This window comes from Caretta caretta, chromosome 3 (genome assembly GCF_965140235.1).
Source record: "Caretta caretta isolate rCarCar2 chromosome 3, rCarCar1.hap1, whole genome shotgun sequence".
NCBI classification, from domain to species: Eukaryota; Metazoa; Chordata; order Testudines; family Cheloniidae; genus Caretta; species Caretta caretta.
Window position 1 is genome coordinate 33,712,052 of NC_134208.1, and position 144,179 is coordinate 33,856,230.

Sequence of the window (144,179 nt, forward strand, 5' to 3'; positions counted from 1 at the left end):
CAAGCAAATTGGGGCATGCCCCTTTCCCTTTGGTTCTTGAGTCCAGCAACCCCAAATCACCAAAAGTCCAATGACCCAAAAGTCTCTGTCCCTGGTCAGGGCAGCCCTAGAGTTTGAAAGTTTATCTGCGGAGCTTTACCTCCCAACCTGGGTGGAGATGGGATGGGGGTAAGAGGCACCTTACATGATCTGAAGCTGACCGCCCCACAGCTCCATAGGCCTTCGCTTTGCTCCGCCAGCTGCCCCACGAACTCCTTCGCTCAGCTCCGCTCCGCGGCCCACAAGCAGCTCCCACCGTCTCACGAACTGCTCCACCAGCCGGTCCACAAACTGCTCCGCGTCCCACCAGCAGCTCCCGCCGTCCTACGAACTGCTCCACCAGCCTGTCCACAAGGCACTCCAGCCGTCCCGCAAACTGCTCCACAATATATCTTCAGGCTCCCCCACTACTTAACACAACACTCAGTGATTTCAGCTCTTAGTCAGTTCAGCTCTTTGGTGAATTCAGCTTGTAGTAGGAGAGCCTCAGTGCTGGTACACCCAAAGTGATCTCAGCAGCCTGTAACTAGACTCCTAATGGAATCAAAATTAGCTCTGATATTCCACAGTGGAGAGAGGAGAAAGTGCAATTAGCATGTAAGGCCCTCACCAAGGAACCTGTACCACCAAGTATTAATACTTGTCCCCAACCTCTCTCCATTCACAGAGTTTTAAAACCCATGACCCTTGCCTAGCGAGTGCTACTTAGTTGATGGTGAGTCCCTCCATCATAACAAAAGACAAAGTACAGTTCCAAGCACAGTTCCCATAATCAGGGTAATAACAATTTATTCTTCCTGCCCCAATAACAGAGACACTGGGGATCCCACAGCAGCCAAAGTGACCATTTGGGCAGCTATGGCCTCATTCTAGGCGGGGTGGGTGTGCCTATGCAAATGAGATCGGCCCCTGAAGTTCTTTTCCACAACTTGCCAGATGTCAGGGTGGAGCTCCTCCTGACACTGCTTACACTTGCAACGTGTATTCTTAAAAAGTAATAGTTAACATATTCATCCAAATGACTAAATAAAGGCTACACTCCTGAGCAGTATTATTATGTGGTCAATGTGTGATCTGGCATTTAAAGTCCGTCACCACCGGTTTCACGAAATCTGGTCCTACAGATGACACTGCTGCCCACACATGTCTAAATATATATGTGTCTCTGTCTGTCTTTTTTTGCTCGAACTTGCTGTTTTATCCCAGGGCAACTGCCTCATCTTCATCAAGTTGACAAGAAGAAAGTCGAGCAGTACAGAGTCACAAACCACTTGAGAAATGCAAGCTGGGCATTGCTGCAACAAGGAAATAGAAGGCATAACACAGAAGTCATGACTGTGCAACTCTTGCTCAGGTTGGTGATCAGTTACTCATGAGAATAGCCCATTAACTTATAAGGAACTATTCATGTGAGTAAAATTTGCAGAGCACCTGGAAAGATGAGGCTGCTAGTGAGGAATGGAAGAGGGGGAAGCTTATGGTCCTCCTAGGCACTTACTATAGTGAATAATCAGCATTTTTATTTGCAGCATGGTTTAGCATTGTTACCTTTGAGCAAAAATGTCATCATGTTGCAGTGCACGTGCTAGCTTGATACTGTGACATAAATATCACAAATACTGCCTAACCTTAGTGCAGACCCCACCAGTATGATATTTAAGTCAAAATGTCATGTTGTGCCAACTTATTGTCTCATCAAAGTGGCATTTCTATTGTGCCAAGAATAGTTTATACACGCACGTACAACGTTAATTAAAAGAAAATCATCTCATTATGATGAAACACGATGTAGATTGGAGACTAAACACCATCATGCCATGATGTTCTATTGGAACATGATATTTTGTTGGCCTCAATATTATTTCATGGAACAACCATGGACCTGATGACTTCTCGAGGTCCCTTTCAGCTATACATTTCCATGATTCTATGACACTGACATTAAAAATATAGTATTTATGTCTGCAAACCAATGGAATGCAGTGGTCACCATTACAAAATCAATATTTGCCAGCAAACGCAACAGTTACCTTCTTCTCAAAGTATATAGCAAAAGGCTTTGGTGCCTCCTATATTACTGTGCAGTAGCTGCTGACAGATTAACAAAAGCACTGTAGAAACCGTTACAATAATATAAGTGACATGAGGAGACAACAGAGATATAATCTACCCTAGATGCAGAGATCAAACAATGTGATTTTCATAAAGGAATCAATCCCATTACAAATATGTTGATTTACAAGGAAAAAATTGAAGTTTTTTAAAGTAACAATTAAAATTTAACTTCCTTAGGTATTTTAGGGTACTTTTCACAATACCATCAGAGCTGACAGCAACATGGTCAACAATCAGTTGAATATGGATTAAACTTACTTTAATTTAAACATAGTCTATTTTTGTACACTGTACTCATGCTTGTTTTGTCTTCTGGAAATGTAATATTCTTAACTCTTTATTAAGAAGCATGGTCTTAGCCTCAGGTAGATTTCTGCTCTTCTGTTTTGGAGCATATAAATCCAGTCACTCATGAACAGTCCTGAGTCAAAAGATATGAACAATATTACTGGCATGTACTGTGTGATATAGCTATTTTTCATAACTACACACTGTGCCTATTATCACAGAGTCCCACAAGGGAATGAATTACAGTACCTTCAGTAAATATGCATGGTAGATTTTTCCTAATCTTGTAACTCAAACTTTCATCCATAAATCTAAAAAAGAAATGATTTTTTTTATTACTAATGGGTTTTCCATAGCCAGTGAAATAAGTGGCTTAATGAATATAAAATGGGTAGACTGAAATTCATTTATCTGGATTTAGTATATTTAAATACCAGAAAGATCAAGGAATTCATATTGGTCACTTAAAAGCTAATGAGACATCCAGGGTTTAATAAAAATCAACAGTTATTAGCTAATCAGTTCAGCTTGGTGATTATTGATCTGCTATTGCAGGACAAGAATAATTAAATGGCAGTTAAGGTATGGGAAGAATGGTTAGAGACTGATACGTCTATAGAAATGGCAGACATTCAGTAGGCATTTTATATGTTACTATAGCAACACACTTAAATAACTCACATAGCTGCACTATAGTAAAACAAGGGGCACAGGGCTCTTAATAAGGTGCAATCTCCTTTAAGCAGATCTATAAGCATTGCAGATGAACAGAACTCTAAACATTCCTCCATGAATATTCATGAAGTAAGTTGTTTTTTGTTGCCTGCCTAGTCAGCAGTCACAAAACACATGGTGTGTGTTGGCAGCATCTTGCCTAGGTAGAGGGCTATGGACTGAGGCAATGGCAGGAACCAGGACCTGTGAGGCTGACTGACATTTCCATCTGTAGCTAAGGCTGGTAATTAACAGGAAGGAGTGTGCCTGCAGCATTGCACCATCTGCTAGGGAAACGGCTCAATAAGAAAGGAGCTGGATATCATCTCAGTGGTGGCTCGATCTGGTTCCGACATGAGGCTGGGCATCTGTTAGCTGAGGAGATAGGCTATTAGGAAATTCGACTGGGAATGAACAACATGGAAAGAGCACTCTGACCTAGCCCATAAAAGCATCTCTTCAGAAATGGTGTCTTTTTATCTTACTTACACAAGTCTTCTGAAAATGGTTTGCCGAGGGACCATTATGGATCTGTTTGAAGTAACACAATGGTTTCAAAAATGCTCTTTTATTCCAACATGAAATTCTTGAAATCAGGATACAGCTGTAATCTTTTGACAATAGAGCTAATTTCAGAGTGAGGATATGAGGTTAAATTCCTTCTTTTTTGGGGGGGGTGGGGGTGGGAGGAAACAAAATTAACATTTAACTGTTGTACACTTCAGCTAAGAACACAGTCATCTACAATGCACTGATCAAAACATAAAATGTAGGCACATACAGTGCATGCCAGATTTAAAAATCCATGGGTATGTTTTTGCGTAATATTGCTAGTTTACAGAAAACCCTTTTTGGTGAGATGAACTTAACTCATTGAGGGTTTTGAGAGCAAGATTTTCAGGGGAAAAGGTTCTACTTCTGGCTTCACAATAGTTTAGCATTTGGAATAAAGACAATGCACATGCTTAGTTGTATAATTAAAAACATTCAACATGTAAATATATTATTAATAGTTATTCAAAAACAATAAAATGTAGCACTTTGAGTTTGACATATGACAGCCCTGCGGCCTGTACGGAAATATGAAGCAGACAAAGGCAGTGTGAGACACCCCACACACTCCTGCCACATCTTTGGGATGGATGCAGTCAGTCTTCAAGTCTTTTTCATCCTTTGCCCAAAAGACTTCCAGCAAGGGTGCAAAGCGTGGCAGTGGTTTGTGGTGTTATTATGATGATTTATATTACAGCAGTGTTGGGAGGTCAAAATCAGAGCCCCACTGGGTTAGGTGCAGTACATACACATAGTAAGTGACAGTCCCAGCCCAAGGAGGTGACCTTTTAAACAGATGACAAAGAGAAGGGAAAAGGAAGTATTATTACAAAACTGAGCTTAGACCACCAACTGATTTTAAACCAGCAGCTTTCTGAATAGCATGAGACAGCAACAACTTTCTGTCACTACCCAGACAGAATGGTTGGGCATTTAGAACCAAGAAATGAAAATCCATATCCCATTAGCAAAATTGGAAACCATCCACTCCCTTGTATTTTAAATAACTTTTACCAAGAGGTAAAATTGTTTTTCCCCATCTTAACTATTTTTATTTATAACTTTTATTTCTCTATGTTTTTAAATAATTTTGTACCACCTAATATATAATTGAAATGATCATTGGACAATCAAAAGGGAGGTGGGGGAGCCAAAATTAACTAGACTGGACTTTTGCTCTTCTCACAGAATTGTCACATAATTTGGAATAACTGGCTGGAGGAGGACTAGGACTTCAGAATTGCTACATTCTAATTTTTAAGTCAGGTGCACAGGCAAGGTTCCTCCCTTCAGAATAATATATCATTACTGTGTCCTGAATCCAGTGCTATAATTTCTCAGTGTTTATAAGCAGTACGAATAAGATTGAGACTTTCTGTTTTGCCCTGAATAGTCAAGTTCCTTCCTTAGTTCTCCCTTGTTCTAGAGGGTGGGAAATAATCTGCTACTGGCTCATACTAGCAAGCAATTACTTGCCCCAGACTAAACTGCCCAGGGGATTGGAGATCAAGCCAAGGCTCCATCCCAATTGTTGTAGCTTTCAGCCCATTACCTACTCACAGAGGAAGTAGTGGCCCCACAGAACCTGCTCTCTTCTTTGCACATAGATAGACCAATGAAGTGTTGCAACCACACAGTGTCTGACTAAACAATTATCTGTGACAGACTACATGGGGTGAAAGACTGAGGGAGGTCACAGTAAACTTGGGCAGGCCACAGAACTTTTTGCAGCTATTTTTGTAAGTGCCTCCCCATGGGGAGCTGAACACAGTTAAATAGCTTATGGGTTATTCTTCTTCTGAGGACCTTTGTACTCATGGAAGCAAAGGCAGACTCTCCTAGTGGTAAAAACTGGCCGTAGGCAGCCACAGAAGCAATTTTTGCAAACCTCTGGCTAATTGAGCAAATATACTATTGACTGAGGACTGACAACTGGGGGGCCTAGCTACAGCTGGTGAAATGGGCAAACCTTTTTAGTTTCTCAGATATCTATTTTCCTGCCAGCAGGTTCCTCACCATTCAATCAAGGGCAATATGTCCTCAATCAACAATTTTCATTTTTTTGTGCAACACTGTCCTTTAAAGCTTTCTGCAGCTGCTTGGCAACTGAACTGCTGCCAATAGCCTCAGAGAGCCCTACCCCCTACTGAACATATCAGTAGACTCCCCGAGTTCATTCACTCATGAAAACGTGACATGATCAGAGATGTTCAGATAGGGCTATCAGAGGAAAGGTCTGCAAGATTCATTTGTGTCGGTGAGTGGGGCTTTTTTGGAAGTGAGAGAGGAGGGGAGACAGCTAAGAAATAAGACTCATGACCATTGAATGGAGAAGTTTTTGTGTGCTGACATTGTCACAAGTTTAGATGTGGAGGTAAGGTGGCCCAAGAAGGCTTTGGGGAAATGGAATTTCTGATGAACCCTAAATAATGTGTAATTTAAATACAAAACAATGCAATCTCTCTTTGCATAGGATTTTCTTAGAGACTGTAGGAAAAGAAGGGGGCAAGAGCATGATCCAAATCCAACTGAAAGACTTTCAGTGGGCTTTATGTCTATCCCCAAATGAGTACCCCATAGTGAAAGTGGTTTTAAATATATAGCTGGGATTGTTTTATCTGCCAAGCTAGAAGGTTGAATTTGGTTCCAGGTGATCCTAGCAATCAACTAACTAAAAGTTAACTTAAGATGTCATATAGCTAAGATCTGCTGCTACTCAGCCTGTGGCCAGCCCCCAGTAGATCTATTTCAGCATCCAGTCCCCAGCTGCAAATATTCACTCTCTTTCTATCTAGACACAGGCATCTAGAACCTATGGGTCTGAAATGCCCCCCAGTCTTTCATGAGAGATAAGCCTCAAGAAACATCAATTTAATCAGTGCAATGGACTCTAGGTGGCTTTGGAAACAAAAGATACCATCTGCACTTCACTGAGCGGAACTAGGGACTCCTGATTCATAGACTTATTGGTGCACTGAGCTGATGTGCCAGAAGGAGAGCCACTATTACTATTATTTATTGTTCGGATTGCAGATACACCCACAGTATCCTAGAAGACAACAGTGGCTGTAATGAGGAGCTTACGCTGTAGGGCAAGAGAAGTATGTATCTTCCTGTCCTCACCTACAATGGACGTGTACACACGGCTCGACCTGTGTGTTCAATTAAATGTAAAAGTTAATGGTTCCAGATTCTCTGCCTTAAAAGGTTCAGCTAACAGACACCAATAACAGATCATCTGTGCTTCCATGTTTATAATCCATTACAGACAATAATGGGTTTATCACAAAGAAAGGAGAGGGGAAAACCCTCAGTTAGGACGCATCTGAAACAAAAGTTAGGATTCACAGCAAATGGACTTAGAATTGTGTCTAGTGGGTTAGAATGGCACAAACAATTGTGATGGACAAACTTTAAAGGTCTACACCTGAATGTCTGGCTCCTTGGGATAAACGAAATGTTCTGAACCTTCTTTTAAAAAAAACACCAACACAATTTGGGACAAATTGATCTGACTGGCAATCTCTGCTCGAGGCGGGTATGGGACTGGAGTGTTCTCCAGCTGGCAGAACTATGTGGGAAAAGCTTGCATAGCACTTGGCCCTACTATATCTGGGTCTAGCTAGTGCCATTAGCCACTCATTTTCATGAGCACTAAAGTCACCCATAACATTATGAATAAAAAACCCAAAACAATGTAATAGCTCCAAATATCAGCAATTTATATCTGACCAGCAAGAGGAAAAAGATAATATATGCAAAACTTTAAAATGTGTAAACTCCACACTTTGGGTCCACTACATGCAGAGCAGAGAATTCACATGCATAGCAGCATTTCACTATTCAGAGAAGTATCATGCAATATATATGTACAGAGCCTCAAATGTTATAGAGGCTAAAAAAGGGAAAAATAAAAGCTGAAGGTTTGCTCTGTAGTGGAGGTGCAATGCTGAAAGCTCACAGCATTTGGAACATGTTGAAGTCAGTGTGCGTCTCAATAGTCTTTATAATGAAGAAGAGATATTTTTTCTTTCTTTTGCTTGCTTCAGTTATAGTACTAATTATTTAGTGGTCTTTCAAGCCTTTTGTAATCTCTACTCGAGAAAGCACTGAAAGATATTAATTCTTAGCCATGTGTCTCATAAATGAAGGCCATTCTGCTATATTTAATGACAAGGCTGAGGCAGCAAGATGTCATTTGCTTTTTTCTCGGTTTTTAAATTGCTTTCTAAATGAACTACAGCTGTGAGGGCCAGGTGCTGTGATCCCTTTAGAAAGATCAGGAAATGATGAAATCCAAAATTTCGAAGTGTGATGGATGTCAGCTCCCGATTTGGTGTGTGTGTGAGGTCACCCTCATGCACCTGGTGCTATCTCCACAGCAAAATCACTTTACTGTGGAAAAAAAAAATAGATGCACATGTCGAGTGTGAATGTAACAATATGAGGGTTTATAATTCTCCCTTTGTTTTCTCCTCATCTAGATGAAAATGATAAATATACAGTGTGTGTGCTTCTTGGTGTAGGTGCTGCAGAGTATGAAAAGCAAGTTCTTGGTTAAAATATTAAAGTTGGCTGAGCAGCAAATTGAGCAGCCACCATACAGGAAATTCAACATTAGAAAAATAACAGCTCATTGACTAACTTTACTTAATTAGAAATTGTAGCTGCAAGGTCAAGAACTCTATTAGCTAAAATTTATTATACAAAACAGAGAGAGAAAGGTGCCTGAGCTGTACTACAGCAAGCAGTACCTTTGCCGCCATTATTCCAGGCTATTTATCTGACCCTGTGGTAACTGGATGATATTTAGCAGACCTTTTAAAACTACATTACTGAATTATTATTGCCCTCACAAAATGTATGGCCGAATCCCAGAAATCAGCACAGCCTGAGTAAATGGGATGTATTCTCTGGGAAATTCATACAAAAGGCACAAGGGCTGATTGCCGGAATCCTCAGCTCTAACATTCAGTAGCTGACATGCAGTCAGGTTGCAGCTGCTCCTGCAGAAGATGAGGGGAACTGCAGAAATAGCTAACAACTCACCCCAATTTAAACTCTCCTTTGTGTATCCATATTATGTGTTGGCCCAATAGCCATCCTGACACTAACCGCAACATAGTGACATACTCTGATGGGCCACCAGGGAACTCCATTCCATGACATAAAAGGGGTGTGAAGACCACCTGCATAGATTTTCCATTCTGTAACCCCTATCCTCAAAAGCAGAAAAGGGCAACAAAAATGATTAGGGGTATAGAAAGCTACCATATGAGGAAAGATTAATAAGATTGGGACTTTTCAGTTTGGAAAAGAGACAACTAATGGAAGATATGATAGAGATCTATAAAATCATGACTTGTGTGGAGAAAGTAAGGAAGGAAGTGTTATTTACTCCTCATAACACAAGAATGAAGGGTCACCAAATGAAATTAATAGGCAGCAGATTTAAAACAAAACAAAAGGAAGCATTTTGTCACACAGTCAACCTGTGGAACTATTTGCCAGAGGTTGTTGTGAAGGACAATACTGTAACAGGGTTTTAAAAAGAACTAGATAAGTTCATTGAGGATAGGTCCATCAATGGCTATTAGCCAGGATGGGCAGGGATGGTGTCCTTAGCCTCTGTTTGCCAGAAGCTGGGAATGGGCAACAGGGGATGGATCACTTGATGATTGTCTGTTTTGTTCATTCCCTCTGAAGTGCTTGGCATTGGCCACTGTCGGAAGACAGGATACTGGGCTAGATGGACCATTGGTCTGACTCATTATGGCCAGAAATGTAGCCACTCTGAATTTGATCTCTATCCAGAGCTAATGTTTTGTTTACACAACCAGATATGACAGTGTGTGTTGCGTAGGGAGAGCATTAGGATTGTTAGTACCAGTGCACCTGACCTGCAAAAGCTGTACCTAAACTTTTCCAAAATTAGGGGTATTTGAACCTTGTGGTCTTGTTCAGGGTTAGACACTCAAAAAATGTGGTGCTTAGATTCAGTCCAGATAGGCAGGCAGGAGTTTACATGCTACAAGGAGCTCAGCTCCAACATATGAAGTTCTGAAAACTGGGAAGGGAAACCTCATGAGAACAGGATTTCTCATCTCCACTTACAGTCACAGCAGAATATACTGTACCAGAAGAACAGCCTATTGCAGATATTTTGGCATGGATTCTGGGAAGAAATGGGAAGTAAAAATAATATTTAAAAAAAAATGAACATTAAAACCCCCTAAAGAGGATTTGGCTTGAACTTACTTCTAGAACTGGGCAATAGTTTGAGTAAGTCTCTTCTGATCTTGTTCACTTAGCCATTTAACTGCTGTAAATGTGGTCCCTACCCATGAATGATGCACCAACAGGAGGCTCTTGAACTACTGTGCTGACCAACAGCTGTCCCTAGGAAGAAAGGGACAATTAATTGTAGGTGTAAATGCTAACATTTAGACATATAAGAACCACATAGTCTTTAAGGACAGAAGGGACCATTGTGATTATCTAGCCTTCTGCACATTGCAGGCCACAGAACCTCACCCATCCATTCATGCAATAGGCCCATAACCTCTGGCTGAGTTACTGAAGTCCTCAAATCTAGATTTAAAGACTTCAAGGTACAGACACTCCACCATTTACTCAAGTTCAAATCAGCAAGTTACCTGTGCTCCATGCTGTAAAGGAAGGCAACACGCCCCACCCCCTCCACCCACACCCTGGATCTCTGCCAAACTGACCTGGGGAGAAATTCTTTCCCGATCCCAAATATGGCAACCAGTTAGACCCTGAGCATGTGGGCAAGACCCACCAGGCAGACACCTGGGAAAGAATTCTCTGGAGGAACTCAGAGCCTACCCTCTTTGGTGTCACATTTCCAGTAGTTCAAAATTTAACTTTATATATAAATCTCCAATTGGTTAACTCAGAGACTGCCTGATTGAGACTGCCAGTTGAGACCCCCCCAGTCTTAAAGCTTCCTGGTTCGACTGGGTGTGTGTGTGAAGTTTTCATTGAAGGGTCCTTTCTCAACTGAATACTTGCTTCTGCCATTGTTCTACCAGAACCTGTGTGCATTAACCCCAGGTCTTGCTGCAAAGGCTATTTTTTCCAAAGCTTTTTTTTGTGAATTTGAGATTAATTTGTTTTGTTGAATAGTGGAAGAGTCCCAGAGTTGGTGGAGTTGGGACGATTTCTGTTCCATTCCGCTGTGGTTCTTATACAAAATCCATCACTGTTTCTCTTCTGTGGGTTTCTTTTTTGTTTTGTTTTTATTTCTATTTTAGTCAAAATTTGTATCTTTATTAAATAATCCTTCTTCAGGCACTCAGACCTGTAGAGAGGTGTTCTTTTAAATAAAATCAATAAATACTTGATTTAGATACAGCAGTGCCATTATCTAGCCTCAGAATCCTTTACAGCAATACACTCTAATGATGATCACTTAATGTCCCTGTCCTCCAAATTGTGGCCAGTAGCTATCTCTGAGGTGAAACATGGCAACCACATGACAACAGAAGCAAATTTCACAGCAATGTCTATTGAAAGTCACTGAGGACTTCGAGTAGGCAAAATGTGAGCCAAAGAGTATATTTCCAGGATAGAGAGGAAATTGACTCTGCTCTTGTCTGACAGCACCTTCAATGACACAGAGCACCTTATTACCTGGTGGGACATTAGTTCAATTCTGACTCATAGGCAGGAGTTCTATTTGCTGAATCACTGTTCCCAGCACAATGACAGGAAGGTCTCCCATCCAAGTACTGGCCAGACCTATCAGACTAGGCATTGCAAAACATCTCTTTTACATAATCTAGGATCAATACAGGGTATGCCCAATTACCTCCCCATCCTATGCTGACAGCAGAGATAGTTGTGTACAAGTTCAGGTGTCAGCCCTATGCCACTATGGAATCACCTATATGCTGGGGTGATCTTCCCTAGGCCATTTAGATACCAGAGGTTCTGGTCTTCTAACTTAGGTCCAAATGCTCACCAAACGATGCAATAGAATGATTCCATTAAAATGTTATAATACAGGCAAAACCAAACCATGTTATAACACATTTGGGGCACAACTTGGCCCCAATACAGTCATGATTATTACAGAGCTGACAGGACCTATATTTGTTATCCCTTGCGTTCCAACCTTCCCAAAATCTCCATGAGAAAAGCACATACACGGTACACAAATGGGCACTGAACTAACACCCTAGATCTAAACACTCCTGAATTGTAGGGGTGTTCAAAATCCAAACCATAATTTCCAAATGCCACTTTTAGAAATGAAGTGGCCCCTTGTCTGTACCTAGGGCTAAATTGAAACCCTAGCTCTGAACTTCAGGTGTTTGAAATCCAAATCAAAAGTTTGGTTCTTGAGCCTACTTCGGATTTTCAGTGGGCTCCACTCACAGTTGTGGGAAATGCCTAACGAGCAAATAACATTTTATTAAACCTGCAGATACCATGTATGATGATAAACGTATGGAAAAACTAGCCTTCAGCCTGATTGGAGGAAAATGCAGTTGTAAACCCCTGGGACGTAACTGATTGTTCCAACACAGCTGCACCAAAGCTGCTTCATCCCTCCTCATGTTGCTGCTCTTTAATGGCATTTTTGTAGTTTAAATGACACATGATTTATAATGGTAGTAATTCCTTACAAATTACCTGTTTTTAATAGTTCCAGGTATTTATTGTGTGTCGTGTTTTTGTAATATTACATTCAGGCATAGTTCAGCATAACTAAGTTGAGGTGGGAAAGGGTGCAATCTCTTGTAGACAGGTTTGAATCTATGGTACCAGGGATCAGCTATTTGTTAATTTTATGCAGGCTGTCTAGTTTCTGCATCTCACAGTTTGGGCACAACAGGAGGGGTGGCACTGTTAACTGTTACTCTTTTCACTTACTTTTTTCCCCCAGCTGAACGTAAACATATCATTACACAGTTACACAACACTATATTTAGAGTTCATTTTTAACTATCTATGAGCTAGAAGACTACAGCTTTGCTGAAATACCTGAAACGAACCTGGAAGAACTGTACTGCCCACTAAATTTCAGATGGGAGTAGGTTGTATCAACCCTATAATGTTTCTATCCATGGAATTTTATTTCTGAATCTTACTGCGCTCATTTGATAAAACTGAAGCTGAACTAAAGGAAAATCCTTCATGTGTCATTTCCATGTTGACAATATTGGGAAAATTTTTCCACAGTACTTGACTGTAAGTTGTGCAGTAAGTGGGAACCCATTAGAGTCTGAAGTTCACTACCAGAAACATCAAGGAGCGGTATCAGAAAAAATAATCTAGCTGTATAACACTTTATTATATCCTTCCGTAGTTTATGTAGTTCTGAAACTTTTCTGTGTGTACTGCATTTTTACAAATATAATAACTGTCTCTACGAACAGACAGCAGTCTTTTGTTCTTAGAATTGCTGCAGTATGTTCAAAGGAGATCAATACAATTGTGCTGTCACCTGAAGACTTTATGTTCTTAATCACAGTCCAATTGGCAGAATTATGATCATGCAATGAAATAGATCTCCATATAGCTAAAAGAACCATATTACAGCAATCACCTTTAAGAAGTCAGCATCTACCAACATATCTGAGAATATCACAAATTTCCCCTGTCCTTTGAATAAGAGGTACTATTGTGTCTGCAATAACTGTATGATAATAGTTGGCAAATGTTGACTATTCAGTAGCTTCTGCTGTATTGCACTTTGCTGTTTATCATCAAGGAAATTTACATTTACAAAGTACATTATATGTTATTGTTGATTCCTTCTTAAGGTGCAAAGATATTCTACATAACACTTGACTCTAGTCAGCAAGTATATTAGTATAGGCACTAAATTAATCGCTCATGTAATTCCACTGAACCAAAAGAAATTATACTCTGGATGAATTAACTCTATATCTCTGAGATGCTTCTGTACAAGTATCAGACTTGAATTAGGTGAGAGGCAAACACCTGAGTATTTATGTCTTTCATTTGTTTAGGTGTATACATTTTGAATCTTCTGCTTATGAAAGTCAGAGGCTAATGGTGCTGGTAAGAACCAAATTGGGTTTAATGGGGCAGCTTCTGTACTAGTTTCTTCATACACCTCTGTTCTGCCAATATACGTCAGTTCTGACCTCTCATGTCCTCACAAAGGATGTCCAGTTGTCTAGTCTTGACTCCACTCAAGGAAGTGCTATATACACAGCAGTGGGTACATTGTCTATCATTGGTACTTACTTATATGCCTTACTATCACAGTATCAGAGTGCCTCACCAGCTTTAATGTAGGGAATTGTTATTATCCTCATTTTACAGATAGGAAACTGAGGTCAAGAGGCCCAAATTTTTAAAGGTATTTATACATTGCTCCACTCAGCCTTGCAAGGCTTATGGTCCAGATTTTCAAAAGTATGTATGTGCTTACAGATGCAGATAGGTGCCTAGATGCTTTTGAAAATCCCACAAGGTGCTTATCTGCTATTGAAACCAGTGGGTGTGAGGTGCCTATGTGCTTTTGAAAACCCTGCTAGACACCTATCTGTATCTTTAGGTGCCTAAAAATCTTTGAAAATCTGGCCATAATGGCTAAGATGGCTAAGTCTCATTTTCCCAGCAGACAAACTCCCAAGAAACTAAGTCAATTTTGAAAATGGAACTCAGGCTCCTAAATCATTTTGGTGACTGAAAATTGTGCCCATAGTGATCTGCCCAAGGTCTCACAGGAAGCCTGTGGCACAGCAAGGAATTGCCTCCCAAATCTCAGCCGGGCAGCCTAATGTCTGGCCAACCTTCTTATTACCTCTAGCCCACCTTGAATCAAGTGCTAGTGGAAATCCACCGAGGAAGCTTGTTCGCATGAATTTCCAGTCAGATTTTGCACAGTTAGGGAGTTAGAATAGCTATCTTAATTTATCGGTGCAGAACCAAACCACAGAACCATGGGTCTCTACCTCTGCTCAAAATCCTTCTACTTCCACACTCAGTTGATGTCTGTCAGACTTTCTACAGTCCCACTGTGAAAGCTGTCTCCATAGCTTGTTGTTTCCCCACCAGAGATGGATATCCTTTCCCTTTGAATGTAGACTGCTACATCAGTGTTCCATGTGGATTACTGTAGTTTACATGAGCTGCATATTTCAGCTGTCATGTAATGACAGACTTTTGAAAGTGCATTATAATAAACTACTCAGTCAGAGCCATGCACTTTAAAAGTATGCCTGGGTGCATTCAAACTTCAGGTGAATTAGAATATCAGAGCTAGGGCACTTCCTTTAAGATCGGCCAATGTGAGGAAAGAACTGGGCTGGGGACAGTTCATTGGAGAGTAGGTGTATCATAGATGCAAATATCAGGCCTGAAGCACACTGTGGTGTAGTAGGGGATGGCAGGCTGGGAAGAATGGAATGTGTCTGGGTCACTTCATCATGGAGCAGAGGAAACTAAAGCTAGAAGGGTAGGTCCTGGGTGTTGTATGAGGTCCTGGCCATACACAAGAAGCATCTGCAGTAGAGTGTCTCTGATTATATATGATAATGGACATAGTATTATATGAGTATATGTTCTCAGTCTCTGAGTAAGGGTAGCAAGCTGCAGAGATGTAGGGGCATATGAATTAAGGTCTGAGTTCTGGTTTGGATTTTGTAAGTTTGGATTTCCTTCAGTGTCTCATTTCTATGGAACCTGACTCAAAACCTGGCTTTCTTTAGATTCACAGCTCTGGTTCTGACTGTCCTGAAGGCAGTGTGGGCTTTAGCTTCTATAGGGACTCCTCTGTTTTTCATTGACATTCCTACAAGTACTGTCTCCAGAAACCTTCAAGAGTCCCCCATCAGCTGAAGCAGTTGTAAAGGCAATCAGAGTTACATGCCCACTAGAAAGTAGCAACATCAACCAACATGCAGAATTCAGTATTAAATGAGTTGTGAAAGATCCCTGCTGTAGACAACATATTGCAGGAGATGTGGCAACAGTACGACAATACATAATTCATCATTCAGCAGTGTAGCCATGTTGCTCTCCGAGAATAGTGCCAGTATGTGAAAAGACAAAAAACAAAACAAAAAGCTAGATTAAAAGCATAAGAGATTATAGATATACATAGTCTTGTCATGCTGTGTAAACTGTTGAAACTTGCACATTGGCGATGGCCTGTCTGATAACGGTATTCAGAAATAATATTAGGGGTGGTATGCAAATTCTACGGCCAATTTAGTCACTCAAGCAAGGCTAGAAATCTCCTGGTTAAGGCTGCAATGGGATATAACTTGCCACAAGATGAGCTGATTGGAACTCTGCTAAGTATATGCTTCAGTGAGTTCTGGAGCAGGCAAAAGCTGTGCATGCATTCATAGGGAATACAAGCTGGGCAAGGCACTTGCCGAACACTGGAGATTTTTGGAATTTAAGAGCGGATTGCTCTCTTCTCCCACTTTTTCAAAGGTAGCTCCAGCAATCTGTGTTAAATGCCTAAAAGCCATGCACTGTGTTGTGGCACAGAGATGAGCAGAACACCACTGCTGCAAGACTGGCAGATGGCATCGTCCTCTGGCTGACTGCAGAGTTCAAAAAGAGTGAAATCTTCACCAATGGAAAAAATAAAACCAGTCTGTGCTAGAAGCCTTAAAAAATGGGGGGTGGGGGTGGGGATAGTTCCACAGGGTTTAATTAAAGGAAAGCGTTCCCACTCGCAGTGTGATATGTAATAAGCACTCAGGAACAGACTGGCTCAGCCCACTTTTTAGCTGAATAAGCAGGCAGCTCAATCTGAGTCTGCTCAGGCTTCCGTACAGCCTCCTCTGTTAACCATCTGAAGAGACCACAAAGAACCCATCTCAGGAGCTCAAGCCTATGCAGTACTCGGATAGCACCTTGGAGCAGATGTTATTCAGGGGTGGGCCTGAGCTTTAAAGTTCCAACCTGGATCGGATCAGCCACGCTGTTTAAGAGGTGTGTAGATCTGGGGTTTAATTATAGGCCATCTCTGCACCCCAGCCGGAAAGGGCTCACAGAGGTATGAGCCCTGCATCTCTGAAATTGCATAACTCTGCCATAACTCTCTCGGATTGGGTCCTCTGTTCTTTGCTATAACTTGTGCACCAGGGAAGGGCCAAACCTAAGTTGTGCAAACAAAGCCCCAGAGATAGTTAAAGTGCAGAGAGATGGCTGGGTTGGGACACGAGCTGGAGAAATAGCTTACAAAAGCATTCACAGATGCTTCTTCCAATTTTAAAAAGAATTTGCTTCACGTATGTTCAGGTTCATTTTCTGTGAATACACTAGAAAACAAGTTTATTGTTCCTATTCTGGCGGGGTGAGTTTCACCCCAGTGCAGAGGACAACATGCAGCCTATGCGACAATTAAGTCCCCCTAAAGTCTTATTAGTGGGACCCTGGCATTCTGCATACCTTGTATATACAGTACATAATGAACACAGTAATACAGTATATAATGACTTGAAATGTTTGTTCATATATATACATAATAGAAACAATCTTTTAATAATTTCTGGTCCCCCCTCCACCCCTCCCGCCCTTTTCCTCTGTATCTTTTTGTGAAGTGGTAAGTATTTGTTCATTTTTGAATGACTTTTTGTTCAGGAAATTAAGGGAAAATTCAGATTAATACACATTTAAAATCCAGAAGACCAACTTCACTTATCATTAAGTAGCAAGTGGCTCATCTGCCCCAAAATACCTCAGCTAGTTAGCTTGCATACTTGGTCGATCCAGTCAGTTTACTACCTTGTATCTATCTGCCAAACCTAGCTGGGTTTCAGATGGCGCCTTTGCTCTCTCATTTAAAGATGAACTTTGATCTAAGCCCCACGCCATCCCCTTAACAGTTTTGAAAAAAAGAAGTGTTACAATGTATATTAAATCATGCTATATTAGTCTGAATTAGACATAAAGTGAAATGCCATCTCAAGAAATGTGCCAGAGAGTGTTTCCTTCATGTAACGACCCCCGCAATGGGTTGGAATAGAACATTTCATCCACAGTCACAAACTCCCCACAGTGGAATCCTAGGAGAACAGAATGGTGCTTTTCACATTCAAGTTATTGCTAGCTGCCTTGGAAGTAAGAGTAGCACCATACTTTAGCAACTGTTGTAGAGCTGTACAAGGCCTGCTGGATGGGGATCATATGGCTGACATGAACTACGTTCAGCAGGTTGCATTCACAAGGGCAAGGGCGGTGGATGAAACTTCCCACGGGGGAGGCTAGCTCCTTGTCCTGCCTCTTCCACCCACAGCCCCGCCCACACTCCACCCGTGTTCCATCCCAGGCCCCAGCTCACCCACCGCTGACTCACCGCTCACCTCTTCATCCCCCGCCACGAAGTTCCCCCCTCGACTCACCTCCTCCCCTGCCTGCCTGCCACTTGCCCACCTGTTGCTCGCCTCCTCACCGCCCCTGCCAGACCCCCTCTCTGCTTGCCACGAGACACCCCGCCCACACCTGCCCTGTAGTTGGCTCACAGCTCACTTCTTCACCCCACTCTCCCATGAGAGCCTCTCCCCTTTTCTCCTTAAAGCACTGATAACATTCCCCAAGGGAACTGAAGAGGCAACACCTATAGATCAATTGCCAGATGGATTCTCCTCTGTGTGGCAGGGAGTTCAATGTACACTGAATAGAGAGAGATGAAAAGCCGGGCAACCTGCGCCAAACTGAAGCCTAATCTCTCCTTTTGAAAAAGTGTTTGTCATTGACAGCCTGCATTAAGGCAGTAGTTTAATAACCTTCTTACACAGAATTCCCTGCCAGACTCGTTTACTTAAACCGGGTTTGAATAAAATGACTAGATCAAGAAATAAACTCACTGGCTATGTCAGCCCCTCCTTGAGCGTGGTTAGTCAAAAATACTTCAGAGAATAACTGACCGGTTGTTTGGAAACTGTTTTTAACTCCAATAACACATTTTTCTAATATATAAAACCCAGCTGATTGTGGCCAAAGGCTTCCTGGGCATTGGCAAATGCCTGTTAAATGGCTTCATTACCACTGTAATGGCCCTTTAACAGTTTCAGTGAGCTGCTACTAGGTCTCTGGAAGGCTTTTTCACTTCTGTAAAGTTGAGATTCCCCTCACCTCGCCTCACCTCCTCATTCCCCTGCCTGCCGCTGGCATCCTCTCTCATAGACACACAGCCCACACCTCGCGGGGATGGGGGGTGAGGAGGAGGGATGTGGCCGGCTGCTGAGGGAATTTCCGAAGTGGGGAAGGTGGTGAGGTAGGGGAGAGGAGGAAGACTCACCAGGCAGCAGCAGCTGGCCATGGGAGCCTCCAGAAAAGGTCAGAGGCGGGACGGGGCACACGGCCCAGGTGGCAGACGGCAGGGACAGCTGTGCTAGGTCAGGCACAGCCTCCCCTTGCCTATTATACCCGCTGCCCATGCACAAGGGTCACAGAGAGATCCAAGTGAGTGTAGAACCAAAACCTCCAGGAAGTCCCTTGTTACAGCACCTCCAAACCCTAAGGGTGGGATGGTCTTCTGCCTCCTTTTCTGAGGCCCAGATACAGGAAAGAATTCCTATTCAGGTAGAGCGCTTAAGCATGTATTTAAGTCTAACTGAAATCAACAGGACCTTTGTAAATGAGGAAAGTTAAGTCTTTTCCTGAATTGAAGCCTGAATGTTCAAGGGGGTGCAAAGTGTCTTCTCCTCCCATAGCTGATCTTTGGCATGCCACTCCTTGTTTCCCCAGTTCTTCTAGGAGAGGGGCGGATTCTCTCCCTTTCCCTCCACCCAAAACCATACATAAAGGGCAACAGCAGGTGGGAGTCAGTCTCGTTTTACTACTAGTGGTGTTTGTACTCAGCAGCAAGCGTAGTATCCCATAAGTCTAGGATTTCAGGAGCTCACATACCCCTTATGGACCTGTAGCAGCCACCAGATAGGGATTTCGGAGTGCCTCTCCTAACGCATGTTTGCAGTAATACTTGCTAATGAATCTCTGGGGTTTCTCTGGCTAAGCAGCTCTATGGATGATGATTATCATCATTATTTATTATTTGTATTCTGGTAGCATCTAGGGGTCTCAACTGAGGTCGAGCTCCCATTGTGCAAAAACAGAGCGAGAGCCAGTCCCTGTCCTGAAATACTTAGTATCTGGTTGGAAGGGGAAACAGAGGCCCAAAGACATGAAGTGATTTGCTCAAGCGCACATACCAGGTCAATCTCCTGAGTCCAGTCCTGTGACCTCTCCCCTGGACTACACTTGTCTCAGTTATATGGTGTAACCTATGCCTACTCAGTCTGAGAGCTGCTGACAGCAGGACTAGGTTGATCCTTCTGCTACATCTGGTGCACAGGGCCTCCAGCCTCCATTAGAAATTGGATTTACTGAGAAGAGTGTAGGCTTAGAGAGGGAAAGACCCTACCTGACACCTCTTTGAAGATATCCAGGGGATGAAGCAGTTACCTGGCAACACCCTGAAGACCCAGGCTAAAGGGCAGGAGACTTGTTTTATTATTGCCTGAAAATCTACCAGGGACAAATAGAAAGAAGCATGGTTTATTGTGTCTCCTGAAGGAGGTGCTCCTCTGACAGCGCACCGTCTTCCCAATATTGCATCCCACTGTTCATATGTAATGAGAGCCCAGTCCTTCTCAGAGATCAGTAAGTGAAACCCACAGATCCAGACACAGAGCTCCAGTCATCAGCGTGATCTTAGCATAGGAAACAAGAACCTGATTTCACAACAGTAGCGTTTATACAGACTTTACACAGGTGTAAAGGACTGAACAAGATGCAACCCAGAGGAGAATCAGGTCTGTTACCATTTCCAAGGGGAAAATGTTATCATCATTAAAACTTCCACATTCTCCAATGGGGACAAAGCAGGTACCACAGTTTAACTGTGGCAACTTCTTTGTGTATCTGTATGTATCTGGGGAGCTGATAATTCCTCCATAGCTTAATTGCATCAGGCTTTTTTGTCTGTTCATACAGAGGCAACATAAACACATTCATTGTGGAGATTTCCACTAGGCAGAAGACACGCAAAAGTTAGTGCTGCACCACACCCTGACTAAAGCAGGGACAGATTGCCACTTGCTTTGTGATAATTTGGTATGGATGATATACCCAGGGTGAGATCCAGACTAATGAGTAGTTGTGTCCCCCTGCTCTCTAACCTGGTGTGCCTTTTTCACTGCTTCGCTGCTGTAACCACCAGTCCTGGTCTGCTCACAAACAGCCTCCAGTATGTGAGTTACTCCCAGCTGTGTCTGTGTGAGTTGCAGCCAACCAGTCTCAGATTGGCTTTTTATTGCAGGGTGACCCTAACACACTCGCAGACCTAGCTTTCCTCCCAGAAATGTATATTTTGTACTGCCCAGTCCTTTCCTGGACAATGCAAGCTTATATAAATTTTTTCATTTAATTATAAAAATGATAGGCATACTGTTGCTGTCCCAAATAGAGTTTCCTAAACACTTAAATTCAAACACACTGGCTTAGATAAAAAAGTAAAACAAGTTTATTAACTACAAAGAGAGAGATTTTAAGTGAACACAAGTAATGAGGCATAAAAGTCAGAATTGGTTACCAGAAAAATAAAGGTAAAACACAAGTAATGTCTAACTTAACAAATTAGGGCAAATTCAAAGCAAAGTCTCTCTGACCACATGTTTCAGTAGTTTTACTGGCTGAATTTCTTTCAGTCAGGATCCCTTCCCCCGTCCAGTGCTGCTTCCTTTGTTCTTCAGCTATTGTGAATGCCGTGGCCAGAAAAAAGGAAGGAATCCTTTGGGTGCGTCTGGCCGTCTATTTTATAGTCTTCTCCCTCTTTTGAGAAGCATCTCCTACTGGGAACTTGGTGACAATCAGAATGTGTGGATGGGAACGTAATGCTGTTTCTTTTCTAAGATGGAGATTTTTCACCCATGTTCCCTTTGCTGCCAGTGAATAGCCACTTAGCAGGTGATGGCCCATTTGACCTTGACCTCCTTCAGTGAGGAACTGGTTTGGCTGCTCCCCAAGCTTAATATATGTCTTAGAAACACCACACAATGGAATCTTATAACTTTACACACAATGTCGCCACACATATAGTATCAGGACCTGTGAATTATGCATTTTCAAATGATACCTCACAAGGCATACTTTGTACAAAGATTATTATAACAGTAAGCACGGGGTGAATATGGGCGTACAGCCCGTCACAGTGTGGCCAGGTGGTGAACCACGAAGTGCAGGCCATGCAAAAGAATCTCAGCAATGTGCTCTCATCTTCAGTGAGCTGTCTCTTTTGTAGCCAGATGTCCCATTGACAGCGCAGAGGAGGAGCTGGCTCAGCTGCAGGTGGGTAAGGTGGAGACTTGTGACAGCCTTAGGACTGTCAGTAGAAGGCGGAGCAGGTCCCGCACAGTCTTAAATCAGTCAGTGATCTTCCCAAAACTCAAGAGACTCCACAGCCCTGGGCTGCATGCATTGCAAGGGCTGTAGGGGGACCATGAACAAGCCATGACTTTTACACGCTGTCCCAGGAACCAACGTTCAGCCCTGGTGCTCTTTTTGCATTTTGACAGCTAGCTCTGCAATTAATAATGCCAGGAACGTGGATGAAAAGTGGGAAAAGCACTGACATTGGGCTTCTTAGAGTCCAAAGACTGGTTCTGTCAATGGATCCATGAGCAGTGCCAACAGCGAACAATATTTGACTTCTGTGACATAGCTACTTTTCCAACTGTCCTGGGACTTATCAGTTGTACACACATCCCTCTCTGTGCACCTGCACAGGATATGGGCACAAATCAAGGACAGGAATTCTTTCTGTTCCCTAAATATGCAGGTGTGTGCAATGACAAATGTCAGCTCTAAATTTACAGAAGTATTCATGATGCACACACACTCAGACAATCTGCCCTCTGCCAGCTGTCTGAAATGGTTTCCTTGCTGACAGAGGCATGGTAAGTACATTTTGTGGGCAGATCTGATGGAGGATTACGCTATAGCCCTCTCAAAAATGTATAAAATATTTGTTCTGTTGTATCCTACAAAACATAGCCATGAACCAGCTTTAATTGGGTGGGGGGAGGGAATCTACTGAACCTAAATATGACTGAGGGAAAAGAGACACTTATTTTACTTATGCAGACATCAGATGGACAATGAAAAGAAAAGCAATGATTAGTGGCTCAGAATTGTGCAGGCAAGTTCTCCTCAGTATTTACAGCACAGCGTAAACATGAGCTTTTCTCATCACCAAAGTAAAGTGAGCAACATGGAGAGACTACATCAGGTTTAAAAACAAATAGAAGCCCATAAAACAGCCCAAAATATAAGCCAACAAAGGAGAGCCACGACGAATTAGCAATCATCAGACACAATCAAACAGAAACCCGGACGCTCCCATATTATCCTCATCTGATTCCATGCGATTGCTTCTAAATGTACTTTTAGGGTTTGGGGTTTTGTTATGGCTCTAATCCCACAAAACAGAAACATCATCCTCCGTGATCTCTGACTAAGCACACACCAAAGAATTCTGAACTAAAGTTGTAAAAATAGATTTATTATATATTATATTTTATTATATTTATTACTATATTATATATTATTATAGTATATTATTTTATATATATTATTATATTATAAATCAATACGTAGTTAGATATAATTTTGAACACTGACTGAACATTTGTTTGTCATTGCATTTGTATTTTTGTTAATAAATGTGTCAAGATGTAAGTATAGGAATGGGAGTGGCCCCTTTATAAATAGGGTGCGGCACTTGATGGACAATGCTTTAGAAGTGGGCTGTGAGCAGAACGTATTGTGTTCGAGGGATCTGTCGGTGTGCAGCTCCAGAGCAGGAAAGACCCAACCTGTGTGAAGCTCCCTAAAATGATCACGACGCTAACAATATTAAAGCGATCTTTCAGGATGACAAAGCATCATCATTGAGGATCTAAACACAGCAAAATGGTGATGTGCTGCCGATGTTTTAACATGTGGGTTCCCCACAAACCATTTTTCATTCAGGTGGTGATAACTGCACATGTGCCAGGGATGGGTTTGCTCTCAGAGTGGGGAGGGAAGATTTTTGGAATTTATGCCTTTATTTTCAATTTATTTTGGAATTTATGCCTTTATTATGACAAAAACACTTTATTAGAACCATAGGCAAGCTAAGAGGCAACACAGCTTGGCAGAATTTACTTTCTAAGTTCACATTTCAGGAAAAGATTTTACTTTGATCCTGAGAAATATCCAGTGATATTTATGTTTAGCCCGGTGTTCGACTGTATGATTTGAATTGGAGGATGAGGGTGAAGACCCTGGATACCGCAAAATGAAGATGTGACTGCAGCACAAGTAGGCATACCTGTGCTAGCTTTAATCTAGCTGGCCTGGGTAATAATGGTAGTGAGGACATAACAGCATTGGCTTTGGCACGAGCCAGGTGCCCCAGTACAAGCCCAGTAGGGATTCTGTGTAAATACTCGGGTTGCTGGCTTGCATTGGGGTTCCTGCCACTGTGTCTTCCCTGCTACTGTTGCCTGTAGTAGCTAGATCAAAGCTAGCATAGATATGCCTACCCAAGCTGTGATCACACCTTCATTTGTGGTGTGGATGTACCCCAAGTCAGATCCTCCTCCAGAAATATTTTTGAAAATAGTTACCTTTGGTGCAGGCTGGTTCATTCTAAAGTCAAGAAAAAGTTCTTAAGAACCATTTGGAGCCCTAGAGTGGTAACTCATCTCTAGAAGCATTTATTTAGATGCATCTAGATGGGGTGATTGCTATCTGAGACAGGAAATCATCCCCATTTTGCTTTCCTTTTGGCAGAGGTATTTAACAAGGGGCTCCCAGCAGCCCCTGAAAGCCCTCCAGCATTTAATTCCAGGCAAAGTAATATGTTCTGCAGCATTCCATCCCATTTATAGCTTTCTACAGACATATCGGCATCATGCTGTAGCTCAAATTATGTAGCTGAAAAAGATAATTGGTAAATCAAATAGCAGCATAAATCACTCCAGCTCTATCCTGATCTCTCATTCCAGCAGGTATGTTATCTTGAAATATTTTATTCTCCTTTTTACACCTTAGATTCATACAACCCAGCTCCAACCTCGCTACATCACTAGCTTCTCCTCAGCTCAGGAGTTGCCTCCCTGCCTGTAGCTTTAATTCCCCTGTGTATTATTCCCCCTGCTACATGACTGAAAATTTGCCTTATTTTGATCCCTTTTCCAATGTGGTCCTCTGAGTGGTTTTCTCCCCCATGAGTTCTCTTTTAAGGGACCATGCTCACCTCAGACTTTTGGAGATCATTACATGCAGGGCTGTTAGCCCCTCAGCGTATGGAATTCCTTTTCAGGATCTCATGTGAGGATACATTCTGGACTGAATGGATCTCTGGCTGTGAATGATCAAAGCTGTTAGTTGCTGTTTATTTCTTCACCCCTTCATTTGGCTCCTGGGAGGATGTTTCAGCAGATTTTCTAGAGACAGAAAAAAACAAAATCCTATTAAACTAATGACCCTCGGTTGTTTTGTCTACAAATGAATGCAGGCACAGACAATTGCCCGGTTTTCGACGATGGTTCTTTGCTCAACAATCTTCTATATGTTTCCTAATACAAAATATGTGTGCATAACATAATGAAGGATTGTGATTACCTCCTTTACTGATAATTATTGTGCTAAAGCTATGACACTCCACTAACTGCTTTCTGATTATTAAGGGTATAATCAAAGTCCATGTCCTGATTTTCTGGTATAGGACTTTGGTTGCCCTCCATCTATTCTTCTCATTCAATATTTCTCAGGAATTTCCTGTGAAGGACATAAAATCTTTTTTTTTTTTTGTTTTTTTTGTTTTACAAAACCAAAATTTGGAGCCAATTTTGACCTGATAACATATCATTAGTAAATCAAGTTTTCTATACAGAATCCACCTCTTCCATTAGGCAAAACATTATTGCAGTTCTGGTCAGATCTTGCTTGATCTGCATGTGCTATGCTCATCATATTAGCCACATGAAATCATTGTATATTTGGTACTGTACGATTATTAATCACCCTGATCCCCAAACTAAGGCTTATTAGGTTGTATTTGCAGGAGTTTCAGTAGGAATAATTCCTGAAGGGATGTCTTAACTGTTCACTGAGCTCTGGCATACTTCATTGAACATCCTTTAATTTTTCTTTATGTCTTTGTAGTCCTGCATTTATCATTATTTAATTTTTACATCCAGAGGCCTCAGTTATGTATTTTCCATATTGCCTCAGACAGACTGGGTTGGTCTCCAAATGACAAATATGCATTTTTCTTTTTATAGAAGGAGGTACATGAGTACAGTTTTTTAGCCCTCAGAGTTTGGCTTCAGTCCTATGACAGCCATTTCTCCATGGCTGAATGGACAGATGCCCCCTCTTTTAACATCAGTGTTGGCCATCTGCTGAGGCTAGCAAATGTCTGGGCCCTTCCAGTTTGCCTTCTCATTGGAGGAGAAGTCAGTGATGCAAAGTCTGGGGATAGTGTAAATGTAAGATGTTTTATTTACACAAGTACACCAGCCCTGAAATGAGATGATCAAACAACATGCCGACAATCCTTTCTTCCAAGAATCTCAGCCCAGTTCCAATGCCCGATTCCCAGGGAGAAACTCTTGCCTCAAGAATGCACTCTAATCAGAGACCAAGTAAGAGAACAAACCCTCCTGCTGTTCTCACAGCACCATCTCTCCTGAAAGTTGCCTCTGCACAAGACTTTGCCTAATCCAAAGCTAAGAACACCAGGACATCTCTTCCTGAGAGTCAAAACATGCTGGCATGCTAAGAAAAACAATTTGGAAGACTATGTGTTACAGCACCACCTGGTGGTGCCTATTATAGTTTTGAAAGTATATTATTTAGTATATTTCAGCATTGCCTCTAACTGCAAACAATTAGATCCTCCATCTTTTGTCTTTTATGTAGCAATTATAATCACTCAGTGAATACTCCAAATAAACACTGGTATGTTTTCAAGCTCCACATTTACTGTTCTTTTGGCTTTTCAATAGCTGATTGTCTCGGTACAAAGAATTCACCTACAGTTCATAATGCACCAAGATTCATACAATATTTAAATATGTTACCTGAAGAATGTGGCCTCAGGTCTCCAAACCAATGGAGGAGTACTCAGTGAAAGTCTAGGAAAGTGAGAGCTAGGTGAAGAGGAGGCAAAGGTGACATTAAAATAATCAGATGTTCTCATTGACACTCTTGTAAATTTCCATCCAAGATGTGGCACAAAAAACAATCCAGATGGTTCTGATGAGCAACTTTCTCATGACCTTGGTCAGGCAGCAAAAATCTGTGTTCATGCTTCTAGATTCATAGATTACAAGACTAGAAGGGATGATTGTGACCATCTAGTCTGACCTCCTGTATAACATAGGTAACAGAACTTCCCCAAAATAATTTCTAGAGCACATCTTTTAGGAAAACATCCAATCTTGATTTAAAAATGGTCAGCGATGGAGAATCCACCACGACCTGTAGTGATTTGTTCCAATGGTTAGTTACACTCAGTATCAAAAACGTATGCCTCATTTCCAGTCTGAATTTGTCTAACTTCCACTTCCAGCTGGTGGAATGTGTCATGCCTTTCTCTGCTAGATTGAAGAGCCTATCATTAAATATTTGTTCCCCATGGAGATAGTTATAGACTATAATCAAGTCATCCCTTAATCTTGTCTTTGTTAAACTAAATAAACGGAGCTCTTTGTCTCTATGAGTATAAGGTGTATTTTCTAACTCTTTAATCATTCTCATAATTCTTCTCTGAACCCTCTCCAATTTATGAACATCCTTTGTGAATTGAGGACACCAAAACTGTACATGGTATTCCAGCACCAGTTACACCAGTGCCAAATACAGAGGTAAAATAAACTTTCTAATCCTACTCAATATTCCCATTTATGCCTCCCAGCATTGCGTTAATTCTTTTGGCCACAGCATCACGTTGGGAGCTTATTATCCATGATTATCCACCATGACTCCCAAATCTTTTTCAGAGTCACACCTTCCCAGGATAGAGTCCTGCATTTTGTAAGTACTACATTCTTTGCCTCTAGGTGTATACATTTATATTTATTCATATTAAAATGCATATTGTTTGCTTTAGCCCAGTTTACCAAGAAACCCAGATTACTCTGAATCAGTGACCTGTCCTCTTCTTTATTTACCCTCCCTCAGTTTTTGCATCATCTGCAAATTTTATTGATGATTTTATGTTTTCATCCAGATAACTGATAAAAAAGTTAAAAAGAATAGTGCCAAGAACCTGTCTCTGTAGGCCCTCATTGGCAACATACCCTCTTGTCGACAATTCCCCATTTATAGTTACATTTTGAGACCTATAAATTAGCCAATATTTAATGTGTGCCATGCTAATTTTATACTGCATGGTTTTTTTAAATCAAAATGTCATGTGGTACTAAATCAAATGCGTTACAGAAGTCTGCATATATTATGTCAATACTATTACCTTTATCAACCAAACTTGTACTCTCATCAAAAAAGATATCTAGTTAGTTTGATAGAATCTATTTTCCTAAACCCATATTGATTTGCATTAATTACATTATCCTCCTTTAATTCTTTATTAATTAAGACCTGTATCAGTCGCTCCATTATCTTGCCTGGAATCAATGTCAGGCTGACAGGCCTATAATTACCTAGATGTGACAGGTGTCACAGGTGTGGAGGTGCCCTGTTGGAGGCATCATGGTCCTGCCTCACCCCATACCAGAAAACAACAATAGAGAGGTTCTCCAAGCTGCCTAGAATAATTGTGTGGAACACAGCCAATGAGAGGGGCTGCAGGGAGCAGCCAATTGTAGCCAAGTAGGCTCATATAAAAGGAGCTGCAAGGTCAGAGTGAGTTCAGTCTGCTTGCAGGGACAGGGGAAGCAAGAGGTGTTCCTATCTGGCTGCAGGAGCTGAAAGGCTAGACAGAGTATCTGCTAGCAAGGCTGGCTGCAGGAGCTGCAAGGGACTTATCAGGTAGTTGCTGGGAATGACTCAGCAGGGAGTTGTGGTCAGTGAGTCCAAGATGGGAGGGTCAGCAGGAAGGCTGGGGTCACTGGGGACTCAAATAGAGGCAAGTAGTTCCCAGGGAAGAAGCCCTCAGGGCACTGCTCAGTTCCAGAGAAGGAGCCTTGCAACTTGGCCAGACCAAGCAAAGGTACCATGCTAGGCCCTGTTGGACTGTTTAAAGACTGAGCCCAGGTAGGGCTGCAGGACATTTTAGATTGGTTGGTTGGCACATGTACAGAGTGTGACTTGGCCAGAGGGCTGAGTCACTGGAGACCAGCCTGACAAGCGCAGCAGTTGGCATGGGGCAACATGAGCAAAGGAAAATGAGAAAAACTGCAGGCGCTCACGAGAGGTGAGTGCACCCCATTACACCAGGGCAACCTGATTATCCTTTACAAAAAAATGGAATGGAAAGAGTATTATCTTTACCATCTGATAAGACTGTCGTCTGTTTTTTCTCCAAACAGAACAGAAATATTTATTGAACATTTTTGCCTTTTCTGTATTACTGTTAATAGTTCTATCATTTCCATCTGTTAATAGACCAATACCATAGCCAGGATTCTTTTTGTTTTCAAATATATTTTAAAAACCTCCTTATTTCCCTTAAATCTGCTGGCCATAGATTTCTCCTTGTGTTTCTTTCCTTCCTTTATCAGTTTCCACAATTCCTAACTTCTGGTTTACGTATCAGCTACCACTTTCTCCCCTTGGCTTATATATACATATTCTTAAATGATTCTCAATGATCATTCACAGTTTTCTAATTAAATTCTTCCTCTCAGATGAAGCCTTGGACAGCACTGATCACACTGCATTGATGAACACATTTTGTAGAAATGAATGGTTCATTTTATTCATATACTTAGCGTATTGTGATGGGCATTAATTCCTTGTCACCGAAGTCTGTTATCTTCAGAAGTCACATCATCCCAGCCCTATTCCTCCTCTTTAAAATATCTACATGAAACTACTAAGAGAGATGAGATGTCACAGACTTACCTTCCACAAAAGTACATCTCCCCCCAGGATAACCCAATGCCAAGAAGACACCAGCAGTTGGATGAAAGGTGGCTGGCCAGTAAACACACAAAAAGAAATGGGTTGGAGAGGAAAATCATTTTGAAGAACTTGCCAATAATCCTACCTTACAATCTCAGCATTCATGACCAACTTAAAGATTTCAGCTGCTCTTCAAGGGTAGCTGCAAGTATAGTTGAGCATATTGCCCTAATCCAGCCTGGATGAGACAAAGACATGGATAGCCATGGTGATGTGCACATCAATTAGTACTGTTGACTAACATAAAGCTTTCTTCAGAGGGATGAGAAAGTGGCATCCACTACTTTCCCAGCCTTTGCTGACCAGGGAGTGAAACTAGCATTGAGAAGCAAACTAGAGTCCCCTGCGTGGCAGTGCAGAACACCAGCATTAAGCCAATTTCAAGTCCTTTTTTGAAGTCTGAGCTTCAGCTGTTTACCGTGAAATATAAGTTTTCACCGCTATGTTTCTGGGAATAGTGAAATCTGTACAAGAAAGCACTTTTGTCAGCTATATTTAGCTTTCTGGTGAGACTTCATTATGCATTGCACTGTGTGATACATATCTCATGGAAACAGAGTAAAACACCATGCACGCTTTATGGAATCACATGCCTGGAAAATATGGAGTAAACAGCAAGTGTTATGACCAGTGTTAAGTTTCACCAAAAGCTTGATTCAGCTGTGTGCAGGTGATCTAGCCAAAACTACTATTGTTTTGGTAAATACTCTAGTAAAACATGTAATAAAGTATAAAACCCAGGTCATTATTCATTTATTGCAGACATTTTTCATATAGAAAAGTGAATGAAAGACTATGAGCATGGTTTAAGCATTATTGTTGATTCATGCCAAATTAGGTTTTTAATCAAGGTATGAGGCTATTATTATTAAAGCAAAACATTCTTCCTCTCAGGTACAATACTGCTTTGTCTAACTTCAAATTATGCCTTGTACATACCAAATGACCAGTCAAATTTGTGCACCTCTGTTTTAACAGCCTCTCTTGGCACCATTCACTGTTTTTTTGAGTAGTGAGTTAATATACTTTGATTGGAATGGAAGAAAAATATATACTCTATAGTATTGTGGTCTACTGCATGGTATTTTGAATACCATGAAAGTGTTGTGTAATGATAGCAGGCAGTGCTGTCATGAAATGCCACTCAGGTGTTGGGCCTTGAATGTATCGATTTTCCTCTCTCAAAACGAAGGGGAAAATGTTTAACTGGAATATGTTAAAACACTCTCCCCCACTATTTACTTTTTGAGTTCACCATCAGCTATTTATAGGATGGATATCAGCAGTTGGCCTTATCATGCTTGCTATCATCACCTGAAGAAACTGCTGAGGAAAATTCTGCAGTTGGCCACCATTTTATATTTTAAACAGGATATTTATTTTATTTGATACAGCAGCATACTTTGTGAGAGACACAAATTGTCTAATAGAGATAGACAAACCAGTTCAGATAAATTAAGAAAGGTACCAAACTCAACTCAATCGCCAGCTCAAATCCAGTTCTGTCATCCATTGATCATATGCTTTGATACAATCCAACATGATCATCTTTGGAAGATACTGAAGACACAGAGATTCCAAAGCATCTCACTAAACTCATCACAAGTCTTTATCACCAACAATAGACAATGTTGCAAACAGCAGTAGGGGACAGTGAGTGGTTTCACACTGAAAAGAGTGTGAGACAAGAGTGTATTTTTTCCTCTAGCCTCTAACATATACATAGAATTTATTACAAGACAAGCCTTGAAAGGTTTTGACAAAGTGGAAGGAGCTGGGATCTCCATTGGTCAACAGTTTTTAACTGACCTCAGATATGCTGATGACATAGTGCTTTTTGGTACAGCCACCAGTGCATTTTGGAGTATGTAAACACTGTTAGTGAGGAATACAGACTAGTCCTGAATGTGACAAAGGCAAAATGTATGTACACTGACAAAACTAACCAAAACAAGATGCAAGCAGACATCACAATTAATGGACAAGCTTTAGAGACAGTAATGACTTTAATTCTCTGGGATCATGTATATCCTACAAGGAGGCTATTAAAAAAAATCTGAAGACTAGGGATGACTTGCTAATATATGGTCTTCCTTAAGATACTGTAGAAATACCATGGCATCTCTAAATGTATGAAGTTGCAACTGGTAAAAAAGCCAATTTTTTTTCTGTAATCGTTTAGGGATGTGTATCTTGGGAAGTGAATGCTGCTGACCAGAAGAAACATGAAGCTTTTGAAACGTGGTGCTGGTGAATATTCTTGGTATCTCCTGGACAGGAAAAAAAAAACGAATGCCTATGTTAGAAATAAGAAGAAAAGGAGTACTTGTGGCACCTTAGAGACTAACAAATTTATTTGAGCATAAGCTTCCATGAGCTACAGCTCATTTCAAATATTAGTGGAGAGAAGCAGATCCTGATGTCAGAATTCCACAAAGTTATGTACTTTGGTCACATTAGGTGTAGACATGGAAATAACATTGAGAAAGTTATTATGGAAGGAATGATGGAGGGTCATCATAGTAGTGGAAGATCAATGACAAGATGGACTTAGATTACAGGAGGTTCAGCTGCTGAGTTCTCAAAGTTAGTGATGGATTGTGAAGGCTTTTGAAAATTCTGTTATGCTGTCACTGACATTCAGACATGGATAAATGGTTTGACATTACCATACCCTTATCAGGTGACACACAGGAATTCTGGTAAGAGACTGAACGTCTTTCCATGATATGGACCAGGGTTACAAAAAGTTATACCTCTTTACATGGCAGAGGTCAGTTTTAACTTAAAAAATCAAATGCAGATAAAACATAATATCAACCAGAAAATAACATCTACAAACTAATGCAGCCAATTAATGACATACACCCACCACAGAAATAGCTAAGAAAGAAGTCGGTACATGGGCCATCAATTAGTAACTACAACAGTGACTTTCTGATTCCACAGCTATTCTCAAAACAGTTCATTCTGGAGTGGCCTGTTCAGCAACTCACATCAATCCACTGCACTACCTAAAATCTCAGATCTGGATGAGGCTGCGTATTTTGCATCATATTGCATGTGATTATGCTCCTAGAGAGATTTGAACTGCAATACTGCATCAGATGCGTGGTATATTTGGTTCAGTATCTTGTCTCTAGCAGTGACCAGAACCAGGTACTTCAGAGCTAGATGCAAGAAACCCCACAATAGGCAGATGTTGGGTAATTTCCCGCCCCCCCATTAGATTCGCTTATTCTAATTCCTAATAGTAGAGATTGGTTTAAACCCTGAAACATGAGGTTTTTTTTAATCACATCCAGTACTTTTGTGTTTTTTTAGCATTCACTATTTTAATACTCTGGATAGTCTTGATATTCATATAAATGTGCAGTTCCCACTGAATCTTGCTAAGTTCTTGGCTTTAATGACATCTTGTCTCAATGAGTTCTACAGTTTAATTACTCATTGTGTGAAAAAGTAGTTCCTTTTTTCAGTTTGCTCTCTGCAATATCTTTTTGTGAGAGAGAGTGACCACTAGTGCACGCAGTTTCCTAGATGAGGCCACTCCACTGATTTATATGACTTTATATTTTCCCCATATTATTCTCCATCCCAATCCTTAGACTCCTCACATCATATCTGTTTTTTTGAGTGCAGCCACACATTAACTGAGTTCTTCTTTGAACTGTCCATAGTGATGCACAAGTTCCTTTCCTGAGCTGATATTGTTAATTTAGAACCCACTAAGGTGTATGAGTAGTCCAAATGTTTCCCTCCAATGTGCATTACATTACATTTATAAAAAACTGGACTTCATTGGCCATTGTTTTTATCTATTCAGCTAGCTTGGTTGAGTCCCTCTGAATTTCCTCACAGTAATGTCTGGATTTGAGTAACCTAATTAATTTTGTATTATCTGCTAATTTTGCTATCAGCTCAACCTCATCTTTCCTCATAGTTAAGGCTAAGAGTTTGTCATGGATATTTTTAGTAAAAGTCAGGGATCAGTCACTGGCAATAATGAAAAATTCACGGAAGCCCGTGACCGGTCCCTAACATTTACTAAAAATATCCATGACAAAATGGGGAGCCTGGGCAGCTGCGGGTGGACTGAGAGCTCCAGGGGCCACCACCACCCGTGGGGGCTCAGAGATCCAGGGTCCCCCTCTGCTGGTGGCTCAAAGCTGCAGGGTCATCGTTCCCCACACCCCACCTCCCATGGAGGTGGAGCGCTGTGGGGGTTCCCATGGCTGCCAGGAGCTGCGGGGGTCCCCACTACTGCCTATAGCAGCTGGGAGCCCTGGGGGTCCCTGCTGGTGCCTGCAATGTCCAAGAGCTCCAGGGATCCCCGCTGACTTCCACGGTAGCCAGGAGCTGCGGGGTTCACCCTGCCTCCTGCAGTGGCCAGAAGCTGTGGGGGGGCTCCCGCTGCCCCCACAGCTCCCTGCCTTCACAGGCGGCAAGGGGCCCCGCTGCTCCCAGCCAACGCTGGCTGAAGTCACGGAGGTCTTTGGAACTCATGGATTCTGTGACCTCCATGACTAAATCGCAGCCTTGCTGATAGTTAATAAATGCATTCAGCAACACCAGACCTAAATACGGAACCTTGATGCATCCCATTGTTAACCTTTTCCATTTGTACTCTGTTTTCTTTTCTTAGCCAGTTTTTAATCCATGACAATACTTTGCCTCTCACCCATGTTGTCAAGGTTCCTTCCCCACTCTGAACTCTAGGGTAGAGATGTGGGGACCTGCATGAAAGACCCCCTAAGCTTATTCTTACCAGCTTAGAATAAAAACTTACTCAAGGTACAAACTTTGCCTTGTCCTTGAACCCTATGCTGCCACCACCAAGCATGTTAAACAAAGAACAGGGAAAGAGCCCACTTGGCAACGTCTTCCCCTCAAGCCCTCCACCCCCTTTCCTGGGGAAGGCTTGATAAAAATCCTCACCAATTTGCATAGGTGAACACAGACCCAAACCCTTGGATCTTAAGAACAATGAAAAAGCAATCAGGATCTTAAAAGAAGAATTTTAATTAAAGAAAAAGTAAAAGAATCACCTCTGTAAAATCAGGATGGTAAATACCTTTCAGGGTAATCAGATTCAAAACATAGAGAATCCCTCTAGGCAAAACCTTAAGTTACAAAAAGACACAAAAACAGGAATACATTCCATTCAGCACAGCTTATTTACCAGACATTTAAACAAAAGGAAATCTAATGCATTTCTAGCTAGATTACTTACTAATTCAACAGAAGTTCTGAAGAGCATTCCTGACCTGGTCCCGGCAAAAGCATCACACAGACAGACAGACCCTTTGTTCCCCCCACCTCCAGCTTTGAAAGTATCTTGTCTCCTCATTGGTCATTTTGGTCAGGTGCCAGAGAGGTTATTTTAGCTTCTTAATCCTTTACAGGTGAAAGGGTTTTGCCTCTGGCCAGGAGGGATTTTATAGTTCTGTATACAGAAAGGTGGTTACCCTTCCCTTTATATTTATGACATGTCTACTTAGTTTCTTTAAGTATTCTCTTGTGAGGGACCTTATCAAAGGCCTTTTGAAAATCTAAGTAAATTCTGTCCACCAGTTATTGTTTATCCTCTACTTTATTGACATGTCCAAATAATTATATAAGATTAGTGAGACATGATTTCCTTTGCAGACATCAGGCTGGTGAGACCCTATCATGTCATGATCTTCCTGGTGTTTTATTATTTTGCTTTTAATTATTGTTTCAAGCTTTTTACCAAGTACACTGAGAGGCAACATTTGCCAGATAAATTCTGTTATGGTTCCCAAACCCAATCCAACCAGTTACAGAGTGGGGAAAACACTTCACCTAAAGATTGTGGGCCAGATCCTCTCCAGTGATCTAGCCCACTTGTGATCTAACAGGGCAGAACGGGGGAGAGTTGTTGGCTCTTCCCATCTGTAGATTCTGACTCTATGTTACTGTTACATCCATCACACACACACCCCTCCCCTGTAACCCAGTGCTTACCTTTAAACAAGTTTTGCTTAAGATTTTAGGAATAAAAAGGTTCTTCTATTCAGTACTTTAAAAATCAGTTCCCTTCAATAATTTCAAAAGCTGGCCCCTTCTAGGTCTGTGCTTTCAGGAATGAACCCCCAGCAAGTGTAGGTATGAGGGCTCCCCAGCTCCTTTCACAAACATCTTTCATGAAGACAAAAAGTAAATTTATGTGATTTAAAGTGTATGGGTTTGTTTCTTCTGACTACATGTTCGTGTGGAGATTAGCCCCCTGAAGGAGCTTGGTTGGGAGTCTCTGGGGACTGTTACAATTATATCATTAATAATAGTGCAGCACTCAATGAATTAACCTTAATTTATGTCATAAAGCAAGGAGGTGCTTCTATACTCAGCAAAGGAGAAGAATTAGACATGGAATACTTTTTATTTTAAAACATAAAAATACAGTATTTTACGTAAAACAGAGTAAATAATATTTCTTCAAGTAATACTATTTTCACCTTCAAGATTCACACTTTAATTTTCTAGTACTTTTCAAAACCATTATCTTTTAAAACAATTTCTCACATAACCCTGGCAACTGAAATACATTTATTCCTTTTAACACTTTGATTTGTTTGAGAATATTATTAAACTAAAAGCTTAAAAAGAACATGAAAACCTGTCAGGAACTGAAAAAGTAGCTGTTATCTAAAAAGGCATTCCACCCCCCCCCTTCTTTAGTTTAAACTGCTCATACAAAACCTGTCTTAATTTTGAATTATTAACATGAGAGAGAAATATAATGAAATGTTTTGCTAATACTCCATTATCCTTATGACTTCAACTGCAGCTCAAAAATGCAATTAATTCTGCAACTTGCACGCTGTGGTGGGTGTCATTCAAGCTGCAGCAACTTATTGGGTAGTTAAAAGGATAAAATCAAGTAGTCATTCTACTAATCCCTTTACAAGAAAACTGCTTTCTGCATAAAAGTGGAACTTATGTGGTCATTAGCAGATGCTACATCAAGCAACCAAAAATATACACATTTAAATTCTTAAGCACAATCTATGAACACTACACAGATGGTTTCCAAGAAACTGTACCTAAATTGATTACGATAAAAATGATCTGCAGCAATTGTTTCTGTCAAAAGGGAGAGCAGAATTTGTCCCAATGTGTCTCTCTGCCCACTCATGCAGAGAACCCAGCTGCTGGGACAGATGTTGCTCTAAGCACTTTATTTTAGGGTCATTAAAATGGTTACAGGGGTGAGTCATTCATTGTTTTATAAATTGTGCTTACTAGCTGAGCTCAACAGACAACTTCTTTGTAGTTGATCAGAAAAAAAAGTTACATGTCAGATACCATCTACCTACTGCTGGTTGTAAAAATTAGTAGCAAATAGTGGTGCACGTTCACAGGACGGGGTGAAAAAATCACTTCTCTCATTTCTTTTCAAAAAGCATCTTTACTTAGCCCTATTGATAATACTGGTGCCTGTACCTTAATGTACTTTGACTAGAAATACAAAACCTGCCTCAAAGGTTCTTGTCTTTGTTTTTTTATTTCATTAATCATTACAGAATTGGGCTTTTGAACATGACACGTTCCTGCACGATCTTCTCTACCAAGGATTACAAGCAGGAGTTGTCAGATAGGAAAGGTTTAAGATCAGTTGATTAGACCAGTGCAAAATGGGTTCAATCTACTTTCCCGCTGGTTTTGCAAATGCAGTTTTTTGGCAGGTTAAGTGTACTCAGGCTTTATGCAGAAATATTTGGCTAAATCTTTTCTTTGCTGGCAGGGTCTGTGGTTTTCCATGGCTCATCTAATTTAGGATTGACTTTGCTTTGTGTATGTGATGTATTGGTGTGGCAGCTAATATGTCGTTAAACAGAATTGTAAAAGGATGAAGAGCAGTGAAAAATATCAAGGTTAATAGATCCAGCTCCTTCTCAGACAATTTTGTTGACTTTTTGTAGCCCATGCTTCAAAAGTGCAAAGTATAGCACATTTCCATGTTATGTCCTTCTAATCCATAAAATCATGTCAACAATTTTATTTATCTGTAGTAAAAGAAAGTAGTAAGTAAACTTTGGCTACTAGATCCTGCTTGGGCAGAGCGACTGTCTAGATAATCTAATTGGTCTTCTAAACCCTTTTCTTAGATTGTCAAGTGAAATTTTCTCTTGTGCAACATCTAGCCCAAAAACTTGCTTAAATCCCAGTTACATCCACAAAATGTACAGGCCTTGTGTTCAGCCCTGTGAAGAGAGCTAATTTCACCCTGATGGTTTAACATGTTTGATTTCGCTATATCTGGACCAGCCAATCTTGGTTCCTCAAGAGTCAATACAATGTTTTTAAAATTAACCTGTTCTGACTATGCCAAAAATTACAGTTTACTAAAATAAAACTTGCAAAATCAATGGAAAATTTCAAAAACTAAAAAATTGGTCCTTTTCAAAACTCAGGGGAATGGAACCACCTTCAGATTTACTGACTGGTCTGAAGGAGAACTAAGATGATCCTTGAAAAGTCTGACCATCCCTGAGAGATATGAGGATGAGAACCAGATAAATGGAGGGAAGAGCCAGAAAGGGTAATCACTAAAAATATAGTAACAAATTTCACTGCTTTCATAAGCAGGTAGAGTTTCAATTACTTTAGTATTTCAAAACAAACCTCAAAACACAAAAGGAAATTGAGCCAAAACAGTTATGTTTTACATGTATGCAATGTAGCTGTAGCTGTGTTGGTCCCAGGATATTAGAGAGACAAAGTAGATCAGATAATATTTTTCATTGGACCAACTTCTGTTGGTGTGAGAGACAAACCTTTGAAATACACAGAGCTGCTCTTCAGGTCTGGAAAAAGTACTTCCAGCATCACAACTAAATGCAAAGTGAGGGAACAGATTGTATAGCATAAGTAGTTAGCACATAAGGGATCATGCAAGGTTAACACTGCTGCAGTCATAGGACAAAAAGATGAGCTTAGTGGGTTATAGATTGTTGTAATAAACCATAAACCCAGTGTCTCTGTTCAGTCCAAGGTTTTTAGTGTTTAGCAGAGTAATTAATTTAAGCTCCCAGGCTTGTCTTTTGAAAGTGTTGTGCAGGTTTCCTTTGAGGAGGAGAACTGATAGGTCAGACATAGTATGATCACTTTATGAAAAGTGTCACCCACAGGTGATAGGGTGCTTTTGCCTTTTATCATTTGCCTGTGTGAGTTCATTCAAGAGCATAGCAAGGTTTTACATGGTTTTATATTGAATTCATACATTCTTTCAGGTTCCCATGACATTGGGCCAACTTTTGCTTTGCTGAGTCTTGAGCTTCAAACAAAACCCCAAGACAAGCAAGCTTTACAATATTCACAAATCTATGCAAGTTTTACACAGACAGATTAAACAACACGTGTATCTGGATTTTTTCATATAAAAGACATGTTTCTTATAATCTTACGAGGAAGAGATATTATTATGTGGACAATTGTGTTAGGAACTATTGAAATTGGCAACTGTGTGCTGTACTACAGAACCTTTTTAAACAATGAGAGGTAGTATGGTCCAGTGGCTAGAATACTGGATTGATACTCAGAAGACATAGGGTCTAGTTCCAGCTCTGCCACTAATTTGCTGTCTTACTGCGTCTAGTCATTTTACCTCTGTTTTCCATCCTGTCTTTGTCTGTTTATTCTATTTTGATTGTACATTCTTCAGAATAAAGACCACCTCTTACTGTTTCCGCACAGTAATTTCTATAAAGGAGCCCCAACCTCAGTTGGGGCCTCTAGGAACTATTGTAACATGGAGTCCTGCTTTTTATTACAGAACACTATACTCAGTGTTCAGATGCGATTTTTAGTCTCTAATAGCAGCCTTGCTGTCACTTTTTCCACTTGTAAGACAAATGTATTTTTTAACATCTGTGGTTCCTGCATTGTTCACAGAAGAACACAAAGAGAAACATCCTGGTGATAAGCAAGCTAAAGAACTTAAAAGAATTTTTGGTACGGTACACACCAGGCATGAAAACATAAGGCTGTTCACAGCTATATGTCACTCTAAATTCCATTATGCTTACATTACATTCTGTTTGTTCCTCCTGCAAATGCACTGACAGATTTTTGTAGCCCCATGCATGGCTTTTTTTAGCATATGAAAGCTTTGTAGTTTATTTTAGCCTTGGAGATGCTTAAGAAAATCAAAATGTGCTTCCATGTACTGTGAAGGAGACTGAACAAACCAATTCCTCTGTTAGAGACAGTATAACAGAAATTGCTGAGGAAGTCACTTATATTGACACTGTTTGGCTTGCAAAGATGGTTGATGGCTTGATGTGTACACTAAAGAACCTGGAAGGGTACTTCATGAGGAAGTGGATATCAGCATATCTGTTTCAACTTCAGGATGACTGTTCTTTTTCTGTATTATTTTACTGTGGTAGCAACCGGAGGTCTCTCAGATGAGATGAGGGTCTCATGTACAGCAGCTAGCCCACACTCAGGTTATGTCTACATTACAGACTGCTGCAGGCACAGCTCTACCAGTGAAGGATGTGACCCCAAACTGACAGAATGGAGCTGGGAGAAGCCCCAAGGGTAAATGCAGCTTATACTGGCAAAACTGCACTTTTACTGATATAGCTTGTTTAGTTTGGGAGTGGTGGAATAAGTAATACCATTAAAAGTATAGCTTTGCTGTATATCCCCCACCCCAGCACTGATTCTGGAGCAAGGAAAAGATAACCCCTACACCCCAATAGTAGGAGCTACCACAAAACGTCAGCAAATCACCAAGCTATGGCTATTGTACTTTCAAGTTCTTGACTAAAGAGACTTGTGCAAGGGTAGGAATTTAAGGTTTGGGGGTATCTGATGGACATGGAGGAAGGAGTACTTTCTCTGGTCAAGCTGAAGCATATAGGCTTCGACTGCAATTGGCTCCTTATCATCATGTATACTTTACCACTGTATATGTTCTGACCAAAAAAACAGAGATGCTGGCCAGAGTTAGCTCGTGGAGCAGTAGACAAAAAGAATATTAATACATTTGGGCTGCCCGTTCATAGCAAACTGGAGGATCTGAAAGCACCTGTGACTGCGTAGGTGTGTTTTTCTACTCTTGTTGATTATCTTATCGAAAAGGTCTTTGATGGAAACCACATCCTCTCACTCAGAATCAGGAAGGGTTTATTAAAGTAGCTCGGAGCACACAATGAACCCCCCCAAATATCTCAAATAAGATTCTCTCTATTCTTCTCTGTAACTGAGATGTAAACATGACCTTTGCAAACCAAAAGTACTTTCCAGATTGAAAGGGTGTTTCAGAGGCAAACTAAGAAGAACATACTGCACTGTGATTTTGCAGTGCCTTGCACATTGTGTGGTTATTTACACCTGTTATTATTAATCATATTTATTATGGCAGTGCCTAAGGGCCAGTTGAGAACACTGTACGAACACAGTAGTAGATGGTTCCTGCCCTGAGAAGCGTACAGTCTAAGTAGACAAGACTGACACAAGGAGGGGGAAAGAGTAGAACAAACAAGCAAAGTGAACAATGTGTTGGCAGCAGCTGCCATGTTAGTTCCACTGTTTTCTCAGGAAGAGGGTTCATTAGGAGGGGATTCGCTAATTGGAAAGACAAGGGAAGAGAAATGAGGGAGGCAGGGCAGGGAAGAGGGTAGGAAACACAGGTCTGGAGTGAAGCTGAGATGAAGAGACGGAGACAGAGGCAGGGAGAGGGAGAAGTTTGGAGCCAACAGCCAAATAGAGCAGAGAGAGTCCAGTCAAACCTGAAGAAAGTACTCTGAATTTCAAAGGTCCCTGCTTTGGCTGCTTCTGCTCTGAGTGGCTGGAGTCTCTGGCTGGCTCCACTCCACAGTTCTCTCCCAAGGCTATATGACAAGGGGAGAGGGGAGGCACCACCTGGGTCCTAGTCCCTCAGTGTGTGTGTGTGTGTGTGTGGGGGGGGGTCTCCCCTGCACACTCCTGGGTCCAGCTGGGCCCCATTTTACCCCTGCCCTCAGTGCAGCTGTCCCTCCCTGCTTCCGCTGCTTCTTTATCTACCAGCTGGAGTCTCTGGCTGCAAAGTAAATGCTACTATTCTGTGTTGGTAACATAACACCCACTTTTCACAGGTGTGAATGATCCACAACAGGCACAGCAGGAGACAATAACTTCAAAGAGCAATGCTAAGTTAAAATTACTGTATTCAAGGACTGAAATTCTTGCTTGACCCAGAATAATCAAGGAAATTGAGAGTTAAGACTTCCACTCTGTCCTTCACCCATTTACTAAGTCTTAGTATTAAAGGAATCTGAAATAAGTACCATTATTTTATATATTTGCCACATCAGATTCAGAGTGAGTGAAGGATGGAGAAAATGAAATCAATGAAGTTTGGCTGACATAAAATCCATAACAAGGTGGAGAATCAAGACGTTTGGCTCTGTCTTTCCTTGCTTTTGTTTATTTCAATAGAACCTCAGTTAATTTTAGCCTGTTACAAAACCCAAGTTACCCACTCTATGTAATCAACCATGACAGCAACATATATAAACCATGCACTTTTCTTTGTATGTGGGACCTACAGTAACAGTAGCAATTGTTTTGTTTTTTTAATTATGTGGAAATTCATGGAAAGAAAGCAGAAGGATATTTACTAAAGGCCTAATCCACTTCCCACTAAAATGAATGGGTGTATTTCCATTGCCTCCACCGGGAGCTGGAGAAAACCATTATATTGCAACAAAATATTCAACTTTAAATGTTTGAAAAACCTAAAGTCTAAACTACTTAGTGGTGTCCATTGAAAGTTGTCAAGGTTCCTCCCCCACTCTGAACTCTAGGGTACAGATGTGGGGACCTGCATGAAAAACCTCCTAAGCTGATCTTTACCAGCTTAGGTCAAAACTTCCCCAAGGTACAAAATATTCCACCCGTTGTCCTTGGACTGGCCGCTACCACCACCAAACTAATACTGGTTACTGGGGAAGAGCTGTTTGGACACGTCTTTCCCCCCAAAATACTTCCCAAAACCTTGCACCCCACTTCCTGGACAAGGTTTGGTAAAAAGCCTCACCAATTTGCCTAGGTGACTACAGACCCAGACCCTTGGATCTTAAGAACAATGAACAATCCTCCCAACACTTGCACCCCCCCCCCCTTTCCTGGGAAATGTTGGATAAAAAGCCTCACCAATTTGCATAGGTGACCACAGACCCAAACCCTTGGATCTGAGAACAATGAAAAAGCATTCAGTTTTCTTACAAGAAGACTTTTAATAAAAATAGAAGTAAATAGAAATAAAAAAATCCCCCCTGTAAAATCAGGATGGTAGATATCTTACAGGGTAATTAGATTCAAAAACATAGAGAACCCCTCTAGGCAAAACCTTAAGTTACAAAAAAGATACACAGACAGAAATAGTTATTCTATTCAGCACAATTCTTTTCTCAGCCATTTAAAGAAATCATAATCTAACACATACCTAGCTAGATTACTTACTAAAAGTTCTAAGACTCCATTCCTGGTCTATCCCTGGTAGAAACCAGCATATAGACAGACACACCAACCCTTTGTTTCTCTCCCTCCTCCCAGCTTTTGAAAGTATCTTGTCTCCTCATTGGTCATTTTGGTCAGGTGCCAGCAAGGTTACCTTTAGCTTCTTAACCCTTTACAGGTGAGAGGAGCTTTCCCCTGGCCAGGAGGGATTTCAAAGGGGTTTACCCTTCCCTTTATATTTATGACAAAAGTTATTGAAAGTTACTGAAACAGATGGAGGTCAGAGTGGCAAAGCATAATTCATTTCTGGAACTTAAGAACCAGTTGCTGATACACAGTGGAAAAAAAACACACAGTTCTCTAGTCTGACTTCAGAGTCACAGTTTCACTTAGCACATTCAATAATTCTACAAGTGTGAAAACATACTCCCATCTAGATCATGATGTCACACTGCCTGGAGTGGCTCACAACTGGGAGTGCCTACCTCAGGACAGATGGCCAAAAACGGGTCAGACACCCCAAATTGCTGGTATGTTCTATAATTAGATTTCATGAAGCCAGTGACAAATGTGAACTCCTGGATCACTCTAACAGTCTTACCATGGAGTCATAGACAGTCCCCTTAGGCTCTCCAGTCGATTTATTACCCAGGCAAGCTGGACTTATTGATACATTTTCATTTATTTACACACAAAATCACAAAATATTAGGGTTGCTTCCAGTCCCAAGAGACCAGTCACTTATCCCAGATCAATTGGTATCCTATATATTACAACAAAGTCAACGCCTGTAGCCAGTGCTTTAATAAATATGAAAAAAGAAATAGGAGAGTTATTTACAGATTAAAGCAAGCAAACATATACACAAAGGAGTTGCAATCTAAACCCTAAGAGTGACGAGTTGTAGTGACCTGTCAATTCAAAATGTCTTTCAAGGTGGATCCAGTTTAGTGTCTCTGGGCCGGTGAGAGTTCAAACAGCAAAGATAGAAAAAAATTTCCTGTGTCTTTGTTTTATTTCCTTCATTCAGCCTCAAAGTACATAGGACCAACTTCCTTGCAGGTAGCATTTCCAAAGTGCAATAGAGCCATTCACCAGTCCTTTATATTGTAATGTTTCTTGGTGGCTCATCTAATTTTGATAGTTCTTCTGGATAGACGGGGTGGTTGGGTGGGGGGTGAAGCGGGAGGAGACACTCTTCCCATCTGAGTTCACAAGTTTAGAGCAAACAATTTCAAAGTTATAAAGCAAAACTTACATATTGCCTTATGGTGTGGAATATAGCCATTACAAATAAGATTAATGCATGCAGCAACTTACAAACACGCTATAGATCAGTGGTGGGCAACCTGCGGCCCGTCAGGGTAATCCACTGGCGGGCCACGAGACAGTGTTTACATTGACCATCCGCAGGCACAGCTGCCCACAGCTCCCAGTGGCCGCGGTTCGCCGTTCCCAGCCCATGGAAGCTGCGGGAAGTGGTGCGGGCTGCAGGTTGCCCACCACTGCTATAGATTCTAAACAGTAACTACATTTTTATAAGACTAATACCTATTTTGACCACCACTAACACATAAGTGAACTGCTCTCGTCTCCAGGTATGCATTTGTCAGTTCTTATTTAATGCCTGCAGCCTGGGCAAGAGCTGCCACCTGGCCTGCCAGCGTCACACATGGGTAAAATGTTCAAAAGTGCCTAACTGATTTAGAAGCCTATATCTCCTTTTCTTAAAGGATTTAAATTTCTAAGTGTTCAAATCCCTTAAGAAAATGATTAATTAGGCATTGCAATGCTGAGCACAGCAACACCCTAATAGCTTTAAAAATCCAGGCTGCAGGCACTAAGGTGCCTCGGTGTCACTGAAAATCTATAGGACTTAAATGCGTAAGCCACTTAAGAACTTTTAATAATTTTACCCTATATTTTAGCATTTAGAATGAGACAACCCAAATAAGTTGATCACTTTAACTAGTTTCAGGGATTAAATGTTGCATAATTTTCTGAAGATGGCCAAATGTTTCAGAAATAGCTTTATATTTGAGAAGAGATGTTCTTAGTAAGTTACAAAATAATCAAGTAAAGCTTCAGGGATGTTTGTTGGAAGACAATCGGGAGTTGGTCCAGCAGGGGGAATGCCTGGTTATAATAATTAGACAACAGACTTTCACATTATCCAACGATAACAAGATGAGCTTGATCAAATTTAAGAACAAGATGGGGAAAGAAAGCCAGTAACCCAATGCATGTTAGGAGAAAATGAAGGCTGGGGAGAGCGTGTGTATTAGCTGTGGATATATACTGTACATTAGAAACTCAGAGTACCAGTGACCAGCATCAGTTGCAACTAAAAAGTGTCAGGGAGAATAATTCAGCCGTCAGGGATAAAGTCATAACTCCATTGTTCTCAATTAAGTCTCTGTCACTGAGCTCATGGCTAATGGTGGCCCATAATTTTATCTCTGAGCATCTATATGCACTAAGCTCTTCAGAGCTTTAAGGATGAGTGTACTCTTCACTGATAGTCTGGAGCAGTGCTTGAACTGGAAAAAAACAGTGGACGAGATAGATGCTTCAGCTTTTTTCCATTCTCTGAACAGCACCAGGGTGTGGCATAAGCACTCATCATACTAACCCTGCCCCAACCAAGCTCTTCTAGAACCAGGTAAACTCAGCTCCTTGCTCCCAGCAAGAAGCCCATCTCCTCTCCCCACTCCTGCTCCCAGCTCTTAGATAGCACTTTTGGTCCATGGATCTCACAGAACTTTTAAATAAGAGTAGTTCAAGTATCATTATCCCTCTTATACACATGGGGCAACTAAAGCACAGACAGGCAATGACCCTTGCTTAAGGTCACCGATAAACTTAGAGCTCCTATCGTCTGGTCCTGTAACCTATCCGCTGGACGATGCTGCCTGCCTTTTCAGATGTACGGAAGAGATAAGTTGCTGATTGCAATGATGCACAATTTAATGGATTACATTGTTCTGCAACAAATTGGAAGGCAGTTAAATGGCATTATGTTCAGTAGTTTCTAATCCAATAGATCATATACGCATCCAGACTGGTACTAAATATGGATCATAAAACTGATCGTCAGTTGGTGTTAATTGATGTAGACAAAAGACCTACTCCAATTTGCACCTGCTGAAGATCTGATCCTTATTTTTTGTTTTATTCCAAAAGATCCATGAAAGCTGTTGTAGGCGTATGTATGAACAGATTAATGGCATGGGCAAGTAGGTATTTGCATGTACAGTTTCCTAATGGAACAAGTTGGGCCTCAACTAATGGAGCCAGATAAGTTATTGTATTCAATAGGCATGTGATTATGTTAGAAGATTTCAATTTTGAAAAAAAATCTCAGTATTTACCTATCCAAGTAGTAATTTCATCCCCTCCGCCCTGCCTTTTAGAACAGGGGCCAATCTTGGTCTCATTAAAATTAATGCCAACTCTCCAAATCATTTCAGTGGGACCATTACCAAGCCATGAGGCTAATTTTAAAGTTTTTGAAAAGTCTGTTATAGTTTTCTCTAATATTGAAGAGCCCACTCCTGCAACTTCCTCATAAGAGAAGATTACCAGCATGAGTCATTTTAGGGTACGTCTGCACAGTAGCTGGGAGGTTGCTTCCCAGCATGGATAGACAGACATGCGATAGCGCTGCTTAAGCTAGCATGGTAAAAATAGCAGTGTGGCCAGGGCCTGGGGTACAGACTCAGGTGTTTGTCTACATGTGCTGGGAAGCAGCCTGCCAGCTGCTGTGTAAACATATTGTAGCTGAATAAGGGGCTGGGTGAGCAGAAGCGGCTATGTTTCTGAAACTTTACTCAATAACTTTACTAGTATGATACTCTGGGCATGAGATGGCAGCCAGTCCTAATGCCTATTATAGTTTGTTGGCCTTTCTTCTGAAACCTCCAAAAGTTCAAATTGTGATGTGTTGTTTTAAATCACAGGAACACCTGGGGATTATGCCTGTTGCCATTGAAGTCCATGGCAAAATTTTCATAGATTGCAATGGTTGCAAGACTGGGTGACTGAGACCTCCAGTTTGTTACACATCATAATAGTTGTCAGATGGTAATCACTGTCAGATAATAACCTGAAGTAAATTTGAATTCTCCACAGTCAGTTTCCATTGCCCTGAGCCACCCTTCCTCCCTTCCTCTGTTGAGGATGCTGATAGCCGTACATTTAGAAAGATGCCTATTCTGCCTCCATGGTGATAAATACTTGAAGTTCCTTGCCTAAAATGTTATGTTTCTTGTCAGGTATTCTCTTTGTTTTGCCTATTCACATTTCAGCCACAGTAAAAATATGAAAAGGGTGATTAGCCAAGAACAGTGTACTTTTGGAGCTCTTTAGTACATGGTGAAATAGCCAATACAGCCATACAGAAAAGTCATGAAGATGGGTGATTCTGAGTTCACTCACACAGAATAAGCCAGGAGTAAATCTGCTGAAGTGATGGAGTTACACCAGTGTAAAACGGGTCTGAGATCAGACCCAGACCCTATATATTATGCTGACCAACTTCCAACGATTTATTGTTAGTGGAAGGACTATTAAAACAATGTAATTCTTCAGAAAGTGAGTTATGGAACTGAGGCATTAGGTGTATACAGATGAATCACTTATTTTCAGTATAATGAGGAGGAAGATAAATCAGTATCACTTAGAAAATTGTCTATATGAATAAATAAAAGCTCAGGACACAAGTGGCATCAGTGGTCTATGGCATGTTCTTGACTATTGAACAGACAAACAGCCCCATCCAGCTGGAGTCACTGAAAAGACAAAAAGAACAGGAGTACTTGTGACACCTCAGAGACTAACAAATTTATCTGAGCATAAGCTTTCATGAGCTACAGCTCACTTCATCGGATGCAATGGAAGTTAGATCAGGCATTCCAACGTTGTAAAATACTCAGCATCTGACTTTTGTTAACATGGTCCAGGGCCATGTTTCAGCTTGTGAACATGACAACTGTCTCCTGCAATATATGCACTCATTGGTTTATGCAGAAACCAATATAAATATTATTTATTTCTCTGATCATCTAACTGGCCTCACTGAATTCAATAGCCTTGAGGATTTATGGTTATATGCCTCATGTTGTGAGTTTTTTGAGTGACTTAGCTGGCAGAAACAAAAGCGGAGACTTGTAGTAACAAGTTTAAATGAAATATAATCACAATCAAGATGCCTTCACAGCAGGCCTCTCAATGGGGAAAAAATTTGAAAAGGGGACACACGAGCTCTGTGTGCAAAAATCACATTAATTCAATCCATGCACTGAAATTCAGATTACGTGGAATTTACAGATGAATTAAAACAAAAAATTAGCAGCACAGAAATCAAAATGTAAATAAAGTTTAGTAAAACCATCAGATTCACGTTAGTAAAATGAATCTTACATGTATTGGATATTCAAGAGTTGGCAAGCTCAGCATTTCACATGTGGTTTTTTAGCAATTCTCCAAGGAATAGATAGCATCATCCCTTGCACTTAATCTGTTGTTCTATTTTAAGTAAAACATGCAATTTGCAACCTTGTTTTTTCTAATATTCAACAACTTGTTTCCATGTATCAGTTAAAAATATAGCTGCATTGTTGACTAACTGGGAGATATAATATTCCCTGTTTACATTTCTTTCCAATAGGGTTCCATTAAAGCTTTGTGTGTGAGAAGGAAGTTTGCATAGGAGGAGGTACACATGACTGTCTGAAGTTTCTTGCCCTAATGCTTTCTTTCGGAGGTTTTGTTTAGAGTTTGAATTGATAGAATTTTGGGGAGGCCATGCCATTTGGCATTAGTCAGTTTGTCCTGTGGGGCATCAGAAGCCTCCCCTCTCAGCTGGATGACTGACATTTGGCGTTGAGGGAATGGACACCTGGTTTTCCATGGTGCTGGTATGCACGTCCAGCTGGAAAGAACTGTAGCAATGGATAGATGGCAAAAAGCAGCACAGATGAATTCCAAAGCAAGCTTATCATTTCACCAGTGGTCCACAAACACCATTCAGGTGGTCCACGGATAGTTCCCTCTAAGATGCGCACCTGGGAGGCCGCACACAAGAGAATGAAGGGCCACTAACCTAAGTAGTGGTGCTGCACAGGTGTGGCTCCACAAATTAGGTGCCTGGACCCCGGAGAAGATGCACATGTAAGGTGAGGTGGTGGCCTTGGACGGAATAGAGGGTAGGTGCGGGGGGCAATGGGGTGAAAAGAGGGGGTGGGGGAAAGTTGGGACATACAGGACTGTGGTGGCCAGAGAAAAGTGACTTTCCCCTGCCCCAGGGCTGTGGCTGCTGGGGAGAGACCCCCACCCCCTCCTTCCCAGCCTCAGCTCTGTGGCTGCTGTGGTGGGGGAGAGAGGGAGAGACCCCCCTCCTTCCTAGCCCCAGCTTGGGGGCTGCTGTGGCGTGGGAGAGAGGGCACATCCATCGCATTAGAGAGGTAAGATGACTGATATTAAAATATAAGTTGTGTGCTTTTATTGGTAGAACAAAAAAAGTTAATTATTATAAAAGTTTTATTTTATATAGTGCTTTTATCCAAAGCGCTTTACAATAGTTAGCTAATGGTACAAACAACATTTGGAAAGATCATTAAGTGGTCCGCCAAGACCCTCAGCAATTTTCAAGTGGGCCACAAAAAAAAAAGTTGAGAACCACTATTCTAGAAGACACACACAACAACTGTATGTGGTTTACAGTTCTTAAAAATCTCCATGAAAATGTATTTCATTAATACCACAACATGGGTCAAACTCAGCAAGCCCTATGCACCACTTAAGTCCCACTTAAGTGCTCAAAATAAGTGGGTCCATTATCCAGCCCATAATATGGGATTACAAAACATAAGTATGCCAGATAAATCTAACAGCCCTCTTTAATATAATTACCAATTGTATGTAGGCAAAGGGATAGATGCAGTGTATTTGGCTCTCAGTACGGCACTTGATCCAGTGCCACATAATAAACAAAGTAGTAACATAAATACCAACTAGATAAAAACGCTGAAGTATGGATTTGCAATTGATAAAAGAGAGCAATTATTAATAGTACTATTGAATGTACAGACTGGGGAGAAGTCTCCATCCGGATAAAAGGGTTAAACGCAATTTGTTTTTTAAATGATCCAGATGAAAGTGTAGTCTAAATTTTGCTATGATACCAAAACTGGAGGATAAGCAAAATGTACTAGAGAAAAGATTGAAAAGTCCAAGTAAGCAGGAGACATGATAAAAGAGGGTTACATAAAACAAGATAAGTTTTGATAGAGATCTGCAGCAAGGGTATAATACCTTCTCCTAGCATGAAGAAACAGAGCAATGCAGGTACACACTGGAGGATAGATATCTGGAAATCAGTAAGTCTGAGAAAGTAGAAAGTAAACTAAGTAAAGTCTGATTTTTTTTCCCCAGAGGGCAGGAAGGATACACAGGATCTTTCATCCCAAATGTTTGATGCCTGACTCTTGATTGTAAAGTTTATGTGATATTGTAATTTTATACTGATATGGGACTTTTCTGAGTCTTCCACTATTTGAATATCTCCACTTCATATTCTAAGTATATCTTGTTAATATATGCACAAACACAACACCACATGGGATTTACAATGTGCATATACCACATTAATTCTTAGGAGTATATGAAGCCCTCTCACTCACACTGGTGTAAGTCCATTTACTTCAGTGGAGCTACTCTTGATTTATGTCATTATGGTAAGTCAGATCAGAATCAAAGTCTTAATGTATAAACCCTCCTGCTCAGTATCTGACTCCAGTTCCTGAGAGTTGACTTCTGTTCCTGATATATCTGACACCTGTTGCTTCTTGATATAACTTGTTGCAGGGTGAAAAGGATTCCTTTTCTTATGCTGGAGTATATCAAGTGGGAAAATGGGGAGGACTGATACTGTACTATGATCTAGTGTTTCAATACTGTCTCATTTAGAAACATATGCAGAAATGATCATTAACCGATAAGAAACTGAATACACAATTATCAAGCGCATATGTCCATCTGTATGTTTTGAATGTGAATTTTGGCACACATTTAGCCCTGTAACTGTAAAATGGTGGATGGCCAAACATGTCTCTGGTTTTTTTTATTGCAACAAAAGTTTACCAGAAGTAGTTCAGATTGAGCTTGTTTTGGAGACTTGAACAGGGCTTGATTTTCATATTATAGTGAATGATTTCATAGATGCCTATAGAACCAACACTACATCATGGTCTCTATCTTCTCACTATATCTATATATCTAAAATGAATCACTGCCCTCTCCTTAGTGGAGTATCAAAGCTGTTCAAGTGTGTGTGATGAAGTCACCCTCCAGTGGCTAAATACTTCTACACAAGCTACAGTAGTGACTAAATTGTGTGTAATTGTATCACTCTCTAGTGACTATGGCTTGTAGAAGACAAAAGCCTGAACACTGCTATCACCCTATATTTAGTTATTATTAAAGATGGTCAAAAAATTGTAACAGTTTTCCATCTGAAAATGCTGTTTTGATAAAATCAAATTTTGTGACATTGTATCACCCATGACATTTTTGTTTTAAAAATTTGTAAAAACACCTATAAAATGTCAGAATGTCCTATTTTCAAATTTTGAGAATGAAAAGTTTCAATCTTTCATTTCAAAATGAAGTGTCATTTTGAATTTTACTTTTTCAATTTAACCAAATTGGAAAAAAAATCAGAATTTCATTTTGTGAAAAAATATGGATTTCTGTCCCAATTGTCTATAATTTTTTTTCCAAAATCTCAATATTTTTCACTGTATGGAAAATCTATTTTCCAACCAGCTCTAATTATTAGTTATATGAACTAACAGTTACTAGAAGATTTCATTCATTTGGACTTTTGAAAACAAACTAGGAAATAAAGTGTTGACTGCTTGTTTTTAAAGTTTGTCAAACTGTTTTCAAGTGTATTACTCCATCTGAATTTTGTTTACATTCTAAATGGAGGTTCTGGTGTATCTTCAGTGCCACTTTTAAAAAAAATTGTATCAGTAGATCTGGAGGCGAAAAGATGATGCCTCAAATGATCATATAAGACTTATTTCAGTGTTTCCACACACAGCTAATACATGATTATCAGAATTATCTTTTGGATAGAAGGCGTTAACTCAAATGATCACCCTCCTTCCTCGGAACCCAAAGAGAGAAAATACTGGAGGACTGAATGACAGTCACTTTCCTACAGATTTTTCTCTATTCTTTCTTGCCACTTACAGAATTTTATATGTATTTTGCAGCCACATAGACAAATTATTATTATGTTATCCCCTGAGCTTGGAGGACCATTGGGCTAGGCATCATACTAGCACATAGCAAGGAACAGTCCTTTGCCTAAGGACAAGACGAAACAAGGATCTGAGAAAGGGAGTTGTGTGTGTGTGTGTGAGAGAGACAGAGAGAGAGAGAGACAGTGTGTGTGTGTGTGTGTATAAACTAATGAGGAACAGAAAGTTGAAGTGCATACTCCATAAGAATTTGACAAATATTGGGCCAAATTAATTGCAGGTGTAACTACATGGACTTCAAATGAGAAAGAATTCAAATGTATACTTGAGGTAGTTGAAGAAAATAATTTACCAATGAGAGATGAAATTTGATTCCCTATCTTATTTGTAAAGCAAGCTTTTTTTTATATACATATATCTGATTTACAGTCTTGCTTTCAAATTGGCATCTGGCTATCCCTAAGGTGAATTCAGCTTTCTAAATAAGCTTTTAAAAAAATGCCTAAAGTTGAGGTATAATGTGACATAACAATGTACTTTGATATTGCCAAAGTCTTGTTCAACAAATGTAGCGTTTTGAATGGTTACCCATTCCTCTTTAGAAGGCCTATGACAATTATCTAAAGATTATGCATGCTGATTCTCTGTCTTCTATAATAGTTGGAGAGCTTTCAGGATGGGACAATTGAAAAGAAAGTATTTGCCTTCTTATAAACAGTTTTTGCCATTCCCCAACTGTCTTGTTATTTCTAATGAGTACTCAGCACTACTTTCATTTGCCTATATATTCTTGTATTTGTATCAAACATGTGAATGGATGAGCCTTGTTGTATAAAAATAATGTTCAAGTTTGGAAGATGAAATGAAACCAAATGGTTCTTTTCCCACATTTTAATTACTTTGGGCCAACTCCTGCAGTCTCTCACACAGGGCTAGCTTGTATCATTTGGCCACAGCTCTCAATAGGGGACAGTGCAGAGCTGCACCATCCTTCGGGAGTACAAGGAGGATTGCACTTCAGGGAGACACAATTCTTCCCTAAATTCCCTAGTGTGCAGATGGGGGGAGTGCATCGGAAGCCCCATCCCTGAGAATGGAGCAAACTGCTTCCACCAGTATTCCCAGCCTACTCTGCATGCTGTGGTGGAGCTGTTGTCTCATCTCCTCCCTGACTTTTTTGGGTGATCAGCACCCCTAGGAGGGTTCAAGGAAGAAGCAGTCCCTGTACTCATCTTGAAGCAGCTGTAGCATGATCTTTAAAATGCCATGTATTTCTGATTAATTTTTTCCCTATTGTTGATGTCTAGTTGAATGACAAGTGTAAGAAGCTGAAAGAGAATAAAAAGGAAGGTGCAAATTTAAGAGCTGAGTACAATAGGATGACCAAAATGGAAAGTGTAGAGACATAGAAACAACTGGATAAATGAACAGTATAAAGAAGCAGAATATGCAAAGAGAAATGCAAACACAGTGGTTGTATCACAACATAAGAGAACTGAGTGGGACATATAAGCTGAAGATGTCAGCGGTGAAAAAGTGTGAGCAAATAATTGAGGATGAACAAGCAAAGTGTCAGCAATGGAAAGAATATTCTGAAGAGCTGTACAACATGCAGAACATGGTATATGCTTCCCAGTACAAATGAAGGAGAGCACAGAATAGAATTCTTAGAAGAAGAAATAAAGACCTTGAGAGAAAGTTTGAAAAAGGAAAAGGCAGCAGGAAGTGACAACATAACCACAGAGCTGTTGCAAGCAGGCAAAGAACACACAGCAAAGGCAATGCAAAAGCTATTCAACAAGATTTACAAGCAAAACCAAATGCCGAGCAAATGGGGGGAAGTGATAATAGTACCAACCTATAAAAAGGGAGATGAGTGAGTGCAAGAATTACAGCAGAATCAGCTTAGTGAGTGTTCTGGGAAAAGCATTCATCAAGACTTTGCAGAGCGCAATGAGGAATAGGCTGGATTTAGACCAGGATGAAGTGCAACGGATCAGCTAATGATGATAAGATAGCAGAGAAATAAATCAAACACAACCAACCCTGTTATAACAACTTCAAAGACTTTAAACAGACTTTTGACAGCATTTGGCAGAAAAGAGTTATGGCAAGTCTTGAGAATGTACGGCATCCCCGAGAAATTGATCAAGCTGATAGAAAACATATACAGCAAGTCAATGAGTGCAGAGAGAACAGACAAGAATCTGATAGAATAGTTCAAGATAACTTCTGTAGTGAGAAAAGGATGTACGCTATCACCAGATTTGTTCAACTTGGTACTGGAAGCAGTAATGGCTTTAGCATTGAGAGATGAAATGGGAGGAGTCATGTTATGTGGGAGGACAGTGAATATAACCTTAGATTTGCAGAGGGTATTGACCTCAGTGCATTGGCCAAGGAAGATTTACAGAGAATAACTGACAAGGTGAATCAGGAATGCAGAAAACTAAGACTGAAAATCAGCATAGAAAAGACAAAAATTATGGCAATTGGAAGACAAGGAGGAAGAGGTAACAATCAAGGAAAGAGACGAACTAGAAAAGGGTGAAAAATGTATGAAACTTTGGATAACTATTATTAAAGAATGGGAATTGTGGAAATGAAGTAAAAAGAAGATTCACACCAGCCACCACTGATTCAGAAAACTCTTCAAGGTCAGGAAGGCTAAAGAGATTTTGATAAAATATAAATTACGGTATGCAAGACAACTGCTGTATGTGTTGGAATGTTGGAATATGAGGAAAGCTGATGAACATAAGGTATTGACTGCAGAAACGAACTGACTGAGGGGAAAGTTTCAAAACTGCAGAAAATTTAAAGAAGTGATAAGAAAATGGCCAGGGCAAGAAATAACACTGCTACAAAAGATTCAAGAAAGATGCCTGCTATGGTTTGGACAAGTGTCAAGAATGGACCTTGAAAGGATACCATACATGGAGATACATTGCAGAGTGCAAGGAACTAGAAGTAGAAGAAGTATGAGGATGAATTGGATAGATACGGTGAAGAATGACACAGAACAAAAAGATTTAAAGATGAACAAAGCTGCAAAGCTGGTACAAGATAGAAAGTGGTGGAAAAACTTCATTTAGCCCCCTCATTGCTGCTGAGTCGACTGATGAAAAAGAAAGAAAGAAAGAAAGAAAGAAAGAAAGAATTTATCCAAACTACAGATGGGTCAGAACTGTGAACTATGGATCCCGAAACTGAGGTATCCAGAACTGAGGATTTGGTTTGGACTGGTTTATAATGCACAGTTAGCTGATTCTAGTTTGAAAATTGGGCTGCATGCCTAGAAAAAGATTTACAAAACTCATAAGATACATTGAATTTCAGGTGTAGCTGGATCAGATATATCATAAAAACACCTCTTCCGTTGAACCTTGGTACTTCCACTTCTCATCCAGACTGCAATTAAGAACAAATATGATGACAATAATAAAATATTAATCTTTTGAATGGATTAACAGAACTTTTATACCCACACCTCCCCACTCCAGATAAGTTGCGTTCAAGTCTGATCTGATCTTTGAAAAGAGTTTTAAGTGAGGTCTTCTTTTATCCAAACCACTCCTTCAGGTCTTTAGCCATTGGGCCAGACTCACCAGTCAAATCTGGTAGTTTTGTGCTACTTCAGCAAAGCAAATCAGCTACAAACCTGTCTCCTGCCAAACCAGGTTTATGGCTGCATAGCGAGAGTGGTTTAAAGCAGCTGGAATATACTGAAAAATGTGGCCTAACATCTATATATTGTTCTCATGTATTGATCATATTTTTCCTGCTTGGGCTTTAGAAAGAGAAGTCAGTATTTCAAGTAAAAAGACTTAAATCAGTTTCCTAAGAGTTTGGCCAAAGTACTTCTGAGGCCAATGCATAATTTAAAAAATAACAAACTGTGGAATGGTTCAGCAGGGCCCCTTTACAATGAAAATATGATGTTGATTTGGGTACTGGCAACATTTAGAATTTTATATAACACATGATGTCAACTGATAGCCTATTAGCTAATTTGGTATACAGCTAAGTTGTGTTCCCATTTTTTCCCCCTCTAGATCTCTGTGGACTTTTGGTTCTCATTTTAAATTGTTTCTATACCTTTGCCATTTGCTGGATATTGCTCACCTTTGTCAATGGGACTTGATGGTGGATGGCTTTTTTAATGACTGTCTCTTTTATTCACCAACATTTCAACATTACACATGTAATACATTTGCAGGCAGGGCTTCCTAACCCTCCGCACATCGATCGTGAAGTGGTGACGGTACTTCAAGGACAGAACTGCTGTGATGGGTAGTTTTTCCATATATCTCACCATCTTTAGTGGTAGGTCATTTCTCTAACTTTTTGGCCCTGTTCAAACAAATACATTTGTTTGGAGAAGTTTTTGATACACACAGACCTCTTTGATGGTGGAATCTTCTGTTCTCCTTAGAGGTCCTATTCATCTAACTAAAGCTGAAAAACAAGAGTTGTGTTTTTGCCATTTCAGCACAATTCAACTCACTATACAAGTCTAGGGTTTATATGTAATTTTCATATTTTGACCTAAATATAAAGTAAAAAAGACATATCCCTGTCTTGAGAAGCATGAGCATTAATGAGTGGGAAAAAGAGGAGACTAGACTGGCTGTTTAATGGCAATTTGGTATCTGAAACCTCCAGGTTCAAGTCTCAGGTTTGGTTTTTCACTCCTGAGATGCCAGCATAGTATTTGGAAGTGTTTTCTATCCTTTGATGGGGTTTTCACATGGTGCAGGCCAGAAACTGTTGCTTAATAGAAACATACCCCATTCCACAGAGTTTTCTAATATTTCATTCTACTTTTTTATTAGTATCTGAAGGAGAATTTGGAGTGAATTTTAAAAAAATTATTAGCGTCATTTTGTTGACCCTTCCTGCTTTGGGCTTTTCTACAGAAAGCTCTTCCTTCACAGATGCTAGCAGATTTAAAATAGGTCTCTGGGGCTGGGCTGAATGAGTTTTCAATCACATAATTTTGAGGATGGCATTTTAAAAAAAACATTATTCTTGTCACTTGTATGGGGTGTTTTATACTGTTCATGATATATGTGCTTTGTCATTTTTATTGTGGTAAGCCTGTTTCCCCAAAGTACCACATGGATCTAAACTCTCTATAGATTCAAGATGTGATCAAAAATTAGATCCAGAAAGCATAACTTGGTCATAATGGTCTTGGTCACAACTCTGCATCAGCAGGCCTTGTTCTCGGATGTATTCTTGCTAATGATTCCTTGGTTTCTATAGGATTGGTTTTGATCACTAATTTCCATTTTGAGATGGTGGCTTGATGATTGATTGTATCCACACTTTCCACAGAAATGATCCAAAATTCTGTTTCTGATTAAAGTATGTAACTGTATCACAGCAATTTCTTCCGTATGCTGCTCTTATTTCATGTTATGGTTTAAATGAAAATTTATATGTTTAGAAGTTAGTATACTGGAAAAGTCATGTTGTTCTTGGATCTCCTGCTGGATCTGCAGGAGCTGGACTAAGGTTTCGGTGTACATTTGCTGGGTTTGGGAAACCTGATCCCTCACCTCTTCTCTGAAATAGCTCTTAGCGCACTTGGGGTGAAATCCTGGACCCACAGAAATCTGGAAAAACTCCTATTGACTTCAGTGGGATAGGATTTTACTCTTACTATATTTTTAGTGTTGTATTTATCTTGAGAATAATGTGTCTAATACTTTAGCATGTTGTTTAACTAATATGTTGCAGGAGAAGTTTGGATATAACAGCAGATTTCTAGCGGATTTAAATTCATAGCTCCGTTGACTTCAACTGGAAGATCTATCTGCCCCATAATGAATTATTTTTTTATTGTCTCAGTTTAAACAATAAGGTCAACATAACTGATTCAAAATGATATAACCAGTGGGGAACCAATACATTCAACATGAGGCTAACTGTTCTGAAACACTGCTAGTCAACCTACAAAACAAACACATCTGCCAGAATAGTATCTAGGACTTCTCAACTGAGGCACCTACATTGTAGCTCAGTGATACGGTAATTGTGTCATTTTCTTCCCAGTAGATACCTGAAGTATGAATAAATGAATACAGCTGAGAATAAGAATACAAGTCTGTCAGAAATATTATTATTATGTGTATAATCATAGTACTTAGGAGCCCTAATCATGGACACCATTGTGCTAGCCGCTGTACAAATACAGAACAAAAAGACAGTCCCTGCCCCAAAGATCTTACAATGTAAGTGTAAGACAACAGATTGAGGCAGGCAGACAGACAAGAACAGTAAAAGAAAAAATGAGACCATATTGGTAATCTCAGCACACCAGCAGCCTAACTGTTGTCAAGTTTTTTGTAGGTATCACAACAAAGGAGAGTTATAAGGAGGGATCCGGAGGATCATGAGGTAGCTTTGCAGATGTTCATGGGAAGCTCCTCCTAAGTGTGAGAGGCAGCATGGCAGAAAGCACAAAAAGTGCATGTTTGAAATTTAACAAGTGGACAATAGTGAATGAGAGATGATAGGTATAGTGGAGATAGGCCATGAAGGGCCTAGAAAGAAAAGACAAGTAGATTATTTCTGAGGCAATAGAGAAAGGGGAGCCAGTGAAGGGATTCAAAGAGAGGGGTGGTTTGGTCAAAACAACAGGCTAAGAGAATGATTTTTGCAACAGCAATCTGAATGGACATGAGCAGGGCAAAATTGGATTTGTTAAGGCCAGAGAAAAGGATGTTGCAGTAATTGAGACAAAAGGGGACAAGAGCCTGGAGGAGAGTTTTAGCTGTGTGGATGGATAAGAAAGGCCACATTTTAGAGATGTTATGCAGAAAGAATCTGCAAGATTTAGTCATAGCTTGGATGTGAGGATCTAGCAAGAGGTCTAAGTTGAAGATAATGCCCAGGTTATGGGCCTGAGAGACAGTCAGGCTGGTGGTGTTGTCTACAGGGATCATGAAAGGAGGAAACAAAGCTGGAGGAGGGGAAGATTAAGAAATCTATTTTAGCCAAATTGAGCTCGAGCTGATGGCTGGACATTCATGACATGTCAGAGAGATAGGCTAAGGTTTTAGTTTGGATGGAAAGAGAGAGGTTTGGGGTAGTGAGGTAGATCTTGAGAGTTGATGATAGTTGAATTTGTGTTTGTGGATGAGATTTCCAAGTGATGAGGTAAAGAGGGAGAATCAAGGGGGCCCAGGACAGAGCCCTGTGGAATCCCCACAGAAAGTATAAGTATACTCCAAAGGCCACGGCTGAAGGAGTGATTAGAGAGATAGGAGAACCAGGAGAGGACAGATTCATGGAATCTAAGACAGGACAATCTTGCAAGAATAAGAGCAGAGTTCACATTGTTGAAGGCCAATGGCAGGTCAAGGATGATAAGAATGTAGTACTGTTTCTGAGTTTTTGCTAAGAAGACATAATTAGAGAGTTTGTCTATAGCTGTTTCGGTGAAGTGAGAGGGGTAGAAGTTAGATTGGAGAGAGTCTAGGATGGAACTGAAGGAGAGAAATCACAGATGGTGATTGTAAACAACACATTCAGTGAGCTTAGAGATGGAAGGGAGACGTGGCAGTAATTTGAAAGGTAAGCGGGATCAAGGGTTTTTTTTAAGATGGGACAGTCTGACGCATGCTTGTATTATGAGGGAAGAGTCAGAGGAGAGTGCGAGGTTAAGGGGAAGAGTAAAGGGTAAGAGATGAGTGTGTGTGAGGTAGATTAGGAGATGGGATGTGGTTACAGGGGCAAGTGGAGGGTGTTACAGGAGGAAAGAAGATAAGAAACTTCAGCACCTATGACAGGAGAAGGAGAAGAAAATTTTAGGAGACGAGGGAAAGTGAGTAGAGGGAAAGGGAAGACGACATCTTATTTTGTCTATTTTCTTTTGGATGAAATTGGCAAGATCCTGTGCACAGATAGAAATTGAGGCGGGAGGTGGACGTGGGCTGAGGATTGATTTAAAAGGTGGCAAAATAACCTTAAAGAAGTTATGTGCACATTTCACTGATATGATATTCATTTAATTACAATTATTAATGCACCTACAGTGCATTATTTCATCTTGCTACACAGGTAATGAGAACTTTTTTCCTAAAAAGAAGAACAATCATCATTTCCTTTGGTACTCAATTTAATAACATTAATCATGGTGAACCCTTTTGGTATTAATGTGAGCATAATATAACCCTGAAGGAATTTCATTGTAATTAAGCTAATTTCATCTATATTTTTAACTTTCTATTGCCATTTCTTTTCTACTTTTATTTCTGTTTTGCAAGTAAAATGCATTATGTTTTTTTTTTTTTTAACGAGATCAGTTGACTCCAATATATTTGGGACAAAACCTCATGTGAGGAGCCAGAGGGAGGAAGAATATTGTCTACTAAGTTACATTTACCATGAGGGACTTACTCAGCCTGACCACACTGACTATTTTTAGGTAGCACAGTGCTCTTCTCATCCTCAGAGAGACTTTGTTCTGATATCCAGATGACTCTAGCTACCAAAAAAATGACTCATCATTGTTTGGTCAGATTGTGAGATCATCGGCCCTGAGGAGATTGCACTGGAGCAGAATGCACTGAAGAGGGACCAACATCCACCAAAAAAAGCTGACCTGTTAGAGAATCCACATTGACCTTGGAGAACTATTTTGAGTGTGTGGACAACTGTATTCCAGGCACTGGGAAGAGACCTATTACTACTGAACCTGACTCTGAGGTAAGAAAGACTGGAGCAGTAATAAATTATAGTGTCATTACCTCACACTATGCCAGTGTGATTTTTAAGATAATTGAATGGAGTGCAAAATATAGGGTCAAATTATCAGCTGGTGTAAATTGATGTTGCTCCACTGGAGCCATAAAAGGTGAGTAAATTGAGTAGGACAGATGGTCTAAGTGGATAAGGCATTCAAGAGCTCTGAGTCCAATTTTCACCTCAGTCGCTGATTCCCTATGTGTGGGGCCCTACCAAATTCACGGCCATGAAACACACATCCGGACTGTGAAATCTGGTCTCCCCCTGTGAAGTCTAATCCTTTTTGTGTGCTTTTACTCTCTACCATACCGATTTCAGGGGGGAGACCAGCATTTTTCAAATTGGGGGTCCTGACGCAAAAGGAAGTTGCGGGGGGGGGTCGCAAGGTTATTTTAGGGGGGCCACTGGATTGCCATCCTTACTTCTGTGCTGCCTTCAGAGCTGGGCAGCTAGAGAGTGGTGGCTGCTGTCTGAGGGCCCAGCTATGCAGGCAGCAGAGCAGAAGTAAAGGTGGCAATACCATACCATGCCGTCCTTACTTCTGCGCTGCTGCTGCTGGCGGCGGCTCTGCCTTCAGAGCTGGGCTCCTGGACAACAGCCACCGCTCTCCAGCTGCCCAGCTCTGAAGGCAGCTCCGTTGCCAGCAGCAGCGCAGAAATAAGGGTAGCAGTACCGCAACCCTCCCACACAATAACCTTGCGATCCCTCCACAACCCCTTTTTGGGTCAGGACCCCTACAATTACCACACTCTGAAATTTCAAAATTTAAATAGCTGAAATTGTGAAAGTTAAGATTTTAAAAATCCTATGACTGTGAAATTCACCAAAACGGACCGTGAATTTGGTAGGTCCCTCTCTATATGATTTTTTAATTAAGGCAAATTACTTAATCTCTCTGTGCTTCAGCTCCCATCTGTCAATGGAGCTAGTGGAAGGAAAGAGGAGAGATAGTGACACAGGGAAGAAGTGTGGTGAAATCAAGTGAAGGAAATGGCAATGGACATGTCCACACTTTGAGCTATGGGTGTAATTCCTGCTATGTGTGTAGATACACACAATGTATGGGGAGTTGACAGCAGTCAGTGGTGATGGCAGGAACAGACAAGCAGCTAGTATAGACAAAACCATAGAGCCAACTGGGTGGACTAATTGATCAAGCTGTGTAGAACAATCAAAGAAACAAGAGCATTTAACCAATTTGTGCATGCCATTAGACATGGAGCAGGTGGTGCCTGGCAGCGAATTTACAGTGTACCTGTGCCTCTCTTGGCTCACAACTGGTTCACTCTCCATCCTTTTTTCCCCGTCTTGTCCAGCATTTAACTCCTCCATTACAGGTAATCTAGATCTACAACTTGCAATCCTGTGAGAACATATTTCACCCATCAACTCCACAAATGCCTATACATGGGCAATCCCAGACACAGCTGTCCCTACCAATTAAACTAGCTTTTGGCCTTATGTGTCTAGAAATAAACTGATTTGTTGGGCAAGGGTCCTTATAAACAAGAAGAATCCTTACATTAATATAAAATTTCAATGGAGCGAACCTAAATGTCTCAAATGTGTTATAATAAAATATTGAGTTGCTTTTGAGTCAGTGAGCATTTTAGCTGCAGAATTATGGATAAATTGTAATTTGTAAAGTAAAGTTTTTGAACGGCCTGTGAACAGAGAAATGCAGTTATTCAGGAGAGAGACAAGAAAGCCCTGAATTAACAATTTGGTGCCCTTTTGGGACAGAGTTTTCTATGTGCCAGAGATGATAGAATGAAACTTTTTTGTAATCTAATTTCATGAAAAAATACTTGTGAATCAAAGCCTATCAAAAGACATCACAGCTTTGCTTCAGCAATGTCAGCTGAAATGGAAAAGTACCACTAATGGTACCACTAATGGTAACAGAAATTTAAATGTTGAACCTTGACACCTAACTGAAGCTTCTAGAAACATCAACTAACAAGAAGTTCCTACTTTGAGACCTTTGCCATTCATCCATAATTATGAACTGAATTAAGAACATTATATTCCAGTATGCTGTGGTATGTAATACACCATTAAAACAAATCAATAGTAAGTCTAAGAGTGGCCTCTTATTTTGGAGGCATTTCAGAAGTATTCTGAACTGCAACATCTTCTTAGTAGTTGTAAGTTTAGAGGTAGGAGTTATATAACTTGGTTGTAACCAGATTTTCATTAAATTTCAACCTGAAGAGAAAGAAAGAGTAGTAAAAATAACTCAGATCCCTTAGACATGAGATTAGACATGTTCTGGCTACATAAATAACATGGAAGGGGAAGACTAACTGGAAGAAAAATGGAAAATGTTTTTCCTGAAAAATTTTCATGGAAAACATTTTTCTGCATTTTTGTTGGAAAACTCATTGAAAACGTTTCCAGCCAGCACTAATTATTAGGCTTAATGAAACATTTCCAACTCCTAAAGAAGATACAGCTTTTTAATTTATTTTACTTTACTTTAGTTTATTTTACAGTCACCTATGTAAGAGTGAACCAAAATAAATCCAGAAACTAGTAAGCCAAATCTGGTTTGGTAGTAATGCCTATGTGCTTAGGTAGGCAACAATGCCTTATCATTAATTTGTATTGTGGTAGCAACTTAGATCTCCAGTCATGTACTAGAACCCCATTGTGATAGGTTCTGTACAAATGCAGAATAAAGAAACTGACCCTACCCCAAAGAGCCTGCAGTCTAAGTAATAGTGAAGTATTGATATGAACCATTTAGCACTGAATCTGAAGTTGAAACTTTAATGTTGAAGCTCAATAAGTACAGAGAAATAATACAAAAGGGCATAAAAAAGTTAGACACTTGGACAGGAAACAACAAAATGAGATTTATCCTGGTAAAATTTAAGATAACATGCTTGTGATAAAATAATCCAATATATAAGCATTGTGAGGGAAGAGTCTCCCCCATTAGGGAAGAGGATAATGAGAAAGCAGTAAGGCCAGTAGAGACCTATGCATGATGGTGCACAGCAGAATTCCCATAGATTTGAGTTTGCCTGTGACGCAGTATGCCAGCCGTAAATCAATATGATTTTAGGCAGCATACCAAGAGCCATCTCTTCACAGGCCAAGGAAGAATTAATGTCTCTTTATGACTCTAGTGAAAATTGAGTAGAATACTGTGTTCCACCACTCTCAGGAACAGAAAGATGTTGTCAAAGTGGAGGGAATACAGAACATAGTAATAAAATTAAAGGCTAGAGGGAAAGATATATGAGGAAAAAATGAAAATAATTAATTATGCATAGCCTGTCCAAACAATGACCCGGGGGGGGGCACGATAATCATCTTCATCTGTGTGAAATATGCAAAAACCAGAGGCAGAATAAGCCTTTATGGTGTTGTAATCAACAGTAATTGGAATAAAACGAGCAAAGGAAAGTATAGTCTGAGTATATGCATACAGTTCTGAATAGTGAATCCTGATGGAATGTGGAGTAGTCTCCTGAGGGAACTGGAGTAACCTCCAGGTGATTTAGAAAGAAAAAACCTTTCAAAAACAGCTGAAATGGTGTATAAATAATGTATCCGACCTCATGATAGTTCCAGAAAATGAATAAGCTTTTTGTAGGAGGCAAAGCACTGAAGAATGTACCATGGGGAACAATTCTACTTTTGATGTACAGAGAGATGCATGGAATGAAAAAGGAGACTGTCTTTACCATTACTAATTTCTATGTTGCAGTATTATCAGCTGGAATGTAATATTTCAAATACAATAAGATTCATAGGTGAACCATTTAGCTGACTGAGAGGTTTAATTTATAAGTATTCTGGCTTCAGTGGGTGCAGGGTTTTTTCCATTCTTTTTTAGATAGAAAATCTGAAGGACACCAAAGCTTTTGTAATGTTAAAAATATTATACACACTCACACAACCTGCTATTGCTCAGGGAAGGGCTGGAGCAAAGGCCACATGAAGCTACTTTTACAATATCCCGGTCTTGGGGCTGTGTTCTGTGCAGATCCAGGCCTCAGGGCTGCTCTACTTTGTACCAACTGCCAATGGCCTCTAAGGACTCTGCTCCCATAGAAAGGCTGGGAAGCTACTGGATCACCTCAGCTGTGGATTTCCAGAGTGCTCCCGTCTGGGGAAGTTCACAGCTGGCGTACCATAACAGGAGCTACCTCCTAAGCTACCCGTCTGCAACATCCCACGTATGGGACATGTATGAGGCAGGTGGCAGCATTGCCAGAGCAGCACTGCTATTCTTCAGCAGTCCCAACTTGGCAGACTGATAGCCAGACAGCAAAACTTCAGAGGAATCCTTAGGCTCCTTGGAAACACATTAAGGCTGAGCTGGCATAGCACAGGCCTCAAAAATTAGGGAGCTACAACCAGCTCCTTTTCATTCCTTGGCAGTGCCTGGTGGACAATGGGTGCCGTTAAGAGTTATCCCCCTTCTATATCTCCAGCTGACTAGCTGTTTGATCTTGGACATGTCCCCTTCTCTAAAATGAGAGCTTAGTATTTCCTACCTCACAGGGATGATCCAAGGCCTAGTTAACTCAAGTCTGTGAGGCGCTGGTCGTGATAAAATGCTTACAAATAAAAGCAAAGTAAACTCTATGTATTTCATGTAACGTTACAGGCATTGCACTGAAGTACATTCCCATACGTGGAGTATGTGTCTCAGCATATGTTGTACATTCTGAAGCAGTGAAGATGTGACATTCATTGCTCATGCTACGCATGATGTAATAGTACTTGCCCATCATAAAGTGAAAAGTCATAAACAAAATGTGTTCCATTCAGCAAAATATACACTTTTATCAGTTATTGAGCAGATTTTTCCAGTTAAACTCTGGTTCTATAATTTGCAACAGCAGGTACTTGACTATCTGCACATGTTTACTGGAAAGACTTGTGAAGTTATTACAAATGGTGGGAAATATTCTGCACATAACACGGCACTTCTCCATCAGGTTAATATGATCTAGAAAAAAGCAGCCTTTTGTCTAATAGCAACCAAAGAGCTGGTTAGGAAGAGGTATCTTGGGATTACATCATTAAATGGTAATCATGCTAGTGCAAAGCTGCAAGCATATAAAGTTAAATGTGGAGATTATTTTTTTCATTTGAAACAAAAATCACAGGATATTATAGATTTTTACAGAAGTGACTGCTCTCTCAGTCACTGAAAAAATAGAATGTCTTTGCACAGTTAAAACATTTAGTTAAGAAATATAAACTAGTAAATATATCTAACATTTTAGTTAACACAAGGCTGAAACAAAACACTAGAGTCTTCAAAAGGCTACAAAACACATTACATCACATACCCCTTAAAATGGATCATGTATTGCCTTTTTTTAGTGCAAACCAGTTTTTGATTAATTTACTAAGCAATAAATGAATACTTAAGACTTAAGCTTTGTGCTTTGAAACTCAGCTACTGAATGTCCTAACTAGCAAATTAACACCCATTATGTACTCTTAAAATGAAAACCCATAATTCCTTGTAGAGGCATCTTTGACCTGTCAAACTGAACATCCTTTCTGTGATGATGATTAGGTGGAAAATTCATTGTCCAGGTGCTGGGTTCTGCTAGCTAAAAAAAAATAAAGCAAATCACTAAGCTACTGCTGCTATTGTGATCTAATCATTGGTTTCCTACAGTAAATGACAAGCCTGCTTTCCTGTAAGTGGCATTCTTTCTTCCTTTGTGCCTCCACAAAGCTTTATTGTTCTCATGTGCTGACAATAGTAAGAACCTCATGCAACCCAGCTTGGACTGAATGATTCAGGATTCCATAAGCAATGGCATTTATATATCGTTTGCAATAAAATTAATAGAGCATATAGCAGCCTGAATCTCATGTCACTCCCATATTTATAGAAACATATTTTTGTTTATAACAAGTATATTGTTTCAGGTTTAGTGCAGTGGTTCTCAGACTGTGGGTCGGGATCCCAAAGTGGGTCACAGCCAGGTTTTAATGGAGTCTCCAGGGCTTAGACTTGCTGGGACCTAGGGTCGAAGCTCAAGCCCAAGCCCCACCGTCTGGGACCTAAACCGAAGCCCACGGGCTTCAGCCCTGGGTAGCAGGACTCAGATTAGAGGCCCCCTGCCTGGGGCTGAAGCCCTTGGACTTTAGCTTTGGCCCGCTACCCAAGGTGGTGGGGCTTGGGTGGGCTCAGGCTTCGATCTCCCCTTCTTGTGGTCATGTAGTAATTTTTGTTGTCAGAAGGGGGGGTCACAGAGCAATGAAGTTTGAGAACCCCTGGTTTAGTGGATGTAGAAAAATGGATTCAAATGCGAGAATCCAATATGGAATTAGATAATTTCAAATTATAGTAATGACTCCTTGCCCCCTAGGACTTTTTGGTTGTCACTGTGTGGCACATCATGGTCACTCAGAAATTCATGGTGGCAGCAGGACTAGAACTCTAAAAGATATGGTCTATGAATTATTTTCAAGAATTTCTATGTCTGTATTACACAGGAGGTCAGACGAGATGATCACAATGGTTCCTCCTGGCTTTGGAGCTATGAATTTATGAACTCAGATCCTTCTATCTCAAAAGCACAGATCCCTACCAAAAGGCAAATTTCAATTAGCTGTCAGCTGTAGAAGGTCTATGATTCACAGCTGAAGAGTTCTTATTCTATTCAGTTGAATGTGATAATGCATATATATGACAGTGGTAGTGGTGCATATGCACAGTGTTAGTAGTGGTGTACGTAGACACAGAAAAACTAGACACAGTTAATTATATTAGTGTACTCTGTCACAGGGACCATCAGTCCTGAAACAGAGGTTCCACCGCCAGCACTAATTTGAACCCCTTTCACATCTGCAAATATTCTAGATATGGTTAAATATAAGCAAGTAAGATAGATAAGGAACCAGCCACAGCTAAAATGCAGTTTATCCAAATCTCTTAGGAAAGTATGACCTTTGAATTTCTAAGGATGAGTAAAAAAGAATAGTACAAGTATTCAGGGAAAAAATCCCTCAGGCTAAGGCACAAAATGTGTTACACCTGGCAAGGGTCATAAAAGGTAATGAGAAGACGTTCTATAAATACATTAGGAGCAAGGGAAAGACAAAGGTAAGTGTAGGTCCTCTACTTTGAAGGGAAGGAGAACTGGAGGGATAGCTCAGTGGTTTGAGCTTTGGCCTGCTAAACCCAGGGTTGTGAGTTCAACCCTTGAGGGGGCCATTTAGGGATATGGGGCAAAAATTGGGGATTGGTCCTGCTTTGAGCAGGGGTTTGACTAGATGACCTCCTGAGGTCCCTTCTAACCCTGATATTCTATGATTCTAATAATGGACATCATGAAGGCTAAGGAGTTCAATACCTATTTTGCATCAGTCTTCATTAAAAAGGTAAATTCTGACCAAATACTTAACACAACTGATCTTACCAACAAGGGGAAAGGAACACAAATCAAAATAGGGAAAATGGGTTTAAAGAATATTTAGATAAGTAAGATGTATTCAAGTCAGTATGGCCTGATGAAATTCACCCTGGATATGTAATGAGCTAGCTGAAGTAATCTTGGAACTGTTAGCGAATATCTTTGAGAACTCATGGAGCATGAGTGAGGTCCCAGAAGACTGGAGAAGGGCAAACATAGTACATATCTTTAAAAAGGGGAACAAAGAGAATCCAGGAAATTATAGACTAGTCAGCCTAAGTTGGATACCTGAAAGATACTGGAACAAATTATTAAACAATTGATTTGTAAGCACCTAGAGGATAATATGATTATAAGTAATAACCAACATGGATTTGTCAAGAACAAATCATGCTAAACCAACCTGATTTTCTTCTTTGACAGGGTGCTGGACCTAGTGGATATGGGGAAGTAGTAGGCATGATAGATCTTGATTTTAGTAAGGCTTTTGAAACAGTCCCACACGACATGACTAGATGACCTCCTGAGGTCCCTTCCAACCCTGATATTCTATGATTCTGTGATTCTATGACATTCTCATAAGCAAACTAGGAAAAAGTGGTCTAGATGAAATTGCTATAAGACAGGTGTAAAACTGGTCAAAAAGACCATAATCAAAGCGTAGCTATAAATGGTCCACTGTCAAACTGAGGGGACATCTCTAGGGAAGTCCCACCAGGGTAAGTCCTGGATCCTGTACTATTTAATATTTTTCATTAATGATTTGGATAATGGAATGGAGAGTATGCTTATAAAATGTGCATATGACATCAAGCTGAGAGGGGTTGCAAGTACTCTGGAAGACAGGATTAGAATTCAAAATGACCTTGATGAATAGTAGAATTGTTCTGAAGTCAACAAGATGAAATTCAATAAAAGCAGGAAGGCATGGGAGGTAATTGTCCCACTCTACTTGGGATTGGGGACTCAGCTGGAGTATTATGTCCAGTTTGGGGATCTTTTAAGAAAGACATGGACAAATTGAAGAGAGAGTCCAGAGGTGAGCAACAAAAACAATAAAGAGTTTAGAAAACCTGACCTATGAGGAAAGGTTAAAAAGACTGGGCATGTTCAGACACTTACGTAAGTAACCTGGTTCTCAGAAATGCTGAGCAGCCACAAATCATACTGAATCCAACAGGGATTCACAATGAATTCACAACATGGATTTTAGGTACCTAACTTTAGGCACTGAATTCTGAACTTGTTGAGTTCAACCCCTACATCCCTTTCTTATCTCTGAAACTGGGAATAATAATTCTTATCTCTGGGGACTATATAAATAATTGAATACATGGTGATTCCTATGAGAAGAAAACTAACTTTCAGGAAACTTACTTCCCGATCATGTGCTAATGTGGTAAATAAATGGTGTTGAAAATACATTACTTAACATATAGCAAAATGTGACTGAGTGCAAGAAAGAATGTTGAAACCTCACTAAAAAGACCCCTTGACTGGACACTGAAAAACAGCCTGGCTCAAACCCACCCTTTCTAGATAATCTCAGGGTTCAATAGACACTTTTATGTTTTCATATTAAGGATTTAATATCATTGTATGCATAAAGATGTTTAGCGTTTAAAAAGAAGGAAACTTTCCAAGATTTCTGAGACGACGAACAAATAATATATCCAACTTCAGAATGATCCCAAAAAATGAATAAGATTTGACATATAAGTGCTTATCATATCTTGAAAATGTTTAGTGTTGGAGAACATTTTGGATGAGGCATTTTAATATATGGAACTCTAAGCCATTTTGTCATTCAAATAGATAGACACCAAATTCTCCCATCACCCAAGCCCATGCAACAACCTATGAAGTCAAAGGTGTAACCGAGTGGGGAATTTTGTTATGATCAATACTTCCAAAGTCAATGGGAATATTGGGTTCACAAGGAATTGCCCTACATTAGAAGCTGAGGCTAGATTACAAGTTTGCAAGGCTAATGAAAAATGTGCTTCCCAAATGAAAGTTTTACAAAATTGCAGTGCACCTAATAAAAAATCCAGAAGGCATGAAGATAGAATATTGTGTTAAACAGCAGAGACTTCATTTGTCTACAATAAATAACGGAGGCAATTGCAATCTAATGCAAACATGTCCAGTACAAGAGATACTGTGTCATCCTTACAATAAAACCAATAAGCAGCCATTTTGCAAAGATGTGTCTCACCCATATTACAATGGAGAAGAGTCAAGTGTTACAGGGACTTATTGAATCAGGAGGGATGTAACAAATGTGTCACATCTCCCTCTGCGAAGAAGGTGTGGAGTTTCCTAGGAAGCCCCAGGGGGAAGAAGGGTTTCTTCATTTAAGCTATGTGATCGTCTAACCTTAGCTATGAGTTGAACAGGACACGAGCCCGCACCCCAAACCCCTCCTGCATCCTGCACCCAGCCCCTTGCCCTGAGCCCCCTAACCCCCTGCCTGAGTCCCCTGCTGCATCCCTCCTGCAACCTAACCCCCTGCCTTGAGCCCCCTGCCGCACCCTTCCTGCATCCCAACCCCCTGCCCTGAGTCCCTTCCTGCACACCGCACCCCCTCCCACACCCCGCACTCCCTCCCACACCCCAAACCTCTGCCCCAGCCCTACATTCATGGCCCTGCATGTAATTTCCTCACCCAGATGTGGCCCTCGGGCCAAAAAGTTTGCCTACCCCTGTTCTGAATCAACAGACTCTCATTTTGTGTTTTAAAGAAAGAGTTGTTATGTCCTTGTTGCTGAAAGGTAACATTCCAAATGTTAACCAAATGTAACCAATACAGTGTGGTCTTCCTGAGTCTGTACAGAGCCTGCCCCAGAAATGTGAACTTCCCAACCAACAACTGTTGTCACTGAGTGTTAAAACAAAAGCCTAACAAAACTTTAAATATTATCATTCACTATTTCCGTGCTTATCTCAGAAGAAGAATGAGAAAGAGGTTGGGAATGACTATGAGAGGTGGCTATTTGGGAGTTGATGCAGGAAAGTAAGTTCAGAGGGAAGAAATGAGAAGAGACCTAAAGACAAGGAAGAGAGAGAGAAACCAAAAAAAAAAAAAAAAAAAAGGAGGAGGAGGAAGGAGGAAGAAAAACAAAGGGTAAATACTGGTCCTAAAGGGAAGCATATTTTCCTATTGTGTGGTACTGAACACAGCAATAAGGCACCAGACAAACAATAAATAATATTAACTAAAAGTTTAGCTACTACAGAAAGGCCAGATTCTATATTTGGTCTCTCTGCATTGATGTCATTGGTGGCACACTGTGTGGCATGGGGAATAGGTGACCCTACATTTTTACCATAGCCAGTGGCCTATAATTAAAGATAGAATTCCACCCTCTCATGCCTTGTTTTAAGCAGTCTAAAGTCTCTGATCAAAACTATTTTTGTCAGTTCAGATACGTTGCAAGGCTTCAGCCATTTTCTCACCACAAAATTCATTCTAATCAGGGTATTGATCACCTCAGATGTTTATATATTGCCGAGCGCTGATAATAGGACCTCCCAACCACAGGACCATTATCACATTTGTATGTTATTTATGGTACAGCAATTTGTCTAGCTTTCACAATCAATTATACAACAGCTGGAGCAGTTACAGGAGTTACCTGCAAAGCCTCATGCGCAAAGTGAAGATTAGATAAACACTTCAGCATTGTTCAGTTCCCAGTAGGCTTGTACTGTGGGCCAATTTGGGTCTCAACTGGCATCAGTCTGGCTCTTCCACCCACCTTGATGTGCCTTACCCTGCCTTCCTTTGCAGCCAGTTCTTCCAGTCTCCCTGTGACCCAGAGACTCCTTGATACCAAATGGCAGAGGGAACACAGGATGCATAGGATTTTACAGGGATTCGCTGAGTCAGATATCTGCATAATAGTTCACCAATGTATCACATGTGAGATCTCAACTGAAAGCCAGTTGCCTACTGGTCATCATAACCATTCCAAAATGTGTGGATGGATAATATTTATGGATTTATGTGTCTATACTGAAAATTATGCTCTTAAACTCGTGGAGTGAAGACAGATCACCAGGAGGTGACATACCTCACAGCTAATCCTTTCAGGCAAGAGGTAAGTGACACCTATCTCCCTGTCTGGCATTTGTTTATTGTATGGCTCACACTGTATGCCTTTTGCATACTGAGTCAGCAGTGGAATTGGGGAGTTAATGCACAGCAGTCACAGACAAGGCTTTCTCATGCCAAGGGCAGGTGGCAGCGAGGTGCCTCACGACCCTGGGCACCCCCAACAAGCCTCACATTCCCCCATTAGAAAGTAGCATGGATTGGGTAGTTTAGAGTACCTATATGCCCAGGGCAGAATGGATATGGAGGCAGAAAGTGGCAGGTTTCCTTATACTAAATAATTACTTTTTCATACTTCTTTGCTAGGTTTAGTTGACATGACTTAGCTACTTGACTATTTAAAGAATTTACTACATAGCAGCAGGTTTCAGAGTAGCAGCCGTGTTAGTCTGTATTCGCAAAAAGAAAAGGAGTACTAGTGGCACCTTAGAGACTAATGCTCAAATAAACTGGTTAGTCTCTAAGGTGCCACTAGTACTCCTTTTCTTTTTACATAGCAGCAGTATCCCGTGTCATCCTATTTAGAGAAAGCAGACAAGAAAACAACTCTATACATATTTTATTTTCTCTGTTTTTTACTCAATATCTAAAATTCAGGAATTAAAATCCTATTTTCACACTGTGACACATACTTAGACTCATGCTCCAAATGCTACTCCCACTGAAGTCAGTAGCGGGTATACCTGAAGGTAATTTCACACTTTCTGTGCCCTTTCTGTACTCTTGGGCATCTCTTGTAAGTGAAACTAAATCTCCTCTCACATACACGACTAGTGACCAGACTTACCCTCACAAAATTTTTCCTTGCTTCTGGCTAGAGGACTTTAGAAAATCTGAGAGAGTACCTTGTCCTAAATATATTAACCTTACCCATCACGAGGGGGTTTCTTAAACAGAATAAGCTTTTAATAGCAAATAGGTTACAAAAAAGAAAACACACAACATGGAAGATATTAAACATTTAAGCACAGTATTCAGGATTCTGTCTTAGGGTTCTGGCAGAGCTCTTCCCCCTCCTCCATTAGATACAGAGAAATCCAGTTATTTAAATCACCCCTGATTCGTTCGGAGCAGATTGACAAACCTTTTTTTAATGTTAGTGAGCACCTACTCATGTGAGTACTAGATAAAAGTCACTGTGTAGAGTTTGTTTAGGTCTTGGCATTTGCAGAAGTGCACTGTGCATTTCTATTGCAATAGACATATTTTCTATTTCTTTTCCTTGCTTCTAAAGTTAGCATGCTATTTCTTACCTGGGTCCTTGTAGCTTTATATTTATGGTTTAATAGGTGGGAAATTTGAGAGATAAGTGTTTAGTTAACTCACAAAAGTGTGTTGGAGCTACATATTGAGGTGTTTGAGATGGCTGATAGCCATCTGCGAGATTAGTGATGTGAGCTAAAGGCTGTCTTAAGGATAAACATATGGAAAGGAGAAAGGAAAAGTGACTACAGATAAGGAGATCATCTAAATCCTGTTAAAGAAATCCACACAGCAGGATCCACTATAAATGGGAGAAAATGGCTTTTTTTCAGAGCTATTATTACTAGTGTAGGAGAAAGTCCCGAGTTGCAAAATCAAGGTCAAAGGTAAAGTAGGGATTCTGATGTCAAAGTGATTTGTAAGCATGCAGGAGACAAAATGAGTACAGCATTCATTGGAGAAAAAAGTAGGAAATTAAATATTTTGTTCCATTAGTCTATAACAAGAAATGCTGTTTACAAAACTGATTAGATTCTAATATAATAGTGTTTTCAAAAATCAATAGCGTAGATAGTGTATACCATTCAACTGATGCAATTATGTTTCTTTCCACTAGAGAATCCACAAGAAACTTGAATCATAAAAGCCTCAAATCTCTTTCTAGACATTCTAGTTTCCAAAGAGCTCTGACTATCTATTGTGACTATCAAAGGATCATTTCCTCCCACGACTATGGGGTGGAACCATGCTATATGGAGTTCAGACTTTTAAGTTAAATCTTGATCTGCTTTCATCTTACATCTCTGCTAGAAACAACCTTCAGAAAAATCATCATTTGAAGTACCAGCCATTGTACATTGGAAATAAGTAGTGGGTATAACAGGAACTGAGTATAAAATTGATACACTGAATTCTGTTTATGTATGTAACTAGTACATTCAGAACTATATCCTACAAAATATATTTATGTCTGTTTCGTTTAGGGTTTTCTATCACATTACCCAGTATATATGTGATTCCCAAGTAAACTAAATGTTAATGAGTTTTCTGCTTTTCTCTTATCCCCAGTTCTGGAAGCTCCGCTTGAAGAATTTTTTCTTTAAATAATCATGCTATTCTGATGGAAAGGTTTTGTCATAGAGGAGGGTTTTACTTTGTGCTGGTCTTTGGAAGCTGCATTACAGCTGATCAATGCAGCTCTAGAGAGGGGTTGTGGATGAAGACATAGTCACTAATGGGTCCTAACCATTGATGACTTTGAAATAACAATGGACATGGACTTGAAATCAGTGGTGGGACTGGAGTATAGGAATGATGTGCTCACAGTACCCCATAGGAAATCCATCAAGGAAGTGGGAAGATGCATTCAAACTGGAGCCACTGCACATCACATGTGAATACAGTTTCAGATACTGTAATCCAATCTAGGAGTAACAAATGTGTCACATCTCCCTCTGGGAAGAAGGTGTGGAGTTTCCTAGGAAGCCCCAGGGGGAAGAAGGTTTCTTCATTTAAGCTACGTGATCATCTAACCTTAGTTATGAGTTGAACAGGACACGAAGACTTCACACTACTTAGGGGCAGGAGAGGAGGGGAAAGATGCTTTCAGGGTAAGAGAAGGACAGGGTCCCAGCTACTTTTGTCCCCTTTTGACCAGGATCATGCTGGTCTTACCTAGGTTTAATTTGAGCTGTTTTCAGGCAGGACTGACTCTTGTAAGCCTAGTGACATAAGTGTGATGGTGCTGGTTGCATCTGTGGAAAGTGAGATATCACTTCGGTATCATTGGCATATTGATGGCTGCTGAGCTCACAGCATATCAACTTACCCCTCCATGTGGTCTCATGTAAATGCTGAGGAGCAAAGCCAAAATGGATTCTTCTGGAATCCAAGAGATTAGGGCTCCTGGAAATGTATACATTTTGAAATAATTGGCTCAACAATATTTTTTCCAAATTTTTATATATAGTATTTTACTCAGGTCCAAAAGAAGACATTGCCACAGTGAACAGAAGAAGGCCTGATGTTAAAACCCTGAACAGTACTCCAAAATGAGACAAAATTTCCTCTGGAGCCTTTTGTCATTTATTTTGCATGTTCTAAATTAACCAATTAAACATTTCAGAAATAAAAATTGTTTGTCCGGTAAGAGTAAAATATTTGAATAGCTGGGTTCCATAAATCCACCTATGTAATATAAGATACCAGTCCTGTTTTTACCTACCCTTTTAAAGGATTAACAGGGAACTGGCAAGATGAACAGTAATGTTGATATGAGCTTCCAGCTGGGACTGATTACAGGCTACAGCCTAATGCAGTAATGTTTTGTGCTACTACAACAATTTAACTAGAGAGTGCTCACAATACATACCCCCCACCTTCTGCCTACTAAGCCCTGACAAAGAAACCATTTAATTTTGTTCTGATCTTGACCTTTGATCTGATAAATCTCAAAATGAATTATCTAGCAGATACATGGTCCTGTGCTGTTTCAATGTGGGTACATCTGTAAAATTCTTCTTCTGTATGTTGAATACTCACAGCCAAGTCTCTTACCTTGCCTCCCTCCTGAGCCTAATCCAGCAAACAAGATGAACTGCACTGAGCGGGCATGGAAACAGTTGTATCACATCAGATGCCATTTCCTGAACATAAAAAAAGAAGGGATAAAACAGACCGAGCTTTAAGAGCAACTATTGTGAAAAGTTATCTGGTTAACTATCTTCCCTACAGATTGTGCAATAAAATGTAATATGAAATGTCAGTAGCATATTTTGGGTTTTAGATAGTGAGCTGAAATGTATGGAAGTTGATTTTTTTTATCATGACAGAAAATCCTGGGAAAGGAAGTGTATTGTGAGATATGTCAACAGATACTACAGTCTGGGACAATGAGGATCAACTGTTCTTGTCTAGTTATTAATCTTCTTAGTGATAGTTTTACAGATTTTTGTTAGGTTGCTGACCCTGAAATGTTTCACTTCTGACCATTTCACATTTGGAAGCTTTGGATGCCAGCCAGCATGTCTCAGAAAGTTCAGGCCACTGTGTTTAGGTGCATGGAATGAATAGAGGAAACCAAAATATAAGCATCAATGGACACAATATCCTGTGTGGAAGTTGGAATTGTTGGGTAAGATGCAAACTTGGGGTCACATTTTGTCCAGCGACTATGCCAGAAGTCCAAGACAGAAGGCCCAGGGGTGAAAAGACAGCCCAAAGGGGGAAGCTGTGTTGGCAAAGAGCAAACAGAAATCTTCAACTCTATGGGGTGGGTAGGCAGGTGACCAGCAGAGCTCCAAAATTGTGCGGCACCTAGTGGGGAGAGGTTATCACCAAGACAGACAGGTGAAGTGCTGATTCAGTGTCTTCCCTAGGTCATCCCATCTGGTGGGGCTCCAGCCACATAATAAAGCTGCCTCCTTTCCACCAAGGAAGAGACTGGTAGAATATCTCTCTATTCTCCTGACTTGGGGTAAGTAATTCTTGCTGGGACACATGGGGACCATGTAATCTACACCTTCCAGTGGCAAACTGGGTGAATTTGGTCCTTGCATAAAATTAGAAAATGGGAACCATAATATGTGACATATTTAAAATAATATCAAACACATGCAAAAAAGGTGGTAAATTCTCCATCACTTGCAGTCTCAATCAAAAAGAAAAGGAGTACTTGTGGCACCTTAGAGACTAACCAATTTATTTGAGCATAAGCTTTCGTGAGCCACAGTTCACTGCATCGGATGCATACTGTGGAAAGTGTATCTCAATCAAGATAATCTTTTAAAAAGATATACTGGATGCAGGAATTGCTGGATAAAATTCTGTGGCCTAACGTTTTTTTTGGAGGTCCAACTTGATCACTGTGGTTCCTTCTGGTCTTAAAAATATGAATCTATGAATAAACTGCTTGGGAGTGAGATGAAGCCCAAGGATTATTCACAGAAAGGATGGCAAGTGATTCTGACTTTCATCAAGTGTAGCCTTCTCATATGAAATGAGTGAGCCACAAGTTTCAGCCCTGGATTTTGAATCACAAAAAGTTCTGAGCTGTTCAGGTCTGTTTGGCACATTGCTGTGGCAAATCACGTCCACGTTTGGATTCTTGTATGTCTCTTCCTCTCCTCCCCCTCCCACCTCCAGCTTGTTTGGACCTAATATATATTATTTCACATGCCTCTGCATTTCCACTGATTGAAATGACAGTGTAAGTGCTGAAATCCAAGGAGAAGTACTGATCTTCCAGTATTTCTGGTAGGGCCAGTTCAGACAAGGAATGGTGGAAACAATGTGAAGTGTAATGTTTACTGCTCATGCCATGTTGGCTGGAGCATCAGCTACTTTACACCAAAGGAAAGCTTTGTGATCATAATTTGAGGCCCCAGGGAAATCAGGAGGTCTCTGCCATTAGCCCATCCTTAGCTGGGGAACCATCACAGATTCCTCCTCTTGTTAACATGAAACATCCCTCCACCATACAACTAATTTCCTCCACATACCAGTCTGAACATTTCCCCTGGTATGAGAGAAAAGAGAGAGAAGACTGCACGTGAAGTTGTGGGCCTTGGAGCTCAATGGTGCCATTAAATGACGGTTTAGAGGAAGCCAAGTTCTAACAAACTCTTTTGTGTTTGTATAGCACTGAGCGCAACAGGCCCTGTTTGGGATTTCTAGGCACTGCTTGAATACAAATAGCAGCAGCACTACAAGGCACACAAGACAGCTTTTTCTAACAAGGTTTTCAGGTCCATTTTGGAGACCTAAGAGGTTACATGTGGGTCAGAGAAGCATCTAAACATGTTGGTGTGTAGATGAACCTATGAACTTTTCTCAGATAAGCCCAGCACAAGAATTTTTATTTACTGGGAATACAGCTACAACTCGGGAAAGTTAGCTATGAACACTTCACAAGTCATTACAATCTTTATGTTCATTGCATGCGAACATTGGTATATTCTCAAGCAATGCTGCTTGAGAACTTATTAGAGTTCATTTACTTTATATATTTGGATCTGTGATGATGACAATTCAGGTTTTAATGGTTCATATTTCATGGATAGGTCGATCAGTGGCTATTAGACAAGATGGTCAGGGATACAGCTGCATGATCTGAGTGTCTCTAGCCTCTGTTTGCCAGAAGTTGGGAGTGGATGACTGGGGATGGATCACTTGATGATTGTCTGTTCTTTTCACTCCCTCTGAAGCATCTGGCATTGGGCACTGACAAGATATTGGACTAGCTGGACCATTGGTCTGACCACATATGACTGTTCTTGTGATCATTTGTAAGGATGTTCATAGGAGCTGATTTGGGATAAAGAGAGAGGAGATGCAGAAAAGACAGGGAAGACAGCAGGTCATGAAATGTGTGTGGAATGTGGTCACGTTCCATTGCGATGGGCAACTTTATAGATAAATAGTGAGGAGCACCCACTCCTCGCCAGCATGGACCCATTTAACAGGTTGCAAAGAAAAGGTCTCTTACCCATGCAATCTCTTTGAGAATCAGCTAAGCTGAGCTGTCCAAAGGATATTTTGGGCACCTCCAGTCTAAAATACCGCACAAATGTAGGCTTGAAAGGATTAGATGGGCTACTTGTGAACATTGCAGCAATGGGGCTGCCTGAGTTATGCTGCTGAATGTCTACGGGCATTTCAGTAAAACGTTCCTGCTCTGGAAGTTTAATGTAAACAATCAGTAAATGTTGCTTCCAGTTCTGTAGGGCTTTTCCTCCTCTGTCATTAAGGAATGCAGGTATCTTTAAATCTAGGATCCATCTGTGTAGACAAATATTGCTCTTTCTTGTGGAAAAACAGGAAGGAAAAGATTTAGAATGCCCTAAAACTCCCTAGACCTTCCAGCTCCTGCTTCACCTCCCTCCCGAAAGTGTTCCCACCTCCCTCTCAAGAGAATCAATCACCTAATCAGGATCCCCTTTGTTTATAAAGACTATCTCATCCAATCATGGAACAGAATCATTGACTGATTTAACTGGGAATGATGATTTAACTGGGAATTGGTCCTGCTTCGAGCAGGGGGTTGGACTAGATGACCTTCTGGGGTCAACCCTTCCAACCCTTATATTCTATGATTCTATGACTGTGTGCCTTAGATGAAAAATCTCTGATCGTGAACCATAAACAATTTCAACAAACAGTTCAGGAACAATCTACAGGCTTCCTTTTATTTGCATACAACATTCATTAAACAATGTTGAACAGTGAACAAACGGGTAAAAATTGCTGCCTGTTCATGGATAATTAGGAAACAGACAAAAAAGCTAAATTAACAGAATTATTAACCTTTCCTTGCAAATTGTTAACACAGCTCAATTAGGAGAAAGAATGGCCTACTTGAATTGAAGGCCTAATAGTGAAAACTCCTGCTCTAGGTGCCCACTTCTAAAATGTCTGGCTATGTTTTTCATAAAAATGGAAGCCAAAAGTTAAGCTTCCAAATGCTTATGTGGTCTCATATTCAAGAATGCTGAACACCCAGTAATTTGCATTGACCTCAGTAACAGCTGCTGGTTGCTCAGCACTTTTGAAAACCAGACCACTGATTAAGGTGTCTACATATTAACATAAGCTCTGTTTTTGAAAGTGTTGACCTCTGCACATCCATGTTCCTATTTGTAAAAATGGGGAGTAATACTTACCTATATCACTAGCAAAAGCCTAGTGAATAAGGCACTAATGAGTTAGGTGGTCTAAGCTTTGTTCTCAGCTCTGCCATTCACCTGTTGGGTGATCTTAAACTAGTTGCTTCACCTCTCTTTCCACCTTTGCCTTGTTAATTTGGACTGAAAGCTTTGCAGGGTAGGGGCTGCCTCATGACTAAGGCTATGATTTAGTCACGAGTATTTTTAGTAAAGGTCTTGAACATGTCACAGGCAGTAAACAAAAATTCACAGCCCCATGACCTGTCCATGACTTATACTATAAATACCCCTCACTAAATCTTGAGAGAAGCGTGTGTGTGTGTGGGGGCAGGAGGCAGGGACTGCTGTTGGGGGTTGAAGTTGCTCATGTTGTGGCGGTCCGGGGTCAGGGGCACAGCTGCCCGGGGGCTGCCAGCAGCAGCTGCTCCAGTCACCTGAGGGCTGCCAGCAGTAGCTGCTCTGGGCCCCTGGGGACAACTGTTCAGGTGGTCTTGGGGCCAGTTGCCTGGGGCCACTCCAGCAGCGGCAGGCGTAGCTCTCCCTGGGGCCACCTGAGCACCGGACCCAGAGCCAGCTAATTGGATAGCCCTGGGGTCAGCCACACTGTCAGCTGCAGAATTCACGAAGGTCACGGAAAGTCACGGAATCCATGACTTCTGCGACTTGCATGACAGACATGGAGCGCTACTCATGACATGTTTGTACAGCTCCCTAGCATACCAGGACTGAAATCACAGTTGGCGCTTCTACTTGCTATTGTAATACCAAGGTGAGCAACAGAATCATAGAAATGTGGGGCTGGAAGGGACCTCCAGAGGTCATCTAGTCCAATGGTTCTCAGCCTTTCCAGACTACTGTACCCCCTTCAGGAGTCTGAAGCCCAAGCCCTGTCGCCCATGGCATAAGCCCAAGCACCAGCACCACCTGGGGCTCAAGCATGTAACTTAGCTTTGCAGGGCAGTTGCCCTGCTTGCCACACCCTATGCTGGCCATGCACTTACGACACCCCTAAAACAATCCTGCAACCCCCTGGGGGTTGTGAGTTGATGTACCCCCGGAAGACCTCTGTGTACCTCAAGGAGTATACACATACTCCTGGTTGTGAACCACTGATCTAGTCCAGGCTCCTGCATTAAGGAAGGACCAAATATATCTAAACCATATGTCACAGGTGTTTCTCTAACTTGTTTTTAAAAACCTTCAATGATGGGGATTCCACAAACTCCCTTAGAAACCTATTCCAGTGCTTAAATATCATATAGTTAGAAACTTTTTTCTATAATCTAACTTACATCTCGTTTGCTGCAGATTAAGTTGATTCATTTTTTATTTATAATTTTTTATATTTACCAATAATTTTTTTCCCAAGAGAATATTATTTCCAACTGTGGTCAGCATTTATTAGGCCTATTACCATTAGCCTACGTGGAGGACTAGTATATTCGAAAAAGTGTCTTTTGGCAACTAAGCTGTAGTCTCAGGTCTATAGTTGCTTTTTTAACATTAGATACATTTGTATCCATTGGGTCAGAGAGAGTTGTGTATTCAAATCTCTATTCCAAGCAACTTTCAAATGATCCATCTTTTGGACCAGAAAATCATAAAAGGATACTGCAGGCTGAGTAAATCTGGGAAATTTCCTCCAAAATAATAAAAGTTATGGAGCTCCCAATGTGTCCAGTCCAAAAACATTCATCAGTAAATGCTTTAAATGGAAATATTTCTATGTGCCAGAGCAGTACAAACCAAATTGTTGCTGAAGATCTATAAATGGCTTAAATTATCATTGTCAATTATCTGATTACTCCTACCTTCACTGTCCTCTTTATAACAGCCCTTAACATATCGGAAGATTGTTATCAGGTCCCCCCTCGGTCTTCTTTCTTTAAGACTAAACATGTCCCATTTTTAAAATCTTTTAAAATGTGCATTGTGAAGATTCATTTATTACTTTCTATAAAGCACCTATGACACTTGGATGAAAATTTCCATCTAGGTGAAAGCATTATTAAATATTAAGCAGCCATAAAAGGTTTGCTTTCTTTTTTTCCTGCTTTTTTAAAAATAGAAATCATTATGCAAGCTCCGCCAACAAGCACAGAGAAATCCAGACTGTTCTGTGTGGATATGCAGCATTTAGCTGTATTCAGAAAAGTAACTATGCAAAAGTGACAGCTGCTCATTCAACGGCAGAAGGATCTTTTGGTTAAGTTGTTGCTGTGGGACTCAGGAGACATGGGTTCAATCCCCAGCTTTGTCACAACCTGTGTAAATTTAGACATATCACTTTCTGTGTCTCCTTGTACCTTTTGTTTGTTTTATCAGTTTCACAGGTGTTAAGGCCAGAAGGGACCATTTTGACCACCTAGTCTGACCTCCGATAATACAGGTCATAGGACGTCACGGAATTAATTCCTTTACCACATCCACCCTTTCAGAAAAGCCTCCAATCTTGATTTCAAGATTTCCGGTGATGGAGACTCCATCACCACCCTTGGAAGTTGTTCCAATGGTTAATTACCTTCACTGTTAAAAGTGTGCTCATTTTTTTCTATCTTGAATTTGTCTAGCATCAACTTCCAGATTCTTGAAGGAAAGGACTATTTCCCACTATGTGGCTGTATGGTGCCTAATATAATGGGGCCATAGAATTGGCTGAGACTTTAAGGAACTATTGGAATACTAAAATTGTAAAAATATTTTTTACTCAATGGATCTGTGGCCTTGTCTGTCCTTGATATCAAATCTGTCTTGAGTCACTTTTCTGACAATCAGTGTTTTCTATTTACTTATTTCAGAGTCAATGCGGTTATGGAGAAGACAACTGGATTCTATTCTGCCTCATGAGTCATCCGTAAAAATGGCAGCTACGTGACTGTAAAATTTTTGTCATTAGTCAGAGTGTAAGAGACAAGAAACAATCACAATCTCACATTTCAGGTTGCACATGCCTTGCTTGAAGTTAGAAATTTCCTCTTTGGACCTGTAAACCAAGCAAACGTACAGAGAATACAAATAGAACTGACACCACAATATCTATTTTACAGAGTCAATTTTCTGTATAGAACATACAAACTAGACTAGTCAACTGTGCAGATGACCCAACTGGTTGAATATCCAAAGGCGCTTTATAATAGGAACCACAGTCTATTTAAATATTGATGTGAAATGAAGGACTACCTAAGGAGAAATGTTGAAAGACTGAGGCTCAGTGCCAGGGTAGTGTCAAAAGACTGCACAGCAGAAGTGCCACATGACTTGATCTCCCATTCCAGATATGTTTTGTTGGCATGCTGATGGCAGCACTGGGTGGTAAGATGAGACACTCCAAGGTTGAATTCTGTTGCTTTGGATAACTCTTGGTTTTTCTTTCTTGTTGTTGCCAAGAAAATATTTTCCAGATCCCTTACTCTGCTCAATAGTTGTTGGGTTTTTTTTGCTTGTTTTGTTTGTTTTTTTTGTTTAAAAATTCTAATCTCTAGTTCCATAGCTCAGGAATTAATATACTGGGCTGGTAAAATAGGGGGCTCTCTGGCCTGTGTTCTGCAGGAGCTCAGATTAGATTATCCAAGGGTCCATTCTGGCCTTAAAAATTATGAATCTCTTAAAAAATGTTTACTAGAAGCTACTGTAAATGATTTTACATCTTCCTAGTGATACGGACACATGACATGATCTAGTGAAATGCTCATCACCTATGTGAAGTGCTGAGCAATTTCATCACCCCTAAAATCAGTGGAATTTGACAGCACACTGTATCTCAGTGGATTGGGCCCACATCTCATAAAAGTTATCCAGCTGGATATGGAGGGTGGTTAAACACCCTATTTACTATGCCTTTGATTTATAAACATCATGGTACACTTATGGTTTAGTCACAGTGCAGCCAATAGTCTGGCTTAGCCAGTATACTTCTTTTACTTGTGTACCTTCCCTGAAACTGTCCCTCACCTTCTATTCTCTGACAGCGATCAGGTAACTTGTCATTAGAAGCTAACTTTGGCTCTCTGAGAGCCTGATCTAATACCCATTGAAACCAAGGGGAGTCATCTCAGTGGGAGAGCATCTAAAAGTGCAGTGCAGCTTGTACTACACTGGCTCAATTCATATGGGAAAGTTATTCTGATTTTACAAGAATGTAATGACACAGTTGTGCAGTGTGGTACCTGAGGGCAATCCAAAATGCTATTGTGTGGAATGCATGGAACTATTTTGGGCAAAACCAGCTCAGAAAATCATGGCAGAACCTGATTACATTTCATGTGGTATTGTAGTTTGGATAGGACCTTAGGGGGCCCATCAACAAAAAGTGGGGCTTTATTACAGAGTCCTCCATAAAAGGAGTTGTACTTTGAGAATGCCCAGAAGACAGAACTAGACATTTCTCTCTCAAAGCAACATGCAATGTATTTATTGCAATTTGTGTCCAACAAAATGTAGGGCAAAGCAATCACCAGAACACATACACTTTTCAGTGTTCCCTGCTGTTGGTTTCTACTGTTCATGGCATGAGCTATCAGAATGACTTTTGTCTGACCTTAACTCATGCTAACCATAAAAAAAGTAGAAAGACAGCAGAGATCCATAGTGCCTGAATTACTCTTTTGGTAAATGTATATTTGGGTTATTTTAGCTCTGTCAATTCACTGATCAGCAGAATAAATATAGAAATGAAAGGAAAAGAAAATCTTCTTTGTCCAGCACCACTAGTATTAAAGTGGCAGCTGTAGGGTAACTGCCCCTTCTCTCCCTTCCCTCCCCATCTAATGTATGTGCCACCTTTCTGTTGCTACTGCCTCACATGTTGAGAGGTCACCCTAGGCCTTTCCAGGTTGCAGAGCAGCCTCAAGCAGGGCAGCCGTAACTTAGAACAGCTCCTTATGTTATCTAAATTACCCTGCGGGCTCTTTTGGCTCCCAACCAACTCAGAACCCCAGGGACACAAAGGAAGCTAGAAGTCACCTTTGCCCCTTGTGCTCCAAGAGCTACACAACCCCTCACCCCATAAGTTAGTCATTTTACAGATGCACCAGCTGATTAAAGGGGAGATTAAGGAATTTACAAAGGGTTACATGGCACGTTTAGTACAAGAAACAGGGTTAGAACTCATTAATTCCAGTTCCCAGCCTCTTTGTTCTAACCACTAACCTTTCCTGCATATGTACAGTAGGTATCACCATGGACCTTTTTCATGAGAGCTAAGGTGCATTTCTTACCAATTTATGTTTGGTAGCATGTTTTATCTGACCCTGCAGGGCTCTGTGGCGCAGACTACACTAAGTACTTCCCAGAAATGAGATCATTTTTGACAAAGTCTTATAGAAAGATCTAATCTTTCTGTTTTATATATATATTAAACCACTGAACTGAACTCAATAGAGAGTTATCTCCTGATTCTAAATTTCTGTCGAAAGATTATAATTTTTATTAAATCTCCTAGATTGATAGAGTAATTTTTGTAGAAATGTATATGCTTCATCACTATTAAATTCTATAGATTTTTTTCCATAAGGAAGGCCTTTCAAGCTGCCTTCTTTGTTCATGTAATCCATATATTCACAGCAACAACATCAGCATACGTGGAAATCCAATGAATATCTGACATTGTATGGAACATAGAAAACAGCTGTTCTAATACAGCTTTCCTAATGACAAACCTTTCCTCTGCAGCTAACATGCTTCATAATATCAAGGTCTGATGACCTTCTCCTCTTCCAGTTTCATCTGCAGTACTGAAAAGTACTGAGCACCCTTAGGGCTCGACTGATTTCAGTAGGAGTTTGAAGTCAACGGGGAGTTGAGAGGATGCTCAGTACCTTGCAGGCTTGTGCCCGTGACACCAATGATTCACATTTATATTAGCATTTATTATATGTATTACACGGTAGTTCCTCATGGTCCCAGTCAGGGTCAGGGCTCCATTGCACTGTACAATTCAGTTCCTGCCCCCCTACAGTCTAAAGCCGTATCCTTCAATGACTTCTGCATATGTGGATCTCTGAACTGCAAGGAGCACCGTGGACTCCAGTGGAGTTCCACTCGGAGTCCCATGCGTAAAAATGCCATTGCAGAGTCAGGGCCTTCAAAAGCCACCACACTGACTTGTGAATCTTCTCCTTAATGCTAACAAAGGCTCCATCTATTTGTCAGAATTTCTCTGTGTGATGCCTCTTTTGGCAGCATGAAGAACTTTGTTTTGTGATCTTATGGTAACCAGTGTCCTTCAGCAGTGACATTTCCTAAGGAATTACTTATAATCATGAAGTTTCACAATAACAAATAAATTTCTATTATTGTATATTTAACAATAATCATATTAATTAGTAGATCAGAATAAGTAATATAGTAGCACATTGGAACTCCAATCAAAGATGAGAGTTCCACTGTGATAAGAGCTGTACATACAGATAAAGCTGATCCAGTCCCTACCTCAGATATCCTACAGCTAAGTGTCAGATTGTGACAAAATAGATGGACAAAACAGATGACAATACTTAAAAGTCTATTATTACATGCAAAAATGTTCTCATCATGGCAGAGCGCATAGATTATAATAAAACCACATTGCAAGCAAGAAGTACAAAAGCAAACATAATCAACCTTCCTGCTATACAAGCCATTTTAAGTAATGTGGTTGTGGCTGATAACCTATCGGGAAAAGAAACGCTTTTTCTTGTCAGCGCTGCAGCTTTTTACAACAGTTTCTCAACATAATACAGTGAAGCTCTTAATACAAAAACACTCGAAATAGTTTCAGATTCATGGCACAGCATCAAAATGCAGCTCTTTCCAGATATACTATTTCTCTGAAATGATCCCAGTCATTCAAAAATAGTTTCACTCAATTTAACTTCCTAGTGAACCTTCTAAATTACTGATATTAAGCACTTGGTTTCACAACAAACTTAATGAACAGTTCTGACAATCTTTAAGCAGAGCCACTGGAAATGCATGGGCCAGATGGAATCACAGATTACAACACTTTCCCATTGGCCTACAATTTTCTGGCACCTGGCGATTCATCGCCTGGATATGTATTATGGCTGATGCCACAACCCTTTTGCTTGAGAGCTGAATCTGAACTGAAAAAGCCAAATTTCAGAATATAAAGCTACCCAAAGGACTGATTCTAATTCCCCAGGCACAGTGGATCTGAGGAGGCCAGGATAGCTCAAAGCTTGGGGATTTAGGATCATTCCGTTGGGTAGCATTATCTTCTGAAGTTGGGTGTTTTGAAGAAGAAAGATGAAATCAGGACAGAATGTGAGAGGAGAGAGGAAAGGGAAATGAACCAGGCAGAGGGGGTCAGGAAGAAATTGAAAAAAAAGAAGTGTAAAAGAGGAATGAGTAACAGTAGCAGATTAAGTCCCTTTGCAGTGTTCACAGTGAGGTTACAGAATCTGTAAGTTTCCATTATGCTAGAAATTTGTGTGATTAAATGGAGGGGTCCAGCTAAGCAACAGGATATTTCCTCTTCACCCTAAGCTGCAAGAGGTGACAGGAACAGTGTTTGAAACTGAACGGAGTCATTTGTGGAGACAATGGGGGAAATGCATTTTAACCTCATTTACATGATGTATCTAATTTTGAAATGGCCCACTAAAACCAGACATATCCAGAACATTTTCTAGCAATCAACAGCAAAATCTCTACATTGTCCTCTGTTTCTCAACTGCCCTAAGCAAAAGGATATTTCCACTTTAGCAGATTAAATTTTAGACCAAGTCATTTTGTATTTAAAAAATGAAGATTTTTCTTTGCAAAAGAGCTACAGAGAAGCCTAATATTTATAGATATTTATGTGATAAGTCACCTGTGTTACGAATTTTAATATCTAAGATCCCGACTCTGAAATGAGCTCTTTGTGCATGGACAGCTGCACCTTGTGGAGTGGTTTTAATTATTTCAATGGGATGCTGTGTGTACAGAGAACCACCTCTCAGAGGTCACTAGAGGATCAGGGACTAAGAATGAACACCACATTTTATGCAATGTAGTTGTAGCCATGCTGGTCCCAGGATATTAAAGAGACATGGTAGGTGAGGTAGTATCTTTTATTGGACAAACTGCTATTGGTGACAGAGACAAGCTTTCAAGCCACACAGAGAGCTCTTTTTCAGGTCTGGGAAGGTACTCTCAGTGTCACAGCTAAATGCAAGTTGGAACAGATTGTTTAGCATAAGTAAGTAGCACACATTCTAAGGGACCATTCAATTGTGATGACTACCTTAATGAGGACAACTTACAACTCGCTGACACCACCTACTACAAAGAACTCAAGGAAGCCCCTACACCACAATTTACCCAGGAACTTAAGGATATAATCAAATCCTTCCCCAAACAACTCCAAAAGAAACTCTACAAACTCATCTCCCACAAACCTAACCCAGGGATTTTCTATATACTTCCCAAGATACACAAATAAGGAAACCCAGGCAGACCCATCATATCTGGCAACAGCACTCTTACTGAAAGACCATCGGAACTCAGAGAAACCATCCTGAAACCACTCACCACACAAAGGGCCCGCTTCCTCCAGGACACAACTGACTTTCTCCACAAAATCCACAACATAAACAACCTTCCTCAGAACACTATCCTCGCCACCATGGTTGTCCCTTCCATATACACCAATATCCCGCACAATGACGGCATAGTTATCTGCCTCAAATATTTACAAGGCAATGGACAACCCTCAGATATCCACCCCACACATATTGCCAAACTCATCCATTTCATCCTCATCCATAATAATTTTACATTGAACACCAAATACTTTGTCCAAACCACGGGAACAGCCATGTGTACTTGGATGGCTCCCCAATATGCCAACTTCTTTATGGGCCACCCTGAAGAAGAATTTCTGGAAAAATGCACCACTAAACTAATGATATACCTGAGGAGATACATCAATGATACTTTAATCCTCTAAACCAGAGGTCCCCAAACTGTGGCGCACATGGAGGAATGTCCAGGGGAGGCCCTGATTGACACTGGTGTAACTGAGATCAGAATCTGTTTTAAAGACTGACAGCAAGCTGACAACAAGCATGGAGTTCAGAAATAAAAAGAAAAGGAGTACTTGTGGCACCTTAGAGACTAACCAATTTATTTGAGCATAAGCTTTTGTGAGCTACAGCTAGCTCACGAAAGCTTATGCTCAAATAAATTGGTTAGTCTCTAAGGTGCCACAAGTACTCCTTTTCTTTTTGCGAATACAGACTAACACGGCTGTTACTCTGAAACCAGAAATAAAATAGTTGGTCCTTGTTTCTTTCCTTAATAGCTATGACACAGAGAAAAGAGCAGAAGTTCACAGAATCTGTCAGTAAGCCAATGTACAATTAGGGTGGGTATGTGCATAACCCGTAAACATTAGTAGCAGCCATTTTTATCAGGTGTAATGGCACACCCTTATTTTATATTTCTTGGAATCACAGACTTAGACAAATTATAGTTGTGGGTCAAATTCTGACACCCTGACTTGATGCTCAACAGTACCTTACTCCAGCTAAGTCAATCGCACAACTCATGGAGCAAAGTGCTACTCAACTGAATATAAACTGGGGCTTCCCATGGAGGAAGGAAGTATTCTGCATTAATTAGGGAACTGGAAACTGGTGCATTAAGAGCCACATACAACATAGCTATCCTTCTTTCAGAGATCAAGTGTCAGAGCATACAGTGAGTTGACAGTGACACTCGCTACTTCAACAAGCTGCAGAAAGACTCAAACCCATCTATTATTTTGAAATAGCAGATGCAACAAAAAACAACTAGAGAATACCCAGAGTACTTACTGCTTTCCATGTACTTTTTGGGTAAAGAACAGATTGCCTTTATTACTCCTGACCTTACATTTCTTTGTCAAACATATCAATCACTCCCCCTTAACCTTTAATAGGAAAGGCGAAAGTTGTTTATTGCAGCAATTCCTGTGCACCACAAGGACACCACCTCCATTCTAAACCAGTTACATTTGCATACATTTCACTGATTATCCAAAAAGATTGCTTCTTCCTTTAAAATATCTGTTCATTTTATTTTTTGTTCCCAAGGAGGTCATGCACTGCCAGGGAGGTTAAATTTAAAAGTCAGCAGTATTTGGCAGAGATTTATGTGGGAATGGATATGGGTCTGTGCAGCTCTCAGACTGATTAAATAAAGGATGTCATGGGAGTAGTATGATAGTATATGCATACTCCAGTAAATGAAAGTAATGCATTAGAATGCAGCTTTAGGGTTTAATTTAAAAACATAATTCAGACACAAGCAGAAGCCTTTAAAATATTGGCAGATGTCTTTATACTGCATTTCATATAGAGGACAAAGTGGATTAAAGATAAATGTAATCCAAATAGTGGCGCGGTTTCATTTATTTTCACTTGTGTTTTATGTCTTTTAAAGAAATTTAATTTGAAGAGGGTTGTTTTCCATTTTTCATATTTTTATGCAGACCTGCTTACAGAAGTGGGTGAAAACATCAGCACAAAGTGTTGTCCCTACTCTTAGGTTGCAACGGTAGGTAAGTCCCAGTCTTCTTTTCTCAGCCTAGATGCAATAAATATTGTTGTTAAAAAAGGGACATTTAAATAATTGTGAACTTTATTTTTTCCTCCTGATTTCCTTCCCTCTCAAGGTGATTAGGCTCAAGTAGTTATTTCTCACTTAGAATTCTTAACTTCTATTGCAGCCCATTGTTGAAGGGCAGAATGACTATTATTGCCTCTGCTCCACTTTTTATTTCCCCCCATGGTACTCTATCAAGTTGGTGCTTTTGTTGCATTGTTCTCTCCCACCTTCCCACACTGATTGAGAAGTTGCGGGGAGGGGGGGCGGGGGAGGAGGGAAACGGAGTTCATACATGGTTTTAGTGCATTAGCAAACTGAACAAAAGGTAGTAAAAAGTTAACCTTGCAGGAGGCTGTAGGTCCCGTGGCACAGTAATATCTTTGTAGGCCCTGATCCCACAATTGGATCCGTGTGGATGGACTTCAGTGTCCGACCACACACCTCTGACTGGAAGACCTTATTTCTCAATAGGAGTCTCTCCTGACTAAAAGAAGAGGCTATTAAAAATAAAAGCTTGAAATTACTCAGTTAAAATAATGTACTGACTAAAAATACATCAAAACAATATTCACAGTGTTTCATTATTATAGTTGTGCTCTGATTTTTTATTCAACAGCTTCTGTATTAAGGTACTCATCCTGCTCTCTTTGAAGTGATGACCAAGCTCTGATTCATGTCAATCAGAACAGGATAGGTCCCTATCAGAACCAGAATTTCACACCTATGAAATATACAATTGGCCGAATTTTAATGAGAGCATAGTACTAGGAGGGGGCTCCTGGGTCATTGAGTCTGTTCCCCAGCTATCAGAGGGAACCACATACTATTATCCTTTTGATACATTTATCAGGCTCCATCTTGAAACCATCCGGGTTGTTTTCCCCCACTGTTGCTACTGAAAGGCTGTTCCAGAACCTCATTTTTCTGATGGTTAGAAACCCTCTTCTAATTTCCTGACAAAATTTTCTCATGGTCAATTTATACTCATATTTTCAAGGTAATGAGCATTTGAAATGTTAATTTAAGTCAATGGCAGCTATAGGTGATTTTCCCTTTTAAAAATCAAGCCAATGGCTAACCCACCACTTAATCCCTTGGCACCAGCAGAATGATTCCCCACTGAGTGGAAAGTTTTCTAATCCTGCTTGATTTAAACAGTGGGGCAGATGATAAATTTCTCATGGTTTGCCCTGTTAAGTGTCAAGGCACAACCAATATCATCAAATTGGCATCCAAACGTCGATCAGAAAAATCCTGGATTGAACAGGAATGGGAATAGCTCCCCTGCAAAAAATGACTCCTCCCAGAGAGGTTTTAAGAGAACCATAGTCCCAGTTCTATGAATTTTCCAACTGAACATCAAAGGTATGTCAAAGTGGCTACCTAGTTCACATTATGCAATACAACATGATCAACATCATTGCCTTGCAAGAAACCCATATCAAAAATGACACCCAACAATTACGCTGCTGGACTGCCAGCTACATCTTGTCCCATCTCTCCACCACCTGACTAAAACAGCATTCACTGCCATTCCCCTTTATTAGGCCACACTGACACCCTTGGAGACATGCCAATAAATCAGCACTTCTGATTAAGCACATCCTGTGTGAATGGAATATTTTCTTTTTCCAGCTAATGATGCTAATAAACCCAATGAGGCTAGAAGTAATAATAATACTTAGAAGGTGCAGTACATAAGGCATAATGCTATCAGAGGATCTCAGAACTTGTTATAAATATTAATTAGTCAAGGCTCAAAACTCTTCTGTGAGACAGGTTAGTATTATCATCCTGATTTTACAAACACAGAAGCAGAAACACAGGCCTAGGAGGCCAAACTAGCTTTAAAATCTATGTATCTGTGCTTTTAATGGCCTCCCCATCCATACAAGATTAAGGTGAGAAGAATGGATTCGATCAGGGGTATATATTGTGACAAAGTTCCTCCTCTACCTTGGCGGGTCTTGTGCTTATTGGCGGATTTGCTCACCTTGGAGCTTCACGGCAGCCCTCAGCTTGGCCGTTTTTCTGAACCCACAGTTCAGGTCGACTCCTCTTGTGTCTGACCAGGAGTTGGGAGGATTTGGGAGGAACCTGGGCCCGCCCTCTACTCTGGGTTCCAGCCCAGGGCCCTGTGGTATTCAGCTGTCTAGAGTGCCTCCTGGAACAGCTGTGCGACAGCTACAACTCCCTGAGCTACTTCCCCATGGCCTCCTCCCAACACCTTCTTTATCCTAACCATAGGACCTTCCTCCTGGTGTCTGATAATGCTTGTACTCCCCAGTCCTCCAACAGTGCGTGTTCTCACTCTCAGCTCCTAGTGCCTCTTGCTCCCAGCTCCTCACAGGCACACCACAAACTGAAGTGAGCTCCTTTTTAAAACCCAGGTGCCCTGATTAGCCTGCCTTAATTGATTCTAGCAGCTTCTTGATTGGCTGCAGGTGTTCTAATCAGCCTGTCTTAATTATCTCCAAAAGGTTCCTGATTGTTCTGGAACCTTCCCTGTTACCTTACCCAGGGAAAAGGGACCTACTTAGCCTGGGGCTTATGTGTCTGCCTTCTATTACTCTCCTACAGCCATCTGGCCCAACCCTGTCACAATATATATCCATATCTATATCTATATCTATATCTATCTATCTATCTATCTATCCCCTAGCCTCCATTTCCAGCAGCTCACGGCATCCCCACCTGATCTGCTACCTCTCCTCTGCTTCCATGTTGGTCCCCAATCGAGAGGAGAGTAAGTGCCGTAGAGGTAGATGACTCACCCCTTTTACATTACAGAAAGAATATCTATGTGGATTGGGTCCACCATGTGTGAAGATATGAAACAGTCTCCCCCTAAGGACTTAGTACAAGCACATGGCAACTGATTGAACTACGACCTGACGAAATTGTAGTGGGTATTCATATTTTAAGTATACTGTAGAATGCTTCGGACAAAATAGCTTCAATCTCTGCAAAGTTACCCCTAAAAGATTTCTCCACTATCCACCTAACGTAGTCTTTGTGTACTTATGAAAAATGAAAAACAGATATTGAAAAGGATGTTGAAAAACTGGACATGGTACAGAGAAGAGCCACATATTTGAGGGCCAGAAAAAATGCCTTTCAGTGAAAGACTTAAGAAGATCAACTTGTTTATTTTGTCATAAAGAAGATTGAGAGGTGACTTGGTTATGGTATATAAGTATCATTATGGGTAGAACATTCCAGGTGTTAAAGGATGTTTTAATCTAACAAGAACCAATGGCTGCAGGTTAATGTCAGGTAAGTTCAAATTAGTAGTAAAGCATACATTTATAACACTACCAACGAAAGTGTCAGATTCTCCATCTGCTAATGTCTTCAAATTGAGACTGGATGCCTTTCTGCCTTGTCTTGCCTTTCGTCAAAACAAGTTATTGTGTTCAACTGAGGTAAGACCTGATGAAATTCTACAGCCTGTGTTACACAGGAGGTCAGACTACCTGAATTAACGGTCCCTTTTTGCCTTAAAAACCTAGGTTTTTAAGGCAAAAAGGGACCGTTAATTCAGGTAGTCTGACCTCCTGTGTAACACAGGCTGTAGAATTTCATCAGGTCTCACCTCAGTTGAATTTATGAATCTAAATGACTATGTCACATTGGGTCAAAAACATGATTTTCAAAAAGTCCCAAGACATGGATGTGTATTATATACCATAATAATGCCTTTGATGCCATGACAGTCTGCCGAGGGAAATGCCATTGGGTAAATAAACCATGTTTTAAACAATTCTCAAAATATGCACCTATCTAAGACAGATGAAATGCAGCTCAAGGACCTGGCAGGAACTTTGGTAAAATGAAAATTCCCTATAGGGCTCAGAAGGAAAGCATGCTGGAGTGAGAGATTTATGTCAACTGTGAAAGGGTACACTATCCTTTTCCCTGGTGCTAATGTAAGTTAACTGGCCAGTGCAAATGACCCTGTCATCTCTCCACTTCCTTTAAGGTATCTATCACCAATGAGAGTGCAAGACTGGTGCAGACCTTATGCTTAGGTATAAAAGTGACCTCGTGGGGGATGGGGGAAGGGACCTCCATACCAGTTTTGTCCTACATATGAGCTCTGTAGCTGGACCATGAGCTGAGTACAAAGGGTCTCCCTGCATTTGTCTTTGTTGAAAAATAATAAGCACGCCTTTAAAAGGTGTGGCACTGGGATTCAGAGAAAGGTGTGTCGCACAGCATCAATAGCAAAGCATCACCAGAAGGAAAATGACCTTGGAATTTAGCACCACTGGGCAATCTGAAGCTAAAGGGACTCTGAATGTTTTGGAATAAGCCCTTATTATATGCCAATTCAGATTCCACTGAATAATTCCACTGCCACAGCTAGGTCTGAGTCTCAGTTACTTCCAAGGCTAACGTCAACCAACAAGGCGAGACTTTGTTTCTCCATTGAAAACTATCAGGAAGCTGACAGGCCTCTTTCAGTGCTCATTGCCCTTTCCAGGTGCTGGTAATCTTCCCATTATTAGGAACGCTGAACACTGACAGCAGAGGTGACACGTCGTGGGCGCACACAAGATCATGTGCTCCCCCCAGATTTCTCCCAGGGTGGGAGTCAGGCTGAGCATGGCTGAGGGGGATGTGCCTGGGAAAGACACCAGGCATCTAGCGTTCCCACTGAGCCCGGCTAGGAGGCACCTGGAGCAGAGAAGAGACACGGGGCTGGCAGCAAAGCTCCATCAGAGGGGGTGTGGTGAAGCCTGCTGAGTCCTGTCCCTTCTGTCCCCACAGCTGCAGTTACCTGCTTTGCAGTAGGAGTCCAAAGCCCGCTCTGGCCCACGCTGTGCCCGCAGAGGGGAAGCAATGGGAGAAGTAAGAGGGGAAGGAGCTCTGAGGGGAGTGGGGGTAAGGTGGTACCAGCTTGGAGCAGGTATACGTGGTGCAGGGGGAATGATAAAGGTGCCAAAGGCAACATGTTGGGCAGTCACCTCCCCCACCCACCTTTAAATTGTATCCTCTCACTATCATAGAATCATAGGACTGGAAGGGACCTCGAGAGGTCATCTAGTCCAGTCTCCTGCACTCATGGCAGGACTAAGTATTGTCTACATCATTCCTGACAGGTGTTGTCTGATCTGCTCTTAAAAATCCCCAACGATGGAGATTCCGTAACCTCCCTAGGCAATTTATTCCAGTGCTTAGCCACCCTGACAGGAAGTTTTTCCCAATGTCCAACCTAAACCTCCCTTGCTGCAATTTAAGCCCATTGCTTCTTGTCTTATCCTAAAAGGTTAAGGAGAAGATTTTTCCCCCCTCCTCCTTGTAACAACCTATCAAGAGTTGCGAGTTGTCTCTGACTGACAGCACATTTATAGAGCTACACGCAGGAGGCAGAGAACTTCCTTCCCATTTTGGTTATAAAAAAAAAAAGAAGGGGGGAATTTAAAAACAACATGTTTTAGCTTGTTAATCTCTATAAAGGTTAAACTTCTGAAGTTGAGTTAATTGGAAAATGACAAGTCTCCCTAATCTACAACAGGATTCTCCCTCTTAACATTAAAATGGTTTTGGAAACTTTTGTTGTTTTTGTTTGTTTTATCTGACTAGTGCTAAAATAAAACTGTTTAAAGTTTTCAATGTGGATTTTTAAATGTGGAAGTCCTTAATATAAGAGCCATATGTCATTCTGAAATTATGGTAAACAAAGCCTATTAAGAAGGTAGATTTTGTGTGTGTGTGTGCGTGCATGAGAGAGGGAGAGAGTACCTGATAAACTGTGTGTGTGTGTGTGTGTGTGTGTGTGTGTGTGTGTGTGTGTGTGTGTGTGTGTGTGTGTGTGTGAGAGAGAGTGAGTACCTGGCTGACAAACCAATCAAAAAAGTCTGCAGTGTGACTGAATAGAAAACTAATGAAGCAAGACAGTTTGAAAATAGCTACATGATGAAAACATGTCTTTTGTCCTGTAAAATTTAGATTTAAAAATCAAAATGGTAACAGGTATTGATTTAATGAAGGGGCAAAGGAAACAGTCATCAAATAAAAACTATACAAGATATTTTAAATGGTAGATTTTTACAGACTATTTAGGCTTTTTCATCCTTTCCAGAAGATGGGCAGGCAGGAGGATGAACAAACCAATACAGGCTACTTATTCTTGCAAGTAAACCAAACAAAAAGTTAATAACTATAACCTGCTATTGCTAAATTGTTTTACAAAATATGTTTTACATTTCAATCTCAGCTTTAAAAATTATTTACATTGATGCTTCCTGCTACATAACTATGAGTCAGATCTTTCCATGGGAGCCTTTCTATTGACTACCATGGGCCTTGGATCAGGTCCAACAGACCTTCCATTAAAGTAAATGGCAAAAGTCCAGATGATACAGACCCCAATTCTGCAAACATGCACATGGTTAATTTTCATCATCAGAGTGGGTTCTACTGACTTCAACGGAACTATTCCCAGACATAAAGTTAAGCACATGGGTAAGCCTTTGCAGGGTTGGTGCCTTACATGGGAGTGAGATTGTTCCCTATAATGGATTTCTTGTTTTCTATGTCTAGATTTTTCTGGGAGGAGCTCTGGGGAGATTGTACCTCAAGTAAGCATTAACTCTCCTGACGCCGTTTGGTGCACGCAGGGAATGTACACCGTGCAACTTCCAGTGGCTACTCCCTACTCCCAGAACACCAGCCATATATGTCATTCTATTTAAGGTACTTATATGGTTCCCCAGGACTGTAATATCTGAGCACCTAGCAATGTTAATATATTTATTCTCAAAATATCTGTGATGGAGGGAAGTACTATTCCCCTCATTTTACAGATGGGGAACTGAGGCCCAGAACCTTAAAGGTATTTAGGCTTGTAATGTCTGTTGATTTTAATGGAAGTTAGAAGGCTAAATACCTTTGAGATTCTGGGCCTAAGTGACTTGCCCAAGGTCACACAAAAAAGCCATTGTGGAGCAGGGCAATAAACATAGGTCTCCTCAGTCCCAGACTACCATCATAATAAATGGACCCATTCTTCCTCCAATTGAGTAGGGAGTTGACAACTATGAGGAATAAGGTTAATGTGATTCCCACTTTTACTTCCATCAGGTAGCACAATTAGTAGTATCAATCAGTGGTCAATAATGTATTTGAAGATATGGAAAACTGAGCTACCACATTTCTAAATTTAGAAATACTCATCCATTCTAGCTCTAGATGTACGATACCTCCTACAAACCTTTGCACATCCTTATCTCTGGATTCAGGGAAGAACTTACTGTGCAGAATAGATGGAGCAACCATTTAGCATAAGGTCAAAAATTCTGCCCCAGACACACATGTATACATGCTTCCATTTTTTGAGTCTCCTGCCTCAGGTGGACAGTGCTTGCCTTTATGTGGAATAGCAGATAGTGGAATCAAAGCTGGATTTTGAAAATTTCAGATAACTGGGGGTCTGAGAGGCAATGTAGTCCTAAACAGCTTGAAAATTCCAAGGGGACCACAGCTAGGTCAGGAAAGGAAGGCTAGTCTTGTGATTATGGTACTTGCCAGGACTCAGAAGAGCTGACCCCATTTCCTTGTTCTGCCACAGATTTCCTGTGTGACTTTGGATGAATCTTTCAATCTCTCTGCACCTCTGGGTCCTGATCAGTATGCTTGGGATACACTATTCTTCATTTCTCCCTTTTGGTTTTAAATTCTTTGGGACTGTGACTAGCTCCTTGTGTATAAACCATGCCTAGCACAATGGTATCTCAATCTTGGCTGCCACCTCTGGGCATTCCTCTAATGCTAGCAATAAACAACAATAACAAAAGGTAAGCAGAAAATTAAATCCTCATTTTTGATCATTGCATGAGGGATCCCCTGTATGCTTTTATCTACAGTAGCCATGTCTGAAAGAAAGAAAGCTTACCTCTGAAGAGTACGCAAATCTTCATCAAGATTTATTCACATTTAATTTCAAATGTACAGTATTTCAGTATGGTAATGCCTTTACAAAAGGATCCTGTGAACTACAAAAGGCTCCCTTTAGGGTATGTTTTAACAACATGTTGACAGAACAAGACACTCCACTGTAGATTGACAGAGAGTTAAACCAAGTATTAGAAAAGTAGGAGGGAGTCTACCCAGCAACAAACTAGCTGAACATAATATAATTTGGCATTAACCTAATAGAAAACTGTCTTCATAAATTAAACAACTTCCATTTCTCTCCCTCTAGGATAGGGAATTAAAAATAATTAGGTAGCACTTTAATGTGCAAGAACATCAATTACTCCAAGCTACAAGTGAAATGCTACTTTACGTAGATAAGGAGTTAATCTACTTTATTAAGTAAATGTGTCACCTCTGCATAAGTGAACTATACAATTATAACCAATGTGAGTTGCAGAATTCACCCATATAAGAGTTTTAGAGTTGCTGTGTACCAGATGTATTTAATGTCTGAAGTTTTATCTCTAGTTTGTACAGTGTATTATTCCTTCCATTTAAAATGTAACCGTAGCTATAAGACCAACAAAATCTAGGGATATACATTTTTAAAAGGAAGTAAATGTGGTAGGCAACATGATGAAGTATTTAGAGCAAGACGCTGGGAATCAGGACTCCAGATTCTGCCACTGATTTGATGTGTGGTCTTGTGCTAGCTATTTAGGGCAATTTTTTTCAAACTTAAGTGCCTAAGTTAGTTAGGCACCTAAATCCATATATAGACACCTAACTATATGCCCTGATTTGGCAGGGTACTGAGTACCTGCAGCTTCTACTGACATTTATTTAAGTGCTTAAATATGGATGTAGGTGTCTAACTTCAGATGGACATCTTAGGAGATGCTAATCTCTCTGTGCTTCAGTTGCCATATCTGTAAAATGGAAAAAAATAACACCTACTCCACGGGGGTGTTATGGTTATACTAATCAATATCTGAAACAGACCTTGAAGATTCATACATTCATATATTTTAAGTCAAGAAGGGACCATTAGATCATCGAAGCTGACTCCCTGTATAACACAGGCCATAGAACTTCACCCAGTTATACCTCTACTGAGCCCAAAAACTTGTGTCTTGCTAAAGCATATCCTCCAGAAAGGTATCTAGACATGGTCTGAAGACACCAAGAGGTGGAAAATACACCACTTCCCTTGATCGTTTGTTTCAGTGGTTAATCAGCCTCACCACTTTATATGTTTGCCTTATTTCTAATTTGATTTTGTCTGGTTGCCAATGGCAGCCACTGGTTCTTGTTACCCCTTTCTCCATTAGATTACAAAGCCTTTTGACTCCCAATTAAAGGCTTTCTCCTCGTGAAGGTACTCAGACACTGTAATCAAGTCACCTCTCAATTTTGTTTGGATCAAATAAAAAGATTGAGCTGTGTAAGTCTCTCTCATTGTAAGAAATTGTCTCCATCCCTTGGGGCATTTTCGGTGGCTATTTTCTGCACCCTCTCCAAATGTTCAATATCAAAATGTGGACACCAGAACTGTATACAGCATTCCAACACTGGTCTCACCAATGCCATATGCAGAGAGAAAATTGCCTTTCTACTCTTACTCACCACTCCCCTGTTTATATATCCAAGGATCACATGAGCTCTCTTGGCCACAACAATGCACTGTGAACTCATGTTCAGTTTCTTGTCCATATGATCCTTCAGTCCTTTTCAGAGTCACTGCTTTCCAGGAGAGGCCCCTTTTCTGTAGCTATAGTCTGCATAACTTTGCATTTGGCAGTCTTAAAATGCATTTTGTTAGAATGAGCCCAGGTTACCAAGCAGTCCAGATTGCTCTGTGTGGCTGCCCTGTCCTCACTATTTACCACTCTGTCAATCCTTGTGTTAACAGTAATGCTATACTTTACTTCCAGGCCATTGACAAAAATGTTGAACAGTGTTGGGCCTAGTACTGATCCCTGCGGAGTCCTACTAGAAACATCTCTCTTCAGCAATGATTCCTCAGCTATTTGATGAAGTTTGCTATGCAAGTGTAAATAACGCTATAAAACAAAACAAAACTGAAACCATGTTTTCAAGAAAGAGCTTAATGTATAAGTATTACAGGTTTTTAAAGTTTGTTTTGAAAAAATCATTACTCCTGTAACCAGAATGACTTATTATTGTAAATTCTACAGAAGGTGTTTGTGTGTGGGTGTTCAGCAAAACCACACAGAGAGCTTTTTTTGCCTTAGTAGGTCACATTAAATACTACGTGCCAAGTTTCTTCAGGGAAAAAAAAACATGACAAAAATAAATGATTAAACCTCCAATATTTACTACATTCTAAAAGGCAATTAGGCTCCTACAAAATAAATAAGCAACATAACCAAAAAGGCACAGCTTTCCGCTTTCAGCATCAGACATTTGTGAGATGCAGGGCTAAATGCAGTCCATTCTGTTATCTTGCAGCTGAGTTTTCTATAATGAAATATCCATTGATCCATTCCATTTTATTGGCTTTAGATGAGTTCTAACCAACATGCCAGTAGGAAGTCTCTTGTGGTATCTAATGTAATCATTGTATTGGCGAAAATATATACATACTTTCTAGTGTTTGTCCTTGATATTATCCATATGTTTGGAGTGCTGAACAACTGGGGTTGTAGAAAACATTTAGGAATCACATTCTTTTAATCAATCACTTTTGTATATGTTGCACCAGACAAATGAAAATCACTCATTTACATGTCAGTGGGAGTTACGTGTCTTAAAAATGATCTTCTAGACATTAGTGTAGGCTGCTGTTTGTTTCCTTTTGGAAAAAAAGAAACGATATACTCAAGAATGAAAGCAGAAAAGCCTGTGTAAGATCAACAAATTAAAAAAATAGTATGTTCCCAGTGTAGCAATATCTTTGATACCTAAGCTCAATTGGCACCTAACTGGTTTCTTTGGGGACTTAAGCGAGGTTGGAGAGCATGATATACTGTATAGGACAACAACATCTGTTTATCCTTGACAAATAAACTGTAATTTGAAGCACTTTGACAGAGATTCATGGAATGGGTACAAAACTTCATATTGTACAGTTATTTAAGTTATAAGTCTCTCTTTTTTTTGAGGTTGGCAAAATGCTTTTTCATAAGTTGTTTTGGGAAAAGAAAACTATATTATTTAAGCTATGGTATAGAATGGCAAAATGTGGACAGACATGGCTTCAGAATGCTGCTGTTTCTGCCAGCAGCTCATGCTGCTAACGCTTTCGATTTAACATTGTATGAAAGGTGTCTAAATGTTTTAGGGGAGTGGCATCGTACCCTGATTTAGAGGCTGGCACTTGTGCAAATGGCGGCTGCTCACTTGATAAGTTGTGTGTCCTACAGTGAGCACACGATACCAGTGCTCTGGCACCTTCACTACTTACCTGAGAACCTCCAGATAGATTTTAAGTGGCTGATTTTGACATAGAAAGCAGTAACTGCTCTGGGACCCTTCTGCCTGAGACAACACCTTTTTCCCCATGATATGCTGCCACAGTGCAGACAGTGATGCGAGATCCCTCTTGATATGACTGAGAGGGGGTGCTGGCAGTTCATTCTCCATTGGAGCCCTGGGACTGAAAAGCACTTCTGGTTCAAAATAGCCTGAATTTGTCAATTCTCAGGACGCTGCAGGATTTATTTGTTTCACCCAGGTCTGTGGGCAGACCTGGTTTGAAGTACCAGCCAATGTATCAGGGTGTTAGTATTTGCATTTAGAGCTGCTGCTTGTAAGAAGGTGAAATTACTGAAGTGTATATTTCATTTGTAACTGTAAAAAAAATTAGCAGGGCATTTAGCCTGCATGTGGGCAATTTTATTGTTCTAAACAGAGGGCAAATAAATTGATCATCATTAAGGCTATGATTTAGTCACAGGTATTTTTAGTAAAAGTCACGGACAGATCACAGGCAGTAAACAAAAATTCATGGCCCATGACTTGTCCATGACTTTTACTATATACCCTTGACTAAACCTGGGGGCGGGGCGCTGCCTGGGGGCACCGCGCGTGCTGCGGGAGGGTGGCCCAGGTGCTGGAGAGAAGGGGCGGGCGGCGGCCCTTGGCCCAGGAACCCTGCTGGTGCTGGGGGCAGGGGGTTGGCGGGCCCGGCAGGCTCCCTACCTGGCTCTGCACCTCCCCCACAGCAGCAGCAGAGTTTGGGAGTGGGAGGGGACAGGGGTTGGGGCACAGGATGGGGTGAGGCGGGCTCTGGGCGGCGCTTACCTGGGGGGGCTCCCCGGAAGAGGCGACATCCCCCTCACTCAGCTGTTAGGCAGAGGCGTGGTCAGGCAGCTCTGCGCGTTGCCTCCACCTAGAGTGCTGGCTTTGCAGCTGCCATTGGCCAGAATCTGCGGCCAATGGGAGCTGCGGAGGTGGTGCCTGCAGGCAGAGCTGCCTGGCCATGCCTCTGCCAAGCAGCTGAGAGAGGGGGATGTTGGGGGGCACGGTGGCCTGAGACTGCCCCAGCAGTGGCAGATGCGACTGGAGCAGGGGCTGCTCGAGCTGCCCCTGAGCCAGGCGCACCAGCCACTGCAGAAGTCACAGAAAGTCATGGAATCCGTGACTTCCGTGACCTCCTTGACAAGCTCACAACCTTAATCATCATTCCTAGTATTGTTCATTGAGCCCATACCTTGTGTTAGTAAGGCAAATGTTTTGGTGAATCTTAAGCACATTTTGGGCATTGTTTAAAATCCCAAATGAGGCCCAATCAGATACATGTGGACAGACCCTGGCACTTGTGCTGAGCCTTGTTGACTTCAGGGGGATTCTGCACAGGTGCAGGGATTCTTCTGCACTGATCAGACTGCGGATTAGGGCCAAGATTGATGTGAGCCAAAGTAGTTTGAGGTTTCTTAACTCCATATTTACCAAATAGAAATGAGCTTCTTCAGGAATAGGTGGAAGAAAAGGGACTGAACAGTTTATACACTTATTGATAAAGAAGGAAAAGGATAGTGCATTTACACTTGTTTTCCAAAAAATCCTTTACCAGTGACAATGCCAGTTTATTTGTAACAAAACTTCCAACCAGCCAGCACACAGCCTTTCAAGATATATTGCTCTTGAAAGGCACTGTGCTCCAGGCACTAGCCTGAGACTCAGGAGATGTGGGTTCTATTCTCTATTCTACTCCTGAGCTGCTGTGTGACCTTGGATATGTTACTATAATTCTCTGTGCCTTGGTTCCCACTGTTACAGGTGGGATAATAATATTTCATTTCTCCCAACTTTTATCTGTCTTTTCTATTTAGATCATATGCTCTTCAGGGCAGGGATTCTTTCTTGTTATGTGTTTGTACAGCACCTGGCACTATGGGGGCCTAATCTTGGTTGGGTTCTCTAGGGCTACTGTAGTGTAAATTATTACTAAAAATGAAATAAAGCTTTCACTGCCCAGTAGTTACATCAGTGGTAAACAGTAAAGCAGTTTGAAAAATACCAATGACCTTTTACAGGGAAATGTATTTCTTTTAATTTTTTTCCAACATTTCCTGGATATATTTTTCAGTTTTTCAATGAAAACCACAAAACTAAACAGTTTTCACTTTAAAAAACCTGGTTTTCAGTAAAAGCATTTTGTTTTTTAAAACAATTTTATTGAACATCAGAAACTGTGGAAATGTTCATGTTGGTCAAACAGCCATTTTTTGGTCAAAAGTGTTGGTTAAAAGATTTTGAACTCTAGTAGAAAGCTGTTTAGACAACAATCATAATGTCAACAGGCCCATGTACAGACATGCAGCAAAGCACACACAAGTACTTGATGCAGCTTTGACTGAATGGCCGAAGTGCAGAGGCTTTTCAGTCTCAGACTACTCTCTGCTGGCCTGGAGAAGAAACAGAACAAAACCTTCATGGACCCAGTCCAATGAGCACTCAGTGGCAGGCAGCACTAATGGAGGAGTAGTCTGGTGACCTTCTGAGTGATCCGATCAAGATTTCAAACTCAGTGGCCAACACTATTTGACTGAGTAATGAAGTTGTTATTTGAATTTGACTCAAGTTCTGACTGAAAGTCTTATTAGCTGTGGCAGTGGTGTTTTAATTTATTTTAAAGCGAGGACAAAACCAAAATATGTAAAATCAAATAAGAATAAGACATGTTTAAAAAAAAATGAACAAAAAGGAACTCTGGCACAATAAGAGAAAACAGAACACACAAGCTGCAGAGAAATATATCTAATCAGAAGCAATATTTCATTTTAATTTACTTGAAAGAATGAAGCCACCACCAAAACTTTAAAACCACATTTTCTTTGTCAGATACCAAATTTGAGAGTCTTTGATGACCCTGGACAAATGATCAGAATTTTTATCTTCCTCAGCTCCTATGAAAATATGCTGCAGGGAATACTCTTGAGCTGGCCTAGAGTAGACTATGTCTCGCCAATCTCTAATCACTATCATTCTATTATTTGATTTGTGACCATGTGCATCATATTTACTCGCTTAGATTTAGTATTTGCAGAGTTCGGACATACTGAAAAATGATGTTTATGACACTGATTTTTAAAGCTATCTTAAGACATACAGCACATACAGTAGTTTCAAATTAGCATAGCATGCATACATTGCTTTGTGTGCTTCCTGGAGGGGGTCCAATGATGACTGACTAACACACGGGATGTTTCCTTTTCACAGCATTAACACTAAGTCAACACCTGCAGTGATGTAAGCCCATGACTCACCTGCCTGAACGGAGGTCTCTTTAGGATCGTCGGTTGTGTGCAGAATACATCTGCAACGTCCAAATAAACGAGCCCTTCTGAAGTAAGTCAGCCCTACCGCTGTTTAGAATGCAGAGCCCTTGTGAAGGCTGAGGTGAAGCAGCTGGCTAGCAGCTTTTGTGAGTCATTTTAAAAAGCCACTCTCACAGCTGGAGAGAAAATAGCCTTGGCAGCACTGGCAGTCCATTATGAACTCTAAAAAGTCCTTCTCTGGGCGGAAGGAAAAGTTCACCCAGCTGTCAAGCATTTGAAATGTTAATAAATAAATAAATAAATAAATAAATAAAGCACACAACCCCTCACTTGCAATGGGTAGAATACAGAGGCCACCCCAGAGGAAATTAGAGTTCCTCTGAGGACTGAGAAAAGCGTGGGCTGATGAGTTCACTTGTAGAAATCAGGAAATCTTTTGGCAAATGGGGCTATCCAGCAGCTTTCTATAGTCCAAGAAAGATTGCCTGGTAAGGTCTTTTCTGATTTAAGCGCTCCTCTCCGAGCCACCTGAAAGAACTGTGTAGCTATAAAAGCACTTGACCTCTGTTAAGGTTGTTGCCCAGAAGTATTGATCTGAAAGGTTAATCTAGCAGAGAGAGGAAAATCTAAGCCTCAGAACAATCCATCCCAAAACTCATTGTTTGTCTCCATTTTACAAATGTAAAATGTGGTCACTGAATGGTTTCTAAGGTAAATCAATGCAAAGCCATTAGATGCTGATACTGTATATTTGCTGTATTATAAAGGAAGACTGATTTGAAAGCATCTGTAGACTGGTGTGATAATACAGTTCAAGGAGAAAGATGAAGAGACACATTACTTGCATAGCTATGGTGCCTGCAGGGATTCTATCTGAACATGTTTCAGGGACCAAACAGACAGGAAATCATTAGAGATCACTTCCCAAACTGACCTCTCTGAACTTCTTTCTTTGAAGACTACCTTATTTACTGCCACACAAAATGCACTCACAAGTGTATTTTCATGGAACAATGGTGACATCTTGTGGCCAGTTTCACCAATACGAAAGGTATCATTCCTCTGGTAATCTTAAATAATTGAGCAGCTGTTCTAGATTTCAGAGGTAGCAGTCAAAATCAATTTTGGCCCTTTCCCATCCTGTCAGCACAGTTCTTTAGACATCTCACAAGGGTTTAAGCCAGTTGTACCTAAAAGAGTCCTGAAAAATCTCACCCTCCCTTAAAAGTAGTTGAAACTTTCCTGAAGAGGGCTATAGCTTTGTTGCTGGGGGAGGGGAGAAATCTTGCTCCTCCTCCCCTGCTCTGTAGAGACTAGAGGCAGTGTCAGTCCTAATTGTGGCTGGCTCTTGCCCCACAGTGTCAACATGTTTCCTTACATCCTTTCCCTCACACACATACACCACAGCCCTCCATAACCTTGACATAAGTGCAGCCTTCAAACTGTAACTCTTAGTATTGTAGATATATCTGAAAATGTAATAACAGTATTTAGAAAAGTATTAATGCACAGATCAAATTCAGGCCCTTCCATTTTAAACAACAGGAACGTGGTGGATGATCAGCTGACTATGAGTGACCAGTGTGAGACTTCAGCCAAAAGACCTATTGTGATGCTCATATATATAAACAGTGGAATCTTGAGTAGGAGTAGGGAGGTTATATTACCTCTGTATTTAGCACTCATAAAACTGCTACTGGAATGCTCTGTCCAGTTCTGGGGTCCATTATTCAAGAAGGATGTTAGTAAATTGGAGTGGGTTCAGAGAAGAACCTCGTGAATAACTAAAGGATTGGAAAGCACCATAAAGAGAAGGACAGCAGGCACACAATCTAATTAGTTTATTAAAGAAGTTAAGGGGTAATTTGATCACATTCTATAAGTACTTATGTGGGAAACAAACATTTGATAATATTAGGTATTTAATCTAGTAGACAAAGGTATAACAAGATCCAATGGCTGGAAACTGAAGCTAGACATATTCAGACTAGAAATGAGGCACAGATTTTAAAGGGAGGGTAATTAACCACTGGAACAATTTACCAAGGGTTATGATGGATTCTTCATCCCTGGGAATCACTGGAAATCTTTAAATCAAGACTGGGTATTTTTCTAAAAGATATGATCTAGTTCAAACAGAAATTAAGTCAGGCAAATCCTATGGCGTGTATTGTACACATCAGACCAGATTATCACAGTGGTCTCTTCTGGCCTTTTAATCTAAGAACTCATGAACACCACACCACAGTCAGAAATCTACCTTTATAGAAATCACATTGAAACTTTTTCAGATTTGCAGTGACTGTCTTCCAAGGCAAAATTCTGAACTAAATGAATGTTATTCAAAGGCACAAGTACACAATTCTATCATTTTCTGCTGTATAAATCAGGTCTGTGAGAAATGGCCAGCACAGTGGAATAATGGATTCCCTGTTTTCTGATACTCTATACTTCAAAGGGAAAGGAGACTTCTAAAGGGCTTTTACAAACAGCAGGAGGGGTAGAAATAGCCATTGTAATCACTGAAAAGAAGAGGGAATATGATGGACAGAAGGTGGACAAAACTAAAAGTTGGAGAGGTCATGAACAGGAGGCTTCACATGGGACAGGTAATCAAAAGTAGAAAAGAATGAATCTGAGACTATAGGCACCGACTCCGTGGGTGCTCCGGGGCTGGAGCACCCATGGAAAATAATAGTGGGTGTTCAGCGCCCATGGGCAGCCCCACAGATCAGCTCCTTTCCTTCCTCCTCCAGCCCTCCTGCTCGCCGGCATGCCCCGCGGATCAACTCCTTCCCATCCCTCCCAGTGTTTCCTGCCCACTGTGACCAGCTGTTCAGTGATGTGAGGAGATGCTGGAGAGGAGGGGGTGGAGCAGGGACAGGAAGAGGTGGGGAGGGGGTGGAATGGGGTGGGCAGGGGCAGGGTGGGGGTGGAAAGAGGTGGGGCATAGGCAGGGGTTTGGGGGAAGGGGTGGAGTGGGAGCAGACCTGGGGCAGAGTGGGGGTCAAGCACCCTCCGGGAATTCAGGAAGTCGGCACCTCTGGATGAGACCAAATTAAAAAAAGGAGGAGGGAAAAGAAGAAATATTTTAAAGCATAGGCGAAAAAACTGAATATCTGCCAAAGAAAGGAGTGGTAGATTGAGTGGGGGAGATGGAGGAATAGAGGAATAGTGAAAAGACAGCTGAGTTTTTTGTTTTTTATTTTGCATACAAACCATATTAGAGATGGTTGAATTCCAAAAGGACATAGTCACACACAAAAAATTCTGAATACTAAGGCTGCCAGTCAATCCAACTGCATTTGTGTTGTTTAGGATTTGCCAAGACACAAAACTTTGGAGTGTGGATGATTTGGCCACTACCTGCATTCACCACTGGGCATGTGTCTTTGACTCATCAATACTCTTTATAAATCTTTAGTCATCCAGTTAGGGAACAGAAACTAAACCATCTGAATTTAAATACCTAATAACAACATTGGCTCTGTTGGAAATGCTCCACAGATGGATGTCACAGGTGAATACAGGAATAGTTTTGAATACCAAAAATATGTTTGGAAAAACTCAGACAGGATCATAAATACATCACAGAGTCAAACCAGGCCCAAATTAATCAAATTTAGGACAACATCAAGGCTTTCCATCTTATTCTGTGTAAGGGGCAGCATGCAACTATATCACCCAGCTGGTTTCCCCCTTACTACTGGGGATATAATACTATAGCATCCTCGATCAGCAGCAGATTACTTCACTCCCTGTGATGATTGAACTGTGCTGGCTAGGAAGTTGGGGGCAGTAAGGCTCTCTTGATTCCCCATCCTTGTCACTGCATTCCCCAATGGTCTCCCGAAAGGACTCTCAGTCTTTTCATGTATGCAGACCAGGCCTGATTTATCATGATTTTCAGTGTAGTACCTGGGACCAAGAAACTCATCCAGATTCTGCTAGCAAAACCTTCACAATGACTAGCAATAGCAGCACACTCTCCACACTTTAACCCCACCCCCCAAAAAACCACAACACACCCTAATCATCATGCTTGAGGTATAACGAAAGGACAGAAATGTCTCACAGAAAAAAGTTTACAAGGAAGTGCTTAGGGCGCCCCGGTTGTTAGGAGACATGTACAAAAATACAAAGAAGGAAAAGAATTATTGACACCCCCACACACCATTATGAAACATCGATCCTGAAATGATGATGCTGAGCATGAATTATGAACCAATGGAATAAACATTAAACAGTAATGTTAGTGATAAATGCTTGGCGGCAGTTGTATCTATAACTGTTCTAGATGATATTAAAAGAATATGGTACAGATCAGAACTAGCATAGTCATGTCCCTATGACTGCTTTTTAGCTTAAAACCACAATTCTGATATTATACTATGGCAGAAAATTCCTATCAAACCACTGCTTCACCCCAAGTATCCATTTCCTGTTGCTCTGGTACATTCTACCTCAGGAGAGAGTCCCTGCTATGTTTTCTACTTGCCCACATTATTGCATAGATAGTAGGGAAATAAAAATTGCCATACTGCATCACACCAGTGGTTCATCTAAGACATAAGAATAGCCATACTGGGTCAGACCAATGGTCCATCTAGCTCATTACCCTGTATTCTAACAGTGGCCAGTGTCAGATGCTTCAGAGGGAATGAACAGAACAGGACAATTTATTGAGTGATCCATCTCCTGTCATCCAGTCCCAGCTTCTGGCAGTCAGAGGTTTAGGGACACATGGGGCATGGGGTTGTGTCCCTGACCATCTTGGCTAATAGTGATTGATGGACCTATCCTCTATGAACTTATCTAATTCGTTTTTCAACCCACTTATACTTTTGGCCTTCACATCATCCCCTGGCAATGAGCTACGTAGGTTGACTGTGTGTTGTGTGTGAAAAAGTACTTCCCTATATTTGTTTTAAAACTGCTGCCCATTAATTTCATTGGGTGACCCCTGGCTCTTATTCACAGCCATGACAAACATGTCACGGCCCATGAAATCTGGCCTCCCCACATGAAATCTGGTCTTTTGTGTGTTTTTACCCTATACTATACAGATTTCACGGAGGGAGCCCAGCGTTTCTCAAACTGGGGGTCCTGACCCAAAAGAGAGTTGTAGGGGGGTCATGGTATTGCCACCCTTACTTCAGCTCTGCCTTCAGAGCTGGGAGGCCGGAGAGTGCCAGCTCTTGGAGGGTGCCCAGCTCTGAAGGCAGCACTCCAACAGCAGCAGTACAGAAGTAAAGGTAGCAATACCATACTGTCAAGGTTCCTTCCCCACTCTGAGGTACAGATGTGGGGACCGGCTAACTTCCTAAGCTTACTTTTACCAGCTTAGGATAAAACTTCCCCAAGGTACAAACTATTTTACCCTTTGCCCTTGGACTTTCACTGCCACCACCAAACTTTATTTGGGTTCCTGAGAAAACGTTGTTTGGAAACATCTTTCCCCCCAAAATCCTCCCAACCCTTGCACCCCACTTCCTGGGGAAGGTTTGGTAAAAATCCTCACCAATTTGCATAGGTGACCACAGACCCAAACCCTGGGATCTTAGAACAATGAAAAAGCATTCAGTTTCCTTACAAGAAAACTTTTAATAGAAGTAAAAAAGAATCACCTCTGTAAAATCAGGATGGTAAATACCTTACAGGGTAATTAGATTCAAAACATAGAGAATCCCTCTAGGCAAAACCTTAAGTTACAAAAAAGACACACAGACAGGAATATTCATTCTATTCAGCACAGCTATTTTCTCAGCCATTTAAAGAAATCATAATCTAACACATACCTAGCTAGATTACTTACTAAGTTCTAAGACTCCATTCCTGTTCTGTCCCCGGCAAAAGCATCACACAGACAGACACAGACCCTTTGTTTTTCTCCCTCCTCCCAGCTTTTGAAAGTATCCTGTCTCCTCATTGGTCATTTTGGTCAGGTGCTAGCGAGGTTACCTTTAGCTTTTTAACCCTTTACAGGTGAAAGGATTTTTCCTCTGGCCAGGAGGGATTTTAAAGGTGATTACCCTTCCCTTTATATTTATGACACATACCATGCCACCCTTACTTCTGCGCTGCTGCCTTCAGATCTGGGTGGCTGCAGAGTGGTGGCTGCTGACTGAGGGCCCAGCTCTGCAGTCAGCAGCGCAGAAGTAAGGGTGGCAATACCATAGTGCATGCCATCCTTACTTCTGCACACTGCTAGCGGTCACTCTACCTTCAGAGCTGGGACCCTGGCCAGCACCTGGCGCTCTCCAGCTGCCTGGCTCTGAAGGCCATGCCGCCTCCAGAAGCAGCACAGAATTAAGGGTAGCAGTACCACAAACCTCCTCTACAATAACCTTGCAAATTCTTTTGGGGTCAGGACCCCTACAATTACAACACCATGAAATTTCAGATTTAAATAGCTGAAATCATGAAATTTATGATTTTAAAAATCCTAGAACCGTGAAATTGACCAAAATGGACCATGAATTTGGTAGGGTCCTAGTTAAGTGAAGAGGTAAATAACACTTCCTTATTCACGTTCTCCACACCATTCATGATTGTATATACCTCTGTCACATCCTCCCTTAGTCATCTAAGCTGAACAGTCCCAATCTTTTTAATCTCTCCTCACATGGAAGCTGTTCCATTCACCTAATAACTTTTCTTGACTGTTTCTATCAGTTCTAATATTGTGACTCTGGCCATGGTATGAAGGTGAGCAAGACCTGCTCGCCTCATGTTTCCCCCTGCAAAGTGGGGAGGGAGCAAAGAGGGATAAGGAAGGGAAGGAGCCCCTTCCTCCCTTGAGCCAGAGTAGCTGGCTGGGTGCCCAGGAGAAAGAAAGTTACTCCATGAAATGGGTGAAGTAACTTCCCCCCAAGAGCAAGTTGGGAAATATGGGCAGAATTGTAACTCCGAGTCATAATTTACTCTCTGGTTACTCTGGCTACATGCTAAACCATACTCAGAAAAGATTGTGAAGTTTCAGCACAGCTTGTAGAGAATTCGCTCTCTATACAGTTGAATTAAACACTTTTTATTGTTATTTTTTGTATCTATTTGAAGTTGATATTTTTTTAAATCACATTTGGATACTTAAATATTATTATTCCAAACACTATAGAGGGGAAAGACATTGCCTGAACCTGCAAGGTGCTGAATGCCCCGGAATCTCACAGTAGTCAGTGAGAACTGAGGGCATTCAGCACCACATAAGACTGAACCTGACGAAAAAAGATGGAGTGAAAAAAGCAGACAGGAAAAAAGAGAGAGCAACATCTGACGGGAAGGACATAGGAAATAGAGGAAAAGAGAGAGAGATTGCTCTCCTAAAATGAGAAAGTGAGAGAGGGAAGGATTCCTATAGGCATTTGGAGAAGGGCTGAAAGAAAATCAAAAGTAAAACTCTTTCTCTGAAATATTCCCTCTACATGGGAAGATTGGCAAGGAGGACAAGAAGAAAAAATATTAAAGCCCCTGTATATACCATATAATTTTATGTTTATAGCGATTAGATTTCAGAAATGAAATAATCCAAAGAAAATACATCGCTAAAGTATGTCATATGGTTTAACAGCAACAGAAAGAACCTGAATGATTAAAAAAAACTTATATAACTGTTTTGTTTTATTCATTTACATAAATCACATTTACTGTAGGTGTTTTATTCAAAATAAAGTTTTAGGAAAATAAATTGAACAGATGAACCTAAGCAAACCTGGTGATTTTTTCATGAGTAGTGTTTGATGATAAAAGCATAAAAGCATAATGTGGTATCATTTCACCAAGGCACAATATGGATTATCCATATGGAGCAGAAGTTGATAATACTGCAAAGAAGCAAAAATAAACAGAACAGATGCACTTGTAAAATCAAGTCTGCACCCACCCTGACTACCTGCTTCTCAGTGTAGAAACTGCTACCAGAGTTTTACACTGGCTCTGTCCCATCCTGTGTCTGAAACAGGAGATAGTGCATATCTGGTTCAATGTGTGTTAGGCTTTACCCTTTGATGCACAAAGTATATGGATCTGCCATAAGCCCCAGCTCAGAGTCTGGCTCTCTAGCTGAAGCTGTGAAGATCTCTGTTTTCAGCTCTGGAAGCCCCCATTTCACTCCTCAGTGTGTTGGCTAAGATGGCAGACATCATGTAAGTGGGGTCTTGTCTAGGAGTCCAACTGATGTGGATCTCAGATGTTTGGGATGCGCTTCCAGCAGAAATTTGTCTTATGTGCCCCTATCTGTGCCAGATCCACAGAAGATGTGAGTCTGCTACAGACCCTGGCTCTTTGACTCAGGATGAAAAGAATATTAGTTTCAGCTCTGCAGGCCCCTGGTGTGTTGGCCAAGATGGTGGACATCACACTTTCTAACCACAAACACTTTTATATCTGAGCAAATGTATAGAATATGTGTGGGGGAGGGTATGGAGCAGAGAGAAATACCAAGCTAATATTGGTACATGCAAGGCAAGTTTTATTTTATAACTCCCTTTTAGCACCAGGGGTCTAATCCAATGCCTACTGACGTCTATGGAGAGATTCACATTCACTTCAGTGGGATTTGGATCAGGCCCTAATATATTGATTGTCTGGGCCGACGCAGGGATCTTTGGAGTATCTACATTCTGCCAGTAATGACTAGTCTTCATTTGCCCATTATGTCATTCAGCCCACTGCAAAGGGGCCACACAAGGTCCTCCACATACTTAAGCCTCAGTGTATCCTCTGCACATTATACCCATAAGCAGGTGGAGTGGGTCTGTTGGGGGCTGGTTTCAAATAGACAGGTGCAGAAGTGGCCATTGGTGGTCACAGGCAGGCCAGGATAAGGGTACTGGATTTTTGTGTAGGGAGATCCAGTGGGCAGGACTCTCATGCAGAGGGCAGATAGGGATTAAATTTCCATCCTCCTAGCTCAGTTCCCTACACAAATGCTGTTTACACTGGTTCTGTTTAGCAAAGGCTGAATAATGCCCTCTCCTGTTTACCTCTGCTTACCCTGGTTGGCACTGCTTTAAAGTTCTGATTTATTACAAGTGTGCTGTGCCTGGTTATGCCTTTAAAGTGTACACTGCATTACTTGAGTAGAAGTGACTGTAAGCTGCTGCAAGAGTAAATGCAAGAGTAAGTACTCAGAAATTACATGAAAAACTTTTTTATTTCTTTTTTAAAGCACGCATTGCCTATTCCAACAGTAAAGCCAGACAGATGTGAATCTGCAGCTTAGCAATAGCATTTTGGGGAGCAACCAACATTTTGAAATGTGAGCATATAGGCACAGGCTATTTTTGCCTATAGTAGAATTGATCATGTGGGCAACAGCTGGAAGATACCGTACATGGACTCTGATATAATAGAGTAGCCACCCATCTGCTGCATTCCCAGAGTGGAGGGGAATAAATAGCACACCACATCCTACACACTCCAGCTGTCCCCGGCATCCAGTGCTCTGCTACTCTTCTAAAAATAAATAAGACACTTTGCTCTTTTTCAACAAAAAAGTGCTAGTTTAAAAAAAAAAACAAAAAAAAATAGACATGTGGCAAAGTGAATTGTTAAAAACTACCTGGGAGCTTTTCAGAGCGAGAAAGAAAGTCACCCTTTATCGGAAGATTGCATTCCTTTCAAGCACTGTTGAATAGCTGGTCAAAATCTAGATCACACGCTGGTGAGTGTGTTTGTTTTGGAAGGTACTCTAGCCACTTATTCTGTATGTTAGTGCTATTTTGCTGATATGCAGTGGTAAGTATTATTGCATCCACACCATTGAGGCCGTAATTAATTCACCATGACTCAGTAATATAGACATAGCCTCTTTATGCAGTATATCCATCCTAACACAAACTGGCTAACTCTTCCTCCCCTGTAACTGTTGCAGTGCATTTCAGGTGTTATGTAAAGACAAGGGACTGGTTCTTCAGCAAGCTGGATGGTTGATAAACTGAAATAGTCAGTGTTTTCCTCATGTATGGAGCAGAATGGAAAAGGGAAGAGAGACCAGGGTGAAGGATCCAAATGGTAGCGGCGGGAGATAAAAAATAGCATTGGGCATCAAAAATAGGCACTATAATAATTCATACCTCCCTCTCAGGGTTGATACATGAGCCCTGTATCCCCTTGCTACCTGGCAACTGCATAAGAGTTTTTGGGATTTGTATGTAGAGGCCAGGGGAAGAGTTGAGCCAGCTATTAACACCCAAAAATCCCCATTGGATGAGGGTGGTGCTGACCCAATCTGGTTACCCTCTACACTGAAGAATGAGTGAGAAGGGATTAGTCTGGCTCTGTGTCAATCCCTCCCTCCCCACCACCCACCTTAGACATAAGTGGAATGTTGGGGGCATGCCTGCGATGGAGAGGGCATGGCTGGAGTGTTGATGCAGCCTGGTAAACTCTGAATGAGATAATAGTTCCTGGGGAGCTGTTATGTTACCAGCCAGTGTAAATTAGAGCAGCCTCTGGGAGTTATGGGTGAGCAAAGGTAACATGCAGCTACTTTCATACCTCTCCTTTGCATCCTGTGCCAAGTCCAGCATATTTGGATGCAAAGGTCAGGCCCATAAGGTTTCAGGGTATGTTTCTGTTCTCTAGCTGGATGAGTGTAAGATATAGGCAGCTTTCCAGAGCATTTTGATATTTCCTTTACACTTATTTTGTTTCAGTGAAAATTCCTTCCAGAAACCTGATTTGGAAAGTGAACCGAAAAAAAAAAAAGAGGGGTGGGGGGGACGGACAGTCTAAGTGAATTTATTTAAAAAGTGTTTAATGACTAGTTGTCATAAATATAAAGGGAAGGGTAACCACCTTTCTGTATACAGTGCTATAAAATCCCTCCAGGCCAGAGGCAAAATCCTTTCACCTGTAAAGGGTTAAGAAGCTAAGATAACCTCGCTGGCACTTGACCCACAATGACCAATGAGGGGACAAGATACTTTCAAATCTGGAGGAGGGGGAACAAAGGGTTGATCTGTCTGTGTGATGCTTTTGCCGGGAACAGATCAGGAATGCAGCCTTACAACTCCTGTTAAGTTAGTAAGTAATCTAGCTAGAAATGTGTTAGATTTCCTTTTGTTTAATGACTGGTAAAATAAGCTGTGCTGGATGGAATGTATATTCCTGTTTTTGTGTCTTTTTGTAACTTAAGGTTTTGCCTAGAGGGATTCTCTGTGTTTTGAATCTGATTACCCTGTAAGGTATTTACCATCCTGATTTTACAGAGGTGATTCTTTTACCTTTTCTTTAATTAAAATTCTTCTTTTAAGAACCTGATTGATTTTTTTCATTATTCTTAAGATCCAAGGGTTTGGGTCTGTGTTCACATGTACAAATTGGTGTGGATTCTTATCAAGCCTTCCCAGGAAAGGGGGTATAGGGCTTGGGGGGATATTTTGGGGGAAGATGTCTCCAAGTGGGCTCTTTCCCTGTTCTTTTTTTAAAACGCTTGGTGGTGGCAGCATATGGTTCAAGGACAGGCAAAGTTTGTGCCTTGGGGAAGTTTTTAACCTAAGCTGGTAAGAATAATCTTAAGGGGTCTTTCATGCAGGTCCCCAGATCTGTACACTAGAGTTCAGAGTGGGGAAGGAACCTTGACACCAGTCATAGTAATATTCTTGCTGTATTTACTCAGATTTAGTTTAGATACAAGACCTTACTGTCCAATAGTTATTTTGATTCTCCATGATAAATCCAGATCAGAACCAAGGATCAGTCATGAGCATATGTGACTCCGCCACAAGTAAATCAGAATTACAGCTACTTAAGCTTTCTACTTACTTCTGATCTGACTGGGCCCTTCATTCATGATCTTCCATGATAAATTCAAATCAGACCCTGATTCACATGTGTTTCAAGTCTAAAACTCTTAGTGAATAGGGGAGGGGAAGAACATTCTTTAACATACATCAGGGCAGACATGCCAAACCTGCGGAAAAAACACAGAAATTTGGCTTGGTTTTGGCTTAATTGGCTTGTGACTTGCTTGTTGGCTAGTTTTTTGGATGTCTGCTTGTAGCTTGTTGCTGCTTTTTTTTTATCAGCTCCCAGCAAGCAGGAGCAGGGGGGGAGAGAGTCGGGGGTGTACAGCGGACCCACCACAGTCCAAGACTGCATACTGGAGGGATCTAGTCAGATAGAGTGTTTGGGTTCTTAGGGATTGGCTTGTTTTGGCCCTGTTTTGAAAGGGGATTAGCTTCATTTTTGGCTTATTGTGAAAGTCAGGGTGCTTATTTACAGTGTGAAAGTTGGCAACTGTGACAGCAGGATGCTATATAGATGTAAAGCAACATGGACTTTAGCAATAGATTGGCATGATGATGCCATGGAACATAGTATGATATAATTCAAGACATTATGTAATTTACAGGAAAATATATTTCTCTACTGGGAAAACAGTGACTAAATTATTGACAGATGTTAAGAGGATTCTGTCTTGTACAAACAGGTTATTATTGGCATTATCTAAACCTAGTCACATGCCACCCTTCAAATGTGAACCCCCTTGCTGGAGTTAATAGTGTGTTTTCTCAGAGGGGAAAATGTGAGGACAATTAAGGGGCCTCACCAGTGGCTATGTTTTCTTTTCACCCTTGAACCTTTCTTACTAGGTCATTCACCATTAGCTCCAGTTCCATTTAACATCAGACATATAAAAATATCAAATCATATGAACCTTGTACATTTCCTGTCTTCAAGGATTTCTTCTTGCAGCAAAGATATTTGCCATCTGGTGAACCTCCATACGCATGAAATTATAATTAAATTGCCCCTAGTCCCATGCATTCTGTTTGTCAGAATGTTCTCTAAAACAGCTATTGAGTGGGATATAAAATTGGATTTTATAAAATGATTGGTTTGTTTGTTTTCCACTCCTTCACTAAAAATTAACACAATGAAAGACAGTGTAATAAGGTTTTAAGTTCAAGTGAAGAATGTTACACCTGTAAGTAATTAATTCATAAGTATTAAATTACTTCATGATATAAATGTAGCACTTTATTTTTCCATTTTCACCTCCCTCCAAGTTTCCTTAACTCCACAGAAACACTTTTTGGCACTTTCCCAGGAGGTAGCATAGACCTGGGTAACAGGCTCTTTGTAGAGCTGACAAATCAAAGGCAGTGAAGAGTTCAGGAAGAGCCTAAGCCTTGATGAAGACCTAAAGATTTTCCGGTTTCAGAGTAACAGCCGTGTTAGTCTGTATTCGCAAAAAGAAAAGGAGTACTTGTGGCACCTTAGAGACTAACCAATTTATTTGAGCATAAGCTTTTGTGAGCTACAGCTCTCTTCCATCACTTCTCCTGATATAAACTTACAGATCTCTATGCCACAATCATTGTGTCATCTCAGCTGTGACATCTGAGTAAATAATTCACAATAAATAATATCACAGAGTATTGTTTTTGTTCTCTAACTGGATGAGTGTAATTCTTATAAACTATTTTAGAGGATAGCTTAATGGAGATACTTTAAGTCTTTCCCAGAGAGCTAGCATGAAAAAGCAGGTTTAGGGAATTTTAGGCAAATTTGACTCATTTGCCTTTCAGGACCACAACAATTTTTCCTGCTGTAGCTTTCCCAGTAAAACTGGACAACTGTAACATTTACTGGGCGCAGAGTTTTGTTTTCTGACATTCACACACAGTAACTGTTTTTGTGGGCATGGTCCTAGCTGTAATTGGCCTTTGCTTAATTGTCTCTGTAGCAGGGCTCTGAAGAAGGGCTGTGAGAGCCTGGTTCCCTTGCTATGGTAAGTATTGTCTTCTATAAAATGTACTAACAGCCTTTATGGATCATCACCACACACTGAAGAGATATGGTTATAGCAGCAGCAGATGGAGACATTTTTCTGCCAAACAGACTTCTGAGCCCCAGGTAATGCAAGGGACCAGCCCTAACACCGACACCAGCATAGCTTCCTCATTACAGCCAGGCACTTCTGAGAGTCTTAAACCAAAACCAGCTGCCACAGAGAAATATAATAGTTTGCTGATTTTGACTGGGACAAGAAGATGTCCATTACATCCAGAGGAAGTACAGGTTGTCCATAGGCAAAAGAGCATCACTGAACATGCTAAGACAATGGCAAGCTCCCTTCAGCCAGCCTCTCTTTTGAGCACCCAGTGTGGCCTCTGCCCATATGAGGTCAAATCAATAGTGTCAGAGGAAGTCAGTATCAGAGCTGGGATAATGATGCTGGTTACTCTCAGTTCTGTAATGAGGTCACTACAACTGACATCTCACAAGCGAGCATCCTACTCCCAGCTGTGACACTCACTTCCTCTGTGCCCTTGGTCATGGCATGTGGATTTTTCTATCTTAGTTTTCCCATCTGTAAAACGAGGATACTAATATTTACCTTCTGTCTCATAGGGGCATTGTCACGATTAATCTTTTAAAGAGTGTAAAGCTCCAAGTTCTGTGCCTGCAGTGAATATAAAATTCCTCAAATCCTCCAAGGTATTTAAATACCGAACTCCCACTGATTTCAACTGGAGTTCGGTATTTAAATACCTTAGAGGGTATGGGCCTCAGTGACACAGACCCTCTGCTTCTTTGAAAAACCTTTTTTCAGAACAGGTAATAATGCACAGGACCCCCCACATAAGCAGCTGGTTTAGCTTCTTCTTCCATACGGGAATCAAAAAGAAATGCAAAACTTCGTGTTCACAGTCATTTGTTAGCTGTTCTTGTAACTGCACTATAAATATTAAGACCTCTGACACAACCTGAAAAAAAAACTGTCCTTGCCATGTTTTCCTCACTTCCATTAATGCATCTACTGCATTGTTACTGGGTTTGTTGGGATAAATTAGCAATACATTTTCAGGCACATTTGGCAAGCTTAGACAAAAATAGGTTTCATATGTACTGAATAAACATCTTCTGCATGAATATCTCCTACACTTCAGCTGCTTCAATACAGTAGAGGTTTATTGACTTACTGCAAGCTACATTGGAATGATTGCTTCATATATTTTGATATGCTACATTACATCCTGTATCTTTTCTACATCTATAGCCCAAAGACTTATTGGAATCAATGCGTCTCAGATTCATAAAATTTACATGACTTTAAAAAAAAAAGATTATTGTACAAAAATCCATCAACCTTGAGAAACTGCAGAGATGGGTGTTTTCTGTGCTGGAATACACTTTAGTTTTGTAATGCTATTCCTATGTATTTTCAGTCAGAGTATAAATGTATAAATCTGGCAATTTTTAATAAAGAGGCATGAAACAGTTTTCAAACTGAGAATTAAAAAAAAAAACAAATAAAATAAAACTGGATGGTTGGTAAAAAATGAGAGTAATATTCTTCAGACCTGGTGGGAAAGGGTTTCAGATGAATAACCTCTGATTTACAAAAGACTGTCCTACTTAGTCCACAAAAGCCAGGGAAGTTTTCTCCCATGAGTTTTGCCTTATGAGCAGAAGATATCTAAAGCAAAGTGCTTCTAAACAGTGTTTTTACATATGATTGTTGAGTGTGGCAGACTGAGACAGATTGGGAGCAGAACTGACAAGGAAATATTGTCACTAAGTCAAGGCTAAAACAGAATTGAAAAGCCACTGGGATATCTGTTGTTCTCTAGCAAATGAAATAGAGGATTATTCCTAAAACCCAGTCTCCTCCCTTGCTCTGAATGAATATTTGACTTTTGCATATAAGGAAAGGAGAAACAATGGGTTAGTTATTTATAAATATATAAAAATGTGCTCATTTAGTTCTCTGGGTGAATGTTCATTTGTTATAGAAATATCAATTAATACGTGGGACTCAATGTCCAAAAATAAGACTGTCCCATATCTGCCCCACCAAAGTAAAGCTTCTCTCAACCTATCTATTCATTCTGTCCCTACACTGAAGCAGCTTTGGAGAATGTGTCAGGCTTGCTGTGTGACCTAAAGCTCAGTACATTTGAGATTTGGAAAACCAATGGGAGAAAATCAATTCCACAGCTGATGATCCCTTCCCTGTTAAGCCAGTTTACCCATACAATGTTGCAAACAAATGTTGTTGAAAAGTTTTCTCTACAAAATCAAAGAACACTGACCCTGGAGCCAGTGGAGTGAACTAGATGTTTGCATCGGAAGAAGAAACTGTCAATTTAAAATAAAAAATGAAAGGAGGCCTAATTTGTTGCATCACAGCATTTTCAGGCTCTAGTGTAATGTAAGGCCCTGAGAGAAGTATGGATGATCAACTACTGTAAGTGTCTAATTAAATTTTTCCACTCAATTTGAGTAATAATCATGTACAAGCAGGTGGCAAGATGTGACTACTGCTTACCTTCTCTTTCTCTTTTCTCCCACCTCTGTTTTCTTTGTCCAACTGTTGTATACACTCTTTGGGGCAGGGACTGTCACTTTACTTTATGTCCACACCCTGTCTAGCAGAATAGAGCCCCGATCGGAGCATCTAAGTGATACATTAGTAGTAATAAGTAATAAAACCATTGAACAGGGCTACACATGAAATGTCTTTTTGGGGCTACTGCAATTCTGTCCTCTTGCAAGAAGATAGATCACTGCATTCCATGGGCCCGATTCTGCAGGGAAGCGGACCGTTTTGTTTTTTGTGTGTGACAAAATATTTTTTGTAGAAAAATACCAATTTGCCTACACTGAAACTTTTTGCAGGAGGGGGTCAGTTTTGATGAATTTCTCAATTCATTTTTTTCTTAGAAAAACAGACGTTTTCAAATAGTCAAAATAGGATGTTCTGACATCTGCAGAATAATAAATTCTGGTTTTCCCATTTGAAAAGAATTTCTGTTTTGAAATTTAAGCTAATTCGAATTAAAAAGAAATAAACAGATTAAAAATGGTCAAAATAGAAAAGCATTCAGATTGACCCAAACTGAATTTTTTGGGGGGATTTCCAGTTTGCAAAGTCTGCTATTTTGATTGTTCAGCCCAATTCAGGACAGGAATTGTTTTTTAATCTCAAAAATGTTCATGGGACAAAATACTACTTCCCACCCACTCTATTCTCCATTGACTTACACTTTGTGTAGTCACCTGCACCTGTGCAAAGTAAATGTCAAGTGCTACCTGATTAGAATGGTATTTTTGTACCCAAGTCTCACAGGTGTAAGTGACTATATAAAGTGTAAGGTAGTGGAGAGTCATGCCCTATGATTCCAGTAAGCAATATAATTTCCCATGTTGCATGATCCCATAATATAAAAGGAATATGGCTCAAATGCTGAAACAACAGCTTCACTCCTGATTTATTGTCAGCTAATGAATTCCCAGGGAAGCCACAACTCATAGGAAAAGAGCAAGATTTTTTTTAAAAAATTATAATCTTGAAGGGGAGACAAGAAAAACTCTGTTATGATTAACGTCCGGTCTCAGAGCAAATGGCATCTATGGAACATAGGCATGGAATACAGGAAAGCAAGATCAATTGAACTGTGCCCACTTGAGGAAAGAGCAAAACTTTGTTGCTGAGGTAGACTTTACTGAAAAGATATTCCATGACCAGGGAGCGCTGTTTTCTCTATTAACTGATCTGAGGTCATTCCATTGTTAACATAATATTTTTCAAGTTAATTGCACAATTAATGGGAAAACGCACCAACAATTAAATATAGCACGGTTTAAAAATAGATGGACACCTAAAATGTTCTAAAAGTCACTACTAAAATTAGTATTAAGGGTAGCCTTGTAAATAACATCTATCCCAAATGCAAAACCCAAAATACTCTTAAAAGAGGTTAGAAAAGGGACAAGAAATCTTCAAATAAAAGCAGATTTTCCATAAAATTAGTCACATTTATCCAGTCATTTGTAAAGACTGAGGGCATGTCTACATTACAAGGACTTTATCATCATAGACATAGCCTACACTGACAGAAGGGGGTTTTCCATCCGAGTAGGAATACCACCTCCCTGAGTGACGGTAGGTAAGTGGACAGAAGCATTCTGCACTGGGCATTAGGGTAGCACAGCTACATTGCTTAGGGATTTGGATCAAGCCTAAGACTTGGTCTTCACTTAAAAGCCATCACCAGAGCTATGTTAGTGAGGGGTGTGAAAAACACACACCTGGTACAAAGCTATGCTGGCAGAACCCAGTGTAGATGCAGCTGTGTTGACAGAGGAGTGCTTCTGTTGATGTAGCTAACATTATTTTGGGGAGGTGGTGTTCACACACTGATGGAAAAACTCTATCTGTTGGTGCAAACTGCATCTACACTATGGGGCTATGCTGGCATAGCTGTGCTGACATAGGCTTTGTAGTGTAGACGTAGAAGTAAACTAGAAGAACAAGCAAAATATTCAACCAGTGTGTCTGCCCACATTTAGCTTCTGTCAACGAGACATCATTTCCTTGCCAAATGTGCTGTGCTTGCAGTCTAACTAGTTCTCCCAGGGTTGGTATATAATAAAGTACAAACTCAATGGAGAATTTATTTTTCTGCTGAAATTCAAACTAGAACAAGCAGATACTACAGTGAGATAAGAAATGCTCCTGCTATGTTGTGCAGCTGCACGGTGTTTCTGCCGTATTCAGTGTGGGAAATATTCCCTGGCTTTCGAAGTATAAGCAGTGTGCCGGCAAAGCTTTTGCATGTATCTTTGTGTCTTCAGCTATCTGAAAAGTAGCTACACGTAAGTGGATGTTGAAGAAAAGGACCCATGGAGACCGTGGAATTAATGGCAAGTTGGATACAGGTAAGAAACAGTGTTGAGGTGGTGTTACAGTCGCTCATGCTGTGAATTCCTTAAAGTGGCTGGAGTCTTGAGCAAAATAACGGGGATGGAATTTTCCATTTACAAAGTGCCTTGGCAACATCTGAACCTTGAGTTTATTCTTCCCTGCTTTTGGAGGCTAACGGTGCACTTTTTGTTTAAACAGCATCAATAACCATAAAGGAAGAGAGAGATGCCCTTGTAACTTGGTTTAGCAAATGATCTTACAGAACCAATAACATGGAACGCTGAGCCCTAATAGTTTCTTTTTAATTTTAATTATGTTGCTGTTTCTCTTGTATCACTGGGATCTGGTCTAAACACAAAGTGTTTCTTACTTATATCTATTTATCTTAGGCATTTATATGGCCCCAACTATTGTAGTATCTGAGCATCTCACAATCTTTTTAATGTTAAGTGGAGAAGTACTGTTATCCGAATTTTACGGATAGGAAACTAAAACAGAGAGAGACTAAAGGGCCAGATTTTTAAAGTTGTTTAGGCACCTAAAGATGCAGATAGGTGACACAGGATTTTCAAAAGTAACCAAGTGTTCAGGAGTTAGGTGGTTAACCTGCCTTGGCATTTCTGAAAATTCCACTTAGCTGCATCTTTTGGTCCTAAACGCCTTTAAAAATCTGGCCCTAAGTGACTTGCCCTTGGTCAGACAGGAAGTTTGTGAACCATAATTGTGGGTGCCTCAGATTGTTACTTTCATGGAAGGGAAGACATCAAAAACATGACAAGAGGAATCAAAAACAAAGGAATGTGGGAATTTAGCTGTGATAAACAAATGCATGCCGAATGTTGCACATAATGAGTGAGAACAATACCCTTCAAAGCACTGTTGTATGGTACCAGAAGTCAGTGACTTGAGAGAATTGCTTTCTAAAAGGATAAAATGTACTGCATAATATTCCATTACAGTTTTAAACTGCTATTTTTCTGCTCTGTTTACAATGCAGACTTTCCCTTGAAATTGTAACTGAATGCTGTACATGCTTATAGTTACACCATGGTTAACAGAGGCAAACTATTTCTGCAAAGTGAATGAAACAGATTATGAACCCAGTTCAGTACTGGGAAGCACTGGTGTGGTGTGAGACGGTGAAGTCGGTGAGTGTGAGAGATGCAGATGTCCAATGAAATGATATAGACAGAAGTGACGGATTTAAGAGAAAGATGAGTCTGAAGGAAGAACTGATGCTGAGGACTAGACTATTGAAAAAAACCACAACAGAAAATGAGGGGAAATAGTAGGATGGACTGAAAAAAAAGGAAATATTAACAATTAGAAGTTATATAGGGCCAAGATTTTCAGAAGTGATCAGTTATTTTTGATGCCTCCATTTATGGCTGTCCAACCCGAGGCAACTTAAAGGGGCCTGATTTCCAGAAAGTACTGACGATTCACACTGAAAACCTGGCCTCTAAGATGCTCCTTCCCATAGGCTAAGTGGCAATTTTAGTGAGAAGGGCAGGAGGAGGAGAATCGAGGTACGTCTCTTTCCCACCCTGATTTCTTTCATTCAGCATGAGAAATACATCATTCCCCTACAAAGTTTACTAAGCTATTATGCACTGACCCACTAGAACCCTGGCAGTCTCTTGATGGAGTGCATTATACATTCTAGTGTGCACGCATAGAGTACATTTTAAAACCGCTATAACTTTGACAAATTACAACCGATCTTCACCAGACCATCAAATGGAATGGAACATCTGTGATGTAGGAATTCTCACAGCCAAATTTCAAGTCTCTACCACCTACTGCTGAGGAACTAGAACCTCTCAAAATATCTAACAACATTTTACCAGACGAAAATTGCATTATAGGAATGTTATAACTGTCCCCAAATCCAGTGATAGAAACCCAGGACATTCAGAGATGAGATTAAATTTAAAAGCAATCCAAACACATTGAGGTATGGCAATGAACAGTTAGGGCACCCAGACAACCTTAACTTTGTCCTGTAGCAACACCATGCAATAACCATATAGTTATGATTAAGGAATTGTAATGGTCCCAGTTTCAACTGATTTTTAAAGACACATTAGATTTTTTCCCTTTCATGGTGTCAATTCAAAACAGAGTTAAGGTTGTTTGTGTGACATAACCATGCAATAGTATCACAATCTGACCGAAGGGTTCTGATTCTGCCAGCCCCTCTTAAATACTCCTACCGATTGTAATGCGGCTATTTGTGAATCAGGGTGGTACTCAGCATGAATAAGAGAGGTGGAATCTGGCCAAAGGATTCAGGTAGAGAATGGAGAGATGAAGGTTAAACAATTCAAAATTATGTGTCCTCATAGTGCAAGCAAATTTTATACATTCTGAACTCTTCAGATAGAGATTGAGGTAGGGTAAGAAGTAAGAAAGAGGGAAGACAGAAATGAACATCAACTATAGAAAACAAGGTAAAAGAATTGTGTTCTTGAGAAAGAGGAGAGTGAGAATATTTGGGTAAACAAATAGCAATTCTTTGTCCACTCATCAGATTACAGATCCGAGGACCAAAGTCATTTTCTGTACAGAATTCCCATCAATTTCCGTTGGAGCTCCATGCACAGAACAGAAGGGTGCTATATACTCAAACTTGGGTTTCTTTGATTTATTCTCTAGGAAAACATACTTTCTTGAAGACCCACAAAAAGCTGCAATATAAAAGAATCAAGAATAAATTTTTACAGCAGCGTCTCACTTTGTGTGTGTGTAAATGTATTTTGTGCAAGCGAAGTTTAACATTGTAAGAAAAGGTGACTGCCATTTAGTTAATTTCCCTCAACAACAACAAAGCAAACCTAAAACTAAAATATAGTCCTTAAGCAGCAAGCACTTTTTCCTAATTGAGCTGCTGCTTATGCCTCAAGCAAGATGCTTATAGTCTGAACATTTTTATGATAGCAAAAAAAAACAAAACAAAACAAAACAAAAAAAAACAACACAATGCCAGAGACTCCAACAGCTGTGAGTCAAAACTAAATATCACATGGGTGTGATTGCCATGGAAACTAACTCATAAGCACAGGACAAATTAGAAAGGAGTGTGAAACATTTCCTCCTTGTCCACTCTCCCAATTTATTTATTAACCCGAGGGTGTTTGATGGTTACTTGCTCTGACTAAAATTAGACAATGGAGCTCTAGGTCCAAATTATATTTTTGATAAGCATTTGATCTCCATTCAGCATTAATGGGATTGCACTGAGAGCAGAATCAAACAGACCATGTTCTTGTCTTTGTGTTAAAAAGGTTAAAAAGAAGTGCCACCAAAATCCAAATTTAGTATAGAAATGAGTTAATGTGCTACTTACAGGATCAGGCCAATCAACCACCACCAAAAAAAAAGTAGTGAGTAGCAAATGGTTAGAAACCTAGTCAAGATGCCAAATCCCATCAGACGCTTTATGGGAGGTGTTGCATGAACACCCATTCTGCATTTTGCAATATCTTAGTGAAGGGCCACAGCATCCATTGTACTCTGAGATGAAGGGTGCATCACCCTATCTTGTGCACATGGCTACTTCTTAGACGCTGAAACCTTTATATTTTGTAAGACCAAGGTGAAGAAATTTGTTGGCAGCAAATTAATGTTATTGATAGTGACAACAAAATCCCCCCATACAGGTTATTTATGCCCAGATGAATAATGCAGGCAGGGTACAAAGTGTTAGGGTGAAGGATATGTGCTAAAATGCCCACTAACTACTAAGCTCCATACTGGAAAACATCTCTATGGCTCTCTATGGAGAGACCTGCACAGGGGCCACTGGATTTTGTGTGATCCAGAAAAAGTAGTCATGGTTGTATCCATGCTGACTATGGCTTTTCTGGGATACAGCTTATTATGTCAAGAGGGACTCACGGAAATTCCTGAAGGAATGTTACCAAACAGATTAACATTTAATAGGCTGTAGCACCTGGTGGAGAGGAACTGAGCATCCACATTTACCATTATAAAGAGGCTGACTGACCACTGTGATAGAGCCCCCCCCCCTTCTACAGCAAGAGGCAAGGGCTTAGGTTGTTAGCTGTGTGTCTTAGTTCTCCCTAAAACCTCAGGAGAGGAACAATTTGCCAACCTGTCTGAAACTAAAAGCCAAAATGTTGAGTTCATTGATAAACACAGAATTTTAAATAGATTTTGGCACAGTATAGTGTGTGCTGTGATACCTAGGCACAAGGGCAGGACTTAACATGAGAATGGCAGTGTGGATTTTAATTCTAAATTCCTTGTTTGTGCTGTATTTAGCTCTTTACAATTAATTAGAGTTTTAATATTTGATTTCCTCACTTGTTTGTTTTTTACATATTTATTTTAAAAGCACGGAGATCATCACAAAAATTAATCAACAGAACACAAAATTGCCAAGTAGTGCCTACCTCAAAAAAGTGCAACAGTAACTCCAGTGTGCAAGCCAGAATGGCATTCTATCAATAGTGGCAACAGGACAATTGAAGGCAGGCACATACATATGTGTGTCAACGCAGCTGAAGCAGCATCGTTTTAAAAGCATGTGTAGGAGATCGGGGAACAATTATACAATGTAGCAAGAGTCAGACCAAATGGCATGGTCTATAAAGGTTCAATCTTACCGAGAGAGGAATAAAAAAAATCCAACAGCCTTCTCAGCATGGGAAACCTCAATTGGATCAGTAAGACAGGCAGGGAGCCAATGAAAAGAGTAAATATGCTCTTGATATGTGTATCTAAACTGGACAGGTTGTGGTTCCAGATGGCCAAAAAAAAAAAATTGCATCCAGTCTGAACATTTTAAAAGTTTAATTTTATTAAAATGTCCTTACAGGGCCTGCCTGTGCAAGAAATGGAGTGGATGCCATTCTGTGCAGCTGCAGGTGGGAATGTGTTCATTGCTTTAGTTTTTATTTTGAGTTTAGTTTTTTCTGGTTTCAAGCCGCAGCATGGTCCCTAGGCAGCCTTTCAGGTGGCAAGTCCAACAGGATGTCTGAAAACAAGGCTGGAGCATCCCGGGGGGCCTGTTTAACTGAGGATGCACAGACGGCTGGGAAAGTTCTGTTCCCATGTCAGTCACCAGCATGCAGAGTGCCAGCTTGGAGGCCAGCCTGTCAGAATTTCAAACTGCCACCACGAAAGATATGAACTTTGTACATGAGCCGAGTAGGCAGCCGGCAGATGAGTATGCAGCGTGCAACAAAAAGCGTTTTCATTACAAACATGGAAATTACAGTTTTAAAGAATTTAACTTGCAAAATAAAGGCTGTATTTTAAAAATCATATTTAAGATAATCTTGCCTTGAATCCCATGCTACATTAGGACTGTGCTGTTAGCTCTCAGACCTAGCACCATGGCCTTACTGGGTTTGCCTAGGACAGAGAGTTGATCAGAGCCCAGTTGGACGTATACTTGTGATGGTCCCCAGCTGAAACTTCTCCTCCCATACTCTCAAAATGGCTCTGCTTGTGAGGGCTACCCAATGCACTACCCCTAAATAGTGCCTCCATTTGTAACCCCCACTCCTGAAACAAGCTTTGCTCAATGCTAATTTTAGGCTAGTATATTGCAGCTCTTAATAATGCTCTGTAAATCATTTGGGGTGAAGAAAAATAGCTTAGATCAGTGGTTTTCAAACTGTGGGTCACGACCCAGTACTGGGTTGTGGAATGTAAGGCACTGGGTTGCGGCGGCTCCAGTTAGCACTGCTGACCGGGCCGTTAAAAGTCCTGTTGGCGGTGCTGCCTGGCTAAGGCAGGCTAGTCCCTACCTGTTCTGACACTGCGCTGTGCCCTGGAAGCAGTCAGCAGCAGGTCCAGCTCCTAGGTGGGGGGGCCACGGGGTTCCACGTGCTGCTTCCGCCCCAAGCACTAGCTCCATACTCCCATTGTCAGGGAACTGGCCAGTGGGAGCTGAGGGGGTGGTGTCTGCGGCCAGAGCCACACAGAGCCTCTTGCATGCCTCCGCCTAGGAGCCAGACCTGCTGCTGGCTGCTTCCAGGTTGCAGAGTGGTCTACGGTGCCAAGACAGGCAGGAAGCCTGCCTTAGCACCCCCGCTGTGCCGCTGACCAGGAGTCACCCGAGGTAAGCCCGCGCCCCAACCACACACCCCAATCCCCTGCCCCAGCCCTGAGCCCCCCCCCAAACCCCTCATTCCTGGCCCCAGCCCAGAGCCTGCACCCCCAGCCCAGAGACCTGCCCCCCTCCCATACCCCAACCCCTTGCCCCAGCCCAGAGCCTCAGCCCACACCCTGAACCACTCATTTCTGGCCCCACCCCACAGCCCTCACCCCAAACCTCTGCCCCAGCCCCGAGTCACTCCCACACCCCAAACCCCACAACCCCAGCTCTGTTGGGTTGCGGGCATCAACAATTTTTCTTCAACTGGGTCGCCAGAAAAAAAGTTTTAAAACTACTGGCTTAGATTACGTAAAAATAGCTCTGCATATACACCCCAGCACCTCTTCTGGGGCAGGTCTGATAGTTTCTCTTTTGGGCTTTGTCGTCAGTATGTTTAAATGCTCTGAATTCTGAAGCTTCAGTGCATTCCACATTGGGTGTCACTAACAGGGAAGACACAGAACTCAGTAGTTTTAAAAATATTGAGGCAAAGAAGACTAAGCACAAAGACTGACAGGTGCCCCAACAAATCTGCTGCTGTTGAGTGCTGCCTGGGGAGCACTTCAGAATTTTATTTTCAAGACCTTTCACAATTTTGCTGTCACAGGGGAAGAGGAAGCATGTGACACTTTAAACCTCCAGATCCAAAAGTCTGGGAATGGTGGAGTGAGCACACAAAGACACCCACAAAGATTTTTCCTGTCTGTAGAAGAGCTTGGAGCCTTCCTTTGAAGAGATTGCCACTACGTGCTGTGGAAGAAGACTGATGGTAGAGGGGTTGAGGCAACAAGGAAGGATAGCCTATGGGAGTTTAGCTTTCTTTGAGGTCATTCATAAAGGGTTTCTCTGACTTTTTATCAGTCTCACCTAGAATAGTCACTAGGGATTATAACTGAATACATGCATATTTCTTGTAAGAGCACCAGGGACAGTCTTCAGTGCAAATGAGAAAGAAATCAGGAAGCTGTCACCTTATGAGCAATGTTGGTAAATATGTGGTCACTCACAATGCCCCTTTCAGTGTATGATGCACTCAGCCATGTTTGGTACGCTGATGTGAAATGGTAATAGATGGTTGACCCACATCACATTCTGTTAATTAAATGTGCACCATGAATCCCTTACCATAACCTGCCTGGGTACAAGTTAACCTCTAAATTACTCAGTAGATCATTACAACATGGAAGTCTGTATACATTAGGGTTGCGGAGAGGTTGTTTTTTATTTTTCAGTTATGAATACCATAGATAGTAAGATAAAGTGCAATGACACTGAACAATATACTAAATTAGGGAACAGTTAGCATCGATCAGTTCAGGTCTGTTGCCAAGGGAAATCTTGGTGTATCTCATTTTAAATTCTATTGAGCAAATGAATGTGTAATTTCCTTATCATGAACACTGGCTGATCTAAAGGAGCTTCAAGAGGTAAGGAGTTCTAATGGATCTTGGAATTGGATCCTAGCCATGGCAATGAGCCAGGAACTGAGCAACACCCATAATGGATGATCTATGTATGTAGAAGGAAGAATGGTATATTGGCATTGGTCATAGGCCCCTCTTTATGCTGCATTTCCTGTAATAACCATTCTTGTCTTTATAGTGGCCCTGCCCATTTCTGGCTACATTCAGGACCCTTTCTGACAACAACAGTACTGTTTAATGGCATTCCTTCAGCATTTTTAAAATCCGTTCCATTTTTGGTTTCATAGTTTTTAATGGAACCCAAAATTCATTTTGAGCAGTTCAGAAATAGTTCAGACCAAACTATGCGGCAGCAGCAATCACAGCTGTAATCTATGACCACAATTTTATGTACATGCACACAGACACACCACCTGCCTACTAAATGCTACTTCTGCTTACAGCTTACTCAGTCACACTTCAGTGCAGGAAAGCAGGGAAAAGAAGGTATTACTAACTTCCCTGACTAGTTACAAAAATGGAAGACAGTTCTGTTTCTTTTTGTATCAATAATAGAAAACAAAACTAGGGGGACTGTAATTTGTGTTTGTCTCAGTTAGCTAGATATTGTTACCTAGCTAGCATTTGTTCAATAGGGCTGGGTTACATGACTGAAAACAATAATTTGTCTTCCAAGCTTGTTGACTCTAACAGCCCAACTTGCCATTCGTGCTTGATATGAACTGTTCAAAACAGAATAGCTGCCATGCAACTGATGGAGCTTAATGCTTATGCCAAATGGATATGTTCACAGGAACCATGAAACAGCATCTATGATTTTTATAAAGGCTGATTTACCTAGTACATTTGCTCAATATTGCTGTAGATGGTTTTCCCATTAGTCAGGTGACAGGATTTGATGGTGCAAACCACAGGTTTTTGGTCTGTGTTAGATGCCTTTCCAGATGTTTCCATTGTAGAGTGGACTTCACTTCCGTACCCAATAGAAAATGCATGGGTCTTGCCCGAGCCCAGCAGATCCCTGCAATCCATCATGAAACTCAAGGGATTCCCTGGATATACAGAGCCTTCTCTACGGAGTGAAGCCTACAAATGGGAAACCAAGAATTGCTGGGAAGGAGACTGCCACTCGAAAAAGGGGGAGAAATCATGATAAAAGAGAGAAGAGAAAGACCAAGAGAGAACAGTGAAAGGCAGAGAGACACAAAAAGATGGGAACAAAGGAGAGAAAGAGAATGAGAAATGGGTGAGGAAGAAAAACAAAGGGAAGAAATAGGTTGCTTCTAAAGATGACCTTAATCATATTTTCCTCAGAATGTTACTGAATGCAACAGTTAGCCTTACTAACTGTGTTCATTGCTTCGTAAGAATCACACCCTATCCTCCATGAAAAATTCCCACTGACATAAATGAGATTTCTACTGTGCATTGAGAGTGGTTTATGGCTCTAACATCAAAGTCCTGGCCCACATACCCTAATGAAAAATGAAATTTGTCCCTCTTCATACAGTTAACCCTTGCTTTTACATTTTTTTTATGTTACGTTGCAGATGCCACATGTAAAACACAAAGGACGTGGCTACCCTTTCATTTACATGACTGTTACACTAGTATAACAATTTATTTCAGTGGAGTTACTCCTAATACACACTGGTGTAACAAAGAAGGATCCAGTCTATAATTTCTCCACTAACTCACAATAGCTGCTCTTTTTGGCATCTCCTTTAAACATAGCTTACAGTAATAAGTCACTCCAGTATTGTCATTTCCATGCAGATAAGCCAAAGTGCACAAAGGAATCTCCCCACAACCAAAAATAGTCAGTAATATTTTCTTTATCTACTAGTATTGCCACTTGCTCTTATAGTTGCCCTGTCCACTCATTCCCTGCATCCATCTTCCTTTATCTGCTACTTCCTCCAAGAATTATTCCCTAAACTGTCTCTTCTGGACCTTCTTTTCTGCTGTCTCATCTTCCAGTACTGGCAGGAGTTTTGTTTCATTAATAAACCATTCATACTCATTTATCTTCCTGACTACCTCCTTCCTCCAGCTCACGTTCTCTAACCCTCAGCTGTTGTAAAGATTGCTTACTGTTACACATCTACATTGTACCAAATTAAATTCTCTATAGGCCTCTGATTGTTCTCAGTGAATAAAAGTTACAGTTCTGGCAACATACTGTCTGGCTGATTGCAGTGAAACACACTTTGTTTTTCAGTCAAAGGATCCCAAATGATAGAAGATAAACTTGTAACATGGCAAGAAAAACATATACTGCTAACGCAGGGAATAGGATACTGCTGAAAGTAAACACACAACAGTTGGTGGAAGTGTAGGCCAACTGACAGGTTGCCAACTCAGGGAAAAAGAGGAACCCGCTTGAGACTTGGTAGCATGGGCGTGGGTAACGGTTCATACAGGTCTTTTCTCTGGTTATGATTTGCGTGGGTTTGTACTCCAGGAGTTTCTCCCTGAGTTTTAGCTTCACATGGCTTCAATACAAAATCATAAATCAACCCGTATTGGTTCAAAACTGGGCCAGGTTCAATACAAAGGTTGTGCCAAGTTTAAAAAACTGCAGGTGAACTTCAAGTTTATAACAAAACCTGGAACCAGGAGAAAATCAGGCGGTTTGGGACTTCATAACAAAAGTTCCATCAACTCAAGAAACACCCTAGTGTAGAAACAACTCACTAGAAAAATATTTTGTGATGAATGAGCCATCCCTCCCATCCCCATTGATTGAACCCAGTCAAATATTCCTCACCATTCACAAATGTTTCCACTAACATTTACTACAAAAATATTTTCCTCATGACTAGATGGCAAAATATATACTAACTTCCATATCACTCTTTTATTGGAGGGAAGAGTTTGTAGACCTACAATTGTCCTAACGGGTTGAAAGTTGGACACCGAATTTCATAAATGGATGTTGGCTTTGAGAACACAGTCCTTCCCCTTGTTACTCTGGTGTTAAGCACTGTACAGCAACATTTCATGTACCTACCTTGTGCATCTGTTGAATGTACTGGTGTCCAGTTTTATGTCACCTATCTCCATTCACCACAGTCATTGCCACAAACAAATCAGCAATATAAGGTGAAGTTCTATTTGGGGAAGTTGCAGTCAGAACAGTGTAATATGCCCTGTTGGTCAGAGATTGGTCAGGTTTCTGGAGAGCAATGCACTGTATATTATTGTGCTGTTTACAGTGTTACATAAAAAAACCTCCAACTTTGTTATATTATGTAATTTTATTGGTTTCCATATTTCTATCATTCATCATAGTTTGCCAGACAGTCATTGATGCATAGTCATTAAGACGTGCATACATGTGATTTCTTAATTGTGAAAGGTCACAGGTCTTAGCCCTGGTCTACACTAAGGGGTTCGGTCAAATTTAACCGCATTAGGTCAATTTATAAATGAATGCGTCTATACAACCAACCCCGTTCCATCAACCAAAAGGGCTCTTAAAATTGACTTCCGTACTCCTCCCCGGCGAGGGGAGTAGTCCTAAAATCAACCTTGCTGGGTTGAATTTGGAGTAGTGCAGGCGCAATTCAATGGTATTGGCCTCTGGGAGCTATCCCAGAGTGCTCCAATGTGACCGCTCTGGACAGCACTTTCAACTCCAATGCACTAGCCAGGTACACAGGAAAAGCCCCGGGAAATTTTGAATTTCATTTCCTGTTTGGTGAGCTCAGCAGCACAGGTGACCATGCAGTCCCCCCAGAATCACAAACGAGCTCCAGCATGGACCGAAAGGGAGACACTGGATCCGATTGCTTTATGGGGAGAAGCATCTGTGCAGGCCGAACTCCGATCAAAAATAAGAAATGTAAATATATATGCCAAAATCGCATCGGGCATGGTGAAGAGAGGCTACAACAGGGACACACTGCAGTGCTGCGTGAAAGTTAAGGAGCTCAGGAAAGCCTACCAAAAGACAAAGGAGGCAAACGGTCACTCTGGGTCAGAGCCCCATACATGCCGCTTCTATGATCAGCTGCCTGGCATTCTAGGGGGGGACCCGACCACTACCCTACCACTGTCCATGGACACCTGCAAGGGGGCAGTCTCATGCAACAGGGAGGAGGATTTTGTGGATGAGGAGGAGGAGGAGAATGCGCAGCAGGCAAGTGGTGAATCCGTTCTCCCCAGCAGCCAGGACCTTTTCATCACTCTGGAGCCCATACCCTCCCAAGGCGGGATCCCCGACCCTGAAGCCAGAGAAGGCATCTCTGGTGAGTACACATTTGTAACTACAGGGTTTAAAAGCAATAGTGTTTAATATTTGATTTGACCTGAAGAATTGGGAGGCATTCGCAGCCAGTACAGCTTCTGGAAAAGTCTGTTAACGTGTCTGGGGATGGAGCGGGAATCCTCCAGGGACATCTCCATGAAGCTCTCCTGGAGGTACTCTGAAAGCCTTTGCAGAAGGTTTCTGGGGAGGGCTGCCTCATTTCATCCACGGTAGGACACTTTACCACGCCAAGCCAGTAGCACGTAGAAGAACAGCAACAGCATTTCTGCCTTTACTGGTCAGCAGCATACACAATAAACAATAAATCCAAGAGATAGCACAGGAATGAGAAAGGGGTCTGCCAAAAAGAAATGCCTAAGTCAAGTACAGATGCCACAATGTAGTCCTGACATGGTCACCACCAACCCAGTTTCATCATCTCAACTTGGAACTTTTGCTACTTGCAGACCAGTGGCATCTGCCGCACAGAAAGGTAGTCTTTTATGGACAAATTGACTTGGAAAAGCAGGAAGCAATATTGCTTGTGTCTAAAAGGATTTTCATATAATCACAAAACAAATTTCAGCTGCTGGCCGCAAACCCATTTTCCAAAAACTTTCCTATCAACAAAACTTTGCTTACATAAATTTTCATGGAAAGCAAATACAAAAGATGTATTTATATGGAGAATTAAAATTTGGTTTCTAATTTGACTTTATTTTCATGAACAATTTCTAACTCTAATAACAATTACATCCAAACTGCATTAAAGAATTTGTAAGTTTACAGAGTCAAGCACTCAAAAATTAGGAAAAGACAAAATGTAAGTGTATTTCACCTGACAGGGAAAATTTTAGCCCAAATGGTGTAAGTCTGGCAAAGTTATAAACAACTGAAAACAAAGTCTGACAACAGAAAGCATTGTGCAATCTTAACTATATGACTCATTATCTTTTCCGCCTGTAATATTCTCTAACTACACCATTATTAACAAAAAAATTCACATACATTTTCATCAAAGGAGGAAAAGTTAGAGAAAATTTTTTCTCTGTAACATATTCAATTTGAGCACCCCTTATGATAACTTACATTTCTGATCCCATTGAGATGACAGCAAGGAAGGTTACTTATCTTATAGTAACTGGAGTTCTTTGAGATGTGTGGTCCCTTTAGGTATTCACAGTAGGGGTGCATATGTTCTTTGTGTGCCCAGGACCGGAAATAGCAGTGTCCGCTGCTGACTGTACTTCTTGGTGGGACTGAGAAGCCAGTCATCTAAGAAGGGAAATCTGTGATAGTGGCATCTGCTGAAGTGGACTGCTACCACTGCTATGACTTTTGTGAACACCGTTGGGCAGCAGATAGCCTGAAGAGGAGTACCTTGAACAGGAAGTGGTGCATGCCCACTGTAAAGCCCAGAAATCTCCTGTGGGGGATGGATGGATGTCAATGTGAAAATATGTGTCCTTCAGATCAAGAACCATAAACCAGTTGTGTTCATTTAGTGGGCTGTGCAACCATCCTGAATCTCAAATGACAGATGAAGATATTCAGCTGTCTGAGGTCCAGTATTCCATTGGATTCCATTTCCTTCTTCTTGGATTCCATTTCCTATTTGATAACCCCTTGTGAGAGAGGTCCCTGAAGAATGGTGGGGAAGGGGGTTTGCGAGGTGGGGCTGACTGGAACTCAATGGTATAGCCTGAGGAAATAATTTCAAGAAGCCATCTGTCTGAGGTAAAGGTCTGCCATCATGGAAGGAAACAGGCAAGGCAACTGTCAAATGGGGAGGAAGGCAGTGATAGGAGAACTGGTTGAGAGCTCTTGAGTGATCAATCAAAATGCCTTTTTGAGGGGGTGATGAATCTCTAAGGAAGATGGTGATGGAGCCATGCTGCTGTCTTGTTGCAATCTTTGGTTTTTATCTGGTGGCTGTTGCTGGTAAAATGCCTGCGGTGGTGGCCAGTATTTCTGCTGTTGTGGTCTTGAGAATTTCTGCCCTGATAGTGGAGTATAAATGAGCAGACAGCAATGCGAGAATCTTCTGGTGAGAGAAGTGCCTCATCTATCTTCCCCCCCCCCTAGTTCCTCAGACGTTCTTGTTAAACCCTGGATTTGTGCTGGAAATGGCCCACCTTGATTATCATACACATTGTAAGGAGAGTGATCACTTTAGATAAGCTATTACCAGCTTACTCTAAGGAGAGTGGGTTTGTGGGGGGAGAGAAAACCTTTTGTAGTGGTAAACACCCATTTTTTCATGGTTTGTATGTATAAGAACATCTTCTGTATTTTCCACAGTATGCATCCAATGAAGTGAGCTGTAGCTCACGAAAGCTTATGCTCAAATAAATTGGTTAGTCTCTAAGGTGCCACAAGTACTCCTTTTCTTTTTGCGAATACAGACTAACACGGCTGTTACTCTGAAACCTGTTATTAGCCAGTTGTAATTGCGGAAATCATACTTTTATGTGGGGGCTTGGTAGTTTGCAATTCTGAAGAAGAAGCTTGCCAAAGAGAAGTTATTTCATCCCAATAGGTCCAGCCTCTTGGCCTCTTTGTCTAATGAGGTGGATTTTGGATGATGGAGTGTAATATGTTCACTGACCACCTAGACTATCAACAAGTTGGGGTTGGTGCAGGAAAATAAGGACTCTCTCTCTCTTCAGGGGAGACAAAATCTCTCTTTTTGGCTCTCTTTGGGGTAGAATCATAGGTGGCCAGGGTCTGCCAAATGTCCTTAGCCGGATCCAAAATGGCCTTATTCATGGCCACCTTGGCAGGAGCCATAGATTGAAGAATATATAGCAACCTGTATGTTGGGGTCTGCACTTCCTCCAATGGAATTTGGCGGGTGTTGACTATCCTCCTGAGCAGCTCTTAGTATTGCCAGTAATCATCAGACAGAGTAGTGGAGACTGGCAATCTGTCTCATCTGGAGATGAGGACAAAGCTGTAAGGGGTTCCAGTAGGACCAGCTGGTTCAGCTGCATCTCTTGATATTCTGCTGGAGCTTCCTCTCTAAATGTTGGAGGGCAAGATTGGTACCTGAAATAAGCCAATTCTGGGGCTCAGTGGTAAGGATCCCAGGCCCCCCAGTGTGGTCATGTTGAGTCCTAAGGGTAGGGAGGTGGACTGTATGGTGGTGACAGTGTTCCTTCAGTGTAAATATGAGTCCTGGGTATGGAAGGGTCTCCATGAAACCCTGGAAGGACTATCAGGGCTAAGATATCATGGGGAGGCTCTTTTAGAAACTGGTGGAGCTGTCTCTTGTTCCTTCTCTGAGTAGGATTCCTCTGACCCAAGAGGTGGGGCTGCAGTGTCATCTACATGATCGTGGCACAACTGGGAGTTGGGTCGGGGAGAGTATCCTGATGTCATAGCTCTGCTGGAGCTGGGGATCGGGGAGTGGTGAGTGGATGGTGTTTCAGTGTCCTGCAGTAACACCAGTTCTATGAGGAGTAGGGACTCCAGATCTGAGTAGATTTCCAGATCCGCTAGAAGGGTGTATCTCAGTTTTGCTAGGGGAGAGCTGTCTGGAGTCTTCAATATTGGAACCATCGATGCAGGCTGAAGTATGCAGTGTGGCACTGCTCACAGCAACAGACGCTCCTGGTACCACTGGTCCCTGTCTGACCTCTCCATGAGCTCAGAGTGAAACCTGTATAGGGCATGGATCATCATCCAAACCTCAGGGGTCATGTTTCTGCTTAGGTAGAGTCTTTTGGCCTGGCAGGGCATTCCGCCCGTTCAGCACTACTTGGCAGTTCCAGGCAATGAGCTGGAAAAAGGGAGGACCCCAGATCTGATCTAGGCTTCATGATTAGTTCCATAAGGTGTCAGCAGAGTCAGAACTTTTGAGCCTGCCTGGTGTGAGGGAGAAACAAGTTTCAAATCGCACACCTGGATGGGATGTGTGAAGCTCCTAAGAAGTAGAAGCAAGCGTCAGGAGGGTCACTTACCAGGAAGATCTGGGGGTAGGGGAAGCAGGGTTTGAAGCCCAGAACCCTGGGCAGAAGGATTGGGGAGAAAAAGCGTGGGGAAAGGAACCCTCCCCCACCTCTACTAACTCGCTAAAGTAGATTTAAGCTAACTATGTTAAAGTAAAAATGAATAACTACATACAACTATTTACAGGTAAATGTCAAGGGAAGGAAGAGAACAGGAACACAGAAAGACTCCACCCCAGACCATAAGTGGCAGACCAGGAACTGAAGAGTTGGTCAGTTTGCATCATCACTTAAGCCTTCCATTTGCAGCATGAGGAGACATCGCCTATAGGTGCAGATCAACAAATGCTGCTTATTGAAGAATTTCTGGTCCTAGGTGGATGGAGCCCATCTGCACCCCCCACAGTGAATGCTCAGTGGGACCAGCACTCAAGGAAGAGCCCAGCAACAACATAAAAACATTCCCAAACCTCTGCTGGGGACATTTCACACAGAAACACTGGTTATTCAGTATCATATGTTTAACTATTTGCCCGTTTATTTACAGACAGATCTTTATTTTCCCTCATTTATTTTTTTAATTAGTTGTTTTGAGATTGCCAATTTGACACCTGTCTCATACTGAACAGGTAAATCCCATTTCCTTACACCACCCTCAGACTGAAAAATTTTCCATTCTCAAAACAATCTCTTTAAGAGATTCTTTCCTCAGCAGTGCTCCATTGCTTGATGATGCTGGCAACCTGTGACTGATTACTGATATTTCAACTTTAGGAATATCTACCTATCTAAGGTAGGTATATGGCTCTGATTATGGTAGTATTTGAGCACCTCACAATCTTTAATATAATTTATCCTCACAATGCCAGCTGACTCCGGCTCACAGGGCTCAGGGTAAGGGGCTGCTTAATTGACATTTGGGTTCCAGCTCTAGGAGCTGTGAGTTGGAAGGGTCCCAGAGCTCAGGCTGCAGCCTGAGCCTGAATGTCTACACAGCAATTAAACAGACCCTTAGTCTGAACCCACTGGCACAGGCCAGCTGCAGGTATCAAACTGCCGTGTAGACAGTGCCCTAAGTGACTTGTCAAATTGACATAGAAAGTCTGTAGTGGAGCAGGGACTGGAACCTAGGTTCTACCATTGGAGCATCCTTCCTCTCCTAAGGACTATCAGGGAGATAACACGGAGATTAATGCATGCTCACATAGAGCGCTTTCAATTCAGTCATGTTTTGGCAGAAGTTAAACATTATGACCATAAACACTTGCTGCTATTTTACATTTTTGACACTATTTCTAATCTGTAAGACAATTTGTTCATGATTTCAAGGGGTGCACTGGAGAAAATAAGCAGATTACTACTCTCTGCTTTCAGTATATAAAAAATTCTGAAAAAAAAAACCAACCCCAAACCCTAATCTAAAGACATATGCAACACAGACCCTATTAAGCAATTGTTAAAATTTCTGGCTTTGGGGGGTTCTGCTGTCATTGCTAAGACCCTTGCTATACTCATATCTCATAGCTGAAGAACAATTATTGTTATTTTATTTCCTTTTACAGTTGATTCCCACACATCTACATAGTGGGGCAGTTCACGTGCAGATCTAAAATAATCTTTTGATGTGTCTAATAGTTAATAATAGTAAATGTTTCTCAAATAAGAACACAGGCACATTAACCAAAGAGTTTCATGAATGCTTTAATTGTGGGAACTAGATGCAGCACATAGAATAACTGATCTTTGGCCTAAGCTCAGAAAGTCCCCATGCAACAGAAATGTCCAACTGTGGAAGCAAACCAGGGTCAGCTTTGTAAAGATCCTTATCAGTAACAGCTGTCAACAAGTCAATATAGAACAGCTGGAGTTTTAGACTTGGTCTGACCTTGTACTCTGATTTACCTTGCCCCAGATCAAACAACTTAAATAATGTCATAAAACTAAGTGAACATAACTAGTGCTATTCAAGCAGTTCTTTTTCATCTAAACAAGGTTAGAAGACATCATTCAACAAGTTCGCCCCATAACATTGTAACTAGAAATGAGTCCGGATTAAAACCTCAGAACTAGCACTTCCCAATCCTTAGATCCATGCAAAAGGCTGGATCCAAAAACTTTGCATCTCAAGACCATTCCTGATAGGAACTCTGTTTTCCTGTGTATTTTAAACAGACCACCAGCACCACAATGGAACTGGACTTTTTTGTGGCTTGTCTTTAAGAGACTGTTTAGTACAAAGGAAGTATTAATTTTATCTATGGTCTATAAAAATCTTCTTTATTCTTTGATGATGGTGAGGCACTGGCATGATTCCAGCTTCTGGAAAATAAGGAGAATAGAGTAGCACAACTCTGGTATAGCAGCAAATTAGTTCTAAAAATAATGCTCAGCTCAAGTGTTTGATCCGTTGACTACAATGGGACATGATCAGGTACTTACATAGTGCTTCAGATGTTCATAATGCTTTACTAACACTATCTATTTTTTTAAACTGAAAAATAAATGCAACTGGCAAGAATGACCCTCATTTGTGACTTCACTGAAACCCTTACAAAAACAAAAAACATCACAATCTAATTTAGTAGAATTAGATAGAACAGTAAACTAAACTTGAGAAGTTGGTTCTATTTTCAGCTCTGAATTGATTTTATGTGTGATCTTGGTTTAATTTAATCTCAGTTTCCCAATTCCAATTTCCCAGACTGCAGCATGGGTACAATAATGCTTGAAAAATGCTACAGATCAAAAGATCTGTGAAAAATGCTAAATATTGTTACTATTATAATTGAAAAGCAAGTTGATATTTACAACCATGTGTGTGTTATCAAATCCTTTAGCGTGTGCTGGAAGTGAATACACATTTACTGAGGTGTCATATTTGGGGGGACCTGTTTGATTCAACCGAATGTCAGTCTCTACACCTGCTATGATGTCATTTATTTATTTTAGACCTACATTTTTGTTGATCTGTTTACTTGCATGAATAGTCCCACGAATATCCCGTTGATCACATCTCTTGATCAATAACTTCACTACACATACATTCGTGTATTGGAAAGATGATGAAAGACCAACTAGACAATATGATCTAGGGCTAGCTCCTGAATCCTTTGGTAACAGAGGTGGTTTGGGCCCTTCATCTTGTGTATGTAAGATCTTGTCTTTTTATACAACACAGTCTTTCTTGCACTGCATTAATATCCCAGTGAACACTGCTGTGTCTGTAGCACCTGATATGTCTTGGTATTCGTTTTTTAAAAGGCTTTGAAGAAACAACCCTAATTTTTAGCATCTTACTACTTAAGTATTGTCATGGATCAAAACTGGCTAAGAGGAAGGAAACAAAAAGTAATACTACCTGGTCAATTTTCAACCTGGCAATAGAGTACCAGTGCACCGCCTTGAGGCACTCCACTATGTCCTGCGTTGTCTAATCAATTTGTTAATGAAATAGACAGAAAGGTGAGTGGTGAGGCAGCAAAATTTGCAGATGATACAAAGTTATTTACATTAGTTAAGTCCAGAGAGGATTGTGAGGAACTTCAGAGGGATTTAACCAAGTTAGGTGAATGAGCAATATGCTAGCAAATGAAGTCCAATGTTGATTTAAAAAAGTAATGCACACTGGAAGGTAGAATGTATACAAAAGTTAACAGCTGGGTGCCTCAGTATTAAGTTGTTTAATTAAAAAAAAATAACTAGTCAGACATTTTACAAGCTTCTAAATTAACTCTATCAACTCATGAAATGGACCGGGGGTCACTGTGGACAGCTCAATCACGACCTCTGTTCGGAGTGCAGCTGCAGTCAAAAAAGC

The 144,179-nt window shown here is 40.9% G+C and overlaps 1 long non-coding RNA gene across 2 annotated transcripts; it reads right to left on the reverse strand.

Moving 5' to 3' along the window:
• Window positions 1–4,215: 4,215 nt before the first annotated feature.
• On the reverse strand, window positions 4,216–106,115 carry LOC125634543 (uncharacterized). Of its 2 annotated transcripts, XR_012667563.1 has the most exons (5): window positions 105,931–106,115; window positions 76,596–76,684; window positions 24,980–25,169; window positions 9,967–10,107; window positions 4,216–4,493 (listed from the first exon to the last, which is right to left on the reverse strand). It is a non-coding gene; the product is annotated as an uncharacterized LOC125634543 (long non-coding RNA). The 2 variants fall into 2 exon arrangements; XR_007355959.2 differs by lacking the exons at window positions 4,216–4,493; window positions 9,967–10,107 and adding an exon at window positions 21,177–22,161.
• Window positions 106,116–144,179: the final 38,064 nt, after the last annotated feature.